At 48.4% G+C, this 115,248-nt stretch overlaps 3 protein-coding genes across 3 annotated transcripts; 2 read left to right on the top strand and 1 right to left on the bottom strand.

Moving 5' to 3' along the window:
- Positions 1 to 8,741: 8,741 nt before the first annotated feature.
- Positions 8,742 to 44,679, bottom strand: LOC145344714 (transmembrane protein 143-like). The gene is made up of 7 exons (XM_080191819.1): positions 44,571 to 44,679; positions 34,295 to 34,592; positions 26,343 to 26,450; positions 25,247 to 25,441; positions 15,187 to 15,332; positions 12,876 to 13,348; positions 8,742 to 9,299 (listed from the first exon to the last, which is right to left on the bottom strand). The coding sequence occupies exons 2-7, from the start codon at positions 34,589 to 34,591 to the stop codon at positions 9,163 to 9,165; spliced, it is 1,356 nt and encodes a 451-aa protein (XP_080047945.1). The 5' UTR covers position 34,592; positions 44,571 to 44,679; the 3' UTR covers positions 8,742 to 9,162.
- Positions 44,579 to 55,593, top strand: josd2 (Josephin domain containing 2). The gene is made up of 4 exons (XM_080191820.1): positions 44,579 to 44,940; positions 51,090 to 51,215; positions 52,240 to 52,434; positions 54,197 to 55,593. The coding sequence occupies exons 1-4, from the start codon at positions 44,798 to 44,800 to the stop codon at positions 54,294 to 54,296; spliced, it is 564 nt and encodes a 187-aa protein (XP_080047946.1). The 5' UTR covers positions 44,579 to 44,797; the 3' UTR covers positions 54,297 to 55,593.
- Positions 55,594 to 57,752: 2,159 nt separating this feature from the next.
- On the top strand, positions 57,753 to 99,967 carry LOC145344713 (RNA binding protein fox-1 homolog 3-like). The gene is made up of 12 exons (XM_080191818.1): positions 57,753 to 59,084; positions 67,109 to 67,354; positions 84,960 to 85,097; positions 86,731 to 86,784; positions 88,112 to 88,204; positions 89,128 to 89,188; positions 92,146 to 92,199; positions 92,771 to 92,909; positions 93,814 to 93,853; positions 95,934 to 95,995; positions 97,949 to 98,027; positions 99,755 to 99,967. Exons 1-12 carry the CDS (start codon positions 58,995 to 58,997, stop codon positions 99,797 to 99,799), a joined length of 1,101 nt encoding a protein of 366 aa, XP_080047944.1. The 5' UTR covers positions 57,753 to 58,994; the 3' UTR covers positions 99,800 to 99,967.
- Positions 99,968 to 115,248: the final 15,281 nt, after the last annotated feature.

Genomic DNA, 115,248 nt, shown 5'->3' with positions numbered 1-115,248 from the left:
CACACAATTAGAGAGACAGAGAAGGTGACACAGAGAGAGACAGAGAGACAATACAAGAAGGACAGAGAGAAGCAGTTTGAGAGACAGAGAGAGAGACACACACACACAGGGAGAGAGACAGAGAGAAGAGTGAGACAGAGATAGAGAGAGAGAGACAGAAAGAGAGACAGAGAGAGAAAGAGACAATGAGAGGACAGACAGAGAGATACAGTTAGAGACACAGGAAGAGACACATACACAGGGAGAGAGAGAGAGACAGGGAGAGAGAGCAGAGAGAGAGAGAAAGAGAGGGATAGACAGACAGAGCGACACAGAGAGATAGAGAGAGAGAGAGACAGAAAAAACAGAGGGAGAGGCAGAGAGATTGAGGAAGAGAAAGAGACTGTGAGAGGAAGAGAGAGAGACAGAGAGAGTGGGAGAAGATGAGAGAAAAGGAGAGAGTGAGAGAGAGTTAGAGACACAGGGGTATTTCTCAGATCTCACACCAGTTGGTATTTGTGCGAGAGGGTCTGGGGTACGGTTTCCCTCCCTCTTGTTCCTTGGTGAGGGTTTCCTGCCCCAAACGTCACTCTCAAAACCAGTTGACAGTGCTTTTGCAATGCACACCACAGTTCAATAGCTCAGTGAAGCCCAGGACCTACTCTGGCCCAAAGCCTATGTCCACCAGCTGATCTCATTCACCCTGCTTCTCCTGTCATTCGGGCTCTGGTACAATATGTCCCTGAGACCATCAGAGCTGTAAATAATGATATTCTGCTTTGTCACAGTAATATATATGTGTGTATTTTCTGTTTTTAACCTTCTTTCTACTTGGAAGAATACAATTCAAAGTTTGTGTTTGTCTGCATGTCACAGGCACAGCAGCGTACTCAATGTTACCAGACCAAAATAAAATCATCTGAAACTCTACACACTGTTGCCTCTGCCTGTAAATCCATTGACACAACGATCAGAGACACTGAGTCATTGGTGAAAGAGTTAACATGTCTCTGAGAGAGGGAGAGGGAGAAATAGAGAGCCAAAAAGATAGAGAGGCAGAGAGAGAGAGAGAGAGAGAGAGAGAAAAACAGGGAAAGAAAGATAGTTTAATTTTGTCATAAGTAGGCTTACATTAACACTGCAATTAAGTTACTGTGAAAATCCTCTAATCGCCGCACTCTGCACAGATTTAGCACGGCAAATGCACCTAAACCAACACGGCTTTTGGAGGAAACCGGAGCACCCGGAGAAAACCCACATAGATACGGGGAGAATGTGCAGACTCTGTACAGTGACCCAAGCTGGGAACTGAACCTGAGTCCTTGGCGCTGTGAGACAGCAGTGTCAACCACTGTGCCACCGTGTTGAGAGAGATAGAATGATGGAGGGATGGACATAGAGGATGAGAAGCAGAAAGAGTGTAGGAATGACAGAGAGAGAGAGAGACTGATATGGAGCGAGAGAGACAGAGAGAAACAGAAAGAGAGAGAGAGAGAGACAGAGAGAAACAGAAAGAGAGAGAGAGAGAGACAGAGAGAAACAGAAAGAGAACCAAACTGGGGGAGACCATAGAAGGACGCAGAGGGAGAGGTACAATAAGAGACATAAAGGGGGGCCAAGAGAGAGACAGAGTGATAGGCAGAGACAGATACAGTGAGGGAGGAACAGAATGAGAGTCAGACACAGACAAACATATAGAGCACAGGTGAGACCGAGGGAGATAAGAGAGACACATGGAATCCCTGTCTTGCAAAAGGAGGCCATTTGACCATAGAGCCTGCACCGACCCTCTGAAAGAGCATCCCATCTCATCCCCGTAACCCCATATATTTACCCTGCTAATCTCAAACCTGCACAGCTTTGGACACTTAAGCATTCGATAGCTAGTATTGACAGAAGCAGAGAGGATGGTGGGGGCAAACTCTGCTTGGCGAGTAGCTGTTTCTCAATTTAACACCAATTAAAACATTGAAGGTGATCTGGCCGGCACCAGTTGGTGTTCACGATGTGAACAAGCTGTGTGCAAACTGGCCTCCTTGTTTCCTCTCTGGCACCGTGCGCAGGGACTGCGCTGTTGAAGTATTAGCTGAAAATGACAGGCAACAGGAAGACTCTGTCCCATTAATTCAAATTCTCAATATTACAGTTGATTTCAATCTTTTCAGCATCTTCCTCCGTGGTTGAGTGAGGGGAGGGGGGTGGTGATTGAATATTTTTAAGGTGGAGACAGATAGATTATTTGTTAGGGATTCAAGGAGTGAGTAGATAGGATAGGAGAGTGTACAGCACAAATCGGATGAGCCGCAATATTATTGAATGGTGGGGCAGGCTCGAGGGGCTGAATGGCCTACTCCTGTTCCCATTTCATGTGTTTCAAAGACTGGACTCAGCAACACTCTGGTTCTTTTGAGATCCTTATGATCACACCCTCTTTCTCTCTCTCCTCCAAGTTCCCTGCCCTCCTATCGCACCCAGAATCTCCCCCACCCTGTAAGCTACCCCCCTTTTGTCATCCCTTGAGATCTTGCTAGCCCTGGCTGGGACCATCGCAAAGCACTTGCCGTCTGTGTTTCCCCCTCCTTCCACACACCCTCCCTCCTTCTACCCGCAGGAGAAATAACCACTCCCAACTGTCAAATTTGCTCCCAAAATCTCAAGCCTCCATTCCCCGCAACATTCCAGCCAAGCCCTGACTCAAGCCCATTCTGACCGATCTCTCCACCACCTTCTTAACTCTCTTCCATGGAATGTGGGTGTCACCGGCAAGATTCAATCCTTATTCACCTGACTGACTTACTTGGCCATTTCAAGAGGGGCAGACCAGATAAGGATGGCAGATTTCATCATTTGTCAACCATAAAACCACAGTCACCAGTAATGTGATTCGCTTTCAATACTAATTTTTTTTTTGAATTTCTTGAATTTATATTCCACCAGCTGCCATGGTGGGATTTGAACCCGTCTCTCCCCCTTCCTCCAGATCATCAGCCTGGAGCTCTGAATTATAGAATCATAGAACCCTACAGTGCGGAAACAGGCCCCTCAGCCCATCGAGTCTGCACTGACCACAGTACCACCCAGGCCCTATCCCCACACACATTTACCCACTAATCCCGCTAACCTACACATCCCAGGACACTAAGGGGCAATTTTAGCATGGCCAATCAACCTAGCCCACACACCTTTGGACTGTGGGAGGAAACCGGAGCATCCGGTGGAAACCCACGCAGACACGAGAAGAATGTGCAAACTCCACACAGACAGTGACCCGAGCATCGAACCCAGGTCCCTGGAGCTGTGAAGCAGCAGTGCTAACCACTGTGCTACCGTGCCTCGCAATGTCACTAACATGTTGCCATCTCCTGTAACGTTCTCATTGAAACCATTACTCTCTCTCTCTCCCACCCTTCCCTCGTACGATTGTCTTCTCTGTTCCCTTACATTTGGAAACTGAGTTATTTAGCGGGTAAGTCACTTAACCATCAAATCCACTTTCCTGTCTGTCTTCTCCTCTTTCCCTGCCCCAATAACCCATGACCCCTCCTCAATCAAAATCCTGACTAACTCTGGCCTAAATGTATTCACTGAACCAGCTTCCCCCGCTCTCTGGGGGAGCGAATTCTACAGTCTAACCACCCTCTGAGAGAAGAAATCCCTTCTCATCTCCATCTTTAACTTATTTTTTAGCGGTGTTCCCCTGACTTCTGTTTCAATAAGATCACCTCCCAGTCTTCTGAACTCCCCATAGGTCCCCATTTCCCCGATAGTGACAGCCTCAAATTAAAGGACACAAAATAATTGTTACTTTTTTTAATGCTCTAATCGTTCATTGGGCCTAGTTCTATTCCTGTGTGTCCGTTCGGACCCTATTTGGAGTACTGTCAGCAGTTCTGGGCCCCATATCAAAGGATGTGAAAGTCTTGGAGGGGGTCCAGAGGATGTTCACAAGAATGACCCCTGGAATGAAGAGCTTGTCATATTAGGAACAGTTGAGGATTCTGGATCTGTACACGTTGGAGTTTAGATGGATGAGGGGGGATCTAATTGAAACTTACAGGATACTGTGAGGCCTGAATAGAGTGGATGTGGAGAGGATGTTTTCACTGGTAGGAAAAGCTAGAACCAGATGGCACAACCTCAGGCTAAAGGGAGGATCCTTTAAAACACTGGTGAGGAGGAATTTTTTCAGCCAGAGAGTGGTGAATCTGTGGAATTCTTTGCCGCAGAAGGCTGTGGCAGCCAGCTTGAGTGTCTTTAAGACAGAGATAGATAGGTTCTTGATTAATAAGGGGATCAGGGATTATGGGGAAAAGGCAAGAGAATGGGGATGAGAAAGAAAAATCAGCCATGACTGAATGGCAGAGAAGACTCGATGGGCCGAGTGGCCTAATTCTGCTACTATGTCTTATCATCTTATGGCAATGCAACCTAGTGCCTACGATTTCACCTCAACCTCCTTAATCTCCTCTCATTTGAATTCACCACCCTCCTGCCCCCTTTCACTTTGAATCTTCATATAAACTCCCCTGAAACCTCCCATGGGTTATGGGGAGTTCCTCAAAGGCATATGGGACATTCGTCTTTGTCAATCGGGGTATAGATTACAAAAGCAGAGAGTTCATGATGGAGTTGTACAGAACTTGGGTGACACCACAGCTAGAGTACGGTGTGTAGTTCCGGTCACCACTTTATCAGAAGGATGTGAACACACTGGAAGGGGTGCAGAGGAGATTCACCAGGATGCTGCCTGGGCTGGAACATTTAAATTATACAAAGAGGTTGGATAGAGTTGGGTTGTTTTCTCTGGAGCAAAGAAGACTGAGGGGTGACCTGATTGAGGTGTTCAAGATTGAGGGGCATAGACAGGGTGGATAGGGAGCAACTGTTCCCCTCAGTCGAAGGGCCAGTTACGAGGGGACACAAGTTGATAGGGGTGGGAGGTTTGGGGGGATTTGAGGAAAAAACTTTTTTACTCAGAGGGTGGTGTCAATCTGCAACGCATTGCCTGGGAGGGTGGTGGAGGTGGGATGCCTCACATCTTTAAAAAGTACGTGGATGAGTACTTGGCACACCATAACATTCAAGGCTACGGGCCAAGTGCTGGCAAGTAGGATTAGGTGGGCAGGTCAGGACCATTCATGAATTAGGGTGTAGACTCATAGAACAAAGAACAAAGAACAACCCAGCAAGGGAAACAGGCCCTTCGGCCCAACGAGCCCGTGCCGCCGCATCACCCTACACCTATTCTACCCTGCATGTCTACGAATGGAACCCCTAACTTAGCCAGATTCAGGGGAGAATAGTGTCAATTTGGTAAAACCAATCAGCCTAAGGGCACATCTTTGGGGTGTGGGAGGAAACCGGAGCGCCCGGAGGAAACCCACGCAACCACAGGGAGAATGCGCAAACTCCCACAGACACAGGCCCAAATCCACGTATGTGCACAGCTAGCAGTGCTAGTCACCGAGCTGTTGCGGTGCCCGTCTACCGGTCCAGGATCAAGCACACACACCGACACGAAGTACTAGGCCACTCCCGGAACTTCCAAGAGCAGCCCACGCACGACCCACCGTGTGCATGCCCCTCGTTTGACACGAGGTGGACCTCCACCTGCGGAATAAAAAGACAAAAACGTTAATCTTACAAGCCTGCTTTTCCGGTCTCTCCCGAGGTTCTAACCTTATTTAATAGCCCCTACCATAACCCTCCATCCTCGTTTCACTCATGTGTCTATCTAACTGAACCTTAAACGAGTCCAACGTTCCTGCCTCCACCACCCTACTCGGTAGCACGTTCCATACCCCCACAACTCTCTGCGTAAAGAACCTTCCTCTCACTTCCAAATTATACCTCTCCCCCCTCACCCTTAAATCATGACCTCTTGTGTTTGTACCCAGTCTAGGGAGCAGTGTCTCACTATTAACTCTATCTATTCCCTTCAGTATCTTATATACCTCTATCATGTCCCCCCTCAATCTCCGTCTTTCCAAGGAGAAAAGTCCCAGTTTCTCCAACCTTTCCTCGTAACCCAGCCCCTCCATGCCAGGCAACATCCTGGTAAACCTCCTCTGCACCCTTTCCAGAGACTCCACGTCCTTCCAGTAGTAAGGTGACTTGATGGGCTTAAGGGCCTCTTCTGCACTGCTGTATTGTGTAATTCTGGGTAGAGATCCCAACCTGCTCAAATCTTTCCTCGTAAGGAAAGGAATCAGGGATCAGGAATCAGACCAATGAACCTTCTCTGACTTGCTAGGAAAACAGTCATGTACTTTCCAAAATGAGGACACGAAAACTGTACACCTACTCCAGATGTGGTCTTGCCAACATCTTGTACAACTATGGCAAATGTCACGAATGTGCCAGCGGGTTAAAAACCACCAGCATTTCCCCAGGATGGGAGTTCCCCAGTAATGAGATTAACAGTTTTTCGGAAGACCAGAAAAATATAATGTCATACTAATAACTAAGATAGGATAGTTAAGAAGGCATAACTATCCTATTAGTTATAGGATAGCTATAACTAATAGGATAACTATAACTAATATAGTTATCCTATAACTAATAGGATAGTTATAGTCATAGAGTTATATTAGTTATAGAGTTATAGAGGAAATAACTATAACTAATATTAGTTTGGGGATAGGGCCTGGGATTTTGGTCAGTGCAGACTCGATGGGCCAAGGGGCCTCCTTCTGCACTGTAGGATCCTATGATTATAGCCCTGTTAGTGTATATGTCTTGTCTTTATTGTAACAAATAATCTAATGTGTTATTTTATAGCTGAGCTGGTTACTATTCTCACTGGGTATCACATTCACTCCTCACACCAGTCTTCATCATAAACTGTTGTTCCAGGTTGGGACACCAGCACAGATACCATCAGCTGTCTTTGTGACAAAAAACATCTGGCTTTTATATTATCTTCCCCTGTCAATAAACAGCAGCATTCCATTTGCCTTCCTAATCGCTTGCAGCACCCAAATGCAATTTCTTTACAATTCATGTGCCAGGAACCCTGCTGTTGTTCAATATGGGGACATTCCAGAAGGGAATCTAGGAACGCTGGTTAGGAATGTCGGAACAGAAGCAGGTCATTCAGCCCTTCAAGCTTGCTCCGCATTCAGTAAGATCATGGCTGATCTGTGGCCTAGCTCCATGTACCTGCCCTAGGCCCAGATCTCTTGACAACTCTGCTGAATAGAAAATTATCTATCTCAGATTTAAACCTAACACTTGAACTAGCATCCATCACCATTTGAGGAAGAAAATTCCAAACCTCCACCATTCTCTGCATGAAGAAATATTTTCCAACATCTCGCCTGAATGGCTTGGTCCTAATTTTTAGGTTATGGCCCTTGGTTCGAGAGCCTTCAATTAATGGAAACAGTTTATCCTTATTCCCCCTGAATTTCTCCGTATTTTGTAGACTTTTATCAGCTCACCCATCAACCTTCTGAATTTGAGAGAATTAAGGCCTTGTTTGTTTAGTCTCTCCTCATAACTTAACCCTTGAAGTCCATGTATCATTCTTGTAAACCTACATTGAATTTCCTTGAGGACAAAACATCCTTCCTGAGGTATGGTGCCTATACCTGCTGTAAGTGGGGTTTAAGTAGGGTTTTGTACAACTGCAGCATAACATCTGCATCCCCATACTGCAGCCCTCTATATATGAAGGGCTGCCTTCCGTTGGCCTTCTTGACTATTTTCTGCATCTGTTCTTAACTATTTATTTTTGCCAAAAAAACAAATTTATTAAACAGAGAGACGGAGAGAGAGAGACAAAGGAGGACAGAGAGGGACAGAGACAGAAAGAGACAGAGAGGGAGACAGACAGTGAGAGTCTGACAGGGACAGAGAGAGAGACAAAGAAAGAGAGAGAGATACAGAGAGAGAGGGACAGTGTGATAAAGAGAGACACAGAGACAGAGAGAGGGAGAGACAGAGAGACACAGAGACAGAGAGAGGGAGAGAGACAGAGAGGGAGAGAGACAGAGAGGGAGAGGGACAGAGAGGGAGAGGGACAGAGAGGGAGAGGGACAGAGAGGGAGAGGGACAGAGAGGGAGAGGGACAGAGAGGGAGAGGGACAGAGAGGGAGAGGGACAGAGAGGGAGAGGGACAGAGAGGGAGAGGGACAGAGAGATTCAGACAGATAGAGAGACAGAGACAGCGATGGAAAGCTGAAGCATCAAAGATAAAGAGGAGAGGAGGGGAGACACTGAAAAACTGAGACAGACACAATGGTTTGAATGTTGAATGTTTATTTTAAATTATGACTGTGTTGGGACTGGGAGTGAAGTCTGCTCTCTCTCCCAGGGCAATCAACTGATCTCAGGACATCGAGCAGCAGACAGACACAACTATCCTGACTGTGGGTCACCCAGTGCCCTCACGCCCCTCACCCACTTCCCCTCACCCTGCTCCTTCTCCACACCCTCTCCGCTCACTCTGTCCCACTCACCCTCTCTCTCACCTGCTCCCCCTCACCCTGTTCCTTCTCCACACCCTCTTCCTTCACCCTCTCCTCACCCTCTCTGTATCACCCTGCTCCTCTACACCCGCTCCTCACCACCCAGACTGCTTCCACCCCTTGCTCCTCTCCCATTCACCTTACCTTCTCCTCCCACTCTCCCCTCATACCTCTGCTTCAGCTCAGCTTCTCTCCTCTGTACCCCTCCCATCACCCTCACTTCTCTGCACTCCTCCTCTCCCTCCCCCTCCCTTTACTGCTCCCCTCATTCCATTCTCTTCCCCATTTCTCACCCCCTCCTCACCCCTCCCTCAGCCCCACCTGTTTAAACCCTGCAGATGGTGCTCCTTTCTCACTGAACTCTGCGGGACCCCTCTGGCTGCTCCCCCTCCCTCTCTCACTGGAAGGGGCTGTGTGCTGTGCAGATGTCCTGAAGATCACCATTTGTTGTCCTTCAGAGAGATAGTGGGTGACTGCCAGCTTTTCGACAGCTGGAGCCATTGCTTCCATCTGGTGTTCTGGCGGTGGTTGTGTATCTGGTAGCAGTGGGGTGTGTGGCTGGGGAAGGTGGAGTTGAGGGAGGGAGTGGTTGAGATCTTCAGTAGCTGGAAAGGTTCTCCTGCCTCTCCCTTCTCCCCCGGTCTCCCACCCATGTCCGATATGCCCACAGCCACCATGGTGTCCGGCCTGTGCAAGGTAGCTCCTCCTGGCCTCAGCGCTCACTCAGCTGCCTCTCGAAGCTGCGGAGATTGGTCAGGGCTCGATCCCCGTTGAATATGATGGGCAACCCCGAACGCTCCTTCAGCCACTTGGAGACTTCGTTGGTCAGCAGAGTTGCCATTTCTGTACCTGCCAGGGGAGGGTGGTGTGGGGGAGGGGGTCAAAGTAGACACAATGCGGTCAGACAATGAACTCTCACCCCTCCTCCTATCTATCCAAATCCAGGAGCTGGCTGCCAGCTCAGTGGAAATGCAGCTCAGAGTTGTGATCGCATGGAACAGAGTCAATATTCTATCCCAAAGGTAGGGAGTCTAAAACTAGAGGGCATAGAATTAAGGGGAAAGATTCAAAAGTGTCCAGAGGAGCAATTGTTTTCCACACAGAGGGTGGTGAATGTCTGGAACAAGCTGCCAGAGGTAGTAGCAGAGGCAGGTACAATTTTGTCTTTTAAAAAGCATTTAGACAGTTACATGGATAAGACGGATATAGAGCGATATGGGCCAAATGCGGGCAATTGGGATTAGTTTAGGGGTTAAAAAAAGGGCAGCATAGACAAGTTGGACTGAAGGGCCTGTTTCTATGCTGTAAACCTTTATGACCTTATGTTCAGCAAACACAGCAATAGCAGCAGGAGGCCATTCAGCCCATCAAGCCAGCTCTGCCATTCCATACAATCCCAGCGTCCACCCTATTAAGCTCCCTTCAGCATCTTAGACATCTCAATAAGATTGTCTCTCACTCTACTCCAGAGAACACAAACCAAGCTTACTCAGCTCCCTATCACAGGACAACCCCCAAACCCCCTTTCTCAGGGCCGAACTTCACCGTATGGCCTCCAATGCAAGTAAGTCTTCCTTAAACGTGGAGTCCAAAACTGTGTACACAATTTCAGATATGGTCTCACCAAAGCCTGGCATAACTGTAGCAAGACTCCTTTATCCCTGGCTTCCAATGCCAATGCAATAAAACCCCAATGTGCCATTTGTCTTTCTAACTGCTTACTGTCTTTGCAATGCTAGCTTGTGTGAGTCTCTTCAAACATTTGCAAGCTTCATACCGTTGAAAGAATATTTTGCCTTTCTGTTCTTTCGATCAGCGGGAATAAGTTCACAGCTCCGACTTGTTGCTCACCTCACCCATCTGTCTGTCTTTCCTTACGGCCTCTTTGTATCCTCCTCACAGTCTGCGTTCTCAGTTAGCTCGATATCCTCAGCAAGCTCGGATACATTGATCTCTGTCTTGTCATCGGTGCGTTGAGATAGATTGTGAATAGCTGATTAGCACTGATCGCTGCCACCCCACGGATCACAGCCTCCCAACTATGAGAAAGCCCCATCTATTTCACTTCTCTCTTTCCTGTCCATTAGCCAATGCCCATCGGGGATGGGCAAATGAATGCTGGTCTGGCCAGAGATGCCCACATCCTCTAACAAAGAAATGAAGAATGAGATCCTCAATCCATGCTGTTATATTGGAATCAGTACAAGTCAGGAAGCTGAAGGGAAGGAGGCAGGGTATGTGAGTTACAAAAAGAATTTAATGTTTGCAGAACCTCGACAAACCAACCAGAAAGAAGGGTTTTGGGTGAGAGAATGTGTTTGAGACAGTTTCCTGAATACCAGGTCGTGATGCAACCGTGAAAGAGCTTATTTTTAGATCTTGTGTTCAGAAACAGAGGAGGATTAATCTCTGGTTAAATGTGATCAGAATATGGGAGTATTTCACACCCAGTTTGAGAGCGACATACTAAAGTTTGAAACTATAGGAACAAACTTAAATAAAGCGGATTCGTTTACACTTTTGTGAGATACAGAGAGCACCAGCGAGGCCAGCATTTGTCTTTTACTCCAACCATTACTAGCATTTTTGTCACTTAATCTCTCCCAGCCTCCACCCTGCAGACTGTCCCTTTCGTTCTGTACACACTCCCCACAATCCGCAACCCCCCCCCATCTCCCCCACCTCCGTCTTCACACAGAGAGTGCTAAACGTTTGGAATTATCTACAACAGCAGAAGCTCAGTCTTCGAGTATGTGCAAGACTGACGGTGGAGAAGGCTTGAAGGGCTGAATGGCCTACTCCTGCTCCTATTCCTTGTGTCAGGTAATGGCAAAGTGTACCACACACAAGGTGAGGGAAAGCGAGGTTCACGGAATTGTCTGTGAGAGTTTGGAGAGAGGAGAGACTATGTTTCTGGTACATTCTCAGTGTCTATCACTCTGAAGGAAGGGGCAGGATAATGAGAGGCGTGGTGTCATTGTTGGCAAAGGAAGGAGGCCATGCAGCCCATTGAATCCTGCTGGCTCTTGGTAGAGCAATCCAGACAGTTCCATTCCACACCTGCCCCATATAGCTCTGAAAGTCTCTTTCCATCAGAGCCCCTCCAATTTCCTTCTGAAGTTGTTCAGTGTCTCCACTTCCAAACAGGCAGCAAACTCAGGTTCATCACCACTGACTGCATGAAAAAGGTTCCTGCTTACATTCCCCCCCAACTTACAATTCTTGGTCCAAACTGCTTCCCAGATCCAGCAGCGAATGATGAAAGGGTTTCTTTATCTACCTCATCTGAACAGGTGCTAATCACGTACGCCTCTCTCAGATCTTCCCCTCGATCTCCTTAGCTCCAAGCAGATCAACCCCAGATTTTCCAACACTAACCTCTGTGGAAAATCACCCTCATACCCTGGGGTCAAGTCGGGTAAATCTCCTTCAGGCCACCCACTTGAGGAACCTCCTCCCTCTGCCCTCCACATCTCCCTAAAGCGAGATGACCAAAGCCACAGCCAGTGCTGGAGTAGGCCATGTATTCAGGTTTGCTGGTGCTGCAAACTAACGTGGGAAGGACACAAAGAGATACAGCCTGCTCAATCGATCAGACGTGAGAGTGACAGGTGGAGTATGATACAGGGAAGTGTGAGCTTATTCATGGTGGTGGCAACAAAAGGGGAACAAATTTCGTGGGCAGGTGAGAGCCTGGTAAATGTTGGCATTCAGGGGGTACAGAGCGTCCTTGGTCAGAATGTTAGCATATGCAGGCACAGCAAGCAATTAGGAAGGTAAATGGCAAAGTGGCCTTTATAGCAAGGAGACTGGAGTACAGGAATGAATAAATCTGGCTACAACTGTACAGGGCTCAGGTCAGTTGGGTTAGAGTCTGTGTACTGGACGAAAATACTTCAAAGCAATACACTCAGGATTCATGAGACTGATTCCCAACACGGGAGGGTGATCAATGAAGAGAAACACAGTGGCTGGTGTAGAAATTCCCTGGAGCTTAGATGGATGAGAAATAATCTCATAGAAATTTACAGGAATTAGAGTCAACACATGGGAAGAATGTAGAGGGAGCTTTACTCTGTATCTAACCCCGTGCTGTACCTGTCCTGGGAGTGTTTGATGGGGGACAGTGCAGAGGGAGCTTTACTCTGTATCTAACCCCGTGCTGTCCCTGTCCTGGGAGTGTTTGATGGGGGACAGTGCAGAGGGAGCTTTACTCTGTATCTAACCCCGTGCTGTACCTGTCCTGGGAGTGTTTGATGGAGACAGTGTAGAGGGAGCTTTACTCTGTATCTAACCCCGTGCTGTACCTGTCCTGGGAGTGTTTGATGGGGACGGTGCAGAGGGAGCTTTACTCTGTATCTAACCCCGTGCTGTACCTGTCCTGGGAGTGTTTGATGGGGACGGTGCAGAGGGAGTGTTACTCACTGTGATCGGGCCTGGTGTCTGGTGATTGGTGGAGCAGCAGGCTGAAGGCATGTGCCAGCATCAGTTCTTTGATGTGTTCCTGCTGGGCACGTCGTACCAGGGTGACGAGCAGCTCGCCGTTGTTGGAAGTGGTCTTGATGTATAACATGTTGGCGTGGTTGAGGGCGTGCTGGTCACGTTTGAGCTGGAAGAGGCGCTGCCAGCGGTACACCATCATCGTGGCGAAGAGCAGCAGCAGCAGCAGGAAATCCACCTTCAGGCTGTAGTAGCCCAGTACTGTCAGGTTGGCAAAGAGAGCCGAGCCCCCGGCCAGCAGGGTGAAATATAGGAAGGTGCGATCTGTGAAGGTGATGCCTATCTTCACCGCCGGCAGCAGGTGCTCCAGGTTCTCCAGCGGGATGTCCTTGAAGGATTTCAGGACCAGCCGGCCGTTTTTCTGCCGAGCTGCCATTATTACCCGCTTGCAGTACCGCCTGTGGGGAGAGGGTGGGAAACAATGAGTGTTTAGCACGGATTAAATATTTTCTCACCAACTTGGGACATCCCCTCTGCTCCAAATGCACATGGTGTCCATTCCTGAACATGCACAAATTGCCCAGATTAAACATGGCCACCATGCCCCATTTCTCATAATGGGCTACCTGCCATGATTAAACATGGCCAGCATGCCCATCCTCAAATTGACCAGTCATCCAGGTTAAACATTGGTGCCTCATCCACTGTAGGATGAATGAGCCCACCTAGATTAAACAAGACATTCCTGTACACTCAAGATGGATGAATAGAACATTACAGCGCAGAACAGGCCCTTCGGCCCACGATGTTGCGCCGACCAGTTACAAAAACAATGACCCACTAGCCTATACCAATCCCTTTTCGTCCATAAACCTATCCACAGATCTCTTAAACGCCCCCAAACTAGGCGCATTTACAACTGCAGCAGGCAGGGCATTCCAATCCCTCACCACCCGCTGGGTAAAGAACCTACCCCTGACATCCATCCTGTAGCTACCCCCCCTTAATTTAAAGCCATGCCCCCTCGTGCTAGCTTTCTCCATCCGAGGAAAAAGGCTATCACTATCCACCCTATCTAAACCTCTAATCATCTTATATGTTTCAATAAGATCCCCTCTTAGCTGCCTTCTTTCCAACGAAAACAACCCTAAATCCCTCAGTCTCTCCTCATAGGACCTCCCCACCATACCAGGCAACATCCTAGTAAACCTCCTCTGCACCCTCTCCAAAGCCTCCACATCCTTCTTGTAATGTGGGGACCAGAACTGCACACAGTACTCCAAGTGCGGCCGCACCAGAGTAGTGTACAGTTGCAACATGACGCTGCGACTCCTAAATTCAATCCCCCTACCAATAAACGCCAAGACACCGTACGCCTTCTTAACAACCTTATCTACTTGATTCCCAACTTTCAGGGATCTATGTACACATACACCTAGATCCCTCTGTTCATCCACACTATTCAAAGTCCTCCCGTTAGCCCTATACTCGACACATCTGTTGCTCCTACCAAAGTGAATTACCTCACACTTCTCTGCATTAAATTCCATCCGCCACCTCTCGGCCCAGCTCTGCAACCTATCTAAGTCTCCCTGCAGACTATGACACCCTTCCTCATAATCTACCACACCTCCGACTTTGGTGTCATCAGCAAATTTACTAATCCACCCAACTATACCCTCATCCAGATCATTAATAAAGATTACAAACAACAGTGGCCCCAAAACAGATCCCTGAGGCACACCACTCGTAACATCAGGTTCAACATGGCTGACGTGCTCACGCAAAACGGATGACCTCACCGAAATTATACATGACTGGCTTTTACCTGTAGATCTGTTGGATTGGATGTTGTTTGGGAAGAGGGAAGTTCTAAAAGACTTCCGATCTTGTAAGTGTACTTTGGATCAAAAGGTTAATTACTACTTAAATTCTGTGGGTGTGTTTAGTCGTCACTTGTAAGTAATTGTCTTACATCATTATAGTCCTGCTTGTGTATATGTGTTTTTTTCTTTACTGTAATAAACAGTTTTTAATCAGTGTTATACTATGAATGGACTGGTTACTGTGCTCACTGGATATTGCTGCGGTTCCTCACACCATTAACCATACACCACCACGAACCGGTGTTTCCAATTTGGGACATCCTGGCAGATACCATCAGCCAGGGTCGTGGCAGGACCAAATCACCACCACTGGGAAGATTCTGTGAACAGAATGGTTGCTCTCCCCACATATCAACTGTAATCTCAAGCGTTGCTGTCAACTCACTTGCCCACCAGCGCCAGGTTCTTACCGGTGCATCGGGGCCTTCACCTGGCCCTTGAAGAACCACCCCTTGGAGGACTGGATCTTCTCTTGCATCTCCCTTGGAGGGGCGCCCAGCCTCACACCCAGCGCCCAGAACATCATGTACTCGTAGTTCTCCACTTGGACAGTCACCTGAGGCAAACGGAGAGAGAGAGAGAGAGTGTGGGCTATTCAGCTCCTGTGGAAATGTGGGGGTTGGGGGCGGTTGTGGAGGCAGGGGGAAAACGAGTGTCAAATTCTCACCTTAAAGAAGCACGCGTGAAATTGTTGCCCGAGAATCCCGAGTCCCCGTTGTGTGCAAACTCCACGCGCCAATCCACCACTTAGACAAAATCAAGGGGCAGTACAACACAGGAAAAGGCCATTCAGCCCACCAAGCCCATACCAACACATGCCACCTTTCTAAGCTAAAAGCATTTTGTCTCTACATGGTCAATATCCCTCTGTTCCCAGCCTTTTCATGTACCTTTCTTCGGTTGCTGGAATCACAGAACGGTACACTGTCGGGGAAGGCTATTTGGCCCATCGTGTTTTGCTGGCTCTTTGTCCCAAACAATCCTGCATTGCCTGCAGCCCTGTCAAACTTTTCCCCTTTGACAATTTATCCATACGAACATATGGAATTGGAGCAGGAATAGGCCACTCGGCCCCTCGAGCTTGCCTCGTCGCGCAATAGGATCATGGCTGATCCAACCCCACGTTCCTGCCGACTCACCCAATAACCTTTCACCCCCTCAGTAATCAGGAATCCATCTCTGCTCCCACTGCCTTTTGAGGAAGACAGTTCCAGAGACTCACCACCCTCTCAGTGAAAACAATTCTCCTGTGTCTAGGGCGGTGGATAGAGGAGAGCCGGTGGATGTGGTCTTTCTGGATTTTCAGAAGGCGTTTGATAAGGTACCTCACAAGAGGTTACTGCAGAAGGTCAGAGGACATGGAGTTGGGGGTAGGGTGTTAGCGTGGATAGAGGATTGGTTGTCAAATAGGAGGCAGAGAGTGGGGGTCAATGGGTGCTATTCGGATTGGCGGTTGGTGACTAGTGGGGTGCCCCAGGGGTCGGTGCTGGGGCCTCAGCTATTTACCATTTATATAGATGATCTGGAGGAGGGAACCGAGTGTAGGGTGTCGAAATTTGCTGATGACACCAAGATTGGGGGAAAGGCAAATTGTGTGGAGGGTGTGAAGAGTCTGCAGAAGGATCTAGATAGGCTGGGCGAATGGGCCAGGAAATGGCAAATGGAATTTAATGTTGGCAAGTGTGAGGTGGTCCACTTTGGTAGGAAGAATGGTAGGAAGGACTATTACTTACGTGGCGAAAAACTGCAGCAGGCGACGGTGCAGAGGGACCTCGGGGTCCTTGTGCATGAGTCGCAAAAACCCAGCCTGCAGGTGCAGCAGGTGGTCAGGAAGGCGAATGGGATGCTGGCCTTCATAGCGAGGGGGATTGAATATAAAAGTAGGGAGGTCTTGCTGCAGCTGTATAGGGCATTGGTGAGGCCGCAGCTGGAGTACTGTGTGCAGTTTTGGGCGCCGCACCTGCGCAAGGATATTTTGGCCTTGGAGGGAGTGCAGAGGAGGTTTACTAGGCTGATACCGGAGTTGAGGGGGTTGAGCTATGAGGAGAGGCTGAATAAACTAGGCTTGTACTCGTTAGAGTTTAGAAGAATGAGGGGAGATCTCATTGAGACGTATAAGATGATGAATGGGATGGATAGGATAGAGGTGGAAAGACTCTTCCCGCTCAAAAAAGACAGTAGGACTAGGGGGCACAGCCTCAAGATAAAGGGGGGGCGGTTCAGAACGGAGTTGAGGAGGAACTTCTTCACTCAAAGGGTGGTGAATCTCTGGAATTCTCTGCCCGTTGAAGTGGTGGAGGCTGCCTCGCTAAATATTTTTAAGAAGCGGGTTGATGGGTTTTTGATAAGAGAGGGGATTAAGGGTTATGGGGAGAGGGCGGGAAAGTGGAACTGAGCCACGACAGATCAGCCATGATCTTATTGAATGGCGGGGCAGGCTCGAAGGGCCAGATGGCCTACTCCTGCTCCTATTTCTTATGTTCTTATGTTCTTATCTCCACCTGAAATGGGCCACTCCTTATTTTTAAAGAGTGACACCTAGTTCTAGGTTCTCTCACAAGAGGAAACATCCTCTCCACATCCACCCTGTCCAGTACCCCTCAGGATCTGAAAGGTTTTGATCAAGTTGCCTCTTACTCTTCTAAACCCCAGTGGATTAAAAACCTAATCTCGCCAACCCTTTCTTATAAGGCAACCTGCCCATGCTTCATATTAGTTTGGTAAACTTTCTATGAACTGCTTCTGATACATTTATACCTTTCCTTAAATAAGGCGCCAAATAGATCCATAAAAAAGTTACAGCATAGAAGGAGGCCCTTCAGCCCATCTTGTCCATGTTAGCCTGAATTCACCCAGGGCCCATTTCTAATCTCAATTTCTTGACTTGGGTCACTGTCTGTGTGGAGTTGCACATTCTCCCCATGTCTGCATGGGTTTCCTTTGGGTGCTCCGGTTTCCTCCTACAGTCCAAACACGTGCGGGTTAGGTGGATTGGCCGTGCTAAATTGACCCTTAGTGTCAATGGGACTAGCTAGGGTAAAATGCATGGCATTATGGGGATAGGGTCTAGGTGGGATTGTGATCAGTACAGACTTGAGGGCCAAATAGTCTTGTTCTGCACTGTAGGATTCTATAATTCTATGATTCCTGCACTTGGCCCATAGCCCTGTAGCCTACGTAAGTTAATGTGCAAATCCAGGTACTTTTCAGTAGAGTTTAGGGTCTCTGCCTTCACCACCAACATAGGCAGCGAATTCCAGGCACCCACTACCCTCTGCATAAAATTGTTCTTCCTCATATCCCCTCTACACCAACTGCCACTTACCTTGAATTTACTTCGCCTAATTTGAGAATTCTCCACCAAGGGAAACAATTTTATCCTGTCCACTCTATCTCTTCCGCTCATAATTTTGTACACATCTAGCAAGTCACTCCTCAGCTTTCTTTGTTCCAAGGAAAATAAATCCAATTTATCCAATCTCTCCTCATAGCTACATTTTTCCAGCCCTGGCAACATTCTTGTAAATCCCCTCTGTACTCTCTCCAGAGTAATTGTGCCCTTTCTGTAATGTGGTGACCAAAACTACATGCAATACTCCAGCTGCGGCCTCGCCTGTGTTTTATACCAGTCCAACATTATACCTTTACTTTTATATTCTATACTGTACACAATACTCCACTTGTGGCCTCACAGTGCCCTGCACAACTGAAGCATAACCTTCCTACTTTTGTAATAAATACCGCTCACAATAAACTAGTTTTCCTAATTACTTACTGTCCTGTATACTAGCCTTTTGTGATTCATGCACTAGAATGCCCAGATCCTTCTGCATCTCAGAACTCTGCAGTCTTTCCTCATTCAGATGATAAACTTTTTTATGCTTCCTGCCAAAATGGACAATTTCACATTTGCCCACATTGTACTCCATTCATCAGATTTTTGCCCACTCACTTAACCTGACTATTGTACCCTCAAATAAAAACAGAAGACTATAGACTCTGGAATTTGGAAATAAACAAAGAAGTGCTGGATAAACTCAGCAGGTTTGGCAGCAGCTGTGGAGAGAAACACAGTTAACGTTTCAAGCCAAGATGACCCTTCTACAGAACCAAGTTTTGGATTCGAAATGTTAACTGTGCTTCGGCCTCCACAGATGCTGCCAGGCCTGCTGAGTTCATCTCGCATTTTCTGTTTCTATCCCTTTGTACCCTCCCTAGGTCCTCTTCACAATTTACTTTCCTACCTACCTTTGTGTCATTAGTAAACTTAGCAACCATGCCTTCAGTCCTTCGCTGTAAACTGTAAATAACTGAGGCCCCAACATTGATCCCTGTGGCACACCACTCGTCACATCACAAAATGACCCAATTATGCCAATTCCCTGTTTGCTGTAGCTAGTCAATCTTAATCCATGTTAATATGGCACCCCCTATGCCATGAGCTTTTATTTTCCATGGTAACCTGAGATGAAGCATCTTATCAAATGTCTTCTGGAACTTGAGATACAGTACATCCACTGGTTCCTCTTTATCCACAGCATATGTGAGTCCTTCAAAGAACTCTAATAACTTTGTTAAATGTGACTTCCCTTTCACAAAGCCATTGTGATTCTGGGTCCTAAATGCCCTGCTATAATGTCTTTCATAACGATTTCTAATATTTTCCTTGTGCCAGATGTGAGGCTAACTGGCCCCTAGTTTCCTGCTGTTTGTCTCCCTCTCTCTTTGAATACTGGAGTTACAGTCATTGTTTTCCAATCGAATGGAACCTTTCCCAAGTCTGAGGAATTTTGGACAATTCAAAGCAATGCATCAACTATCTCACTAACCATTTCTATAACCGGCTGGCGGACAGGGGTGGGGGGGAATTAATCAACCCATAGCCCCAACAATTTGCTGAATACCATGTCCGTGGTGACTGTGATCTTCCTTCCATTTCCTGATTTACAGCAAGATCTGGGATGTCACACATTCTTCAATATTCAGATCCCAATCTATACCATCTATGCCATCCTGTAGTCATGTGCCTGGTCGGATTTATTAATTTCTATTTGCACTATCAGTTCATTTGATTTGTTTTGAACGCGATGTGCATTTAGATACAGAGCTTTTGGTTGATCCCCTTATGATTGTTCGTACTGATTTGGTTCCCACTGGCCTTTCAGTCAGCGGACTCCAGATCACATTAGCTCACACCCATCAGAAAAACATGTCTCCTTATCTCCGCACGACACACATGGGTTTGTTTATCAATCGCCTTCAGTCTGTGGGTCCCTCAGAGACGGTCCATAATCATACTGTCAAAACTTCAACTTCTCATTTGCAAAGCCAGACAGAGAAGCAGCCTGTCAACAACATCTTGGGTGGGGCGTGGACATGGGTGGGGGTGCTAAAAAGGACAGCAGAAAGAGTGCAACAGTAATATTTGTTTGGGATTGATACACGATAGGGGGAGAGAGCGGGGCAATGGGACTATTTGGGATTGATACAGGGCTATGGGAAGAGAGAGGCAGTGGAATTAGTGTTAGGATTGACACAGGTCAGGGGAGAGAGCGGGGAAGTGGGATAAATTTGGGATTGATATGGGCAGAGAGGGGCAGTGGAACTAGTTTGGGATTGATAAAGGGCTATGGGGAGAGAGTGGGACAGTGGAATTAGTCGGGGTTTGATACAAGATCGGGGAAGACAGCAGGGCAGTGGGATAAGTTCAGGACTGATACAGGGCTATGAGAGAGGGGCATAGGGATTAGTCTGGGATTGATACAGGGCTATGGGGAGAAGGCGGGCATTGGGATTAGTCTGGGATTGACATGGGCAATGAGGATAGCATGGTGCAGTGGGAATAGTTTGGGATTGATACGAAGCTATGGGGAGAGGATGGAGGAGGGGGATTAGTTTGGGGGTTGATAGAGGGCTATGGGGAGAGAGCAGGGCAGTGAGATTAGTTTGTGGTTTGATAAAGGGCGATGGGGAGACCGTGGGGCAGTGGGATTAGTTTGGGATTGATACAGGGCTACGGGGAGAGCGGGACAGTGGGATCAGATGGAGACTGATTCAGGGCTATGGTCAGAGAGCAGGGCAGTGAGATTAGTATGAAGACCGATACAGGGCTATTGGGAGAGAAGGGAACTGGATTAGTTTGGGGATTGACACAGGGCAAGGGAAGAGAGTGGGACAGTGGGATTAGTTTGGGATTGATACAGGATTATGGCGAGAGAGGGGCAGTGGGATTAGTTTAGGGATTGATATATGGCTGGGGGGAGAGAGTGGGGTAGTGGATTTAGTTTGTGGTTTGACGCAGGGCTATGAGGAAAGAGCAGGGCAATGGGATTAGTTTGTGGACTGATGCAGGCTATGCTGAGGGAATGGGGCAGTGGGATTATTTTGGAATTGATACAGGGCTACGGGGAGAGAACGGGACAGTGAAATACGTTTGGGATTGACACAAAGCTATGGGGAGAGAGCAGGTCAGTGGCATTAGTTTGGGGATTGATAAAGGGCTATAGTGAGAGATTGGGGATAAATTTGGGGATACAGTGTAATGGGGAGAGTGCGGGACAGTAGCACTAGTTTGGGGATTGATACAGGACAATGGGGAGAGTGGGACCGTGGGATTAGATGGAGACTGATTCAGAGCTATGTGCAGAGAACAGGGCAGTGGGATTAGTTTGGGGATTGATACAGGGTTATGAGGTGGGAGAGAGATGCAGTGAGATTAGTCTGGGAATGATACAAAGCTAAGAGGAGAGAGCAGAACAGTGGTATTAGTTTAGGGACTGATGCAGGCTATGTTGAGAGATCAGGGCAGTGATATTAGTTCAGGAATTGATACAGGGCTATGGAGAGAGATTGGTACAGTAGAATTAGTTTGGGATTGATACAGGGTTATGGGGAGAGCGTGGAGCAGTGGGACTTGTTTGGGATTGATACAGGGATATGGGATGGGGGAGAGGGGCAGTAGGATTAGCTTGGGGTTTGATATTGGACTTGGGGGAGAGTGGGACAGTGGGATTAGTTTGCGGTTGACACAGGACAATGGGGAGAGCGCAGTGGTATTAGTTTGGGGACTGATGCAAGCTGGGTTGAGACGATAAGGCCGTGGGATTAGTTTGGGATTGATAGGTGGAGAGAGCGAGCAGTGGGACTAGTTTGGGATTCATGCAGGGCTATGGGATGGGAGAGAGGGTCAGGAGGATTAGTTTGGAGATTGATACGAGGCTATGGCGAGAGAGTGGGGCAGTTGCATTAGTTTGGGGGTTTGATACAGGGCTTTGGGTGGGAGAGAGGGGCAGTGAGATTACTTTGGGATGATACAGGGCTATGGGGAGAGCAGGACAGTGGTATTAGTTTGGGGACTGATGCAGGTTTTATTGAGAGAGTGGGGCAGTGATATTACTTTGGAGATTGATTCAGGGTTATGGAGAGAGATTGGCACAGTGGGATTAGTTTGGGATTAATACAGGGTTATTGGCAGAGTGTGGGTAGTGGGATTAGCTTGGGCTTTGATACAGGCTAGGTGGAGAGAACGGGGCAGTGGGACTAGTTTGGGATTGACACAGAGTTATGTGATGGGAGAGAGGGGCAGGGGGATTAGTTTGGCTTTGGATACAGGGTTCTGGGGAGCAAGTGGGCAGTGGGATTAGTTTGGGGATTGGTACATGGCTATGGAGAGAGATCGGTACAGTGGAGTTGGTTTGGGGATTGATACAGGGCTATGGGGAGAGGATGAGGCAGTGCGATTAAGATGGAATTGATACAGAGCTCTGAGGAGAGAGTGGGACAGTGGAATTAGTTTGGGACTGATAGAGGGCTATGGCAGGAGAGCGGGACAGAGGGATTAGTTTGGGACTGATAGAGGGCTACGGGGGGACAGCGGGACAGTGGGGTTAGTTTGGGATTGATAGTGTTATGGGGAGACTGCGGGGCAGTGGGATTAGTTTGGGGTTTGCTTCAGGGCTCGGGGGAGAGCATGGGCAGTGAGACTAGTTTGGGATTGACACAGGTGCCGTGCAATGGGAGAGAGGGACAGTTTGATTAGTTTGGAGTTTGATACAGGACTATGGGGGGAGATCAGGGCAGTAGGTTTAGTCTGGGTTTTATGTAGGACTATTGGGAGAGCGGGGCAGTGGAGTTAGGTGGAGACTGATTCAGGGCTATGGGCAGAGAGCGGGCAGTGGGAATAGTGTGGAGTCTGGTACAGGGCTCTGGGGAGAGAAGAACAGTGAAACTCGGGGTTCATATCCACAGACCTCTGAAGGTTGCCACTCAAGTGGATAGAGCCGTGAAGAAGGCTTATAGTGTGTTAGCATTTATTAACAGGGGGTTTGAGTTTCAGAGCCATGGGGTTATGCTGCAACTATACCAGACATTGGTGAGACCACATTTGGAATATTGTGTTCAGTTCTGGTCACCTCACTATAAGAAGGATGTGGAAGCATTGGAGAGAGTGCAGAGGAGATTTACCAGAATGCTGCCTGGTTTGGAGGGTAGGTCTTATGAGGAAAGGTTGAGGGAGCTGGAGCTTTTCTCTTTAGAGCAGAGGAGGATGAGAGGTGACTTAATAGAGATTTATAAGATGATGAGGTGGATTGATAGAGTGGACATGCAAAGACTATTTCCTCAGGTGGATGTAGCTGTTACTAGGGGGCATAACTATAAGATTCATGGTGGGAGATATAGGAGGGATGTCTGAGGTAGATTCTTCACTCAGAGAGTGGTTGGAGTGTGGAATAGACTGCCTGCTATAATAGTGGTGTCAGGCACTTTAGGAACTTTTAAAAGGTTATTGGATAGGCACATGGAGCACACCAGAATTATAGGGAGTGGGATAGCTTGATCTTGGGATTGGACATAGCTCGGCACAACATTGAGGGCCAAGGGGCCTGTACTGTGCTGTAATGTTCTACGTTCTATGAAATTAGTTTGGGGTTTGATGCAGGGCTATAGGGAGAGAATTGGGCAGGGGATTAATTTAGGGATTGATATAGGGCTCTTGAGAGAGTAGGGGCATGGGATTAATTTGAGATTGACACATGGCTATGGGGAGAGAGTATGGCAGTGGGATTAGTCTGCGATTGACACAGGGCAAAGGGATGGGAGCAGGGAGCAGTGGGATTATTTTGAAGATTGATACAGGGCTAAGGTGAGAGGACGGAACAATGGTATTAGATTAGGGACTGGTGCCTGCTATTTTGAGAGAGTGGGGCAATGATATTAGTTTGGGGATTGATACAGGGCAATGGAGAGAGATCGATACACTGGGATTGTTTGGTATTGATATAGAGTTATGGGGAGAACATGGGACATTGGGATTAGTTTGGAGTTTGATACAGGGCTACGGGGAGAGATCGGGACAGTGGAATTAGCTTGGAGTTGATACAGGGCTATGGGGAGAGGCTGGGACCATGGGATAGTTCGGAATTGATACAGTGGTCAGGGGAGAGTGCGCACAGTGGGATTAGTTTGGGATTGACAAAGGGCTACGGGATGGGAGAGAGAGACAAGGGAATTAGTTTGGCTTTTGACACAGTGCTTTGTGGGGGAGAGAGTGCGGCAGTGGGATTAGTTTGGGGACTGATGCAGGCTATGTTGAGAGAGTGGGGCAATTATATTAGTTTGGGGATTGATACAGGGCTATGGAGGGAGAGAGATCGGCATAGTGGGATTAGTTTGGGATTGATACAGGGTTATAGGGAGCGATTGGGTTTGTGGGATTAGTTTGAGGATTGATACAGGGCTATGGGGGGGGGCGAGTGGGGCAGTGGGATTAGTTTAGGGATTGATACAGGGCTATGGGGAGCGAGTGGGGCAGTGGGATTAGTTTGGGGATTGATACAGGGCTATGGGGAGCGAGTGGGGCAGTGGGATTAGTTTGGGGATTGATACAGGGCTATGGGGGGGGGGCGAGTGGGGCAGTGGGATTAGTTTAGGGATTGATACAGGGCTATGGGGGGGTGAGTGGGGCAGTGGGATTAGTTTAGGGATTGATACAGGGCTATGCGGTCGGAGAGAAAGGGGCAGTGGGATTACCTTGGGATTGATATAGCACTGTGGGGAGAAGGTGGGGCAGTGGGATTATTGTGGGATTAATATCGGGCTTTGGGGAAAGAGCGGTGCAGTGAGATTAGTTTGGAGTTTGATACAGGCTATGGTGTGGGAGAGAGGGGCAGTGAGGTTAGTTTTAATTGATATACGGTTACGCGGCGAGAGCGAGTCAACGAAATTAGTTTGTGACTGATAAAGGGCTGTAGAGAGAGAGTGGGGTAGTGGGATTAGTTTGTGATTGGTATAGGGCTACGGGGATAGAGTGGGGCAGTGAGATTAATTTGGGATTGATGCAATGTTATGGGGAATGAGTGAGGTAGTGGGACTAGTTTGAGATTGATACTGGGTTATGGGGAGAGAGTGCCAGATTGTGAACAGTAATTTCTGAATCAAGAGGTTTCGACGATACAATGCTTTGACATTTACCCGTGATTTGAAGAGTGGATCATGATAGGACAGTGCATACTGGATGATTTCCTCTGACAGTCTGTTAAAGTTTGCCTGTTGCAACACTGGACCCAGGTTATCCAGCAGAATCATCTCCTGGTCCAGTTGGATGGGACCTTCCAGTGTCAGGTCGGGCAGTGTGTCGCGATCAGGATTGATAGGTTCAAACACAGCCTGCAATTCAACACAGGATCAGTTCATGGGTAAAAATATATTGCTCCCACTCCTCCACCACCCCCATTAACTCACAAAATAAGCAGGCACACTCGACCCCACTCTATCCCTGTAACCTTGTATCAATCCCCAAACTCCTGGTCCTCATTTCATCCACACACTCACCCTCCTTCCCAAATCCTCCACACTCTCAACCCTCCCCGTACCCCACACACTTTCTGCCCTCCCCGTACCCCACACACTCTCCGCCCTCCCCGTACCCCACACACTTTCTGCCCTCCCCGTACCCCACACACTTTCTGCCCTCCCCGTACCCCACACACTTTCTGCCCTCCCCGTACCCCACACACTTTCTGCCCTCCCCGTACCCCACACACTCTCCGCCCTCCCCGTACCCCACACACTCTCCGCCCTCCTCGTACCCCTCTCCTCCTCTCCAAGTACCCCACACTCCTTCCCCCTCCCCGTATCCCACATTCTCTCTTTCCCTTCTCCCTGTACCCCACACTCTTCCCCTGCCCTGTACCCACACACTCTCCCTCCTCTCTGTACCCCACACTCTCTCCCCCCTCCCCGTACCACACACTCTCTCTCCCTCCTCCCCGTACCCCACACTCTCTCTCCCTCCTCCCCGTACCCCACACTCTCTCCCCCCTCCCCAGTATCCCTCATCCTCTCATCTCACAGGACCTTCACAGTTACGTGCACATTGTGGGATCTTGCTGAGCACCAATGGCCTCCTGCGTTTGTGACATAACAACAGTGGTTAGCATTCTGGAGAAATCGTGGTGCCTCACTGTCTGTGAAAGACTCCAGGATGCTCTGAACTTGTGAAAGGCCACTGTTTAAGTTCACCTCCTTTTCAAAGTGTCACCCTGAGCCGATGATGGCATTCCCTCACCAGAAGTCTCTCCAGCATGGCGTGGTAGTGTTTTGTCAGCTCTATGTCAGCCTGTTCAACCAGGGTGGTCAGTGAGTTCCTTTCCTGTTCTGTGGCAGAGCTCAGTTCCTGTAGAGGGAAAGTGAAGGGGTGGGGACAATGAAGCAAGCAGAGGGAGGGATAGCCAGAGAGACAGAGACAGAGAGAGAGAGAGAGGGACAGAGAGAGAGGGACAGAGAGACAGGGACAGAGAGACAGGGACAGAGAGACAGGGACAGAGAGACAGGGACAGAGGCAGAGAGAGAGAGAGAGGGACAGAGAGAGAGGGACAGAGAGAGAGACAGAGAGAGATAAAGAGAGACAGAGAGAGAGGGACAGAGAGAGAGGGACAGAGAGAGAGGGACAGAGAGAGAGAGTGAGAGACAGAGACAGAGGCAGAGAGAGAGAGAGAGGGACAGAGAAAGAGGGACAGAGACAGAGGGACAGAGAGAGAGGGACAGAGAGAGAGGGACAGAGAGAGAGGGACAGAGAGAGAGGGACAGAGAGAGAGAGGGACAGAGAGAGAGAGGGACAGAGAGAGAGAGGGACAGAGAGAGAGAGTGACAGAGACAGAGAGTGAGAGACAGAGAGTGAGAGACAGAGAGTGAGAGACAGAGAGTGAGAGACAGAGAGTGAGAGACAGAGAGTGAGAGAGAAGAAGAGACAGGCGGAGGAAGAGACACAGAGATAGACAGAGAAAGAGAGATAGAAAGAGGGTAAAATAGAAAGAAAGCAAGAGATAGAAAGAGATGGAGACAGAGATGGACATGGAGAGAGAGAGGTATAAACAGTGACAGAGGAAGACAAAGAAAAAGACAGAGAAAGAGACAGAAAAACAGTGAGAGAGGCAGGGAGAGGAAGAGAGAGAGTGAGTGGGATAGATAGAGAGACAGAGACAGACAGAGAAAGAGAGCGAGAGAGAAAGAGAGAAATAGAGAGGGAGAGAGCCGGACCGTCAGTATGTGAAGGACTGCAGAAATATGATGAATCTGATTAACTTGTGAAATAGCGTGCTTCACCCCACACTCCCACAATCTTCTACCACCCCTTCCACCTCCCCCAGCACCATATCCTGCTGTAACTCACCTCCTCTGGTGCTCAACAAGCTTCCCCTTCTCAAAGCACCGAGATCATTTTCCTTGTCCTGTGCCAGACATTCTCTGCAATCTCTGGATAAAGACGTTTCTCCTGAATCTCGCCCCCATCTCGACTGGACATTAGTGAAAGTGTCATATTGTTGACCATACAGCCTTCTTAATCCAGGTCTGTGTATTCTTGTGTGACCAATAAAATCTCTCCCTCCTCCCCATATCCCACACTCTCTCTCCCTCCTCCCCATATCCCACACTCTCTCTCCCCCCTCCCCATAGGATTCAGCTGACACGGCGAGATGACAGTGCGTGGCAAAGTTCTGGAAGCGACGGTACAGGCTGCATGTTCAGAATCGCTGCATCTCTCCCCTTCACTACCTAGGATCCAGAGTGTCACACCATCTCACTCTCATTCTTCCCGTCTGTTTCAATCACTCTCTCCTGTCGTTTCTCCTCTATGCCCTTTTTTCCTCTTTCCCCATGTCTGTTTCCTTCTCACTTTCCTCTTGACCATTTCTCTCTCTCCATGTCCACTTCACTCTTTCTCCTTCACACCTCAGGCTGATCTTTCCAGCTGACTGTGCCGATCGATCAGTGCAGCGAGCTGGGAAGACAGCGCGCGAGGCTTTTCTGCCAGGCGCGAACCGGTCCCACCCTGAAAGCCATCTTTCTGGCTCCGTTTTGCTGGCATGATTCGGGGAACAAAGCCGATGTAAATATTAACGGGGCCGGCACAGCCATTTCCCCCCTTCCAGACATTCCTCCCTTATGGAATTTGCTGCTCAACAGCCAGTGGGAGATAGAGGAACAGTTATGTTGGCAGATTTTGGCAAGGTGTGAAAGTAACAGGGTTGTTGCGGTGGGAGATTTTAACTTCTGCTATATTGACTGGGACTCGCTTAGTGCTAGAGAGTGAATGGGACAGAGTTTGTAAGGAGCATCCAGGAGGGCTTCTTGAAACACTATAGAACAATTAGAGAAGGAGCCATACTGCAACAAGTATTGAGGAATGAGTCCGATCAGGGGAGCAGTTCGGGAACAGTGACCACAATTCATTAAGCTTTAAGGTACTGATGGATAAAGAAAAGAGTAATCCTCAAGTTAAGATGCTGGGGGAAAGCTGATTATAACAACATTAGGCAGGAACTCGTCCCCCCTGGTGAGAATGATGGATGGTGACCAGTTGTGATGGCCACGCAGGGGAATCGGAGGCCATTGAAAACCCCGGAGGTCGGGGGGGCATGGCCAGGCAGCGCCTATCAGGACCCCTGACATTGCCCATCAGCACCAATACTGAGGGCATCGCCAAGGGCTGGGGTCAGTGTGGGGTGCAGTCCTGAGTGGGCTGGGGCTATGACATGGTGGGGGGAGGGGAGCATGGGAAGCAAGGGGGGGTCTATGCAGGGGAGGGGAGGGGAAGGGCAGACTGGAGGCATGAAGTGGGGGGAGGGATGATCAGAAAAGGGGGTTACGCCATGGGGAGGGTGCGTGCATGAGGGGTTGTGGAGTGGGATGGGCCAGGGGGGTGCTGTGATGGAAGATTCATTGGGGGATCCCAATGCCTGTGACTCATGTTGCCATATGGGTGGGGGGAGGGTGGTTACGCTGCCCCCTAAGATGGGGAGGAGCTGATGTCTGTCGAGAGGGTAGGTGGTTTTTCGTAGTCTACAGACTACGAAAATATTGGCAGTGTGTGGAGTAGCTCACTGCATGGGGTAGCTCATTGAAAAAAAAACAGGTGAAACACTCATGGGAAGACTGCGCCCCCTCATGTCTGTTTCTCTCTCTCCCCACTTCTGATCTTCCTTCTCTCGCCATGTCTGTTTCTTTCTCTCTCTCTCTCCCCCCATGTCCATTTCTCTCCCTCTCTCTGCCCATGTCTGTTTCTCTCTCTATCTCCCCATGCCCATTTCTCTCTCTTTTTTCTCTCCCCATGTCTGTTTCTCTCTCTCTCTCTCTCCCCCCCCATGTCTGTTTCTCTCTATCTCCCCATGCCCATTTCTCTCTCTTTCTCCCTGTGTCTGTTTCTCTCTCTCTCTCCTCCATGCCCATTTCTCTCTCTCTCTCTCTCCCCATGTCTGTTTCTCTCTATCTCCCCATGCCCATTTCTCTCTCTCTCTCCCTGTGTCTGTTTCTCTCTCTCTCTCCTCCATGCCCATTTCTCTCTCGCTCTCTCCCCATGTCCGTTTCTCAACTCTCTCTCCTCATGTCAGATGGCAGATGGAGTTTAATTTAGATAAATGTGAGGTGTTGCATTTTGGTAAGACAAACCAAGGCAGGACTTACACAGTTAATGGTAGGGCTCTGGGGAGTGTTGTCAGAGAGCTACAGGTGCAGGTACGTAGTCCCTTGAAAGTGACATCACAGGTAGACAGGGTGGTGAAGGCAGCATTTGGCACACTTGCTTTCCTTGGTCAGACCACTGAGTACAGAAGTTGGGACGTTATGTTACAACGGTACAAGACATTTGTTGAGGCTGTGACTCCCAGTGGGTAGACTGCATTGACATGCTGTGCACTATTCCAGCAGCACAGCAGGCTGGGAGAATCACCCCCACTGTCTTGGAGTCATAGAGATATACAGCAGAGAAACAGGCCCTTTGGCCCAACTTGTCCATGCTGACCAGATTTCCTGAACTGAATTTGCCGGTGCTTGACCCATACCCCTCTCAACCTTTCCCAGCCATGTACCTGTCCACATGTATATTAAATGTTGTAATTGTACCTGCCTATACCACTTCCTCTGGCAGCTCATTCCATACACACATACCACCCTCTGTGTGTAAAAGTTGCCCCTCAGGTCTCTTTTAAATCTTTCCCCTCTCACCTTCAACCTATGACCTCTAGTTTTGGACTCTCCTACCCTAGGGAAAAGACCTTGGCTATTCACCTTATCTATGGCCCCTCATGATATTATAAACCTCTATAAGATCACCCCTCATCAATGCAGTCTACTCACTGGGAGTCCCAGCCTCAGAGAGTCTATGCGGCCAAGAATGTCAGCGTCGTCAACTTTGCGCCGAAAATCGGCATGAAGTTTACTTCAATATTGAAATTCACATTCACATCTTATTAGTGGGCCCGGGACTGAAGTCACCGGGTCTGCTAGCATCTCCCTTCCCCCACTCCCGGCTGGAAATGGTTCACTCCAGCAGGGTTTAGTCCTGCTTCTCACTAATGGGGAAACGGGCACAGTCTGACCCCACTGGAGGGAAGAGAGGCCATTGAGGTCCCCCCAAGAATGTCAGGAGTAAGCGGGGGGGGTGTTGTGGTGCCCCTTGGACAGTACTGCTCAACAGCCAGTTGGAGATAGGAGAACAGTTATGTAGGCTGATTTTGGCAAGACGTAAAAGTAACAGGGTTGTTGTGGTGGGAGATTTTAACTTCTGCTATATTGACTGGGACTCATTTAGTGCTGGGGCGTGGATGGGGCAGAGTTTGTAAGGCGCATCCAGGAGGGCTTCTTGAAACAGTATGTAGATAGAACGATTAGGGAAGGAGCCATACTGGAACTGGTAATGCGGAATGAGCCTGACCAGGTGGTAGGGGAGCAGTTCAAGAACAGTGATCACAATTCAGTAAGCTTTCAGGTACTGATGGATAAAGGAAAGTGTAGGCCTCAAGTTAAGATGCTGGGGGAAGGCTGATTATAACAACATTAGGCAGGAACTGAACAACATAAAGTGGGGGCAGATGTTTGAGGGCAAATCAACATCTGGCATGTGGGAGGCTTTCAAGTGTAAGTTGATAGGGATTCAGGACTGGCACATTCCTCTGAGGATGAAGGATAAGTTTGGGAAGTTTTGGGAAACTTGGATAATGAGAGATAGTGTGAGCCTAATCAAAGATGAAAAGGAAGCACTTCTCAAAGATAGGAGGCTGGGAACATACGAAGCAGGTATGGGAGACAAGGAAAGTAGAAAGAAACTTAAACAAGGAGTAAAGAGGGCTAAAAGGGGTCACAAAAAGTCATTGACCACCAGGATTAAGGAAAATCCCAAGGCGTTTTATGCATATGTAAAGAGCAAGACGGTAGCCAGGGAGAGGTTTGGCTCACTCAAGGACAGAGGAGGGAATCTATGCATGAAGCCAGAGGGTTTAAAAATTGGCAAGTTATGTTTAAGATTTATAGAACCTTAGTTAAGTTGCAACTCAAATTTGGTGTTCAATTCTGGTTGCCACACTACCAGAAAGGGAGGCTTAGAGAGGGTACAGAAAAGATTTACCAGGATGTTGCCTGGTATGGAGGGCATTCGCTATGAGGAAAGGTTGGAGAAACTCGGTTTGTTCTCACTGGAAATCTAAGAACATAAGAACATAAATCTACAAGATTATGAGGGGCATGGACAGAGTGGATAGTCAGAAGCTTTTTCCCAGAGTGGAAGAGTCAATTACTAGGGGACATAGGTTTAAGGAGCAAGGGGAAAAGTCTAAAGGAGATGTACGAGGCAAGTTTTTCATACATAGGGTGGTGGGTGCCTGGAACTCGCTACCGGAGGAGGTAGTGGAAGCAGATACAATAGTGAGTTTTAAGGGGCATAAGAAAAATACATGAATAGGATGGGAATAGAGGGATATGGTCCCCGGAAGGGCAGGGGTTCTAGTTCAGTCGGGCAGCATGGTCATGCAGGCTTGGAGGGCTGAAGGACCTGTTCCTGTGTTGTAATTTTCTTCGTTCTTTGTTCACTTCCAAAGGGGCACTTTGGCATTGCCCATCAGGCATCGGGCAGTGTCAGCAGGTGGGGCCAGAGAGGGCAGGGCCAATGGGGGAGGGGTCGGCTGTCAGGGCATTTTGGGGCGGTTGATCGGTGGGACTGTTGTTGGGAGGTCAGAGGCTGGGGACATCGGGGCTGACCCGGGAAGGTCCGAGAGCCAGCGACCGGATGGTGGTGGAGTGTCAGTCGGCCACTGATGAGGGGTTGTGGGAAGGCCAGCAATTGGGTTGACCAGTGATTGGGCGGCCAGCAACGCAGGGTCACTGCACATGTGCCAATCTTGGTGCTGACTGGTGCTATGCTGCCAGTCTCTCTGTCAGGAATAGGCCCTGCCCCCGATATCCAGAATGAATCCCGCTCGGGCACTCTGATGCACATAGTGTTGGAGATTCATTCTGGAAATTACACTAAAAATACCAAGTGAATTTACTCCATTTTCTTGCACGTTGGGAGAATCTCAGGTTCTTTGTCAGTTTTAATCTGTTTTTCTTCATGTCTGTTTCATTGTCTCCTCCTGTTTCAATCTCTCCCTACATCCATTTCATTTTCCCTCCTCATGTCTGTTTCATTTTCTGTCTCCTCATAATTATTTCATTCTCTCTCTGAATGTTTGTTTCGTTCTCTTTCTCTTCACGTTGGTTCTCTCTTTTTCTGTCCCCATATCTATTTCATCCTCTCCCTCATCGAATGTCTGTTTCATCCTCTCTCCCTCCTCATGTCTATTTTGTTCTGTCATCCCGTCTGTTTGAAATTTCTCTCTCTCCTGATGTCTTTCTCTCTCTGGCCCCATGTCTTTTTCTCTCTTTCCCCAAATCTGTTTTTGTCTCTCTTCATTCTGTTTCTCTCTTTCTCTCCCACATGTCTGTTTCTCTCTCTCTCTCCCACATGTCCATTTCATTGTCTCCTCACGTCTGTTTCCTTCTCTGCCTCTATGCCTATTTCATTCCCTCATCTCATGCCTGTTTCTTTCTCTCTCTCATATCTAATCCTCTCTCTCCTCATGTTTATTTCATTCTCCCTCCGGATGACTGTTTTTCTCTCTTATGTTGTATCTCTGTCTTTCTCTTCCCTCCCACACACCCTCCCCATGTCTGAATCAATCTCCCTCCATGTGTCTATTATTCTTTCTCCTCACGTGTTTTACTCTTTTTCTCCTCATATCTGTTTCCTTCTCATTCCCCACATCTGTTCTTCTCTCTCCCCATGTCTCCTTCCCTATCTCGCCCTCCTCATGTGGGGAACATGAGGGGGAGGAGAAAGATAGAGATATAGATAAGATGGATGAAGTGGAAATGATTGAGAGCTTCAAGTTTCTAGGTGTCCAGATCAGCAACAGCCTATACTGGTCCTCCCATGCTGACACTATAATTAAGAAAGTCCATCAACCCCTCTATTTTCTCAGAAGACTGAGGAAATTTGGCATGTCAGCTACGACTCTCATCAGTTTTTACAGATGCACCGTAGAAAGCATTCTTTCTGGTTGTATCACAGCTTGGTATGGCTCCTGCTCTGCCCAAGACAGCAAGGAACTACAAAAGGTCGTGAATGTAGCCCAATCCATCATGCAAACCAACCTCCCATCCACTGACTCTGTCTACACTTCCCACTGCCTCGGCAAAGCAGTCAGAATAATTAAGGACACCCCATGCAACATGGAGACATTCTTCCTCCTTCTTCCGTCGGAAAAGAGATACAAAAGTCTGAAGTCACGTACCAAGCGACTCAAGAACAGCTTCTTCCCTGTTGCCATCGGACTGTTGAATGGACCTACTTTATATTAAGTTGATCTTTCTTTACACCCTAGCTATGACTGCAACACTACATTCTGCACCCTTTCCTTCTCCATGAACAGTATGCTTTGTCTAGATAGCGCGCAAAAAACAATACTTTTCACCGTATGTTAATACATGTGACGACAATAAATCAAATCAATGTCTGTTTCATTCTCTCTCCCCAATCAGTGACTCTCTCTCCCCCCTCATGTTTGTTTCACTCTCTCTCTCTCTCTCTCTGCCCCTCCGTCTTTGCCCTCTTCCTAACTCCAGCCTTGCTGTGTTTCCTCTGACTCTGCTCTCCCCATCACTTTCTTGGTGACCCCAGTCTTGCTGCCCTGTTATTTATTTTTTTACCTCATGTAGCATGTAGTGCAGGGTATTCTTGTCAAAGGGGATAAATTGCTCCAGGTAATCGGCAGACATCTCCTTGGGCAGTTTGACTTGGCCACTCGGGGATTCTGGGCTTGGGTCCTTGGTTTGGCTGGTTGATGATTTGGAACCACTGTCCTTCTGCGCCTCACCACTCAGCGACCTGAAGCTGGAGGACCTCACCTTGGGTTCCACTGTGAGCGCCGCTCTGGTAAACCAGTCCAGGGAACGGAGCCGAGGCCTTCCGATGGCAGGGCGAAGGACCCGTGAGACACAGAGCATTCTGTTTGAGAGCAAGGAAGAGATTGAGTTGGTGAGTGAGGGAGTTGGAGGAGGTTCCTCGAGCAACGAGCTGCCGAACACTCGAACTCTGGCCATTGTGTTTCATCAGTCAAAATCTGCCAGTCCGACCATCATAGAACCATGGAAAAGATACGGCATGGAAGGAGACCATTCAGTGCATCTTTTCAATGCCAACCTGAGGATACCCAGATGTCTTTTGTAATCCCACCTTCCTGCACCTGGCCCACAGCTCTGCAATTTTTCAGCACTTAAGGAGCAGATGCAGGTATGTTTTAGTAGAGTTTAGGGTCTCTGCCTCCGCCACCAACTCAGGCAGCGAATTCCAGGCACCCACTACCTTCTGTGCAAAATGGTTCTTCCTCATTTCCCCCCTACCCCTACTGCCACTTATCTTGAATCTATGTCCCCTTGTTCTAGGATTCTCCATTAAGGGAAACAATTTGATCCTGTCCACTCAATCTTTGCCCCTCATAATTTTTTACACAACTGTGCCACCATGCCACCCCATCACCTGTGATTGCATGCCCAGATCCCTCTGTATGTTAATATTCCTAAAGGTTCTGCTATCTACAGTATAATTCACATCTAAATTTGATCCTCCAAAATGCATCACCTCGCATTTGGCTGGATTAATCTCCATTTGCATTTTTGTGCCCAAGTCTCCAATCTATCTGTAACCTGTTGTATCCTTTGACAATCCTCGGCACTATTAGCAACTTCGCCAATCTTTGTGTCATCCTCAAACTAATTATTCCTCCAGACCATTTATATGAACTACAAACAACAGAGGTCCCAGCGCTGATCCCTGCAGAACATCACCAGCTACAGATCTCCATTCTGAAAAACACCCTTCCAACACTATCTTCTGCCTCCTATAACTAAGCCAGTTCTGTATCTACCTAGCCAGTCTACCCCGAATCCCAAGTGATTTTAGTTTTTGTACCAATCTGCCATGTGGGACTGGGCAAGTGCTTTACTAAAGTCCATATAAACCGCATCCACTGCCCTTCCCTCATCAGTTATCTTTGTCACCTCTTCAAAAAACTCAATCAAGTTGGTGAAACATGATCTCCCCCATGCAATAACTTCAGCAGAAACACATCAGGGAATGTTCATTGGGCTGATCCCTGAGATGAAAGGGATTTGTCTCAAGGAATGGTTTGAGCAGGATGGGCCATTGGGAGTTGAGAAGAATGAGAGGTGATCTTATTGAAAGGTGTCAGATCCTCCAGCTGGGGGACTTGACAGGGTGGATGCTGGGAGGATGTGTTCCCCTCCTTGTGGCGAGAAATCTAGGACAAAGAGGGGCACGCAGGTTCAGACTGAAGGCGTCTCCCATTGAAGGTGGAGCAGAGGAGGAATTTCTTAATAATCATAGAATCCCTACACTGCAGAAGGAGCCATTCAGCCCATCAAGTTTGCATCAACCACAGGTTCACCTAGTCCTTACCCCTGTCAGCTTACATATTTACCCTGCTAATCCCATTGATACTCGGGCCAATCAACCTAACCTGCATATCTTTGGACTGTGGGAGGAAACAGGAGCACCCAGAGGAAACCCTCGCAGACATGGGGAGAATGTGCAGACTCCGCACAGACAATAATGCAAGGTTGGAATTGAACCAAGTCTCCTACATTGAGGTAGTAGCGCTAACCACTGTGCCACCCCTTCTTCTCTCAGAGGGAAGGGCACAGTCTATGGAATTCTCTCCCACAGAGATTAATGGATACTGCAGCTCATTGGATATATTCAAGGCTGAGTTAGACAGATTTCTGATCAGCAAGGGGGCTGAGGGTTATGGGGGTGGTGGGGCAGACAGGAACGTGGAGTTGAAACTACAATCAACTTAGCCATGATCTTATTGAATGGGGATGAACAGAATCAAGGGGCCGAATGGTCTACTTTTGCTCCTATCTCTCGTGTTCTTGATCCTGGAGTCATAGCAATAATTTGAGAAATCCTCAATTAATAATGACCTGACCTGGCTTCGGCTGCTTTTCGTGGGATGGACTACCACATGCCGAGTATCCCCATGTGTCAGGAACACTAAGGCACAGAGCTATCTGGGTGTCTTGGTACATGTAATCAAAACATTCTCCTGAATCGCACCCTCCCTGTAACCAGCAGAGTATATCACACCTTATATGTATCTGTCACAGAGTATATCTCACCCTCTCTTTATCTGTCAGAATAGATTACACCCACTCTGCATTTGTCACAGAGTAAATCTCACCATCTCTCAGAATTTGTCAGAATGTATCTCACCCTCGCTGTATGTCGCAGGGTGAATCTCATCCTCTCAGTATGTCACAGAGTGAATCTTACCCTCTCTGTATCTGTCACAGAGTGAATCTTACCTTTTCTGTATCAGTCGCAGAGTGCATCTTACCCTCTCTGTATCTGTGTATCTCTTTCTCTGTATCTGTCAGAGTATATTGGACACTTTCTGTATCTGTCATAGTGTATCTCACCCTTTATGTATCTGTCAGAATGTATTACAAACTCTCTGTATTTGTCAGAGTGTATTGCATGATCTCGCTGTATCTGTCAGAGCGTATCGCACACTCGCCGTATCTGTCAGAGCGTATCGCACACTCGCCGTATCTGTCAGAGTTTATTGCATGCTCTCTGTATGTTAGAGTGTATCAATATCACACACTATCTGTATCCATCAGTGTATGGCATGCTGTCTGTATCTGTCAGTGTATCGCATGCTATTCTTGTCTGCCAGAATGTATTGCACATTCTCTGTAACTGTGAGAGTGTATCGCATGTCCTCTGTAGCTGTCCGTGTATCCCAAGCCCTCTGAATCTGTCGAAGTGTATCACAAACCCTGCATCGCATACTCTATATCAGCATGTATCACATGCTCTCCAAGCAAACCGCACGCTCTTTCTATCTGTCAGTGTGTGTTGCATGCTCTTTGTATCTGTCAGAATGTATTGCACGTTCCCCGAATCTATCAGAGTGAATCACAAATCTTCTGTACCTGTCAGTGTATCGCACACTCTTTTTATGTCAGCGTGTATGGCATGCTCTTTGTATCCATCAGAGTGCATCACTATCGCACGCTCTCCATGTATGTCAGAGTGTATCGTGTGAGCTCTGCATCTGTTCAAAGAATATCCCATGCCCTCTTCACAGAATCGATTGCGCCCTCTTTCTCTCAAAAGTGTATCTCACACTATGTATGTATCTGGGAATGTGTATATGTCAGAGTGCATTGCACGCTCTCCCTATCTGTCAGAGTTTATTGTATGATCTCTGTATGTTCGAGCGTATCAATATCACACACTCTCTGTATTTGTCAGCGTGTTTAGCATGCTCTCTCTATTTGAGTATACTTTTCACTGTATACCAATACATGTGACAATAAATCAAATCTAGAGTGCATTGAATGCTTTCTGTATCTGTCAGAGTGTATTGCATGCTCTCTTTATGTATCAGAATGTCACAAACACTCTGTATCAGTCAGAGTGCATCACACCCTGTATGCATCTGTCAGAATGCATCACAAACTCTCTGCTTTTGTCAGATGCTATTGCATACTCTCTTTACCTATCAGTGTGTCACCAGCTTGTATACCTGTCAGGGTGCATCACACGCTCTCTGCACCTGTCAGGGTGCATCGCACGCTCTCTGCACCTGTCAGGGTGCATCACACGCTCTCTGTGCCTGTGTATTTGTCAGAAAACAATGCTTTTCACTATATACCAATTCATGTGACAACAATAAATCAAACCTAGAGTGCATTGAACATTTTCTGTATATGTCAGTGTATCACACGCTATCTTTGTTTATCAGAATGCATCACAAGCCGTGCATTTGTCAGATGCTATTGCATGCTCTCTGTATCTGTCAGTGTGTCGCATGCTTGTGCATCTGTCAAAGTGTATCGCAGATATCTGTATCTATCAGAGTATTGCACCTTTTCTCTATCTGTCAGAGAAAATCTCACACCGTTTCTGTATCTGGTCAGGCAGTATTGTGCTCTCTCTGGATCTATAAAAGTGTATTGCACCCTCTCTGGATCTATAAAAGTGTATTGCACCCTCTCTGGATCTATAAAAGTGTATTGCACCCTCTCTGGATCTATAAAAGTGTATTGCACCCTCTCTGGATCTATAAAAGTGTATTGCACCCTCTCTGGATCTATAAAAGTGTATTGCACCCTCGCTGGATATGTCAGAGCATATCACACAATCTTTGTATCTTTCAGGGTGTATCACATGCTCTATGTAGCTGTCAGCGTATTGCACACTCTTGATATCTATCAATGTGTAGTGCATGCTATCTGTATTTGTTAAAGTATATCGCATGTTCTCTGCATGTCAGAGTGTACCTCTTCCTCTCTGTATCTGTCGCAGAATGTACTGACCCTATCTCACAAAGTGTAAGATACATTCTGCCAGATGCACTCTGACAAATAGAGAGGGGGTGCAATACACTCTGACAGATACAGAGAGTTTGTGATGCATTCTGACAGATGCATACAGGGTGTGATGCACTCTGACTGATACAGAGTGTTTGTGACATTCTGATACATAAAGAGAGCATGTAATACACTCTGACAGATACAGAAAGCATTCAATGCACTCATAATAGTTACAGAGAATTTGTGGTACACTCTGTCACAGAATATCCCACACTCTCTGTATCTGACACAGAGTGTATCGCACCCTCTCTGTGCCTTTCAGACTGTATCGTACCCTGTGTGATCTGTCTCAGTGTTTTGCATGCTCTCTATATTTGGCGAACGTGTCACAGATGTTCTGTATCTGTCACAGTGTATCACAAGCTCCCTCTACCTGTCAGACTGCAACCCAATGCCCTCTATGAATCTGTCAGAATGCATTGCACGCTCTCTGGATCTATCAGAGTGTACCACGAATTCTCTGTAACTATCATGAGTGTATCACAAACTCTCTGTATCTGTCAGAGTGTATTGCACCCCCTCTCTATTTGTCAGAGTGCATCTGGCAGAATGTATCTCACACTTTGTGAGATACAGAGCACATATCACAAACTCCCTGTAACTGTCAGACTATATCTCACACTCTCTGTATGGTCAAAATGTATCTCACCCTCTATGTATCTATTATAAAATATCGCACACTCTATGTATGTCAGGGTGAATTGCATGCCTCGGTATCTGTTAGTGTTTCAACATCACACACTCTCTCTGTATCTGTCAGAATGTACCGCATGCTCTTTATATCTTTTAGAGTGCATCACACGCTCTCCATATCTGTCAGTGTTTATTGCATGCTTTCGGTACCTGCTTTTGGTGTCAGAGTGTACCCCTTCCTCTCTGCATCTGTCACAGCATGTATTGACCCTACCATTATCTGTCACAGAATATCCCACACTCTCTGTATCTGACAGGAAGTGTATCACACCTTCTCTGTATCTTTCAGAACGTATCGTACCCTGTATGTTTTGTCAAGAGTGTTTTGCATGCTCTCTGTGTCTAGCAGAATGTATCACACATGCTCCGTATTGTCACAGTGTACCACACCCTCTATGTATCTGTCAGAGTGCATTGTATGCTCTCTGTATCTATCACAGTATGTCACAAACTCTCTGTCAGAGTGCATTGCATGCTCTCTGCATCTGTCAGTGTATGATGTGCTCTCTGTATCTGTCAGTGTGTTGCACGCTGCCTGTATCTGTCAGTGTATCGCATGGTCTCTGTATCTGTCAGTGTATTGCACGCTCACTATATCTGGCAGATTGTACTGCATGCTCTCTGTATCTGTCAGAGTGTATTGAAACTGGCGGTATCTGTCAGAATGTATCAGACTCTATATGTGTCTGTCAGAGTATCTTGCACGCACTTTGCAACTGGCAGAATGTATCACACAGGCTCTGTATCTCACAGAGTGTATCACAAACTCCCTGTAACTGTCAGACTATATCTCACACTCTCTGTGTTGTCAAAATGTATCTTACCCTCTGTGTATCTGTCACAAAATATTGCACACTCTCTGTACCTGTCAGAATGTACCACATGCTTTTTATATGTCAGCGTGTATTGCACGCTCTCTGTATCTGTCAGTGTGTATTGCACGCTTTCTGTATCTGTTAAAGTATATCACATGTTCTCTGTTTCTGTCAGAGTGTACATACCCTTTCTATATCTGTCACAGCATGTACTGACCCTACCATTATCTGTCATAGAATATCCCGCACTCTCTGTATCTGCAAGACTATCAGACGCATTCTCTGTCAGTGTATTGCACGCTCTCTGTATCTGTTTGAGTGTATCACATGCTCGTTTTTCCTGTCAGAGTGTATCCCATGTTCTCTGTATCTATCAGAATGTGTCACAAACTCTCTGCATCTGTCAGGCTGTACTGCACTCTCTCGGTGTCTGTCAGAGTGTATTGCATCGTGTCTGTATCTGTGAGAGTATCGCACCTTCTCTATATCTGTCAGAGTGTATTGAACCCTCTCTGGATCTGCCAAAGTGTGTCACACCCTCTCTGGATCTGTCAGAGTGTATTGCACACCCTCCATATTTGTCAGGCCCTCTGTATCTGTCAGGGTGTGTTGCATGCTCTATGTAGCTGTCAGAGTGTATCACACGCTCTCTGTAACTGTCAGTGTATATCGCATGCCATCTGTATCTATTGAAGTATGTCACAAGTTCTTTGTATCTGTTAAAGGGTACCTCTCCCTCTCTGTATCTATCAAATAATATCTTTACCCTACCATTATCTGACACAGAATATCCTTCGCTCTCTGTATCTGACACAGAGTGTTTTGCACCCTCTCTGTATTTTTCAGAATGTATCATACTCTGTATGTTCTGTCAGAGTGTTTTGCACGCTCTCCGTATCTGGCAGAATATATCACACATCCTCTATCTGTCACAGTGCATCATAAACTCCCTGTATCTGTCAGACTGCATCCCACACTCACTGTGTTGTCAAAATGTATCGTACCGTCTACAGATATCAGAATGTATCACACGCTCTCTGTATCTGTCATAATATATCACAAACTCTCTGCATCTGTCAGAATGAACATAAGAACATAAGAAATAGGAGCAGGAGTAGGCCATCTGGCCCTTCGAGCCTGCCCCGCCATTCAATAAGATCATGGCTGATCTGTCGTGGCTCAGTTCCACTTTCCCGCCCTCTCCCCATAACCCTTAATCCCCTCTCTTATCAAAAACCCATCAACCCGCTTCTTAAAAATATTTAGCGAGGCAGCCTCCACCACTTCAACGGGCAGAGAATTCCAGAGATTCACCACCCTTTGAGTGAAGAAGTTCCTCCTCAACTCCGTTCTGAACCGCCCCCCCTTTATCTTGAGGCTGTGCCCCCTAGTCCTACTGTCTTTTTTGAGCGGGAAGAGTCTTTCCACCTCTATCCTATCCATCCCATTCATCATCTTATACGTCTCAATGAGATCTCCCCTCATTCTTCTAAACTCTAACGAGTACAAGCCTAGTTTATTCAGCCTCTCCTCATAGCTCAACCCCCTCAACTCCGGTATCAGCCTAGTAAACCTCCTCTGCACTCCCTCCAAGGCCAAAATATCCTTGCGCAGGTGCGGCGCCCAAAACTGCACACAGTACTCCAGCTGCGGCCTCACCAATGCCCTATACAGCTGCAGCAAGACCTCCCTACTTTTATATTCAATCCCCCTCGCTATGAAGGCCAGCATCCCATTCGCCTTCCTGACCACCTGCTGCACCTGCAGGCTGGGTTTTTGCGACTCATGCACAAGGACCACTGCTTCTGTATGTCAGATAGTTTGCATGCTCTTTGCATCTCAGTGTATTGCATGCTCTCTGTATCTGTCAGTGTATTGCACACTCAGAGTCACAGAGGGTACAGCATGGAAACAGGCCTTTTGGCCCAACTTGTCCATGCCACCCTTTTTTTAAGCTCCTAAGCTAGTCCCAATTGCCCGCATTTGGCCCATATCCTTTCACACCCATCGTATCCATGTAACTATCTAAATGCTTTTCAAAAGACAAAATTGTACCCACCTCTACTACTACCTCTGGCAGTTTATTCCAGGCACTCACCATCCTCTGCGTGAAAAATTGCCCCTCTGGACACTTCTGTATCTCTCCCCTCTCTCCTTAAAGCTGTGCCCTTTAGTTTTAGACTCCCCAATGTTTGGGCAAAGATATTGACTATCTAGCTGATCTATGCCCTTCAGTATTTTATAGACCTCTATAAGAAGACCCGTCAGCCTTCTACACTCCAGAGAAAAAAGTTCCAGTCTATCCAGCCTCTCCTTATAACTCAAATCATCAAGTCCCGGTAGCAGCCTAGTAAATCTTTTCTGCACTCATTCTAGTTTGATAATATCCTTTCTGTAATAGGGTGACCAGAACTGAACACAGTATTCCATGTGTGGCCTTACCAATGTTTTGTACAACTTCAACAAGACATCCAAACTCCTGTATTCAATGTTCTGACCAATGAAACCAAGCATGTTGAATGCCTTCATCACCACTCTGTGCACTGTGACCTCACCTTCAAGGAGCTATGAACCTGTACCCCTTGATCTCTTATTCTGTAACTTTCGCCAATGCCCTACCATTTATTTATTAAATCCTGCCCTAGTTCAATCTACCAAAATGCATCACTTTGCATTTGTCTAAATTAAACTCCATCTGCCATTCGTCAGCCCACTGGCCCAATTGATCAAATCCCGTTGCACTCTCTATCTCTGTCAGTGTATCACACATTCTTTGTATCTGTCAGAGTGTATCACATGCTCTTTGTATTTGTCAGAGTACATTATACTCTCTCTGTATGTCAAGTATATAACAATCACACCCTCTCTGCCTCTTTAGAGTGTATCACATGTTCTTTGTATCATTCAGAGTGTATCACATGCTCTCTGTAGTTGTCAGAGTGTGAAGTTAAAGTCCAACCAATTTATTTGATAGTACACTCTGACGTTTACTGAGTTTATCAGACATGCTATTTATCTTTCAGAGTTATCACCCACTCTCTGTATCTGTCAGAGTGTATAACTATCACACGCTCTCTGTATCCGTCAAGAATGTACTGCAAAAGCTGTGTCAAAGACTATCCAATGCTCTCTACCAAAAATCTATTGCACCTTTATCGGTCATGTGTATCTTGCCCTGTATGTATAATCAGAGTATATTGCACGCACTCTGTATCTGTTAGATGTATCACTGTCACACACTCTCTGCATCTATCAGAGTGTATCAGACCCTCTCTGCATATTTCAGGATGTGTCACACCATCTATACATCTGACAGCATTTATCGCATCCTCTCTGTATCTGTCAGAGAATATCGCAGGTGCTCTGTATCTTTCAGCACGTATCACAAACTCTGTGTATCAGTGTTTCTCAACCTCTATATATGTTACAGAATATCGCATGCTCTCTGTATCTGTCAGAGCATATTTCATCCTCTACATGTGTCACAGAATGTATCCCACAGTCTCTGCATCTGTCACAGAATATGCCACACTCTGTCACATGTGCATCAGAAACTGTCTGTATGTCGCTGTAACACCCGTTCTCCAAATCTGTCAGTGTATCACACGCTTTCTGTATTTGTCAGTGTATCACACACTTGTTGTATCTATCAGAATACGTCACACGCTCTCTGTATCTTTCAGAATGAATTGCACCCTGTCTGTATCTGTCACAGAGTATCGCACCCTCTCTGTATCTGTCAGAGTGTATTCACTCTCTCTAAATCTGTCACAATATACACACAGGCTCTGCCATGGCGCCTGCGCAGTCACACTGGTAGCCGGCCCTGCAGTTGGTGCCACGCCTCCGCACCGCTGTCGTTTGCCGTGCGCGCGCCGGCGCACTAGTGTGAGGAGTGCCGGCTGGCCGTCCATGCGCCGGCGCAGTGGTGTGAGGGGTGCCGGCTGCCGTCTGTCGTCTGCGCGCCGGTGCAGTAGTGTGAGGGAGTGCCGACTGAGCGGCTGCGCACTGACCTCCCGCGGGCTTTCCGCCGCCAATGGCGGCACCGGAAAAAGATGGCAGTGGCTGAGGTGGTCCAGTCCTCTGGTTAACTTCGCTCTCTCTCTCACTTTCTTCTCCTCGGTGATAAGGGTTTAAAAGTACACAGCCGGAATCGACGGGATTTGATTGGGAGTTGTCCTTCCTTTGGACGGGTTGTTGTGGCGTTTGTTTTTATCGTTGTCTCTCGGTGCCGCCGGGGATGTCCCAGTCCTCTTCTTCTCCGTTCCTATCCTCCTTGTATCACGAGAAGCAGCGGCTGGAGCTCTGCGCCGTCCACGCCCTCAACAACCTCCTGCAACGGCGCCACTTCACCAAGGAGGAGTTGGATAATCTGTGCGGCCGGTGGGTAACCAGGGGCAACGGCGGGGGAGGGGGTGCGGGGAGGGGGTGCGGGGAGGGGCCGGGGGCAGCATAGCAACCAGTGACGCGTGGGCGGGATAATGGCTGTCATGGCAACCGGGGGCGGGGTGGAGGAAAGGTGTCATTGGGAGTCACTGTGATCCTGGAGGTCAGAGGTCGACTCTGGAGGTCAGGGGTTAGTGGGAGTCAGTGTGACCCTTGGGGGTCAGGATTCAATAGGAGTCACTGTGACTCTTGAGGGTCAGGAGTCATTGGGAGTCACTTTGACCCTTGAGGGTCAGAGGTCAATGGGAGTTAATGTGATGCAGGGAGGTCAGGGGTCAGGGGGAGTCAGGGGTCAGTGGGAGTCACTATGACCCTTGGCGGTAAGGGGTCAATGGGAGTTACTGTAACCCTGGAGGTTAAGGGTCAGCGTGACCCTTGGGGGTCAGGGATCAATGGGAATCACTGTGACCCCTGGGCGTCAAGGGTTAATGTGAATTACTATGACTCCTGGAGGTTTGCGGTTAATGGGAGTTGCTGTAACGATGTGGAAATGCTGGCATTGGACTGGGGTAAAGACATTAAGAAGTCTCACAACACCAGGTTGAAGTCCAACAGGTTCATTTGGTAGCAAAATCCACTAGCTTTCAGAGTGCTCCTCCTTCGTCAGCTAAGTGGGAGTTCCGTTCACAAACAAGGCATATAAAGACACAAACTCAATTTACAAAATAATAGTTGGAATGCGCGTCTTTACAGGTAATCAAGTCTTAAAGGTACAGACAATATGAGCGGAGAGAGCATTAAGCACAGGTTAAAGAGATGTGTATTGTCTCCAGACAGGACAGTTGGTGAAATTGTGCAAACCCAGGCAAGTTGTGAGGGTTACAGATAGTGTGGCATGAACGCAAGATCCTGGGTGAGGCCAGTTGCTATAACCCCGAGGGGGGAAGGGTCTATGGCAGTTGCTGTAATGATGATGCGGAGATGCCAGTGTTGGACCGGGGTAAGCACAGTAAGCTCTTACTGTGTTTACCCAGTTGAAGGGTGGCATCTCCATTTCATGGCTACCATTGACACCACAAACTGCCGGCTGTAAGTGGAAAGGATCTCCAAGAAGATCGCGCATATCGACACAGTTGCTGTGACCACATTGGGTGAGGGGTCGGTGGGCGTTGCTGTGACCACATTGGGTGAGGGGTCGGTGGGCGTCGCTGTGACGCCGGGGTGAGGGGTCGGTGGGCGTCGCTGTGACGCCGGGGTGAGGGGTCGGTGGGCGTCGCTGTGACGCCGGGGTGAGGGGTCGGTGGGCGTCGCTGTGACGCCGGGGTGAGGGGTCGGTGGGCGTCGCTGTGACGCCGGGGTGAGGGGTCGGTGGGCGTCGCTGTGACGCCGGGGTGAGGGGTCGGTGGGCGTCGCTGTGACGCCGGGGTGAGGGGTCGGTGGGCGTCGCTGTGACGCCGGGGTGAGGGGTCGGTGGGCGTCGCTGTGACGCCGGGGTGAGGGGTCGGTGGGCGTCGCTGTGACGCCGGGGTGAGGGGTCGGTGGGCGTCGCTGTGACGCCGGGGTGAGGGGTCGGTGGGCGTCGCTGTGACGCCGGGGTGAGGGGTCGGTGGGCGTCGCTGTGACGCCGGGGTGAGGGGTCGGTGGGCGTCGCTGTGACGCCGGGGTGAGGGGTCGGTGGGCGTCGCTGTGACGCCGGGGTGAGGGGTCGGTGGGCGTCGCTGTGACGCCGGGGTGAGGGGTCGGTGGGCGTCGCTGTGACGCCGGGGTGAGGGGTCGGTGGGCGTCGCTGTGACGCCGGGGTGAGGGGTCGGTGGGCGTCGCTGTGACGCCGGGGTGAGGGGTCGGTGGGCGTCGCTGTGACGCCGGGGTGAGGGGTCGGTGGGCGTCGCTGTGACGCCGGGGTGAGGGGTCGGTGGGCGTCGCTGTGACGCCGGGGTGAGGGGTCGGTGGGCGTCGCTGTGACGCCGGGGTGAGGGGTCGGTGGGCGTCGCTGTGACGCCGGGGTGAGGGGTCGGTGGGCGTCGCTGTGAGGGGTCGGTGGGCGTCGCTGTGACGCCGGGGTGAGGGGTCGGTGGGCGTCGACACTGAGATTGATAGATATCTGATTAACAGCATCATACTGGGCAGCACGGTAGCATAGTGGTTAGCACTGCTGCTTCACAGCTCCAGGGTCCTGGGGTCGCTTCCCAGCCTGGCTCACCATCTGTGTGGAGTCTGCACGTTCTCCTCGTGTCTGCGTGGGTTTTCGCCAGGTGCTCCGGTTTCCTCCCACAGGCCAACGATGCGCAGGTTAGGTTGACTGGCCATGCTAAAATTGTCCCTTAGTTTCTGAGGTGCATAGGTAAGAGGGAGTAGCAGGTAAAATATGAGGGATATGGGGTTAGAGCCGAGGTGGGATTATAGTCGGTGCAGACTCAATGGGCCGAATGGCCACTTTCTACACTGTAGGGTTCTGTGATTCTATAAAAAAGATCATGGAGATATGTGAATGTAAAAAGCATTGAGGTGGATGATCAGCCATGATTTCATTTGATTTATTATTGTCACAGGCATTAATATACAATAAAAATTATTGTTTCTTACGTGCTATACAAAGTGTACTGTTCATAGAGAAGGAAACGAGAGAGTGCAGTATGTAGTGTTACAGTCATAGGGTGCAGAGAAAGATCAACTTAATGCAAATCCATTCAACAGTCTGATAGCAGCAGGGAAGAAGCTGTTCTTGAGTCGGTTGGTATGTGACCTCAGACTTTTTGTATCTTTTTCTGAAGGAAGAAGGTGGAAGAGAGAATGTCCGGGGTGCGTGGGGTCCATAATTATGCTGGCTGCTTTGCCGAGGCAACGGGAAGTGTAGACAGAGCCAGTGGATGGGAGGCTGGTTTGCATGATGGATTGGGCTACATTCAAGACTTTTTGTAGTTCCTTGTAGTCTTGGGCAGAACAGGAGCCATACGAAGCTGTGATACAACCAGAAAGAATGCTTTCTGTGGTGCATCTGTAAAAGTTGGTGAGACTTGTAGCTGACATGCCAAATTTCCTTAATCTTCTGAGAAAGTAGAAGTGTTGGTGGTCTTTCTCAATTAATGTGGACTGGGGGAGCGTGTTGGAAGGTAGGTCTGCTGAGGAGCAGTGGAGGATCTTTAAGGAGATCTTTCTTGGTGCTCAGCAGAAATTTATTCCGATGGTCAAAAAGGGCCGTAGGAAGAGAGGTAATAAGCCGTGGATAACGAAGGAGGTGAAGGAAAGTGTTAAATTAAAAGCGGAGGCGTTTAGAGTAGCTAAGAGTAGTGGGCGAGAAGAGGATTGGGAGAGGTTTAAATGTCAACAAAGATTGACAAAGAAGTTGATAAAGAAGGGTAGGAGAAACTATGAAGCTGGGCTAGCGCTTAATATAAAAAAGGTAGCAAGAGTTTTTATAAATATATAAAAAGGAAGAGGCTGGCTAGGGTGAACGTTGGACCCTTAGAGAATGAGAAGGGGGGACTTAGTGGTAGGGGATGGGGAAATGGCTGAGGTCTTGAATAACTTTTTTGTTTCGGTCTTCACGGAGGAGGACGTGAATAATTTGCCGGGTGTTACAGATGGAAAGGTGGTAGGACTGGAGGGTCTCAATGACATTATGGTTACTAGAGAGGCGGTGCTCGACAGACTGGAGGGACTGATTGTGGACAAGTCCCCAGGACCGGATGGAATGCAGCCGAGGGTTCTGAAAGAAATGGTGGAGGTGATAGTGGATGCCTTGGTTATTTTCCAAACATCGCTGGATTCCGGGGAAGTGCCAGAAGATTGGAAAACGGCTAATGTTACGCCGTTGTTTAAGAAGGGTGGCAGGCAAAAGGCAGGGAATTATAGGCCTGTTAGTTTAACGTCTGTTGTAGGTAAAATGTTAGAATCCGTCATCAAGGAGGGAATAGCGAGGCATCTTGAGGAGAATTGCTTGATAGAGCAGATGCAGCATAGTTTCGTTAAGGGGAAGTCGTGTCTGACAAATTTACTGGAGTTCTATGAGGATGTGTCTAGGGCGGTGGATAGAGGAGAGCCGGTGGATGTGGTCTGTCTTGATTTTCAGAAGGCGTTTGACAAGGTACCTCACAAGAGGTTATTGCAGAAGGTCAGGGGACATGGAGTTGGGGGTAGGGTGTTAGCGTGGATAGAAGATTGGTTGTCAAATAGGAGGCAGAGAGTGGGGGTCAATGGGTGCTATTTGGATTGGCGGTTGGTGACTAGTGGAATGCCCCAGGGGTCGGTGCTGGGGCCTCAGCTATTTACCATTTATATAGATGATCTGGAGGAAGGAACCGAGTGTATGGTGTCAAAATTTGCTGATGACACCAAGATTGATGGAACGACAAATTGCGCGGAGGGTGTGGAGAGTCTACAGAAGGATCTAGATAGGCTGGGCGAATGGGCGAGGAACTGGCAAATGGAATTTAATGTTGGCAAGTGCGAGGTGGTCCACTTTGATAGGAATAATGGTAGGAAGGATTATTACTTACGTGGCGAAAAACTGCAGCAGGCAATGGTGCAGAGGGACCTCGGGGTCCTTGTGCATAAGTCGCAAAAACCCAGCCTGCAGGTGCAGCAGGTGGTCAGGAAGGCAGATGGGATGCTGGCCTTCATAGCGAGGGGGATTGAATATAAAAGTAGGGAGGTCTTGCTGCAGCTGTATAGGGCATTGGTGAGGCTGCAGCTGGAGTACTGTGTGCAGTTTTGGGCGCTGTACTTACGCAAGGATATTTTGGCCTTGGAGGGAGTGCAGAGGAGGTTTACTAGGCTGATGCCGGAGTTGAAGGGGTTGAGCTATGAGGAGAGGCTGAGTAAACTTGTACTCAGAGTTTAGAAGAATGAGGGGAGATCTCATTGAGACATATAAGATGATGAATGGGATGGATAGGATAGAGGTGGAGAGACTCTTCCCGCTCAGAAAGGACAGTAGGACTAGGGGGCACAGCCTCAAGATAAAGGGGGGGGTAGTTTAGAACGGAGTTGAGGAAGAACTTCTTCACTCAAAGGGTGGTGAATCTCTGGAATTCTCTGCCCGTTGAAGTGGTGGAGGCTACCTCGCTAAATGTTTTTAAGACGCGGGTTGATGGGTTTTTGATAAGAGAGGGGATTAAGGGTTATGGGGAGAGGGCAGGGATGTGGAACTGAGCCACGACAGATCAGCCATGATTTTATTGAATGGCGGGGCAGGCTCGAAGGGCTAGATGGCCTACTCCTGCTCCTATTTCTTATGTTCCTATGTGGTATTGGCATTGGAGGGGGGTGGGGGAGAAGAGGTGTGTGTATGTGTGTGTGTGTATGGGGTGGGGGGCGGGACAGGACAGGTTGTTGGTGATCGGGACACCTAAAAACTTGAAGCTCTCGACCCTTTGTACTTCGTCCCCATTGATGTACATGGGGGCATGTTCTCCTTTACGCTTCCCGAAGTCGATGACAGTTCCCTTTGTTTTGTTGACATTGAGAGAGAGATTATTGTTGCTGCACCAGTTTACCAGATTCTCCATCTCATTCCTGTACTCTGTCTCGTCATTGTTTGAGATCCGACCCATTACAGTGATGTCAGCGGCAAACTTGAATATCGACTTGGAGGGGAATTTGGCCATACAGTCATAGGTGTATAAGGAGTATAGTAAGGCGCTGAGAACACAGCCTTGTGGGTCACTGATATTGAAGATGATCATGGAGGAGATGGTGTTGCCTATGATGGTATTGACTGGGGAAGAGGCTCAATGGACTTTAAATCTGATCATTGACTGAGTTTCCACATCTCTCCGGGATAGAGAATTCCAAAGCCTTATAACTTCTCTGTAAATATTTCATTATCTCTGTCCTAAGTGGCATCCCAGTTATTTTGAAATTGTGTCCCCTGGTCCTGGACTCCGCCAACCAAGGGAAACATCTTGCCTCCTCCACCCTCAATTTCTGTCAGTATTTTGTAGGTTTCAATGAGATTGTCTGTCGTGCTTCAAAACTTTAAAGAACATAGGGTCCAGTTTCCCCCCGTCTCTCTTCATGAGACATTCCCGCCATTCCCGGAACAAGTCTTTGCTCCCTCTGTGGCAACAACATCATTTCTGTGTTCCTATGTTTTGAACCTCGGTCTAACTCTCGGCCTCACTCTCCTTAACTCTTTCCTCACACAGGCTGGCACCTGGCTCTCTGCTGAATCCTCATCGCAGCTTGTTTGGGACCGGGAACTACGATGTCAATATCCTCATGGCCGCCTTGCTAACGCAAGGTCTCGCTGCAGTCTGGTGGGACAAACGCAAGTAAGCCTCTGTTTTACCCCAGAGCAACAGAGAACCTAACCATTTCCTCCTTGACATCACCCACGCATTTCTGTGGTGGCACAGTGGTTAGCACTGTTCCTTCACAGCACCAAGGGCCCGGGTTCAACTCTAGCCTTAGGCGATTGTCTGTGTGGAGACTGCATGTTCTCTCTGTGTCTGCATGGGTTTTCTCCGGGCGCTGCAGTTTGCTTCCAAAGTTATGCAGGTTAGGTGGCAGATTGGCCATGCTGAATTGCTCCTTGTGTCTAAAGGAGTGTAGGTTAGATAGATTAGCCATGGTAAATGTGCAAGGTTATGGGGACAGGACCATGGTAAGATACACTCAAAGTTGGTGCAAACTTGATGGGCTGAATGGACTCTTCTGCACCGCGGCTATGAGACCAGGTCAGAGGCTGGGAATCTAGTGGCGAATAATTCACCTCCTGACTCCCCAAGCCTGTACAAGGCACAATTCAGGAGTGTGATGAAATATTCCCTATTTGCCTGGATGACTGCAACTCCAACACTTACGAAGCTTAACACCATCCAGGACAAAGCAGCCCCACTTCATCAGCACCACATCCACAAACATTTACACCCTCCACCACTGATGCACAGTGGGAGCTTTGTGTAACATCTACAAGATGCATTGCAGGAACTCACCAAACCTCCTTAGACAGCACCTCACAAACCTATGACCGCTGTCGTCTAGAAGGACAAGGGCAGCAAATACCTGGGGTTCTGCTCCGAATCAATCACCACTTGGAAATATATCTGCTGTTCTTTCACTGTTGCTGGGTCAAACACCTGGAACTACACAATGGGTGTACCTACACTTCAGGGACAGCAGCGGTTCAAGAAGGCAGCTCACCACTACCTATTAAGGATGAGCAATAAATGCTGGTCTAGCTCACATCCTGTGAATGAACATAAAAATTGAAGTGTCCTTCCCCGACCTGAGCGCTGTGAATGTCCTATCTCAGTCTGTCTCTCTCTCTCTCTCTGTCTGTGTCTCACTCTCCAGATCGCTCAGCAGCTTGGTGCTGAGTCAGATTCGTGGCTTCATCCTCAACATCCCCTCTAACGTGACGCTGGGCTTTGTATCCCTTCCAATCCAGCGCAAGCACTGGGTGGCTGTGAGGCAGGTCAATGGCTCCTATTACAACCTGGACTCCAAGCTGAAGGCCCCGGTCCCCATCGGGAATGAGGACGAGCTGAGGTGAGTGAGGTGTGAAGGACAGAGGGTTGGTGGGATATAGGAAAGGGTTGGGGGAGAGGGGTGTGAGTGGAGTGAGATCACGGCGAGGGTTGGTGGCTGTTTGGCTCCTCCCACTGCACCCCCCCCCCCCCCCCCCCCCCCCCCCCTTCCCCATGCACCCTCCTGGCACCTCCCAGCTCACCTAGTCTGCACTGACTTTCTAACAGTAACCTACCACGGCCCACTCCCTGTAAACCTGCACATTAACTTTGGGGTGTCACGGTGGCACAGTACTTAGTTGCTCCCTCACAGCGCCAGGAATCCAGGTTCGATTCTGGCTTTGTCATTGTCTGTGTAGAGTTTGCATATTCTCCCTGTTTCTGCGTGGGTTTCCGCCAGGTGCTCCAGTTTCCTTCCACAGTCCACATATGTGTGAGTTAGGTTGATTGGCCTTGCCAACATTAACCTAGTGTCAGGGAGATTTGCAGGATAAATAGGGAGTAGGACCTGGGTGGGATTGTGGTCAATACAGACTCGAGGGGCCAAATGGCCTCCTTCTGTACTGTAGGGATTCTATGATATTCTAAGGTGGCACAGTGGTTAGCACTGCTGCCTCACAGCACCAGGGATCCAGATTTGATTCCTGGCTTGGGTCCCTGTCTGTGTGGAGTTTGCATGTTCTCCTCGTGTCTTCATGGGTTTCCTCTGGGTGCTCCGGTTTCCTCGCACAGTCCAAAGATTTACAGGTTAGGTTGATTGGCCATGCCAAATTGCACCGTAAGGTCAGGGGGATTAACGGGGTAAATATGTGGGGTTATGAGAATCGGGCCTGTGTTGGATTGTTGTTGGTGCAAATTCGATGGGCTGAATGGCCACCTCCTACACTGTAAGGATTCTATGATTATGATTCTAATCCACCTAACCGACACATCTTTGCTACTGACTGCCTCTAATGAGAACCCCAGCTTCCTCACCCTCTGTAACACTCTGTCAAACTCTCAGATGGTCCTTCTTTCTCTCTCACTCACTCATTCTCCTGGGATGCCTGACTCTGTTCTGCCCCTCCCGCCCCCGCACCCTCTTACCCACCCCCTCCACCACCCTCCTCCTCCTCCTCCTCCTCCTCCTCCCACCCCCCCCCAAAACCCCCCTCCTCCTCCTCCTCCCACCCCCCCCCAAAACCCCCCTCCTCCTCCTCCTCCCACCCCCCCCCAAAACCCCCCTCCTCCTCCTCCTCCCACCCCCCCCAAAACCCCCCTCCTCCTCCTCCTCCCACCCCCCCCAAAACCCTCCTCCTCCTCCTCCCACCCCCCCCAAAACCCTCCTCCTCCTCCTCCCACCCCCCCCAAAACCCTCCTCCTCCTCCTCCCACCCCCCCCAAAACCCTCCTCCTCCTCCTCTTATTCCCCCCCCCCCCCACCACCCTCCTCCTCCTCCTATTCCCCCCCACCACCCTATCCTCCTCTTTGTGTTAGAAGCTTCAGTACCTCGCTCAGTTAAGCGATGTTCTGTGTCTATTTCTGTCCCATTCTAAATAGTTTTGGGAAGCTGAGATCATTCCAGGGGGAGGGAGAGAGCAGAGAGGATTGGGAATGTGAGAGTGTCACCGCCTGACATCCTGTCTCAGTGGTTCATGTTGTCCTCACAAATTTACAGTCCCCTCCTGTGCTGGCTCCTCACGTAGCTTGCTGTGTCTCGTTCTCCGTGTTTTTGCAGACACTTTGCCATTTTCACAGTTTGCCCCAGGCCCGTTCTTGTTTGACCAGCTGTCATTCCCTCCCAGGAGATTCCTGCAGGCGCAGATTGCCCAGGAGCCTTGTGAGCTGTTGCTGGTGGTGGAGAAGTCGGTGGAGGAAGACGGAAGTTGGCTGCTCGCTTTCTGAGGGCAAGGGAGATTACGCGGCGAGAGAGAGGAGGAGGAGGACTTGAAACGGCTGGAGTCTTGCTTGAGAGCTGGAGCTGCGGCGGAGCAGGCCAGGGTGGGTGGAGAGATGGACAGGGGGTGGTTGAGCCAGCGACCACTGCTCTCTGGACAGACTGTGAACATGCAGTGGAATCTGGTGTCACACAGGCAGAGGCAGGAAGCGGGGAAACGATGAGGGACTGGATGTAGTGCGGTGAGCAGACTTCCGCAGACCAGAAGGGACCATTCAGTCTATCAGGCCTGATGCCCCCTTCATTTAACATGATCTCATGTCCCCTTGGGCTTCAGCTCCCCCTGCCTGCCCACTCCCCAAATCTTCCATCCCCATGAGAGCCGAAGGCCAATCTTGACCTTGAATATTCCAACAGTGGAGCGTCCACAGCTCCTCTGGAGTTGAGAATTCCAGAGATTCACAATCCTCCGAGTAATGTCTCGCCCCGAAATGTTGGGTTGCTTATCCTGAGACCATGATTTAGATTCCCCGAACAGTAGGTACAATCTCCACCCCATCAAACCCCTTCAAACTCCTGTATATCTCAGTGAGATGGCCACTCGTTCTTCCCCAGAGAGTATAAACCCAGTTTACACGGCCCATCCTCAACAGGCTCAACCTTTGCTGTGTGGCCTCCAATGTGAATCTGTCTTTGCTAGAATGTGGAGACCAAATCATCGCACAGTATTCCAGATGTGGTCTCGCCAAGATCCCGACGCAACTGGAGCAAGACTTGTCCTCCAATCCCTCTTGCAATGAAGGCCAATGTGCCAGGATCCCTCAGGAAATCGGCAACAGGTTCCCCCCGCTACACAACTGCTGCACATAACTATATGCATTGATTTTTGGTTCTGCCAGGCAATTTGCATCTGTTTTGAACATGCTGATTTCTCTAGCCTGAGTTGAAATTATTTATAACTAAGTGGGAAAGTGCAAAGTCTTTTCACCCCCGCACCCGAGAGCTGCCGAATAATCTGTGTAAAAAGGGAGATTTGCCAGTGATCCCTCCGAGTTTACAGTTAGTTTGAACGTGTGCATTCTCTCAGACACGTGTGTGCCATTGTAACCTATGCAGATGTCCACATGGCTGGATGCACACGATAAAACCTTACAAGTTATTGTGTGAGTGGATTTGCATATATTTATGTTCCGCAAATTCTCCCCGGTTTGGTTCGGATGAGTTTGCATGTTTCAAATGTGCAGAAGTCAGTGGTCAGGGCGGAATATTGTAATCTGAATAAACTCCTTGCTGTTTGATTGTTCACGTCCTGGGGTGTGTGGGTCTGTGTGTGTGTGTGTGGGGTTGCTAGAATCGCCACCACAGCAATGTGCAATCACAGGGAGGGATTTGAACAGGAGAATGAGAATTGTAGGGCTGGAGTTTCTAATAGCAATGGGGTGAGGGTTGGAGGGAAAGCTGGGGAGCAAGGGGTGTTCTATTTCCAAATCAGGACGATTTGATTTATTCTTGTCACGTGTATTAGTGTACTGTGAAAAGTATCGTTTCTTGTGCATGATTACAGACAAAGCATACCATTCACAGAAAAGGAAGGAAGAGAGTGTAGGATGTAATGTTACATAGCTAAGGTCTGGAGAAAGATCAACTTAGTGTGAGATAAGCCCATTCAAATAATGGCAGCAGGGAAGAAGCTGTTCTTGAGATGGTTGGTACGTGACCTCAGATTTCTGCACCTTTTTCCTAACGGAAGAAGGTGGAAGAGAGAATATCTAGGTTGTGGGGAGGTTCCTTAATTATGCTGGCTGCTTTTCCAAGACAGCGGAAGTGCAGACATTGTCGATGGGTGGGAGACTGGTTTGCATGATTTTCTAAGCTTCATTCAGTGACCCTTTGTCGTTTCTTGCGATGTTGGGCAGAGTAGGAGCCATACCAAGCTGTGATGCAACCAGAAAGAATACTTTATATGGTGGATGCCGAGTGTCTTGGAGGGGGGAACTTGCAAGAGTAGTGTTCCCAGCTATCCGCTGTTCTTGATCTTCTAGATGGAAGTGGTCATGGGTTTGGAGGGCACTGCTCAAGGAAAGGAATCGATTTTGGATAATGAAGCTAATGGCCCTTCACTGCCCTGGGCGAGATTCATAGAAGCCCAACAGTTCAGGAGGGGGCCTATCGACCCATCGAGCCTGCAGTGACAACAATCCCACTCAGGGCTTATCCCCGTAACCCCATGTATTTACCCTGCTAATTCCCCCTGACACTAAGGGGCAATTGAGCATGGCCAATCCGCCTGACCCACACATCTTTGGACTGTGGGAGGAAACCGGAGCACCCGGAGGAAACCCACACAGACAGGGGAAGAACGTGCAAACTCCACACAGATAGTGACTCAAGATGGGAATTGAACCTGGGTCTCTGGCGTTGTGAGGCAGTAGTGCTAACCTCTCTGCCACCATGCTGCCCCTAACGACCTGAAGCTCAGGATTTCCCTGGTGTGCCTGACCTCAACTGATTGGAGTCCTCGGATTGTGAGCACAACAGTTAACCACTGCAACCTGCATTTATATGGCAACCTTTGACAGAGTGACCCATCCTGGAGCCTTTCCTAGGGAGTGTTGTCGGGACAGCCCACGTGAGGGTGGGAAAGGCTGCTTCAGAGGGGCTGGTTTTTGGAAAGAGAAGCAGGGAGGTGAGCGGACCAGGAGGGAATTGCAGATCTTAGCACCCAGATATCTTGAAGGCACGGCCTCCAATGGCAGAGGCTGAGGGCACTCTCGTGTCCCTGTGATGGAGCAGAGGTGACAATCCTCAGTTGAATGTGCTCTGAAAGCAGCTGAATGGTTTGTCCCGATCAGATTAATGTGAAACATTGGCCCCTTACAAAGGCAGTGAAAAAGAGCTAACAACGGAATTGAGGTGATTGAACAGTAGGGCAGCAAGGGAATCTGGAGAAATGGTGCAGAGTGAGGAGCAAAAAGGGTAAACTGAGGTAAGGGAGAAAGAAACCGAAAGAGTGAGTGATGAGGCAACATAGCTTGAGGTAGAAATTGCTCTCAGGAGGGTGTAGCTGATGAGTGTCTGGCGGTCTGCCTGTTCAATGGTTCATTCCAATGACTGCAGTGCAGATGTATCACAGGCTTTATGTGGAAGGAGGCAGGGCGGGGGATCTCATCAATCATGTTCCCTTTAGTATCATTGCCTGAGAGCAACTTCCAGGGCAGGACAGTGGTACAGTGGTTAGCACTGCTGCCTCACAGTGCCAGGAACCTGGGTTCGATTCCGGCCTCGGGTAACTGTGTGGAGTTTGCACATTCTCCCTTTTATCTGCGTAGGTTTCCTCCCACAGTCCAAAGATGTGCAGGTTAGGTTGATTGTCCATAAAAGAAAAATTGACCCCTAGTGTCAGGATTAGCAGGATAAATATGTGGGGTTACGGGGATAGGGCCTGGGTGGAATTATGGTTAGTGCAGACTCGATGGGTTGAATGGCCTCTTTCTGCCCTTTGGCGATTCTATTACCCTATGAGAGAGAAAGGAAGAGAGACAGAGAGAGTGTGAGCAGACAGACAGGAAGGGAGAAAGAGAGACAGTGAAATACAGAGAGAGACAGAAAATGTGAGACAGAGACAAACACACACACGCAGAGAGAGAGAGAAGGAAGGAAGAGCAGCTATTAATTTTGACCTGAATCATAGTTTCCTGGTCCTTCCCTAACTCCAAGGTGAGGCTGACAGGCCTGTACTTGTTGTTTTGAACAAGGGTGCAGCTTTTGTGAGCTGCAGTCCTGTGCTACCAAACCCACTCCTGTCGTCCCTGGCCGGTTTTCTCATTCTGATTTCCACAGATCGTGGTGGAATCTGCAGGAGTCGAAGATTCATCCCCAGGCCCTGTGCTATAGGAGAGGATTGTGAGGGTGGAAAACCGGTGCCTCTCTCTCTGTCACAGATCATGGACTGACTGACAGGTGACAGGTGGCTTCCAGTTTGCTTCTGCACGTGCTCATGTTATCCTTCCCCTGCATGCCCCCCACCAGCTCGTCCTGTCACTCACAGCCCCTGCACACATCCTTCCCTCCCACTCCGACCTCCCTCTGTCCCGCAATCTTCCCTCCTCCCCTTCAGATTCCCGGAGTTTGCTGCCGTGATCCCACTGCCTCAACTCTCTCTCCCATTACGGAACCCCTCTCTCGAACGGATTTACCTTTCTTTTTAAATCCCCTTTTCCCCTCTCTTTCTCCCCATTTCTTCATTCCCCTCTTTTTATTTGTCAGTTAATTCCCTCCTTGTTCTCTTTTCCCTGCCACTGTCTCTTTCTCGCTCCCCCATACTCTCCCTTTCTCTCCATCTAAGGGCCTCAAACTCTCTCTCTCTCTCTGCCCCATTCTCTCTATCTGCCCCTTTGTTTATTGATCTTTTTTTTATCTACTTGCCTTCACTGCTTCATTTCTCTCCGTCCCTTATTCTGTCTCGCCTTCCACTCATCTATTTTTGCCTCTGACTTTTCCTTTCAGTTTTTTTCTCCTTTGCACTGGCCTGTTTGCTTTATCTCTCCCCGATCTCCCTCTGCATTCCGTCCCCCCAACTCTTCTCTGTTGCTTTTCCTTTCTCTTTTACCTTTTGTCTCTCTTTCGCTCTGTCTGTTCCTGTCTCTGCCTCCTGCCCTCTCTCTACTCCCTCGCTCGCCTGCCTCCTTACGCGGGTACTATGTGCCATGCTGTCTTCACCGCCCATGCTACTCCACCCGTATACCTTGCCGGTGTACCCACAGGCAGCCGCCCAGTGTTATCCTGGAGTTGTACAGGTAAAGGCGCGTGTTCGAAGCTTCAGTAACTCGCTCAGTTAAGCAACGTTTTGTGTCTATTTCTGTCCCAGCCTAAATAGTTTTTGGAATCTGAGATCATTCTTGGGGGAGGGGAGGTGGGGAACATTGGGAATATGAGAGTGTTACCACCTGACACCCTCTCTCAACATTTATGTTGTTTTAGCTCTACTGATGTAAATCCAGTTCTGTCACACTGTCACTCAGTAACCCCTCTTCCCCCCAGCGCCCTGCGTTACTGACTGTATCTCTACTGATGTAAATCTAGTTCCGTCACACTGTCAGTCAGTAACCTCTCTCCCCCCGCCCAGCACCCTGTGTTACTGAATATATCTGTACTGATTTTAATCCAGCTCCCTCATAGTGTCACCACATAGCCCCCCCCCCCCCCCCCAACCCCAACCAGCACCCAGAGTTACTGACTATATCTTGACTCGTGTTAATCCAGCTCCCTCATACTGTCACTCAGTAACCTCTCTCCCCCAGCGCCCTGTGCTACTGACTGTTTCTGTACTGATGTTAATCCAGCACCTTCATACTGTCATTCAGTAACCTCTCTCTCCCTGGCATACTGTATCTGTACTGATGTTAATCCAGCTCCTTCGTACTGTCACTTAGTAACCCCTCTCCCCCCAGCACCCTGTGTTACTGACTGTATCTGAACTGATGTTAATCCAGCTCCCTCACACTCACTCAGTAACCCCTCTCTCCCAGCACACTGTATCTCTACTGATGTTAATCCAGTTCCTTCATACTGTCACTCAGTAACCCCTCTCCTCCCAGCGCCCTGTGTTACTGACTGTATCTGTACTGATATTAATCCAGCTCCCACAATATTCATGCTCCTCTTCCAATCCCTCCATGGCCCCTCACAGCCTCTCTGTCTGTTTCTCCAGCCCCTATAATACGATCCTTCTGGTTCAATCCCCTTACCCACACTATCCCTGACTAATCACCCCCCATCCTTGACACCTGCCACAGCCCCCATCCCGTCACTCCCATCCCCAAAACATTGGGCAGTGCTATGAAATCTCTGTGCTCCTTGAATTCCAGTCTGTGAGGCAATCCCTAGTGAACCTCATGTCCCTAGCACTGTGGGGCAGTAGTGCTAATCAGTGTGCCAATATGCCACCCTCTCTCTAATCTCTCCTTTGCAAATGAAAGGGAGGATATGTTGTGAGGGAAATAACGGCACCATTGGGAAGGTGCTGAAAACATTCCCGAGAGTGCTTCCAGGGATGAGCAGGCACAATGGTTAGCAGTGCTGCCTCACAGCACCAGAGACCTGGGTTCAATTCCAGCCTCGGGTCACTGTGTGGAGTTTGCATGGATCTCCCTGTTGTCCCCTTCCATGTGTGGGTTCCCACCGGGTGCTCCAGATTTCTCCCACAGTCCAAAGGTGTGCAGGTTAGGTGGATGGTCCATGATAAATTGCCCCTTCATGTCAGGCAGTTTAGCGGGGTAAATGAGGGTTAAGGGAATAGGGCCTTGGGATTGCGGTAGGTACAGACTCGATAGGCCGAATGGCCTCCTGTACTATAAGGATTCTTGAGGAGCGTTGATAGATTGGGGAATGTGGGACTCTTCTCCTTGGAGAAGGGCTGGCTGAGTGGAGGGAGAGTGACAGAAAGTGACTCCCGTTAGAAAATAATAAGTCGGCCATTTGGCCCATTGAGCCTGCTTGCTTTCCCACGAGACCATGACTGATCTCTTGGTGGAAGGATCGAGAATGAGAAGGACACAGGTTCCGAGTGTCTGATGAAGGCAGCAGCAAAGACTTGAGCGGAAACTTGGGCCTGCAGAGTGTGGTGGAGGCAAGTTCCATTGAGGTCTTCAAGAGGGCATTGGAATATTGCCTGAGAGTAGGGAGGGGACAGTGTCGAGGGGAGCAGGCGGTGGGAGGGTCAGTGAGATTCCGTGAGGTGTTGTGGTGGAGGGCTGCCAGGGTCACCGTGGGGCAGAATGTCCTCATTTGTTTTGAAATGATTATGAGGTGTGTGGAATATTGGGGTTGAGGTCCCTCAGGGATTCGATTCCTCTTTCTCTCTCTCCCTCGCTGTCAGAGTAATGTCTATCCTTTCCCAACAGCACACGTCTTATCGCTTCAGAAATGTCCCCCCCACCCCCAAGTCTTGGCTAGGCCTTGGTGTTGTCACAGATCGACTATATTTGGTCGCTGTCACCCTGTGTGTGTGTGAGAGAGAGAGATTCCTCGCTAATCTGTGCAAGGGAGTAAGGAAGTGTTCCCTCTCTCAGTAGACAGATACTGAATTAGCTGTGGGCGCCAGCACCTTTTAAGGAGAAGGTTTATTTATAACATTGCAGTTCTTGTGTTGTCTATTGCAACTGGGAGAGGCTTCTCAGGAGGAACAGGAGGAGGCCCATCTCGTGTCTGTTACACAGTAACAGGAGAAGGTTCATTCAGCCCCTCGAGCCTATTGCACAGGAACAGCAGGAGGCCCATTCAGCCCCTCGAGCCTATTGCACAGGAACAGCAGGAGGCCCATTCTGCCCCTCGAGCCCGTTACACAGGAACAGAGGGAGGCCTATCCAGTTTTGCCTGGATTATTGAGCTGGAATCCTCAACTATATATGAGTCTACTTCCGACTGTGCAGCACTTCCTCTGGTACCTGGGCAGGGTAAACAAATAATTATTCATTGTTGGTAGTGTTAGAAAAGGATTTCGACCCAGAATCAGTTAAAGAGAGTCTGTGTCGGCTCAGTCAAAGGGTACACACATTCTGTCTTGGTCAAAGGGGTACATGCATTCAGTCTCAGTTAAAGGCGTACATACATTCTCAATCAGTTAAAGGGTACACATATTCTTGGTTAAAGGGTACCCATATTTTGTCTTGGTTAAAAGGGGACACACATTCTGTCTCCGTTAAGGCGTACAGCACGTAAATTGCAGTGATTCAAGAAGACAGCTCACCTCTGCCTTCTCATGGCCAACTTGGGATGGGCAATCAGTGATGGCCAGCCAGCGGCGCCCATGCCCCACAAATGAATTAAAACAATTCTGATTCGGTTAAAGAGGTACATACGTTCTGTCTCAATTAAAGGTGTATACCTTATCACTCAGTTAGAGGGGTACACACATTCTCACACAGTGAAAGGTGCACAGATATATTCTCTCTGTTAAAAAAGTACACACGTTCTTTCAGTTAAAGGCGTACACATATTCTGTCTCTGCTAAAGGTGTACACACATTCTCTCTCAGTTAAAGGGTTACACATATTCTCTCTCGGTTAAAGGCGTACATACATTGTCTCTTGATTAAAGGTGTACACACATTGTCTTGGATAAATGTGCACGCACATTCTTACTCGGTTAAAGGGGTACACATATTCTTTGTTAAAGGTGCACAGATATTCTGTCTCAGGTAAAGGGGTACACACATTCTTGGCTAAAGGTGCACGGATATTCTCGTTTGATTAATGATATAAATGCATTCTTGGTTAAAGAGATACGCACATTCTGTCTTGGTTAAATGTGTCCATGCATTGTGTCTCGGTTAAAAACGTATGTACGTTCTCACTCAGTTAAAGGGTACCCATATTTTGTCTTGGTTAAAGGGGTACACACATTCTGTCTCCATTAAAGGCGTACAGCACATAGACTGCAGCGATTCAAGAAGGCAGCTCACCTCCACCTTCTCATGGCCAATTTGGGATGGGCGATCAGTGCTGGCCAGCCAGTGGCGCCCATGTCCTCCAAATGAATTTAAAACAATTCTGTCTCGGTTAAAGGGGTATACATGTTCTGTCACAATTAAAAATGTACATACGTTGTCACTTAGTTAAAGGGGTACACACAGTCTCGGTTAAACGGGTACATACATTCTCTCTCAGATAAAGGTGTACACACATTCTGTCTTGGTTAAAGATGTGCACACGTTCCCTCTTGGTTAGACAGGTACACACATTCTCAGTTAAAGGTGTGCACGTTTTTTTTCCTCTTAAAGGAGTACAAGCAGTGAAAGGTGCACACATATTCTCTCACTGTTAAAGAAATACATTCTCTCAGCTAAAGGTGTACACGCATCCTGTCTTGGTTAAAAGTGTAAACACATTCTGTCTCAGTTAAAAGGGTGCACACATTCTGTCTCGGTTAATGGAATACACACATTCATTGTCAATTAAAGGGCACCCATATTTCTATTCAGTTAATCAGAGTGCGGCTTGTCTCAGTTAAAGGGGTACACACATTCTCACACAGTGAAAGGTGCACACATATTTTCTCTCGGTTAAAGAAGTACACACATTCTTTCAGCTAAAGGTCTCAGTTAAAGGTGTCCAAACATTCTGTCTGGGTTAAAGGGGTATATGCATTCTCTCTTGGTTAAAGGGATGTACACTTTCAATTAAAGGGGTACACTCATTCTTGGTTAAAGGTGCACAGATATTCTCGCTCAGTTAAAGATCTACATGCTTTCTTGGTTCTGTCTCGGTTAAATGGGTATAAACTTTCAGTTAAAGGTGTACACACATTCATGGTTAAAGGTGCACAGATATTCTCTCCTAGTTAAAAGGGTACACAATTCTCGGTTAAAGGGCTACCTCGCTGAATATATTTAAGTCACGGGTAGATAGGTGTCTGATAGACAGGGGAATTAAGGGTTTTGGGGAGAAATGGGAAAGTGGAACTGATCCACTTCAGATCAGCCATGATCTTATTGAATGGCAGGGCAGGCTCGAAGGGCTAGATGGCCTACTCCTGCTCCTATTTCTTATGTTCTTACGTTCATTTTCAGTTAAAGGGGTACACGCATTCTTGGTTAATGGTGCACAGATATTCTGTCTCGGTTAAAGGTGTACACACATTCTGTCTTGGTGAAAGGGGTACACACATTCTTGTTGGTTAATGGGGTGGACCTATTCTGTCTCAGTTAATGGGGTACACACATTCTGTCTTGATTAAAGGGAAGCCACATTTCTATTCAGTTAATCAGGAGTGCGGCTTGTTTTTGGGTGAGAAAATGTCACTATGACCTTGAGGAATCTGCCTGTCAACTTGCTGCATTCTTGTTGGGGGTGGGGGGGGAGTGGGATTGGTGGAGGATGTTGTGGTCAAGTGGTCCCAGTCGCTCAGCTGTCATTGATAAGAGACATTTGTCTAAATAGCTTGGCACTGACAGCTGACAGCTGCCAGCTGTGACTGAGCAGCTGTGAGTGGCGCTGAGAGGGAGGGCCAGGGCCAGGGATGAGGGGGGGAATGTGTTTAGCACAATTAAGACAAGGTGACCATACATGGCCAGGTCTGGATTAGGTGGATGAGGGGTCTGGCTTCTCTAGGCCTCAGCCTGACGCTCCCTTCCCCGCCCCCTACCCGTCCACTGCTGGTCCTATTGGCCAGGATCGCAGAGAGGAGGGGGAGAGAGAGAGAGAGAGTCACCAAACGTGGGCTATGTCATCCTCCGGGTTAAAGCCAGCTTTCGAGGCAACGGGTGGGATGCACGACTGGAGGATGCCATGCTCCTGGAAGGCCGTTTTGCATTACCGTGGGCAACCAAGCCTCTGGCCATCTCTGAGGGACTGTGGACTGTGAGTTGCATCAGGAAGGAGGTACCTGGAGAGAGAGGGGCAGCGGGGAGGGAGGGTAGCAATGAATGGGGTCTCTGGCTGGATGGGGCAAGGGGGGTCCCATTTTGGTTTGTCCCTCATTTTAATGGTTGTGGGGGAGGGTCAGTGCTGAGGGAGTGCCGCACTGTCAGAGGGTCAGTGCTGAGGGGGGCTGCAGAAGGACTTGGACAAGTTAGGAGGGTGGGCAAAGAAGTGGCAGATGGAATACAATGTGGAAAAGTGTGAGGTTATGCACTTTGGAAGAAGGAATGGAGGCATCGACTATTTTCTAAATGGGAAAATGCTTGGGAAATCAGAAACACAAAGGGATTTGGGAGTCATTGTTCAGGATTCTCTTAAGGTAACGTGAAAGTTCAGTTGGCAGTTAGGAAGGCAAATGCAGTGTTAGCGTTCATGTTGAGAGGGCTAGAATACAAGAACAGGGATGTACTTCTGAGACTATAAGGCTCTGGTCAGACCCCATTTGGAGTATGTACAGGCCTTGGAAAGGACCCAAAGGAGGTTCACAAGAATGATTCCTGGAATGAAGAGCTTCCTGTATGAGGATCAGCTGAGGACTCTGTGTCTGTACTTGGAGTTTAGAAGGATGAGGGGGGATCTTATTGAAACTTACAGGACACTGCAAAGCCTGGATAGAGTGGAAGTGGAGAAGATGTTTCCACTAATTGCAAAAACTAGAACCAAAGGACACAACCTCAGGTTAGAGGGCAATCCTTTAAAACAGAGATGAGGAGGAATTTCTTCAGCCAGAGAGTGGTGAATCTGTGAAACTCTTTGCCGCAGAAGACTGTGGAGGCCAAGTCATTGAGTACCTTTAAGACAGAGATAGATAGGTTCTTGATTAATAAAGGGATCAGAGGTTATGGGGAAAAAGCAGGAGAATAGGGATGAGAAAAATAGCAGCCATGATTGACTGGCAGAGTGGCCTAATTCTGTCCTATGTCTTATGGTCTTATCTGTCTGTGACACATTCTGTCTCTTGGTGTATCTCTGTTTAGTCATATCTCTATCTCTACATCCCCCTCTCTCTCCCTTATCTTTGACCATATCTGTTGCTGTCCTATTCCCTGCTTGTATCTCTTTTTTTGTTTTTCTCTCTCTCTGTCTGACTGTTCTCACTACCAATCTCTTTCTTCCTGTCGCTGTGACTCTATCTGTCTCTGTCTTTCTCTCACTCTTAGTCTGGCTCCCTGTCTCTCTCAATCTCTTTCTCTTTCTGTCTCTCATTCTTTCTCTGTATTTCTCTCTGTTTTTCTTTCTCGCTTTCACTGTCCCAAACTCTCTCTAATTCTTCTCTCTTTGTCATTCACACTCCCACTCTCTCATTCCCCTTTGGTATCTTATTCTTCCCTTTTTCCTGTTGCACTCTCATTCTCCCTCTCTCTCATCTCTATCTGTCTCTCACTGTCACTCTCCATCAATCCCTCCTATCTGTCTCTCTCCCTTGGTATCTTTCTCTCTCCCTGTGTTGCTCTCTGTCTTTCCCTCTCTCTCCCTCAGTCCTTTCTGTCTCTCTCTCTCTATCTTTCACTGTCTTAAAGTCTCAGTCATAGACAAGGTAGATAGTCAATATCCTTTCCCAAAAGTAGGGGAGTCTAAAACTAAAGGGCGTAGGTTTAAGGTGAGGTGGAGATATACAAAAGTGTCCAGAGGGGCAATTGTTTCACACAGAGGGTGGTTTGTTGGAACAAGCTGCCAGAGGGAGTAGTAGAGGTGAGTACAATTTTATCTTTTAAAAATGCATTTAGATAGTCACATGGGTATGATGGGTATAGAGGGATATGGGCCAAAAGCTAGCAATTGGGATTAGCCTAGGGCGGCATGGACAAGTTCGGCTAAAAGGCCTGTTTGCATGCTGTACTCTCCATGACTCTCTCTCGGTCTTTTTTAATCACCCTATCTCTTCTCTGTCTCCTACTCTCTGCCTCTGTTCCTCCATCTTTCTCTTCCTGTCTGTCTCTCACTCTCTCTCTGCCCCTTCTCTGTCTCTCTGTAACTCTGTCTCTCGCATTCCTCTCACAGTCTTTATCTGTCTCTTGTTCTCCGCCTCTCTGTTACTCCCTGTCTCAGTCCTTTGCTCTCTCACTGCCGCATTCCCTTTTGGTCTCTCTCAATTTCTCTTTGCTTTTGTTTCTACTTCTTTCCTTCTTTCCTGCTCCCCTCTCACTCTCTGTCACTCTGCCTCTCTCTCTCTCCCTACCACCCTCTCTCCCTTTCTGTCTCTTTCTGTCTCCCTCCTCGTCTCTCTCGCTCTCTCTCATTTTTACTCTTTTTATCTCTCTCTCTGTCTCTCTCTCCCTGTCACATTTTCTGTCACACTCTCTGTCTCTCTCTGTGTCTCTCTGTCCCTTTCTCTCTCTTTCTGTGTGTGTGTGTCCCTGTCTCTCTCTCTCTCTATTTACAGTCTGTTTCTAATTTCCTAGGGTGCTCAGGATGCGCCGAGTTCTGCTGAAGGTTTACCTCAGGGGTACCCTCCACAGTACCCTCCTCCCCCACCACAGGGCCGGCTCCCTGCCGAGTACCCACCTCCTCTTCCCCATGCCGGCCCTGATTTCCCAGGACAGCCGATACCCGAGACTGGAATCCGTCTCTACACCCCGTCCCAGACCCTGATCGAACAGGCGGGTGCAGTGGACAGCACGATGTCCGGAATCCCCCCTCCACCATCGGTGAGTGTCCAACCAAGCACAGTGTGAGCATGGCCTGTGCAAACACAGTGTACGTGTCTTTGTCCGGTCACAGTGAGTGTCCACCCTGTCTGGTCACAGTGTGTGTCCGCCCTGTCCGGTCACAGTGTGTGTCCACCCTGTCCGGTCACAGTGAGTGTCCACCCTGTCCGGTCACAGTGAGTGTCCGCCCTGTCCAGTCACAGTGTGTGTCCGCCCTGTCCAGTCACAGTGAGTGTCCGCCCTGTCCGGTCACAGTGAGTGTCCGCCCTGTCTGGTCACAGTGTGTGTCCACCCTGTCCGGTCACAGTGTGTGTCCACCCTGTCTGGTCACAGTGTGTGTCCGCCCTGTCCGGTCACTGTGTGTGTCCGCCCTGTCCAGTCACAGTGAGTGTCCGCCCTGTCCGGTCACTGTGTGTGTCCGCCCTGTCCGGTCACAGTGAGTGTCCACCCTGTCCGGTCACTGTGTGTGTCCACCCTGTCTGGTCACAGTGTGTGTCCGCCCTGTCCGGTCACAGTGAGTGTCCGTCCTGTCCGGTCACAGTGAGTGTCCACCCTGTCCGGTCACAGTGAGTGTCCGTCCTGTCCGGTCACAGTGTATGTCCACCCTGTCCGGTCACAGTGTGTGTCCACCCTGTCCGGTCACAGTGAGTGTCCACCCTGTCCGGTCACAGTGAGTGTCCGCCCTGTCCGGTCACAGTGAGTGTCCGCCCTGTCCGGTCACAGTGAGTGTCCGCCCTGTCCGGTCACAGTGAGTGTCCACCCTGTCCGGTCACAGTGAGTGTCCACCCTGTCCGGTCACAGTGAGTGTCCGCCCTGTCCGGTCACAGTGAGTGTCCACCCTGTCCGGTCACAGTGAGTGTCCGCCCTGTCCGGTCACAGTGAATGTCCGCCCTGTCCGGTCACAGTGAGTGTCCACCCTGTCCGGTCACAGTGAGTGTCCGCCCTGTCCGGTCACAGTGAGTGTCCGCCCTGTCCGGTCACAGTGAATGTCCGCCCTGTCCGGTCACAGTGAGTGTCCGCCCTGTCCAGTCACAGTGAGTGTCCGCCCTGCCCAGCCGCGCTGCGTGTCCGCCCTGCCCGGTCGCGCTGCGTGTCCGCCCTGCCCAGTCGCGCTGCGTGTCCACCCTGCCCAGTCGCGCTGCGTGTCCGCCCTGCCCAGTCGCGCTGCGTGTCCACCCTGCCCGGTCGCGCTGCGTGTCCACCCTGCCCAGCCGCGCTGCGTGTCCGCCCTGCCCAGCCGCGCTGCGTGTCCACCCTGCCCGGTCGCGCTGCGTGTCCGCCCTGCCCGGTCGCGCTGCGTGTCCACCCTGTCCAGCCGCGCTGCGTGTCCACCCTGCCCGGTCGCGCTGCGTGTCCACCCTGCCCGGTCGCGCTGCGTGTCCGCCCTGCCCAGCCGCGCTGCGTGTCCACCCTGCCCGGTCGCGCTGCGTGTCCACCCTGCCCAGTCGCGCTGCGTGTCCGCCCTGCCCAGCCACGCTGCGTGTCCGCCCTGCCCAGCCACGCTGCGTGTCCGCCCTGCCCAGTCGCGCTGCGTGTCCACCCTGCCCAGTCGCGCTGCGTGTCCGCCCTGCCCAGCCACGCTGCGTGTCCGCCCTGCCCAGTCGCGCTGCGTGTCCACCCTGTCCAGCCGCGCTGCGTGTCCACCCTGCCCGGCCGCGCTGCGTGTCCACCCTGCCCGGTCGCGCTGCGTGTCCGCCCTGCCCGGTCGCGCTGCGTGTCCACCCTGCCCGGTCGCGCTGCGTGTCCACTCTGCCCGGTCGCGCTGCGTGTCCGCCCTGCCCAGTCGCGCTGCGTGTCCGCCCTGCCCAGTCGCGCTGCGTGTCCGCCCTGCCCAGTCGCGCTGCGTGTCCACTCTGCCCGGTCGCGCTGCGTGTCCGCCCTGCCCAGTCGCACTGCGTGTCCACTCTGCCCAGCCGCGCTGCGTGTCCGCCCTGCCCAGTCGCACTGCGTGTCCGCCCTGCCCAGTCGCACTGCGTGTCCGCCCTGCCCAGTCGCGCTGCGTGTCCGCCCTGCCCAGTCGCACTGCGTGTCCGCCCTGCCCAGTCGCGCTGCGTGTCCGCCCTGCCCAGCCACAGTGCGTGTCCGCCCTGCCCAGCCACAGTGCGTGTCTGCCCTGCCCAGCCGCACTGCGTGTCTGCCCCGTCCAGTCACAGAAGACCATAATACATTAGGAGCATAATTAAGGCCCATTGAGTTGCTCCGCCATTCAATCATGGCTGTAAATTTCTCAACCCGTTGTCCTGCTTTTTCCCCGTAGCCTTTGACCCCCATTCCCAATCGACAACCTACCTACCTACCTCTGTCTTAAATACGCTCAATGACTTGGTCTCCACTGCCTTCAATGGCAATGAATTCCAGATTCACCATCCTCTGGCAGAAGAAATTCCTGCTAAATAGTCGTCCCTTTATTCTGAGCCTGTGCCCTCGAACCCTAGTCTCTCCTACTCATGAAAACATCTTCCCCATGTCCACATGCGCACAGTGGTGAGCACTGCTGCCTCACAGTGTCAGGGAATGTGGTTTGATTCCCGGGCCACTGTCTGTGTGGAGTTTACACATTCTCCCCATGTCCGTGTGGATTTCCTCCGGGTGCTCCAGTTCCCTCCCACAGTCTGAAAGCCGTGCTGGTTAGGTACATTGATTCAAATGGGTGCCAGAGTGTGGCGACTAAGGAATTTTCACAGTAACTTCATTGCAATGTTAAGCCTTACTTGTGACTGATAAGTAAAAGCTTAAACTGAAACTCTATCCAGGCCTGTCAGTATCCTGTTAGTTTTAATGACATCTGCCACATCCTTCTAAACTCCAACGAGTACAGACCCAGAATCCTCAACGCTTCTCATACATCAGGCTTTTGACTACTGGGATCATTCTCGTGAACCTCCTCTGGACTATTTCCAAGGCCAGCACATCTTTCCTTCGATACAGGGCCCTAAATTGCTCACAATATTCCAGACATGGTTTGACCAGAGCCTTATAAAGCTTCAGCAGTACATCCCTGCTTTTCTATTCTAGAACTCTCAAAATGAAGGCTAACATTGCATTTGCCTTCCAAACTAACAGCACAACCTGCAAGTTAACCTTGAAATTCCTGAACTAGGACTCCCAAGTCCCAGTGTGTGAACATTCATGGCAGTGTATACATAAACCAGAGCAGATATAATGAGTGAATGGCAAGGTGCACACACGTGATTTCAGAATAACACTGCAGGGACAGCAGAGGGGATTGAAATACTCTCAATCGCTTGGAGTGGGTTTACCAAGGGCCCTGGCTGGAGAAAATGCAGAGGGCAGGATCTCAGGCTGGGTGGAGAGCTTTAATCTCCATTCCCCTGACCCCGAGATCCTCATTCTTGCTGAGCACACGATCCCAGAGGCTCCGGCTCAAACCTGTCAGAGCAAGCAGTGTGACCTCTCTAAGCAGCCAGTCCGGCTCCCAGCCCCCTGAACACCAGCTGCTGCCTCCAGTGAGGTGGCAGCTCCCAGGTGCTGACAACCCTGTTTGCCATACCTTGCCATATAAAGGCATCACAGCCCCCCGAGAGACTCTATAAACAGCTCTCCCCTCCCTGTCTGTCTGTTATTAGCGCAACTGTCTCCAGCCTAAGCTAGACTTGTTCTTTCTGAAGGTATAGAATGCTCAATATCAGCACTGTTAATGAGCTGTCATTGTGGAATTGTCTGATTGCTGCTCAGTCGATACGTACCAGTGCTGTGACAAGGGACCCTGAATCTGGACATCAGTTCAATTCATACAGAAAACTATCAAAACTCTTGTGTTATAGATTCCCCACTGACTGTTTAACAGATCCCAGTCTCTGTGTGTTAGATATATCTCACTCACTTTGATACACCCCAGTCCCTACATTATATGTCCTTCACTAACTGTCTAACAGATCCCAGTCTGTGTTATACCTCCTCCCCTGGTATTTGATGATTATGTCCTGTGTCATAGATTATGTGTGGGTTAAGTGAATTGGCCATTCTAAATTACACCTTAGTATCCAAAGATATGCAGACTAGCTGGATTGGCCATGCTAAATTGCCCCTTAGTGTCCAAAAATGTATAGGTTAGGGGAATTAACCATACTAAATGTGTGGGGTTACAGGGATAGGGTGGAGACTGTTCAGAGATCTATCAGAGACAGAATGGGGAATCATATAACACCCAGAGACTGGGATCTATTAGACTCAGTGAGTGGTGGATCTATACACTCAGAGACTGGGATCTGTCAGATACACTGAGTCTGGATATTATGCTCTATCACAGATCTAGTGCTGATTCAATAGGCAAAATGACCTCCATTTGCGCTGATATTTTGCTGTATATTTGCTGTTTGTAATGTAACACTGTGTACCCGATCATTGTGATACGACACTATCTGCTTTGTGTGATGTAACACTGTATATCTGCTGTGTGTGATATTACATTATTTTTCTGTGAATTTCACTGTGTTTCTGCTAATTGTGATATAATACACTATCTGCTCTGAGATATTGCATTGTGTACTTGCTCTGTGTGACCTTTCACTGTGTACCCTGTCCTGTGTGACCTTTCACTGTGTACCTGCTCTGTGTGACCTTTCACTGTGTAACTGCTCAGAGTGAGATCTCACTGTGTATCTGCTCTTTGTGATATTGCACTATGTATCTGAATTGTGTAATGTCACACTGTGTATCTGCTCTGTGTGAGATCTCACTGTGTATATGCTCTGTGTGATATAACACTGTGCTTGCTCTCTGTGATATGACAATGTGTATCTGTGGTATGATATTCCACTGTGTATCTGTTCATTGTGATATCCCACTGTGTATCTGATCTGTGTGAGATTTCACTGTGTATCTGCTTGTTGCGATATTTCACTGTATCTGCTCTATGATATGGCTCTGTGTAACTGCACTGTATGATATAATATTGTGCAATGGGTCTGTGTGATAATTCTCTGTGTGTCTGCTCTCTGTGACATGACACCATGTATCTGTGATGTATTTTTGTTGCTGTGGTGTAATGCTTCCCTGTCCTGTGACTTGACACCCTGTAACTGTTCTGTTGACGAATGGCACAGCAATTGTTTTGTTTGACAAGTGAGGTCAGTTTTTGAAATAATTGTTTGTGTTGCCTTCCGGCAGAAGATTAATTTTATACACAGTTGAACTTTTTGGTGTAACAATGTAAGACGATCACTTCTCGTGGACTGGGAGCAAGTTGGCACAAAAAAGCCTTGAAATTGAAACTGCCACTTCTGCACGGGGCAATCAACCAATGGAAGTTGAGAGAGGGAGACCGCGAGGCTGAACTTATTCCGAATTTTACAATGAAGCCTCGTCTGAAACCTTATCTTCATGGGATCCTGGTCAAACTTGGATCAGAATCTGACTGAGGTCATTCAGTCTGGCTACCAGGGAATTTCCAAATGGGGATTTGCAAACATGAGCTGGGATTCCATAGGAATTAGGAGCAGGATTATGCACCTCGAGCCTGCTCGCCATTCAATAAGATGATGCCTGATCTGATTGTAAACCCAACCCCATATTCCTGCTGATCCCCAACAACCTTTCACCCCCTCGTTAATGAAGAATCTATCCCGCTCTGCCTTCACAATATTCAAGAGCCTGTAACCTCACTCATTTACCATGTAACAGATACAAAGTTAGTCTCCAATCTTTCCTCATAAGAAACCCCACCCATTCCTGGTGTAAGTGGAGGAAATTGAATTGTTTCTGGCTCATTTACATATGTGAGAGACATGGTGGCATAGTGGTTTGCGCTGCTGCCTCACAGCACCAGGGACCCGGGTTCGATTCTGGCCTCGGGTGACTGTCTGTGTGGAGTTTGCACATTCTCCCCTTGTCTGTGTGGGCTCTGTCCAGGTGCTCCGGTTTCCTCCAACACTTCAAAGACGTGCAGGTTAGTTGGATTGGGTGGGATTGTGGTCAGTGCAGACTCGATGGGCCAAGTGGCTTCCTTCTGCACTGTAGGGATTTTAATTGGGCTGCACGGCTAGCCCTGCTGTGGTTAGCACTCCTGCTTCACAGCTCCAGGGATCTGGGTTCGATTCCCGGCTTGGGACGCTGTCTGTGTGGAGTTTGCACCTTCTCTTCGTGTCTGTGTGGGTTTCCTCTGGGTGCTCCAGTTTCCTCCCACGGTCCAAAGATGTGCGGGTTAGGTTCATTGGTCATACTTAAATTGCCCCTTAGTATCCTGAGATGTGTAGGTTAGAGGGAACATATGTAGAGATAGGGGGGTAGGGCTTGGGTGGGATTGTGGTCGGTGCAGACTCAATGGGCCAAATGGCCTCTTTCTGTACTGTAGGGATTTTAATTCTAATCCATTTTTTATTATATTACGGAGACCAATACTGACACAGTCCTCCTGGTGTGAGTTCACCAATGATTTGGAGTCAGTTGACCAAGACTAGGTAGCTATTGGAATGGTCTCCTCCTGGGCGCACAGCCTTTGGTGCTGAGGTTTTGGCGGGGAGGAGTGGCAGGGTGGGGTGAGGGGCTGAGGGTGTGGGGGGGTGCTGCGAGGTGATTGAACACACAATTGGAAACTGGTACTAGGCTCTTCCTCTCAGTCCACTGTGATTGGTTAATGTCGATTGGGCACTCGGAGTTCCGTCTGTTCATTGGTCGCTCGAGGCGGAGGTGGGTCGGTGCCACCTTGGGTGCTGGTGGGGTGGTGTTGGCCCTCTCCCTGCCACTGCCCCTCCCACACCCCTACCTCCACCAAGTGGTCCTTAAGTGGACGTTGCCCACACACTTGAGCACCGGGAGGGGTGGGGAAACGTTGGCTCTTGTGCTTGCCTCTTGGATGCGACTGCCGAACAGACGTAACGTCCGGGCCCAAATGGTGATGGGTAACGGCTGCTCGACACTGCCGAGGGATGCGAGGCTTCACACTGTCCGCTGACTCACTCTGCTGCCCTCGCCATTGGCTCCCTCCTCCTGCCCAGCGCAGGGTCGAGTACAGCGACCCACCATCATCTTCTCGTCAGGTTTCTTTCTGATATATCGACGTTTTATTGGCTCTGACTGTTTTCCATTTTTCCTCCTCTCCCCTCCCTCCCCCCACCCGTTTATCCTTCACCTGTCCTGCTTCTTTCCCATGTGCCTGTCTCTCTTCACCTCTTCTCTGTTTGTCATTCCTCTCTCTCACTCTTTCAGCTCTTCGCTCATTCCTGTCTTCTCTATTCCCTTTTTTCTCTCTCTTTCAGTTCTATTGTTTTCTGTCTTCTCTATTCTTGTACCTCTCTCTCACTCTCTTTCTCTGTCATCTTTTGGTGAGCTGGTCTCTCTGATTATCACCTTCCATCTCCCTGTGCGAGCTGCTTTTCTCTCTCCCTTCATCCCTCTCTCTTCCTCTGTCCCTGCTCTTTATTCTGCTCTCTGTCACCACAATATCTTTCTCTCTGCCCCTCCCATTCTGTTACTATATTGCTGTTTATAACCAAATACTCCCTCCCTTGCGATTGTTGTAAAAACCCATCTGGCTCATTAATCCCAACGGACCTCTAGGGAAGGAAATCTGCAGCCCTTATGTGGTCTGACCTACATATGATTCCAAAGCCCCAGTAATATGATTGACTCTTAAACTGTAATCTGAAATGGCCTAGCAAGCCACTCACTTGTAAAGAAAACTGCCACAGAAAAGGCACAAGCAGGATAAAACTCAATAGACCACCCGGAATGAACCCAAGCACCAGAAACTACACCGGCACACCCACCTCTGTCAACTTTTCCACATCTTCATAGCTAAGATCCGGAGGGGGTCTGGTGTTGGGGGAAATGATTATGCCAACATTGGGAGGGCTGTCCCACAGATTGACATCCTCACAGAATTATACCTTAAACATCCACTCCCACCACTGACGCTCAGTAGCAGCAGAGTGTGCTAGCTATAAGATATACTGCAGCAAAGATCCTTAGACAGCACCTTCCAAACCCACAGCCCAAGATCTAGAAAGCAAGGGTGGCAAATACATGGGAACAACATCACTTGGAGGTTCCCCTCCAATTCACTCACTATCCTGTGTTTGAAATATATCGCTGTTGCTTGGTCGAAATCCTGGAACTCCCTCTCTCTGTCTTTCTTTCTCTGTCCCTCTCTTTTAGTCTATCTCACTTTCTCTCACCTTGTCTCTGTGTCTCTCTAGGCCTCTGACCCCCTCTTTATTTCTATCCTATCTCTCTTTGTCTGTGACTCTCTTTCTCTCTGTCTCTCTATGTCTCTGACTTTGTCTGTCTGTCTGTGTCTCTCTCTCTCTGTCTATCAATGTCTCTCTCTCTCTCCCTGTGACCCTCTCTCTCTCTCTCCGTCTATCTGTGCTTCTTTCTCTCTTCTGTGACCCTCTCCCTCTGTCTATCGATGTCTTTGTCTCTTCCTCTCCCTCGCTGTCTGTGTCACTGTCTCTGAATTTCTTTATGATTCTGACCCTTTCACTATATCTCTATGTCTCTGACTTTGTCTGTCTCTCGCTCACTGTGTCTCTTTCTTTTGCTCTATCTCCTGGTGTTTCTCTGTCTCTCTCTGCTCCGTCTCAGTCCTTCTCTGACTCTCTCTCTCACTGTCTATCGTCCCCTCTGGCTATTTCTGTCTCTCTCTTTCCCACTATCTTTGTATCTCTAACCATGTGTCCTCCTCTTGGCTCCTCACTTTGCCAATATTTCAATCCTTGTCTCTGTCCATCTCTTTCTCATCATCTTGCCATCCTCCTATCTCATTTTGTCCCCCACTATCTCCATTCCTGTCTCTCTCTCTCTCTCTTTCTCTTTCTCTTTCTCATTCTCTTTCTCCCTGCCTCTCATTCCATCTCTCCCACCCAACCTGCCCCCTCCTCTCCCTCTAGCCTCTTATCGAGACTACCCCTCCTCTCTTTCTTCCCTGCTGGTTTAGAGACTGCGATAGGGCAGAGAGAGAGCCAGAGCGCGGACTGCCCCCATCTCCTGCAGGTTTTCAAGGGCATTTTGCATTGTGAACATCCTTGATTTTTTTTTTCTCTCTCTGCCTTGTGCCTCCTGGACTGGAACCATTAATCAAAACTCGATAACCAGTTACTCACTGCACATGCCTGTGTGATGACTTAGTTGGCACAAGACACTCGTCCTTAAAGGCTTGTGACCTGAGTTTTTTTTTGCCGGTTCCTCCCCCCCCCCCTTCCAGTGTATGTGAAGCCTGTCTTTCGGTTTAACAGTCTGAGCTAGCACCACTTCCTGAGGCCTTGTTGGTGGTGCTGGCACAGTGGGATCGTGAATCTTGTGGGGATGGGATGGGGTGGGGCGGTGGGAAGGGCAGATGGGTGCATGACTTGAGACAGCATTAGAGACACCTCTCCTCCTACCCCTCACCCACCCCACCCCCGACCCCTCCAACATAGGCGTCTGTAATTGACCAATAGAAATGTAGCGAGCAATTGGTTAAAATGGTCACAAGGGTCCATCGACAGTAACCTCCAGTCACCTGGCAACACGCAACCCAAGCATTGCCAGAAAGAGAGACTCGTCAAAGTTTTTGGTCTTGCACTCTCATGAGGACAAAGGCAAGAATTCCAAATTTGAGACAATGGCCGCACTTTCTCTCTTTCACTTTCTCTCTCTCTCTCTTATTAAAAAGAGAAGTGTAGGGATGGGTGGGGTGGGGGGGGCAGGGGGAGATACAGCAAAAGATAAGGAAGAGGGTGAGCAAGAGAGAGACAGACGCAGGGATAGTGGGTAAGTGGAAACAGGCAGCGCAACATGATGAGAAAGAGGCAGTGAGATGAGGGATAAAAGGTTGGTAACCCAAGGAGGACACATGGACGGAGGAAACATCAGGATGAGAGAGGGAAAAGGTCAAGGACAGAAAGAGAGAGAGAAAGTGATTCAACCAGGATGCCAAGCCAAATTCTGATTGGCTGATGCGTTGCCATGGTGAAATCAAAGGGAAACTATTGGCTCCCCCCCCAGCTCCCGACTGATTAACTAAAAAAGGAATAAGGCTAGGACAGATTCCCTTTGTTTGCAGTGACTGGATCCCAGCATCTGAACATACAGCACCTTGAGCACATATAGATGAGCCATGTTATGAGTGTGATTGATTCTCTTAAATTGGTTGTTAGTGTCACTATTAGCACACTCAGTGTCAACCCGGCAAGTGCTGCCCAATTGCAGAATCACGTCTAACAGTGGATATTTTGTTCCCCGTCACTCTCACCATGGCAAAATCTGTGGCAAGCCCAATCACAATTGACTTACCATCCAATCAGCACCTGGATGTATAAGCTGTCGTGATCCTCTGGCATTTGACCTGATGAGTCATGGATGAAAAACTTTGGTGACATGCCTCTTCGAGGGTATTTAACATGGAGTTTGTCAGGCTTGGGTGAAATGGTTGATCGTGAGCCTGGTTTACAATCTCGATCCCTCCCGTTTCCTCCTGCCTTCCCCTATGGCACAGCGGAAGTAGTTGGAGGATCACCCCCACCCTCTCCCGTCACCTGCATCCTTTAGGGGAGGAAACTTACTGTCCTTTCCCAGACTGGCTTGCTTGTGCCTCCCAACACCAGCCCCTTGGCTGCGAGGTTAACCTTCCCCATCCACCTCCCCCGTCCCCCCACCCCTGGGCCTGTGGCTGCCCCAAGAGGGTGTTAACAGGAAAGGCTGATTCCAGCTCTGAGACCCTGGCCATTGGAATCCCGTGGGCCCCTGTTAAGGCAATGTGTGATGTGACCAACTCTATCTTACTGTCGGCTCACAGTGGGGGTGGGAGAGGGGTGTCTAGATCACCTGGCCTACCCTGGCAGAGAACCATTGGGCTTGGAGAGGGGTAAAGGATTAACCACTGATGCCTGTCTCAGTCTAACCCCCTTCCCATCCCAGCAAGTGTCAACATTTCTCACTTTCACGCCTCAGTAGATTAAGGAATGAGTGGAAAGACGGCCAAACGAGATAGGTTGGGATATTGTCCTGCTTGGAGCTGCGTGTAGATTAATTTGTGTGGTGAGTTCAAGACAGCTAGAGAGCATTGGACTGACGAGTGGCTCGGGGCCAGACGCTTGCAAACTTTCTCATCTATGCACCCTCTTCAGCCCCTCCCACCCTCCCCTCCAAAACCACCCCCTCCCCCCCACCCCCCTCACAAAGCCTGCTTCCTGACGGAGTTCACACCTCAAGTAAAACACAATCCCCCTCATCCCCCAATCTCTTCCTCCCCAACCCTTCCCACCTCTCCACTCCCAATATCTCTCCACTCCCTTCCACCTCTCCACTCCCCACCACCTCTCCATTCCCCCAACCTCTCCACACCCCCCACCTCTCCACACCCCCCACCTCTCCATTCCCCCAACCTCTCCACACCCCCCACCTCTCCACACCCCCCACCTCTCCATTCCCCCAACCTCTCCACACCCCCCACCTCTCCACTCCCCCCGACTTCTCCATTCCCCCCCACCTCTCCAGTCCCACCATCTCTCCATTCCTCCACACCTCTCCACTCCCCACCACCTCTCCATTCCCCCCCACCTCTCCATTCCCCCCACCTCTCCATTTCCCCCACCTCTCCACACTCCCCGCCTCTCCATTCCCCCCACCTCTCCATTTCCCCCACCTCTCCACACCCCCCACCTCTCCACTCCCCCCGACCTCTCCATTCCCCCCCACCTCTCCACTCTGTCCCGCCTCTCCTTTTCCTCCCGCCTCTCCACTCTCTCCCGCCTCTCCACTCCCCCCGCCTCTCCACTCACCCCACCTCTCCACTCTTCCCCATCTCCCCCTCTCACCTCTCCAGTACCCCCACCTCTCCACTCTCCCCCACTTCTCCACTCTCCCCCACCTCTCCACTCCCCCCGCCTCTCCACTCCCCCCGCCTCTCCACTCTTCCCCATCTCTCCATCTCACTTCTCCAGTACCCCCACCTCTCCACTCTTCCCCATCTCTCCCTCTCACCTCTCCAGTACCCCCACCTCTCCACTCTTGCCCACCTCTCCACTCTCCCCCACTTCTCCACTCTCCCCCACTTCTCCACTCTCCCCACCTCTCCACTCTCCCCCACCTCTCCACTCTCCCCCACCTCTCCCTCTCACCTCTCCAGTACCCCCACCTCTCCACTCTTCCCCCACTCTCCCCCGCCTCTCCACTCTCCCCCACCTCTCCACTCTCCCCCACCTCTCCACTCTCCCCCACCTCTCCACTCTCCCCCCACCTCTCCACTCCCCCCCACCTCTCCACTCTCCCCCACCTCTCCACTCTTCCCCACCTCTCCACTCTTCCCCCACTCTCCCCCGCCTCTCCACTCTCCCCCACCTCTCCACTCTCCCCCACCTCTCCACTCTTCCCCACCTCTCCACTCTCCCCCACCTCTCCACTCTCCCCCACCTCTCCACTCTTCCCCACCTCTCCACTCTCCCCCACCTCTCCACTCTCCCCCACCTCTCCACTCTCCCCCACCTCTCCACTCCCCCCCGCCTCTCCACTCTCCCCCACCTCTCCACTCTCCCCCACCTCTCCACTCTCCCCCACCTCTCCACTCTTTCCCATCTCTCCCTCTCACCTCTCCGGTGCCCCCACGTCTCCACTCCCCCCCACCACTCCACTCCCACCACCCCCTCCCCCCCACAACAAACCCCCAGCTTCTGTTAATCAGCGCTCGTCCTGACAGCATTATGGCTTGTTGCATCGTGCAGAGGTTGTTGGGAATGGTGTGGGAGATGGCACACCTTGCATGGTGAGGTGGATGGCGGTGTGGCGGGTTGGTGGGGAGGGTTGCGGTGGGGGGGTGTGGGTGGGAGAACGGACAGCAGGGGGATGTTGATGGGCAACGCAGGGGGAGGGGAGATAGTTCACCAACAGTACAATGCTTTCGAGGAAATCTGTCCCTCCGGCCCTCACACGGAACTCTGATACCAGCCCTCTCTGCCAGGTTAAAGAGGGCAACTCAAACGTCAGAACTAGGAGCAGGAGTAAGCCATTCGGCCCTTCAAGCCTGCTCCCCCATTCAATATGATCATGGCTGATCCCTCATCTCAACACCACACCCCCCCATTCTCTCCGCACCCCCTTAATGTCTTCAGAGATCGATTTGTTTCCATCTTTAATATATTCAGTGACTTGACGTCCACAGCTTCCTGTGGTGGAGAATTCCACAGGTTCACCACCCTCTGAAAGAACACACTTCTCCTCATTTCTTACCTAAACGATCTACCGCGTACCCAAGACTGTATCCGCTTGTCCTCCGGCCAAATGAAACAACATCCCTGCATCCAGTCTGTCCAGTCCTGTCAGAACATTATGCGTTTCAATGAGATCCCCTCTCGCTTTTCTAAATTCCAGTGAATATAGGCCCAGTCAACTCAATCCTGCCATCCCAGGGATCAGACTGATGAACTTTCATTGAATTCCCACTGAGGCAAATCGATAAGGAGATCAAAGCTGCACACTATACTCCCGATGTGGTCTCACCAAGGCCAGATACAGTAAGATATCCTTGCTGCTGTAAGTTTAAAGTCTCTTTATTGGTATCACAAGTAGGCTTCCATTAATACTGCAAAGAAGTTACTGTGACGATCCCCCAGTCGCCACACTCCGCTGCCTGCCCGGGTGCACTGAGGGAGAATCAGCATGGCCAACGCACCCTAACCAGCACGTCTTTCGGACTGTAGGAGGAAACCAGAGCACCCGGAGGAAACTCATGCAGAGAATGTGCAAACCCCACTCAGACAGTGACCCAAGCCGAGAATGAAACCTGGGTCACTGGTGCTGTGAGGCAGCAGTGCTAACCACTGTAACAGTACCCTGCCATTCTGTTTTTCCATCCAAAGTGGATGCATTTGCATTTATCCACGTCATATTGCCTCAGCCACAAATTTGCTCACCGATCATGACTAAATCACCTCGAAGCCTCTTCACACCCTCCTCACCACTCACATTCCCACTAAGTTTTGTGTTGTCTACAAAGCACATGCAGATGGCATGCCCATTGGGGTGGCTAAAGGGTGGGGGGGGGGGGGGGGGACGGTGGAGGGAAGCGTCAGCTTATCTTGGCGAGAGTGGTACCAACAAACTCCCCCCCTTCTCCCAACTCCTCATGCCACCCCTTCCCACCTCCTCAAAACGAGTAGAGCACGGCAGCCTCACAGAGGTTTGAGGGGTGGCCGAGGGTTGGTACATTTATGGCACCGGAGAACGGACTCAGTGCTCACACATCCACCTCGCCACTCGACTGGGTGCGAGTATGAGTGCGCGCTGTGGCTGGTCTCGTGAGTGCTGGAGTCTAATTGAGAGGGTGGGCAGTGGGGAGGGAACACTTCCTCTCACAGCTTGTGTAGAGGCTGTTCAAATCGGTAAGCAGTAAAGGAGTGAAGCAAATAGTGAGGCATGTGGTTCCCGACCTGACTTTACCTGCATGTGACGCAATAATCTATACACGTGTGATTTGCGGATATCATGACTGTGCCTCAGTATTGAACTCCCTCAGGATTTATTCAGGAGGGAATCAGTTTAAACAGCCCTGATTCCTCCACTCCCTACCCGTGCAAAGACCAAAAGGTGCTTTTTTAAAATTCAGATTTCCCCCTTAATAAAAGGCATATTCTACCCAATCAATGCATTTGGAAATGTCCCAATCCTCTTAATAGCTCGAGGCAAGTACAAAATAAAAAAGTTGGTTTCTTTTTACAGGTATACAGCACACAGACGTACATATACATACACACGTGTGCACATGCATGCACACATGAAGCACACGCACACTTGCCATGCGTGTAAAACTAAACACACAAGTGTGCACACAGACATGCGCAGACACACATGCACAAATATAAACACATAAGTACATGCACACATGCAAGCACACACACATGCAACATAAACACAAGTATGCATACACGCACATGCACACATGCAAACACACACATACGTGCAACATAAACACGAGTATGCGTACACACACATGCACAAACATAAACACACAAGAACGTGCACATTTACATGCATGCACACACGCATAAATATAAACACGTGTTTAAACACATACGCATGTGCACTTGCACACATACAAGCACACACACACAAATGTAAACACAAGTATGCCTGCACACACACATGCAAGCACATGCACAAACATAAACACACAAGTACATGCACACACACATGCACACAAACACATGTGCACGCACACGCACATGGACACGCACGTGTACACATGTGCAATGGGAGTTGCAACGCCCACCTCTTTTTACACTCCCACAGTAAATGGGGGAGAGGGAAAAGGGCGAGGGTTTGGTGAAAATACCAGTATGGGTCCTGCATGTGTCCAGAGCTCAGAATCAAAAGTCAACTGGAATGTTCATTTGGAGGGGAGAATGTTCTGTCTTCCCAGAGTGAGACCTCTGCGGCAGGAGACCTCGCAGTGGAGTGAGTTAGCCTTGGTGGCACAGGGTCCAAGGTGCCAGCTGGCAGCAGGTCTGATAAGGGCCAGAGATCTTTCTGCTGCTGCCAGCTTGATGGGAAACAGCACAGAAAGAGCATTTGGGTGTCCTCAGGTTGGCACGGACAGGACGGGAAGAATGGCTTCCTTCTGTGCTGTGACTTTTCTATGGTTCTAAATTTGACATACCCTATAGATTAATAGGTACATTTACAAGGAGTGAAACAATCTGGATGCTCATTACTACAACATCGCTGTGTGTTAGAATGTTTTCGGCTCTCTGGAAGAGGGAGTGAGGTCTGTTACTTCATTGCAAATTCTTCCTTGTGGTTTCAAATCCCACCACCACAGCTGGTAGAATTTCAGTTCAATTCACAATATCTGGGAGCCAGTTTCAGTCATGGGGATCATTGCTTATTGTAAAAACCCAACTGGTTCACTGGTGTCCTCCAGGGAAGGCAATCTGCTGTCCTTAACCGGTCTGGCCTCCAGCTGTTTCCAGATGCACAGCAACTCTTGCAGCGGACTCTTAACCGTCCTGTGCAATGCCTGGGGACAGCCACTCACTCTGAGGGCAGTAAATGCCAGTGAGGCCAGTGAAAGAACACAGAAAACAAATGATTTTGATAAAGGAACTAAATGTCCAAATTTGCAGATGTCACAAAGCTGGGTGGGAGGGTAAACAGTGTGGGTGGCATGGTGGCACAGTGGCTAGCACTGCTGCCTCACGGCCCCGGGGACCCGGGTTCAATTCCTGGCTTGGGTCACTGTCTGTGTGGAGTTTGCACATTCTCCTCGTGTCTGCGTGGGTTTCCTCTGGGTGCTCCGGTTTCCTCCCACAGTCCAAAGACGTGCGGGTTAGGTGGATTGGCTATGCTAAATTCTCCCTTAGGGGGACTAGCTGGGGTAAATGCATGAGTTTATGGGAATGGGGTTTGGGTGGGATTGTGGTTGGGGCAGACTTGATGGGCTGAGTGTTCTCCTTCTGCACTTCTGTAGGGATTTTATGATCCTATACCGAGATGCTTCACTGTGATTTGGACAAGCTGAGTGAGTGGGCAAACTAATGGCAGGCGCAGTGCAATTTGGATAAATGTGAGGTTATCCACCCCAGTAGTAAAAGTGAGAAGGCAGATTTCTATCTGAATGACCATAAATTAGCAAACAGGAATGTGCAACGAGATCTGGGTGTCCTCATACACCAGTCGCTGAAGGTAAAAATGCAGATGCAGCAGGCGGTAAAAGAGGTAAATGGTATGTTGGCCCTCATAGCGAGAGGAGCAGGGATGTGTTGTTGTAGTTATACAGGGCCATGGTGAGACCACTCCTGGAATATTGCGTGCAGTTTTGGCTTCCTTAGGATGGTCCTTCTGTGGAGGGAGTGCAGAGAAGGCCGATTCCTGGGAATGGCAGGACTGACGTTTGAGGCAAAATTAGGATTATATTCACTGGAATTCTGAGGAATGGGGGAGGGTGGAACCCTCATAGAAACCTATACAATTCTAATAGGACTAGACAAGGTAGAGGCAGGAAGGATGTTCCTGATGGTGGGGGAGCCCAGAACCAGGGGTCATAGCCTAAAGATAAGGGGTAAACCATTTAGGATTGAGATGAGGAGAAGGTTTTCACCCAGAGAGTAGTCAGCCTGTGGGATTCGCTATCACAGAAAGTGGTTGAGGACAAAACATTATATGTTTTCAACAAGGAGTTAGATTTAGCACATTGGGCAAAGGGATCAAAGGATATGCGGGGTGGGGAGGAGGCAGGATCAAGCTATTGAGTTAGATGATCAGCCCTGATCATAATAAATGGCAGAACAGGCTCGAAGGGCCATATGGCCTCATCCTGCTCTTATTCTCAATGTTTCTAATAGCGAGAGGCAGGAACGTTAGCTTGATTTGCCAAGTCTTCTCCAAGGATGATGACCCAGACAGGAGAGGTGGCAATAATCGAAGGGTTTAAAGGGATTGAGTGTTTATCCTTGGAAGGAGCGTGTCTGTGAGGTGCGTGAACTATTTCAGTTGAAGTTGCCTTCTTCATCCAAGGGAGCCCCTCCAAACGCGTTAACCCAACTGCGCACCACTGGCGGCGAAGCCAGGGCAGGGGAGGTGGGCAGCATAGCGACACCAGACCTCTGCAGTGCCCAGTCGCGGTCTCGCCCTCTGAAGGAGTCTTTGTTTTGTGTCTCTTTTTTGCACCGGACAGCAACCTGACGATGTGAGCAAGGCGGACGGTTCGCAGCCCTCGCCGGATCCCGACGCCAGCAAGACTGAGCCCAAGCGACTGCACGTCTCGAATATTCCCTTCCGCTTCCGTGACCCTGACCTCCGCCAGATGTTCGGGGTGAGTGTGCCAGCAGTTGCAAAGCTGCCAAATGTGTCGTTTTATTGTCATTGGGCTTGCAATCCGGCAATGTCCTGGGTTCGAATCCCAATATGAGAGAGGGGGAAATTTGAATTCAATAAAAATCTGGAATTAAAAGTCTAATTACCGATTGTTGTAAAAGCCCATCTGGTTCACTGATGTCCTTTAGGGAAGGAAATCCTTACCTGATCTGGCCTACATGTGACTCCAGAGCCACAGCAATGTTTGGTCAATTCTTAAGAACATAAGAACATAAGAAATAGGAGCAGGAGTAGGCCATCTAGCCCCTCGAGCCTGCCCTGCCATTCAATAAGATCATGGCTGATCTGATAGTGGTTCAGTTCCACTTACCTGCCTGTTCCCCATAACCCTTAATTCCCTTATTGGTCAAAAATCAATCTATCTGTGACTTAAATACATTTAATGAGGTAGCCTCCACTGCTTCAATGGACAGAGAATTCCAAAGATTCACTACCCTCTGGGAGAAGAAGTTCCTCTTCAACTCTGTTCTAAATTGACTCCCTCTTATTTTGAGGCTGTGCCCTCTAGTCCTTGTACTAGTTCTTAACTGCCTTCTCGCTTTGAAATGGCCAAGCAAACCACTCAGTTTAAGTAATCAGTGTTGGGCAACAAATGCTGGCCCAGCCAGCAACACCCACATCCCTACAGAGGAATTAAAGCATGATTTACTGTGTTATAAGGTGTTTGTAAGCTCAGTAAAGACCACAACCAGAGTGTTGTGTCCAGTCCTGGTCTCCATACTTTAAGAGCAGTGCCCTTGAGAAGGGTCTGGAGGGGCCACCCACCAAAATGGTCGAGGAGATGTTTTTGCCACATCAACCTTTGAGTTAGAGAGATTTTCAATTGACAACAGGATGGATGTGTCAAAGGCTAGGGGCAGGACGGTGGTTGGGTGGCACAGTGGCACAGTGGGTTAGCACTGCTGCGTCATAGCGCCAGGGACTTGGGTTCAATTCCCAGCTTGCGTTGCTGACTGTATGGAGTCTGCATGTTCTCCCCGTGTCTGCATGGGTTTCCTCTGGGTGCTCCGGTTTCATCCCACAGTCCGAAAGATGCGTTGGTTAGTGCATTGGCCATGCTAAATTCTCCCTCAGTGTACCTGAACAGGAACAAAGTGTGGGGACCTTCACAGCAACTCCATTGCAGTGTTAACGTTAGCCTACTTGTGACGAATAAATAAACTTTACCTTTGTAATAACCCTTACATCTTCAGAGTGTGGGAGGAAAGGGGAGCACTCAGAGGAAAGCCTGAGAGAACATGCAAATTCCACACAGACAGTGGAGTTCCCAAGGCTGGATTTGAACCCAACTCCCTGGAGCTGTGAGGCAGCAGTGCTAACCACGCATTAACCAATGTCCCTTCTGGGGAAGGAAATCGACCATCCTTAGCTGGTCTGGCCTACCTGTGACTCCAGATTCACACAGTGATGTAGTTGGCTCCTAACTGCCCCTCTGAAATGACTCAAGTGCGACACTCAGTTGAAGGGGCAATTAGGGCTGGGCTGATGTCCATGTCCATCATCTAATGAAGCAGAGAAAGATGATGGATGTGTCATCACTGGTTCTAACCTCTGTTTCCATCTGTTTCTAGCAATTTGGTAAAATTCTCGACGTGGAAATTATCTTCAACGAGCGAGGATCCAAGGTTGGTGAGACTTTTCTCCACGTTCTTCTATCCTCCTGCTTTTTTACTCAAATTTTCATTCCATCTCTTCCACCATCTCTTTTCCTCCCTCCTTCATTACGGCAGCCATTCCTTTCATCTTCCAATCCTACCTGCTCACGTTTGTTTTACCACCTCTCTCCATCCCCCTCTCTTGACTCTTTCCCCTTGTCATTATTTAGTCACCATGCTGCCTTCAATCTCACCAATGGCTATGACTTCTGACCCTGCCCACTAGTTATCGAGTTTAATAATTATCCGCAACTGAATACTGATCAGTCTCTTGGCGGTACCAAATGTGATTATTACTGAAAAAAGATGCATTGTCAGAGTTTTTCACCTGGCACTCATCAGGACAAATTTTAGAGAATTGGCCCAATTTATGCCACAGGAGAAAAGAATGCAAATTAGATTCCAAGTTAACTCTGGTTGTGTGTTACCGTGGGAACTGTATGCCCTAATCCCCAGCTCCTGAGTAATTAAAAAAAAGGAGCATAGCTGGGATAAATTCATTTTGCTTCAGGAAATGGTTCCTGCCTTTGAATACATAGCACCTCAAGTACATATAAATGAGCCATAGTTTGTGTTTCTGTCTCCGCCATCCTTTCAGGCAGTAAGTTCCAGATTCCCACCACACTTTGGGTGAAATTATTTTCTCTTCCGATCCCCTCTAAATCTGCTGCCCCTTACCATAAATCTCTTTAATTATTGACCCCTCTACTAAGGGGAAAAGTTTTTTCCTATCTACCCCTATTCCCCCCATAATTTTGAATACCTTGACCAGGTCCCCGCCTCAGCCTTCTCTGCTCTAAGGAAAACAACCCTAGCCTAACCAGCCTCTCTGCATAGCTGAAACAATCCAGGTCAGGCCACATCCAGGGGAATCTCCTCTGCATTCTCTCCAGTGCAATCACATCTTTCCTATATTGTGGTGACCAGAACTGCACACAGTACTCTAACTGTGGCTAAATCAATGTTTTATACAGCTCCATCATAACTTCTCTGTTCTGATATTTTATATCTCAGCTAATAAAGGCAATATCTTATATATCTTCTTAACCACGTTACCTACCTGTCTTACTGCCTTCAGGTATCACTGGACATGCTCCCCAATGTCTCTCTGGTCCCCTGAACTTCTTAGCATTCTGCTATTCATTGTCTATTCCCTTGGCTTGTTAGTCCTCCTTGTAAGATGTCCAATGCAGTGCATAGTGGGTGCGATCTCACCCAGACTCTATACAGTTGTAGTCAAGGTTATTTTCTCTTGTGTTCAGAAACCTGTGGCAGTAATTTCCTCTTTCAATGACAGGGCTTTGGGTTCGTGACCTTTGAGAACAGCAGCGATGCTGACCGAGCACGAGAGAAGTTGAACGGCACCATTGTGGAAGGACGAAAGATCGAGGTGGGTGAGCGTCGCCTCTCGAGCGCCGGTGTGCTGGAGGTGTTTGTTCGCAGCTCCCTTGGACAGTCCGTGTGCGCTCATGTTGATGTGCGCTTTTCCCATACCTGCTGCTGCATGTAGATGGGAAGCGTAGTGATGGCAGAGACCCCAATCTTTCCTCTCCATTGCATGGCTGACCAGGAGTCTCTCCTGCTCTTACCACCCGCCATAGCTACATGTTAGAGGTTGATACTCGGCCAATGCATCCTTTGGCCATCAAACCTAAAATGGGACTAATAGATTCATAAACATTTATAATACAGAAAGAGACCATTTGGCCCATCACAACAATGCTAGTCTACACTCATCCCATTTTCCAATGCTTCGTCCATAGCCTTGGATGTTACGGCAGCACAAGTGAGTTTCTAAATGCTGAGTGACTTGCTAGGCCATTTCTGAGGGCGTTTAAGAGTTAACCACATTGCTGAGCCTCTGGAGTCACATGTAGACCAGACCAGGTAAGGACAGCAGATTTCCTTCCCTAAAGGGCATTAGTGAACTAAATGGGTTTTTCCGACAAAGATTTCACGGTTGCCAGTAGATTCTTAATTCCAGATATTTTTAGTTGAATTTGAATTTCTCCACCTTCTGTGGTGGGATTCGAATCCAGATCCTCAGAACATTACTGTGGGCCTCTGGATTACTAGTCCAACAGCAATACCATTGCACCACTGCCTCTGCTTTCAATGCTGCGGGAGTTAACCTTGTCACTAAAGTCCCTCATCACTGATGAACCTCTCTCCTCTGCACCCGGGGGTGGGGGGGTGGGGAGGGGAGGGGGGGAGGTAAGGTGCTCTTTCGAAGAGTCAGTGCAGGCTTGATGGGCTGAATGGTCTCCTTCCGCACAGCAGGGACTCTGAGGAACTTTGCCTTTTGTCTTACAGGTCAACAATGCCACAGCGCGGGTAGTGACGCCCAAGAAAACGCCAACTCCTTTTATCAACGGTAGGTAGGGCATGGTGGGCACTACAATGGGGACTTTCAAAATGGGGATTGAATAAATGCAATGGGAGGAAGCTAGTTTTTACAAGGAATCATTAGCCTTCTGGATGAGGATTTTGGGAGTGAATATACCTGGCCATTGTGCTGCATTTTTTATTCCTTACTATTTTATACTCGTCCCTTCTCACACGAGGACACAAGAAATAGGAGCAAGAGTAGGCCATTTGGCCCCTTGAGTCTGTTCTGCCACTCAATACATTAAATCCCTATTCCTGCCCAGACAATCTATCCCTTAACTGGGTCTTTCGATGTTGCGATCCCTGTTAGGCTCAACTCCCCGGGGTAGAGAATTCCAAACATTCACAAAGCCCTTGAAGTGAAGACATTTCTCCTCATCTCCGTCCAAGATGGAGGGCCGCTAATCCTTGGAGCGTGACAACCCCTCCACCTCCCCCACCACCAACCCCCTTGTTCTAGATTCCCCCATGAGGCAGAACAATTTCTCAACACCTTACTCTACTATATCTTCGAAGAATATTTCGATGAGATCACCTCTCATAGCTTCTGATATTTGGTCTGTTTCTATCAATGTCTTCTCATAGGACAAACCCTCTCATCCACAGCACCGTGGCACAGTGGTTAGCACAGTTGCCTCACAGCTCCAGGGACCTGGGTTTGTTTCCAACCTTGGGTCACCATCTGTGTGGAGTCTGCATGTTCTCCCCGTGTCTGTGTGGGTTTCATCTGGGTGCTCCGGTTTCCTCCCACAGTCCCAAGATGTGTAGGTTAGAGGGACTGGCCACGCTAAATTGTCTCTTTGTGCCAAAGATGTGTTGGTTATTAAGATTAGTGAGGTTATAGGGATAGGGTGGGGAAGGTGGGCATGCATAAGGTGATCTTTCGGACAATTGATGCAGACTTGATGGGCTGAATGGCCTCCCTTTTGCACTGTAAGGATTCTATCCCAGGAAGCTTCATTGCTCTCTCTCTGTCTTTCTCGCTGTTTCGGGACAAGTATGTCCTTCCTTAGGTAAAGGTTTGCATATATTTTCTTTTGCTTTGCTGGCTAAGATTTGTCGCCTCATTTAAGGAAGAATGTAAATGGATTGGAAGCAGTGCAGAGGAGGTTTACCAGACTAATACCTGGAATGAGTAGGTTTTCATATGAAGAAAGCTAGGCTTTCATCTCTTCCTCAAAAGCCGGTGGAAGCAGAGTCTTTGAATCCTCTCTAGTCAATGGTAGACAAGTTCATGATAAGCAAAAGAAGTTCTCAGGGGTCAGCGGGAATGTGCGATTGAGGTTGCAATCAGATCAGACATAATCTTATTGAATGGCTGAACAGGATCGAGGGGCTGAGTGGCCTACTCCTGCTTCTAATCCATGTGTTCACAGGTTCTCAACTTTGGTAGGAGGTGCAGGATATTTCTAAAATGGTGGGAGATTGGGAAAGATAGACATTAGGAGTAAGAGTGGGCCATTGGGCCCTTAAGCCTGCTCCATTATTGCATATGATCTTGGCTGATCCTCTAACTCCTGCTTTCTCCCCATACCTCTCCATGCCATGTTGAAAAAGTTTATCTCTTTTGTGAACATATTCTGTGATTTTGGTTCCACAGCTTTCTGTGGTAGAGAATTCCCAACATTTGGTCTTATTCTGGCATTCATATGAGGATAAGGTGATTCATTCCAGGTGTAATTCTACTGACACACTAGTAGGCTTTTATCGAAACAAACTTTATTTAACAATACAGTTTAACTATAACTATTGAATTATCTTAACTTTTATCAATTGAATTATGTAAACATGACAAGATACAATCCTTACCTGCGAGCCTATATCTATTAGTTCCAATTTAATCAATGCTCTTCTTTTGGACTTAAACACCCTTTAAAACCAGCTAGAAAGCATTACAGGCTTACATGTTTTTACTTGTTAACAGTTTGAGAGCCTTTTGAGCACCCCTGGAGTGAGTGAGAGAGAGAGAAGAGACAAAGAAAGACAGACATCTTTTTTCTGATAGCTCCAAAACAGCAGCCTCCACAGAGAGAGAGAGAGAGAGAAGTAAGAGTGAGAGGAGAGGCAGAGCGAGAGGGAGAGAGAGAGAGAGAAAGAGCTACTTCTTGCTTCTTTCAGAACCAAGTAGAAAATGCCTGCTTTTTCCTGTAAGTTTAGCTTCTCCCCTCCTGACTCTGTCAGTGAACTTAATCAAAACCCTACTCTGAAATCCCAGGAATAAAACAAAATTAACCAAATCTGAATTAACTCAGATTAAAGCAAACACCCTTTTATCCAAAACCAACTACTCTCCTGCATTCTCAGCATTTTAGTTGTCTTGTGCTGACAAATCGACACTGTGGAAAAAAAGCTAAATTTTAAACCTGCCCCTCATGTGAAAAATGGCATATATACATTTTTAAATGGTGCAGAATAATTACTGCTCTCTCATTTAGTTCAGTTATATGTTAAGAGCTGGTTCCAAGCATTGATCACTGTGGCTCCCTTATTCTGTGCTGTAAACATCTCTAAATCTGTGAAGAACTGGGATGGGGGAAAGGGCACAGACTCAGCATAAGGGGTATACAATTCAGCACAGAATCGAGGAGGAATTTCTTCACCCAGAGGGTAGCGAATCTTTGCAATTCTCTGCCCCAGAGGCCAGTGGAAGCTCAATCATTGAATGTGTTCTAGACTGAGATCGTTAGATTTCTGGATGCAAATACCATCAAAGGATGGTCTGGGGATGTCCCGTTGGGGTAGCAGGTTGGACATGATCTTGTCGAGCAGGCTTGAGGGGCTGAATGGCCTACTCTTGCTGCTATGTTGTTATTAAAGTGACCTGCCCATGCCTTCTGGAGAGCGGCTGGGGATTGATAATGGATGCTGGCCTCGAAACTCTCAATCCTTATTGTTACACTCTTGTCTTGTGTCACTGTTGTCCTGATCTCCTTGTGTTTGCAGCCTGGAAGATTAACCCGGTGGTTGGAGCTGTCTACGCCCCAGATATTTACACAGGTAATTGCATGGAAAGCAAGTCGCGTGTCTGTCACGCTGTTTAATCGCCACCGTCCCTCGTTCCTCCTCGTCACCGCCCCCCCGGCCAATCTCACCCCCATCATGTTTATCCAGCTAACCTTCTGGGGCATCAGATTAGCCAGGTCTTGGTGGGAGCCACCATTCCCATAGGGATCTGCACTGCATTGTGTTCCTAGAGGGTAGGATATTATTGAAATGACCATATAATCTTTAGCACAAGTAAAATGAAACTGCCTCTGTCTCTTCCACTTTTAAAAATATTTTTATTTGTCTGACAAAAGAGGTTTGAGTTCTCACTGTTTGTGCAAATGTTTCCCACTAATATCCAAAAACAAATACACCAGACAAAACCATGTTGGATCACTCGCACGCAGAACATCAGTGGAGTCAGGGAACAATTGGGATTCCTGCGGCTGTTCGGGTTCCCAGGAATGTTGGGATTCTCGTTTCTCTTGGTCCCTTCAGGGACATTGAACTTCCCAGTCCTGAATACATCGTTTTGTGCTGAGACTAACTCTTCTCCCCTCTCTTTCTCCCTTGTCCCATTCAGTGGCTGGATTCCCATACCCAGTGGCAGCTGCAGCTCCAGCCATGGCCTACAGGGGGAGTCATCTCCGAGGTCGAGGCCGGGCGGTGTACAATGCCATTCGGGCAGTGACGGCTCCATCCCCAATGCCAGCCTATGGAGGGTAAGTCTGTTTCTCACTCTATTGTCGCCTGTGGAAGTCGCTGAACTCCCCAGTCAGCACCCCCATTACTACTCTTGACATGAGGACACGCAAAATCGGAGCAGGAGTAGGCCATTCAGCCCTTCGGACCTGCTCCCCCATTCAGTGAGATCATGGTTGAACTCATGGTGGCCTCAACTCCATCTTCCTGCCTCCCCCCTGTAACATTTCACCCCCCCTCACCGTCTGTAAAAACCCAGCCTTGAATACATTCAATGAGCTGTGGCCCGCCATTGCTCTCCGTGGGAGAGAATTCCACAGTCTGACCCTCCCCTGCGTTCACGGGAGACTTACCCCTCATTCTAAAACTGTCTGCCCCCCTGTTCTTGATTTCCCTCATGAGGGAGGACTGTTCCTCCCAGCATCCACTCTGTCGAGCCCCCCCCCACTCCCTCAGGATATGTTTCGATAAGATCACCTCTCAGTCTGCTAAATTCCAATGGCTCACAGGCCCATCATACCCACAGCCATAGAATCTCTTCAGTGCAGATTGAGGCCTTTTGACCCATCAAGTGTGCAGTGAATCTCTGAAAGAGCATCTCACCCAGGAACATCCCCCCCACCCCACCCCCACCCCCACCCCCAGCGCCCTGCCTCCCCCCTGCATGTTTACCATGGCTCAGTCTGCACATCCTGGGACTCTAAGGGGCAATTTAACATGGGTTCAGGGGGTCGTCGCTGTGTAAAGGGGGGGGGTTGGATTTCACAAGAAGGAGATTCAGGGCGGTGTTTTGGGGGAAGGGGATGCGGGTTAACAGGCCAAACACGGGGATGAGGGGGTTTGATTGGCAGGAGGTGTGACAGATGGAATGAGGATATAATTGAGAAAGACTGATTGAACTTTCTGTCCCCCATTAAATTGCAGAGTGGTGTACCAGGATGGCTTATACGCGCCTGATGTTTATGTAAGTATTGAGACGTGGTGTTTAAGTGTGTGAGTGGGACTTTACTCTGCCTGTATTCACTGCGTGAGAACTTCCTTCTCTGTCTATTGCTTGCTTTCTCTCTCTCTCTCACTTTCTCTCTCCTACACGTTCTCATACTCTCCCTCTCTCTCTGTTTATCTCATTCCCCCACTCTCACTTTTTCATTTCCCCTCCTTTCCCTCTGTCAATCTTAACTCCCACACACTCTCTCTCCCTTTTTCTCAATCCTAACTCTCTCTCACTCTGTCTCTGTCTGTCTCTCTTTCACTTACTTTTATTCTTTCCCTCCTCTCTAGCTCACCCTCTCTCACTGTTTTGCTGTCCCTCTCTTTATCTGTCTCTCTCTTTCACTCCGTCTCTTTGTTTCTGTCTCTATCTCTCTCCCTCACTCTGTCTCTTTGTTTCTGTCTCTGCCTCTCTCTCTCTCACTCACTTTTCCTGTTACCCTGTCCATTTCTGTCTCTCGCTGTCACTCCTCCTGATCTCACTTATCTTTCCGTTTATCTGTATATCTATCTGTATATCTCCCTCTCTGTTTTTCCCTTTATTTCTCCCTCTACCGTTCTTTCTCACTCTCTCACTTTTTCACTTTCTCCCCTCTCTTGTTCCACCTTTCTCACAATTTGGCTCCTCAACCCCTCTCTTTCTCCCAGTCTTTCTCGACCCACCTCACCACAAACAGTGACCCGAGGCTGGAATTGAGAAAGCACGTACTGGCACTGGAGGGGGTGCAGAGGAGACTCATTAGGTTGAGAGGGTTGGCTTATGCAGAGAGACTGAGTAGACTGGGGCTATACTCATTGCAGTTTTAGAAGAATGAGGGGCGATCTTATAGAAACATATAGGATTATGAAGGGAATAGGTAAGATAGAAGCAGGGAAGTTGTTTCCACTGGCGGGTGAAACCAGAACTTGGGGACATAAGAACATAAGAACATAAGAAATAGGAGCAGGAGTAGGCCATCTGGCCCTTCGAGCCTGCCCCGCCATTCAATAAGATCATGGCTGATCTGTCGTGGCTCAGTTCCACTTTCCCGCCCTCTCCCCATAACCCTTAATCCCCTCTCTTATCAAAAACCCATCAACCCGCTTCTTAAAAATATTTAGCGAGGCAGCCTCCACCACTTCAACGGGCAGAGAATTCCAGAGATTCACCACCCTTTGAGTGAAGAAGTTCCTCCTCAACTCCGTTCTAAACCGCCCCCCCTTTATCTTGAGGCTGTGCCCCCTAGTCCTACTGTCTTTTTTGAGCGGGAAGAGTCTTTCCACCTCTATCCTATCCATCCCATTCATCATCTTATACGTCTCAATGAGATCTCCCCTCATTCTTCTAAACTCTAACGAGTACAAGCCTAGTTTATTCAGCCTCTCCTCATAGCCTCAAAATAATGGGGAGCAGATTTGGGACTGAGATGAGGATGAAGTTCTTCACCCAAACGATTGTGGAATTCCACACTCAGTGAAGCAGTTGAGGCTGAATGTTTTTAAGGCAAAGATAGATCCATTTTTGAACAGTACAGGGATTCAGGGTTATGATGAGCGGGTGGGTAAGTGGAGCTGAGTCCATGAAAAGATCAGCCATGATCTTATTGAATGGCAGTGCAGGTTCAAGGGGCAAATTGCCTACTCCTGCTCCTAGTTCTTGTGTTCTTAGGCAATTGAATGTGGGTCCCTGGTGCTGTGCTAACCATTGTGCCACCATGCCAAAACTCCCGGCTTTTGCACTCAATACTTCTACATATGAAGGCTGACCCTATACGCTTTGCTAACCAACTCTCGCGATGTGTTCTGCCACATTCAAAGATCGAACGCTCCCTCAGGTCCTGCACCCACTTTGAACTGTGCCATTTAGTCTATAGTGTCTCTCCCTATCTCTCCCTACCTCTGATTCCTCTGTCCCACTCTCTGAATCCTTTCTCCCTCTTATTCGTCTGCCCTGCATTTTTCTCTGTGTCTATCTGTCTCTATCTCTAACAGCTCTGTTTTCTTTCTCTCGGTCTCTATTTCTCTGTCCCTCCCCAGCCTCTTGATCTGCCGCTTACCTCTTGCTGTCCTTTCAGGGTGGCTACGCCACGTACCGAGTGGCCCAACCTGCAGCTGCCACCACCACCTACAGCGACGGGTAAGCTCCTCTCTGCCAACCTCTCGTGCCAGCCTTGATCCGTCACCTCCATTCTGACCTCGCTGAAGAAACAGCCCCAGTCGTTTGTTTTAGAAATGAATGGAATTATGGGGTTGGGAATTAGGAGGAGGCCACTCAGCCCCTCCATGCCTCGGGTGCCACATTAATCTCTTGTCAATTTCATTGTGAAGGTTTGATGAGCCAGCGGAAGGCTCCGGAAACCCAGGGTTCAAATCCCAATATGGCTGAGGTTGAACTCAGTACAAACCTGGAGTTAAAACACTCCAATGGTGACCGTGAAACCATTTTCGATTGTTGTACAAAGGCTTCTGGCTCACTCAGGTCCTTGAGGAAAGGAAATAAACCAGAGAACCATAGAATCCCTACATTGCAGAATGAGGCCATTTGGCCCATCGAGTCCGCACTCACTCTCCGAAAGACAATCCCACCTAGGCCCACCCTCCCTCACTGCCCGAACCTATCACCATAACCTCACACGTTAAGCATGGCTAATCCACCAAATCTACACATCTTTAGACACTAAGGGGCAATTTGGCATAGCCAATCCACCTAAACTACAAATCTTTGAACAGTAAAGGGCAATTTAGCATGGTCAATCCACCTAACCTGCACACCTTCGGGCACTGAGGGGTAATTTATGATGATCAATCCACCTAACCTATACATCTTTGGACACTAAGGGGCAATTTAGCACAGCCAATCCACCTAACCTACACATCTTTGGAGTGTGGGAGGAAACCAGAACACCCAGAGAAAATCCACGCAGACAGGGGGAGAACGTGCAAACTCCACATAGACAATTGCCCTTGAACTGACTTGCTTCCTGGGTTATTTCAGAGGACTGTTAGGATTAGCATCGAAGTGGGTATGGACTCACATATAGGCCAGACCAGGTAAAGAAGCTTTAGTGAACAGATGGGTTTTTAACAACAATTGCTGATAGTTTCACAGTCACCATTATTGAGACTGGCTTTCCAATTCCAGATTTTTTATTAATTGACAGAAAGGCCGTATATTTCCAAGTCAGAATGGTGAGTGACTTGGAAGGGAACCTCCAGCTGGTGGTGTCCCCAGGTTTCTGCTGCTCTTGTCTTTCTAGATGGTAGTGGTCATGGGTTTAGAAGTTCTGCCTGCCGAAGGAACCTTAGTGAGTTGCTGCAGTGCATCTTATAGATAGTACACACTGCTCAGACTGTTTGTTGGTGGTAGAGGGAGTGAGTGCTTGTGGATGTGGTGCCATCAAGCGGGGGGGCTGCTTTGTCCTGGATGGTATCAAGCTTCTTGAGTGTTGTCGAAGCTGCACCTATTCAGGCAAGCGGGGAGTATTCCATCAAACTCCTGGCTTGTGTCCTTGTAGATGGTGGACAGGCTTTAGAACATAAAAAAAACTACAGCACAAACAGGCCCTTCGGCCCATAAGTTGTGCCGATCATATCCCTACCTACTAGGCTTACCTATAACCCTCAATCCTATTAAGTCCCATGTACTCATCCAGAAGTCTCTCATAAGACCCTATCGAATTTGTTTAGTTAGGAGGTGAATTATTCACCCAAGAATTCCCAATCACTGACCTACTGTGGTAGCCACTGTATTTATATGGCTGGGTCCAGCTGAGTTTCTGGTCAATGGTAACCCTCTAGATGTTGATAGCTGGGGGGATTTGGCGATGGTAATGCCACTGAATGCCAAGGGGTGATGATTAGACCCCCTCTTGTTGGAGGTGGTCATTGCCTGATACTTGTATGATGCGAATGTTAGTTCCATTGACCTCAGGCTGATGCTGAGATGTCCATCCACCAGAAATACAATATGTAGACAATATGAATGTTTCATTGATAGGCAGGTTAAATTTTAGCCCGAGCAGCCCTGAACTTCGATGTTCATTCAGAGTTGATGGGATTTGTGCTAAATTCTTCTGCTTAATTTTTTCAGGTATGGCAGAGTGTACACAACGACTGACCCCTATCATCACGCGTTGGGACCTGCTACAACGTATGGTGTCGGGACAGTGGTGAGTGGCCTCCTCATACTGTATCAGACTGTTCATAAGCTAAGAGATAGGGTCAAGAGCAGGCCATTCAGCCCACTCCATCATCCGATGAAAATTTGGTCATGGTAGATCAGCTTGTTTTAACTCGTATCTGGGGCTGTGCCACAGGGACTGCAGCATGTTCAATGAGGCAGTTCCCCGCCATCTTCTCAAAGGGCAATTAGGGATGGGCAATAAGTGCTGGGCCCAGCCAGTGAAGCCCACATCCCATTAATGAATAAAACCAATCTCATTCCTGTTGCTCTCTTGTACTTAACACACTTTCCATTAAACTTGTCTATGGTATTCACCACATCAGGAGAATCCGTCAACTCCCCACAGTGCATAAGGAGGCCATTCAGCTCGCTGAGACTGCACTGACTCTTCCACAGTCTAAGTTTATTTATTAGTGTCACAAGTATGCCTGCATTAACACTGCAGTGAAGTTACTATGAAAATCCCCTAGTTGCTACACTCTGGCCCCTGTTGAGGTAAACTGGCATGGCTAATCCGCCTAACCAGCATGCCGTTTGGACTGTGGGAGGAAACCGGAGCACCTGAGGAAACCCACGCAGACACAGGGAAAACATGCAGACTCCAGACAGACAGTGACCCAAGCCGGGAATCGAACCCGGATCCCTGGTGCAGTGAGGCAACAGTGCTAACCACTGTGCCACTGTGCCACACAGAGCATCTTTATCCCAGGCACTGCCTCTGTGGAGATTCTCCTGAGTTTCCCCCGATTGGATTTGTGCGTGTCTGAGGGCCCCCGTACTTCAGGTTTCGCTTCCTGTTGGAAACACTTCTGTGTCAGTCCAATCAAAACACACTTTGCAATCTTACCAAGCTGTATCAGGTTGCCCCCTCTCCCCCCACCCCCCACCCTTCCCCGCAGCCTTCTCTTTTCTAGAAAAAGGAAATCCAGTCTATTCAGTCAGCACTAAAACATCAACAATTCCATCAAACAAAAAGAACTATTGACATTCATTGTTAGAGCAATAGCATTGAAGTACAGAAGTGTGATGTAGAATTTGTATCCAACCTTGGTTCGACCACACTTGGGGCACTGTGCACAGTCCCGGTCTTGGTATCTTTTGGTTAGATCACACTTTGGGCAACGTACACAGTTCTGCTCTCAGCATCCCATGTTAGACCACACTTGGAGCACTGTACAAAGTCCCAGTCTCTATTTCCCTAGGTTAGGACGCGCTTGGAGAATGGTACACAGTTCTGCCCCTCAGGATTGGATTGGCCATGCTAAATTGTCTCTTAGTGTCCAAAATGTGTAGGTTAGGTGGATTGGCCATGCTAAATTGCTCCTTTGTGTCCAAAGATATATAGGTTAGGTGGATTGGCCATGCTAAATTGCTCCTTAGTGTCCAAAGATGTGTGTTTTAGGGTGATGAGTGAGGTAAATTGGTGTGGTGGTGGAAACAGGACGGGGGGTGTGGTGCGTTGGTGGGGATTGGTGGTGGGGGGCGCGGTATGGAGGTGGTGAACCTGGGAGAAATGCTCTGTCAGAGAGTCAGTGTGGACCCGATGGGCTGAATCGCCTCCTTCGGCACTGTCGGGATTCTATGATTCTGTGAGTGTGTGGCTCTCACAATGGGGGTCTGCTGCCTTTGGATACCTGTGCGCTTTCCTGGGGCCTTGTTTCTGAATCTCTCGGTCGTGACTGCTAACCAGCTCGTTCCTTTGTCTGATTCCAGGCCGGCCTGTATCGCGGAGGGTACAACAGATTCACTCCTTACTGAACACAGCCATTGACAGATGACGCCTGAGGGCCGCAAAAGGGGGGGGTGGTCTCCTTCCCTCATCCGCCTGCTCGGATAATGTAAAGTTCCTTCCCTCCTCCCCCCCTCTTGAGGCTGTGTTGTGCCTTCCGGGACCTTCTGTAACTGTGAAAACTGTGAAACGTTTCGATTTAGGAGCTGCCCTTTCTCTTTCTTTCCCCACCCCCCCCGCCCCGCCCCACCCTCTCGACTTGTTGGGTTTACTCGAGGAAGATGCAATGCGGAGGGAGAGGGTGGGCTGGGTCTGCCCTGGGGTTTTAACTGTCTTCAGTGTGGCGAGCATTATTCGGAGATTGTTGAAGTCGCCTCGAGGAGGGATCAGCGATTTGGAGTATTGACAGGGTTTATTTTCTCTGGGGGTGGGTGAGAAGGTGGAGGGAACAGGTCGCAGGATGATCGCCGGGGGAGGGGGGAGTGCAGGGGGTGGAGGCGGTGTCCAGCAGGGGAGACGGTGGGTAACGTCACTGGCTTCGTAAATCAACTCTCTGGGAAGGTTGGTGTTCAAATCCTACATGGCATTTTAAATCCAGTGGATGACTGAAAGGTAGCCTCAGTAATGGTGACCATGTAACTATCCTGGAAAGAAAAGCCATCTCGTTGGTTGATGGAGGCGAGGAATTCTGATTCCTTCCTCAGTACGGCCTACATGTGACTCCAGCACCCTACAGTGATGTGCTTGACTCTTAATTGCCCCTCAGAAACGGCCCAAGCAAGCCACGAGGGCAATTAGGGATGGGCAACAAATGCTTGCCAGCGTCCCATGCAAAAATAAAGATGAAACCAAAAATTAATTCTCCCACCATCTTCACCTGGGTGTCGAAACACCGAGGCCAAACATTTTCTCTCCTCGCAGTTCTCCGAGTCTCCCAGCGCTATCTCCGGTGAATAGCCCAGATCTTTACTGCACAGTGATCTATACCGACAGATCCGCCCCAAACCTGCTTCATCCAGCTCCTTGCTAGCAGGACCATCCATACATTCGCTCCTTTCTCCAGTTGCCGCTGATTTTGCCCCACATCCCCCTTTGCGATTTTTAAAGCCTCCAAAAGAATTTGCTGTGTGATTTGAGCATCAGCTGCCTCTGTAAGGATTCTCAAAGTCACAGAGCTGTTAGGGCGCAGAAGGAGGCCATTTGACCCATCGTGTCTGCACCGGGTGTCCCAGCAAGCATTGTGACTTAGTGCCATTCTCCTACCTTTTCCCTGTCATCCTGAACATTGTTTCAATTTAAATAATCAGCCAATGCCCTCTGCAATGCCTCTATTGAAGCTGTCTCCACCACACTTCCAGGCAGTGCATTCCAGACCCCAATCACGCGCAGTGTGAAAAGTCTTTTCCACACATAATCTTTGCTTTTTTTTTGCAAATCATTTTAAATCTGGGCACTCTCGTCGGTGATCCTTTTATGGGTGGGGAGGTTTCTTCCTTTCTACTCGGTCCATGATTTTGAACACCTCTATTAAATCTGCTCTTCTTAAAGAATCCCTGCAGTGGAGAAGGAGGTCATTCAGCCCATCAAATCTGCATTGACTCTCCAAGAGAACATCTTACTCAGGGCCAACACCTTTGCCCCATCCCCATAACTTTGTGCATTTCCCATGGCTAATGCATCTAAGCTACACATCTTTGGACACTAAGGGGCAATTTACCATGGCCAATCCCCCTAACATACACATCTTTGGACTGTGGGCAGAAACCGGAGCACCTGAAGGAAACCCATGCAGGCACGGGGAGAGCATGCAAACTTGACATGGACAATCACCCAACACTAGAATCGAACCCGGATCCCTGGCACTGTGAGGCAGCAGTGCGAACCACTGTGCCACTGTACCACCATATACGTGAACGGCCCCTTTCACCTTGTTTACCAAAATGTATACTCGAGCAGATATGATCTCACCTTTCACCGGAAGGTGGAATGAACGGTTCTGATCGAATCGCATGTCCCTGTAACAATCAAATCTCACCAACCGTGGTGTTGGAATTTAAACTGGAGGCCCTGAGTATTACTCTGTGTGTCTGCATTACTAGTCCAGCAACAACACCACTACCTCCTGCCCCTTCTTAGCCTTCTCCTCTCCAAGGAGAACATTCCTGACCTCTCCAATCTATCCTGTGAATTGTCACCTCCTTTCATGGGACATGGGCAGGGTCAGCATTTGTTGCCCAAGCCTAATCATCCTTAAATTGAGTGACTTGTTAGGCCATTTCAGAGGGCAGTTAAGAGTCAACCACGCAGCACCAGTGACCCAGGTTCAATTCCATCCTCTGGTCACTGTCTGTGTGGAGTTTGCAAGTTCTCCCCATGTCTGTATGGGTTTTCTCCAGGTGCTCCAAAGATGTACGGATTAGATTGATTGGCCATGCTAAATTGCCCCTTAATGTCAGGGGGACTAGCAGGGTAAATATGTGAGTTTACAAGGATAGAGCCTGGGTGGGATTGTTGTCGGTGCAGGCTTGATAAGCCAAATGGCCTCCTTCTGCACTGTAATGATTCTATGATTTGACCAGCTAAGGACAGTACATTTCCTTCCCTAAAGGACATTAGTGAAACAGATGGGTTTTTGCGACTGTCAATAGTTGTATGGTCACCATTTCTTATTAATAGATTTAAATTCCACCATAGTGGGATTCGAACCTGCAACCCCAAAGCATTAGTCAGGGCCTCTGGATTACTAGTCCAGTGACATTACCACATGCCACTTTCTCTCCTCATTGATACCGAGACCTCCAGGGTGCTTCTTTGCTAATTCCCCTTGAAGAGGAACAGGAACATGAGTAGGCCATTCTGTCGTCTGAGTCGGGAACTTAACAAAAGTGGGGATGACCTTCCAGCTAACTCTATGTTCCCATCCATTGCCCACCCACTCTTTCCTTGAAGTTAACAAAACTGTGGGTCTCAGATTCATGACTGATGAACCCCTCCCCCCACCTCTGAATGCGAATATGCAAACTAGGAGCAGTGATAGGCCTCAAGCCTGCTCTAACACTTCAGAAGACCTTGGTGATTGGATTGTGAAACCAGCTCCACGTCCCTACCGACCCAACCCTCCCCCCAATCCCTCAATAACCTTTGACCTCCTTGTTGGCCACAAATCTATCTACCTCTGCCCTTAAAAGCTTCCAATAATGTCCCCGCCTCCACCCCGCTACCAGAAAGAGTCACAGCCCACTGACAGAACAAGTCTCGCACTTTTAGTCTCTGCACCCCTTTCCCGGACTCTAGCAACCAATATTTTTTTCCATCTATTTTCTATGATGTATCTGCTAGGCTGTGTTAGGAGCAGGAGTTGGCCATTCGGCCCCTCAAGCCTGCTCTGCCATTCAATAAGATCGCAGCTGATCTGACATGTCTATCATGCTATGTTACCCATGGAAGCAGATTCAATACTTTTGAAAGAGGGAAAGGGACAACTTGTAACAATAATGAGTTCAGTGGGATGTGGGCATGACTGTCTAGTCTGGTATTTATTGCCCATGTTGCATTTAAAGGGCATTTAACTACATTGCTGGTTTGTCTGCAGTCACATGTATGTCACACCAGCTAGGGATGGCAGGTTTCCTTCCCTAAAAGGGCATTAGTGAACCTTCGTTTCATTGAGCCAGAATCCTAACGAACTCAAATTTCTGCCGTGGTGGGTTTCGAACCCAGATCCCCAGAGCCAGTCCCTGGGTCTCTGGATTACTAGTCCCATGACATACCACTGTGCCACCGCAGTCTGAAACAGCTACTATGATGGGCAGTGTGTTGTAGTGAACCAGCGGATCGGTGAGACGATGTGTCAAACTATGTTAGATCTTGCAGGGTTTCTCACAGAAAGCAAAGACATGGGTTGCACACATAGCTTCAAACTATCGCACAATAGGTTTTATTGAGGAGCTGCTGTCTGCTCAGCACAGAATACAAACCTGAAAGTTAGGCCGTGCCAACACCCTAATGATATCACCACCAAATCATGTGATCAGCTCTTAAAGCAACCCACAACTCATTTAAATATATAATATCCCTCCCCCTTATGTGGTCATGACAACAAATCACACTGGTCTTATTTATTTATTAGTGTCACATGTGGGCTTACATTAACACTGCAATGAAGTTACTGTGAAATCCCCTGTAATCTTACACGTCGAATCAATAATTCTTTAGACGCAGTGCTATGTACCATTAATCACGATAAACAGTTAGTAAGAAAGTCGACCAGGAGGATATTAGTTCCCCTTTGGTTGTTTAGGACATTGTGGAATTTGGCTGTGCTTGACCCTAGAGATATGATTCGGTAGACATTTCCTCCCATGGCATTAATGCTGTATCATTCTGACATGGTATAATAGCTAAGGCACAATCATCAAGCTACTCAGATTTAAATACATCTTCTGTAGTAGTACTGACAACACTAGGGACTAAAGAACTCGTTACCTCTGGAGATGATTCAGAGAAATCATTGCGATTACCACATGATTGCCCCACCCCCTCCTCTCGGCCCACCTTGGCAACTAAACTCTCAATCACTGTTTCCTACAAGGTTAAGTGTTTCCTTCCTTTGAGCTGAGTCTTGGCAAGTAAGGATCAATCTGCACCAAGCAACAGTCTAACACACTGACTGTATCTAACTACCAGGACTACTGGAACCTAACATTATTCACAAAGCAAAATCAAAGAGTTCTTCAATTCACCCAATTGTTACATCTAAACAAGTACCTATATAGGCCATCAGCGAGTGCGCAGGATGTACATCAACCAGCAGGAACAAAGATTCCCATCTAATTTCCTTTTGAATGCAGATGGACAGTATTGAAGTAGCTTATTTGTATATATGCATTATGAGGCCAGAATCAGATCACGTTGCTCAGGGTCTTTGTTGAGGCTTTGGAAGGGAGTTGTAGCCTTCAGCTGTTAGATGTTATTCAGCAACTCGGAGGCAATATTGAGGGAGAATTTTGATATCTCTAACCTCATGCTGTGCTGTCCTGGGAGTGTTTGATGGGGACAGTGTATTGGGAACTTTACTCTGTATCTAACCCCGTGCTGTACTTGTCCTGAGAGTGTCTGATGGGGACAGTGTAGGGGGTGCTTTACTCTGTATCTAACCCCATGCTGTACCTGCCCTTGGAGTGTTTGATGGGGACAGTGTAGAGGGAGCTTTATTCTGTACCTAACCCCATGCTGTACTTGGCCTGGGAGTGTTTGATGGGGATAGTGCAGAGGGAGCTTTAATCTGTATCAAACCCTGTGCTGTAACTGTCCTGGGAGTGTCTGATGGGGACAGTGTAGGGGGTGCTTTACTCTGTATCTAACCCTGTGCTGTACTTGTGTTGGGAGCGTTTGATGGGCATGGTGTAGAGGGAGCTTTAATCTGTATCTAACCCCGTGCTGTACTTGTGCTGGGAGTATTTGATGTGGACAGTGAAGAGGGAGCTTTATTCTGTATCTAACCTTGTGTTGTATCTGTCCTGGGAGTGTTTGATGGAGACAGTGTAGAGGGAGCTTTACACTGTATCTAACCCTGTGCTGTACCTGTCCTGAGATTGTTTGATAGATGCAGTGTAGAGGGCGCTTTTCTCTGTACTTGACCTGGGAGTTTTTGACGGGGACAGTATAGACAGCTTTACTCTGCACCTATCTGTCTTGGGAGTGTTTGATGGGGGACAGTGTAGAGAGAGCTTTATTCGGCATCTAACCCCATACTGTACCTGTCCTGAGAATGTTTGATGGGGACAGTGTCGAGAGAGCTTTACTTTATATCTAACCCCGTGCTGTATCTGTCCTGAGAGTGTTTGAAGGAGATGTTGTAGAAGGAGCTTTACTCTGTATCTAACCCCGTGCTGTACCTGTCCTGGGAGTGTTTGATGGGGACAGTGTAGAGGGAGCTTTACTCTGTATCTAACCCCTTGCAATACCTGTCCTGGGAGTGTTTGATGGGGATAGTGTAGAAGGAGCTTTACTCTGTATCCAACCCTGTCTTGTACCTATCCTGGGAGTGTTTGCTGGGGACAGTGTAGAGGGAGCTTTAGTCTGTATCTAACCTCATGCTGTACCTTTCCTGGGAGTGCTTGATGTGGACAGTGTAGAGGGAGCTTTACTCTGTATCTAACCCCGTGCTGTACCTGTCCTGGGAGTGTTTGATGGGGGGACAGTGTAGAGGGAGCTTTACTCTGTATCTAACTTCATGCTGTAACTGTCCTGGGAGTGTTTGATGGGGACAGTGTAGAGGGAGCTTTACTCTGTATCTAACCCCGTGCTGTACCTGTCCCGGGAGTGTTTGATGGGGACAGTGTAGAGGGAGCTTTACTCTGTATCTAACTTCATGCTGTAACTGTCCTGGGAGTGTTTGATGGGGACAGTGTAGAGGGAGCTTTACTCTGTAGCTAACTCTTGTATCTACGAATCAAGCTGGTTGACAATATTGGTGACCCCGCCGAGCAATTTATCATGGTGAATCCACTTAAGCTACACATTTTTAGGCTGTGGGAGGGAACCAGAGCACCTGGAGGAAACCCACACAGACACGGGGAGAACATGCAAAGTCTGGAACTCACTTCCTCAACAGGCAGTGAAAGAAAGATCTTTGAATATCTTTAAGGCAGAGATGGGTAAACTGTTGCAAAGAAAGGGGTAGGGTGGGTGTGGCTGGTGGGTGGAGGCATGATAGGTTATCTGGGGTAGGTAGGACGGCGATTTGAGGTCACTGGCAGATCAGCCATGGGGTTTTATAAAATGGCGGAGCAGGCTCAAGGGGCAGAATGGCCTACACCTGCTCCTTGCTGATGTGTTCATATGGTTTTGAGTTTGGCATGGCACGAACACCATTCAGTGTTTAAGCCAAAGTCACACCTCCTTCTCCCTTCCAGTCTCATTGTTGGACTTGAAATATTAACTCTGTCTCTCTCTCTCTCTCTCTCTATGTCTCTGCCTCTATTGCCAGAAATCCTGATTTTTTTCCAGCATTTTCTAGTTTTATTTCTACCTGGATATGCCTGGTTTCATCTCGCCGTTTGCAAAACTTTTATTTGTCTTTATCTATTGAAATCTGTAATTAAAATGGCTTTTTTCCCCTCTCTACCGTCTCTCTGTATCTCTATCTGTGCCTGTACTGATCTATAATTACTGGTCTTTATTCAAAGCTTTATCTCCATGTCTATCTCCATGTCTATCTGCTGTCCTAATGGAAGTTGACCTGTCAGCTATTTCCACATCCTAATCTCAATCTTGGTACCTATCTGCCTCTGTATATTAAACAGCCTGTAAACCTGCCTCTGTATCTCTGTCTGTATCTATCTCAATACTTTGCCTGTGTATTCCAATTGAGATGACTGTCATTGCTCACTTGTATCTATTTCATCCTCTGACTGTACTCGAACATGCTAAGCTGTTTCAATACTTCTATCTCTGTTTCGATCTCATGTTCTGCTTCTGTATTTGCGAAGGAGTGTGTTGCTATTTCGAGATTTGCATTAAGAGGTCTTTACCTTGGCATTTAAAACTATACACCCAACTGATCTGCCAGTAACTCCATATCTTCTTCTCATATTCTCTCCCTGCATCTTGTGGTGCGCTAAGGCAGACTTTTATCTGCTTCCAAAGCTCACAGTTCCTGGAACAGGTCGCTATAATCCTGGCATTGGGTCCTTATAGCTGAATGAGCGCCCCTCCATTTCAGGCTGCCAAGGAGTCCCTCTCACCTCCAGTCATTGGCGTATTTGAAATGATCTACAGTTTGACACTTGACCTGTTGGAACATGTTATCATAGGATTCCTACGGTGCAGAAGGAGGCCATTTGGCCCATCGAGTCTGCACCAGCAACAATCCCACCCAGGGCCTATCCCTGGGAACCAAGTATCTGCCTCGCTTATCCCTCTCACACAAAGGGGCAATTTAGCATGGCCAATTTAACTATTTCGCACATCTCTGGCATGTGGCAAGAAACTGAAGCACCTGGAGAAAACCCATGCAGACATGGGGAGAACGTGCAAACTCCACACAGTCACCCAAGCTTAGAATCGAACCTGGGTCCTTGGCACTGTGAGACAGCTGCACTAATCACTGTGCTTTCCCAAATGAAAGCACCATGTTTGGCCCTTAGGTCCTGGGATGGGTCCTGAACCCTGAATGTCCTGGATTTTCACCACCAGTTGCAATGGTGATGTTCCATTCTGGGCTTGTCGATTTCCGTAGGCAGCTCAGAGCAGACAGAATAGCACTAACTCTGCACAATAAAATCACCCAGCATTCATTTCTCAGACTGACTATCTGACATTGTTTAAATCAGCACATTAAACAATTAGGAGTGAAGCCCGCAATTGCCCCCAACCCCCCAAATCCATCCGTCTCAATCCTGATGAGAACCATAAGCTTTTAGAACAGGAGTAGGCCACTCAGCCCCTCGAGCCTACTTAGCAAGTTTATGGTCTCACATCCACTTTCCCATCTAATCCTACACTCCCCTAGCAATCAAAAATCTCAGCCTTGAGTATACTCAGTGACCACCACCCGTCTCCCCAACCTCCACACCTCTCTGAGGCAAAGAATTCCACAGACTCATCACCTTCTGAGAGAAGAAATTCCACCTCATCTCTGTCTTCATTGGGAGTTCCCTCATTTTAACATTCTATTCCTATATGGAAATCAGTATCATTTATTGATTATCTTGAATTTAGTTTAAACTTTTACTGAAGAAAATAGATGATCAAATAAAGCACCAGAAAACTCGATGGAAGGAGGTTATCTGCCTACCATGGGGCCCAGACAATATTCAATCCCATTATAGCAAGTGCTTGATGCAATAATTCAGACATGTGTTTAGCACTGTCTATGATCTTAATCCCCATTTCCATATTTGGAACTGACTTCCACAGGTACTTCTAGACTTAACTCGTGGCGTTTGGTATCAATTGCAGAGATGTGGGATGGAATTTAATTTTTGATGCTGGCACTGGCATGGTTTGCGCTGGGTTCTCTGTTATGCTCCTTCCCTGATACTGGAATGAATAGCACAGGGAACAGAGGGCAACTATGGTAGGCCACACTTAGGATGTGTCAGGTAATGTGAAACTGACCCAGAGGATATTCCCCCCCTGAGCTTACTTTATTGGGTTGTTTTTAGTGTCTTCGGAAAAATCCAATGGTTAATGAAGGACTGAAATTGTGGTGAAATATCATCTTTACTTCAATGTCTATCATCTGCTCCTCACTCCTTTTTCTCCAAGCCTCTGAAACTCAAAATTACACTGAGTTCATTATCCTTTTCATTATCCCAACCTTGATCTTTCTATCTATCTCTCTCTCTATCACTACCTCCAACATCGTCTCCAAATCTGCCCGTATCTCTATCACCAATTTCATCCCAGCCTCTAACTTTCATATCAATCCCCCACTCTCTACCACTAACTCTATCCCCATCTCAATCACACCATCTCTTTAATTATATCTGTGTCCCTTTATCTGTATCACTGTCATAGCAACAATCTCAATCTTAGACACTCTTCTTTTCACCAATTACTCTATCACTATATTGCCCTATGTGTATATCCAAATAAGCAAAATCTCAGTCTCAATCCCATCTCCAAATCTCAATCTGTAGATCTATACTATCTCCATATCCCTCTCTGTATATGTTCACTATCTCCATATCGTTCTCTATATATCTACACTATCTCCGTATACAGAGAGACATACATTCCTCTCTGTATGTGTACATTATATCAATCTCTCTCTCTCTCTCTGTATATTGGCACTATGTCCATATCTCTCTCTGTATATCTACACTATCTCCATATCTCTCTCTCTGTATAGCTACATCATCTCTACATCACTCGTCTACACTATCTCCATGTTTCTCTGTAAATCTATGCTATCTCCATATCTTTCTTTATGTATCTACACTATGCCCCTATCTTTCTTTCTATATCAACACTATCTCCATATCTCTCTCTGGACATCTTCACTATTTCCATATCTCTCTCTGTGTATCTACACTATCTCCAAAGCTCTCTCTGTATATCTACACTATCTTCCGAGTTCTAAATGTCTTTCCTCTTTATTTGTTTATCTCTATCATCTACTCTCCCACTCTCTTCCTCTCTCCGTCTACCCCTCCTGCTCCCTCTGCCTCAAACTACCTTTGCCCCTGTTCTTTCATTCTCCTTCTCTATTCCTTTATCTTTTCTCTGTTCATCTCTACCTCTCTCTAACGTCCCTTTACTTACATGTCTATCTCTCAACTTCTCCCTCTATCTCACTTTCTCTTGCTCCTTATCTGTCTTTTGATTTGTCGTTCGCCATCTCTCTATATCTCACTATTTTTCTATCTCTCACTATCTCTCTTGCTCCTCCCCCACTATATCCGTCCACTTCTTCCCCTTTCTTTCCTATAACTTGGCGCCATCATGCGATCTCACTATCTTTTGTTTTATTCTACTTCACCTCTGTTTTTCTATTCCTAACCCTCTCTCTAATTCACTATCTCAAGTGATCTCTGCAAAACCCTCACTCTCTTTCTCTAAATCTTGCTTGCTCCTTATTGCTCTTTCTCCCTCATTTTCTACCTTGCTCCCTTTCTGTCATTCATTCTCTCTCTTTCGTCCAAACACTTATATACGTTAATACAGCTCACTATCTCTCCAACTCATAATATGCCTATTTATCCAATTACCTCCGCTTTCCTCTATTTCCCTCTATCTCTATCCCTCTTTACATCTCTCTCCTCTTCCTCTTTTTTTATTTCTGTCTCTCTCCCACCCTCTCCATCTCTTTCTGCCTCTCCATCTCAGTGTCTATCAGTCTATTCTATCGCTCATTCTCACTCCTTACTTTTGTTCATCCTTTCTCTTTCTTTCTATCCCTTTCTACCTCTCTGTCTCTCTTCGTCATGTCCCTTACCACCACTCCCTATCTTTCTTTACCTCTCTTCCTTTCTCCCATCTCTCTCTGCCTCTCATTCTCTATCTCTCCCTGTTTCTTTCCATCTCTCTCCTCTCTTTCCTTCTCTATCCCCATCCCTCCATCTTCCTTGGTTTTGCTCTCTATCTTTCTCCCACTGTCTCCACATCTCTCCTGAACACTCTTTATCATGCTCTCTATTTCCCCCTTTCTATTTGTACTCTCAATCTCTTTCCATCTCTCCCTCTGTACTCTTTCTTCCTCCTCTCCCCCCTCTTTTTCCATGTCTCATTCTCCCTCTCCATCTTGCTACATCACTGTCTATCTGTCTATCAATCTCCCCCATCTTCCTCTCTCATGATCTCTTGCTTTCTTCCATCTCTTTTTATCACTCTCCTTCCCTCTCTGTCCTTCTATGCCACTCCATCTCTCCTTGCTTGCCCCCTGTTCTTCCCTAACTCTTAATATCTCTCTATCATCCTTTACCTCCCTGTCTAACTCTGCCTCCCTTTTCTTTCCTTTATTTAGAGAAACATATAAACTAGAAGCAGGAGTAGGCCATTTGGCCCTTCGAGCCTGCTTCGCCATTAATTTTGATCATGGCTGATCATTGAATTCAAAACCCTGACCCCTCTTCCTCCCATATCCTTCAATTCCTTCAGCCCCCAGATCTATATCTAATTTATTCTTGAAATCAGACAACCTTTTGGTCCAAACTACATTTTGTGGTAGTGAATTCCACACATTTACCACCCTCTGGGTGAAGAAAATTCTCCTCCCCTCAGTTTAAAAAAGTTTACTTCTTGTTCTCAAACTATAACCCCTAGTTTTGGACTCCCCAACCATTGGGAACATTCTTTCTGAATCTAACCCTGTTAGAATTTTATAAGTTTCAATGAGATCCCATTTCACTCTTCTATCTCCAGTGAATATAATCCAATTTACTCTCTCCTCATACGACAGACCTGCCATCCCAGGAATCAGCCTCACCATCTATCTCTCTCTCTGCCTCTCTCTCCAGCTCCCTCTATTTCTCACTACCTCCCCCACTCTTTTTGTATATTCCCCCTTTCTAACTCTATCAATATCTCTCCTTCTCTTGATCTCGCTATCTTTCTAACCCTCAATGTCTTGTTATCTATCCCTCCCTCTCCTCTCAATGTATCTCTGTCTCACTGTCACCATCTCCATCACTCTCTCTTTCTCTGCCTTCCTAGCTCTCTTTTTCTCTATGCATTTACATCTCTACCTCTACTTCTCTCCATGTGCCCTATGACATCATCCTTTCTCTCTTTCTGCCTTTTGCCTTTGCTCTTCACTCTGACTAGCTCCCCTTCTCTCTATCACTCATTTCCCATCCGTCCCTCTCCTCATCCTATTTCATTCCCTCTATCTCAATACATCTGTCTTATTCTATCCCTCTCTCTCTACCTCCATCTCTATATGTCTCTCACTCTCCCTCCCATCCCTTCTCTGTACTTCACTAATTCTCCCCCTCCTTCTATAACTTCTCTATCTTTCTGCTTCTCTCTATCTCTCTCTTTATCTCACTGTCACTTTCTTTCTCTCACTCTTTTCTATTGTTCTCTATCTCTCACATCCTCTTACTCCTTCTCCCTCTTTCTATGTATCATGATCTCGCTACCTCTCGCCCCTCTCCCTCTCTTTATCTTTCTCCAGCCTTCTGCTTTCCTCTCTCTCTAAATGTTTTCATCATCCTATCTCCATCTGACGTCTCTCTTTTCCTTTTCTCTATCTCTCTACATGTCTCCCTCTCAATTCTATTGCTTCTCATTCTGTTTCACCACCTTCTATCTGCCTCTATTGATATCTATCTATCTTACTCCCTCAGTCTATCTCTCCCTATCTCTCTGTATCACACACCCTCGCTTTCTCATCTCTCTTTCTTACATCCTCTGACCAGCCTTCCGTTTATGTCTCTCCATGTATAAATATCTATCCATCCCTTTCCCTGTCTATAGTTATATTTTTCCTGTGCTCTTTCTCTTTCCCCTCTCTCTATCTTTCTCCCTTTCCGCCTCTCCATCTCTGTAGCTCTCACCATTTATCTTTCAAACTCTTTCCTTGAGAGGATTTTGCCCTCAAGTTCTCTCTTCTATCTCTCTCACTCTCTTTCCTCTTCTCTCTATCTCCATACACTTTTCCAATTCTGTCCCTCGCTTTGCATCTCTCTCCTACTCTCCCACTGTCTACTTCCCAGTATCTCTCCCTCTCTCCATCTTTCACCCTTTATAACACTTTTCTCCATCTCCCTCTCTCACCTCTTCTCTTTGCCTCTTTTTGTCTCTCCAGCTCTCCATCTCTCCATCACTCTTTAACTTTTTCCCTCTCTCTTTCTTTCTTCCTCTGCTCTTGCTCTATCAGTTTATTTCCCTCTATCTCTCCCTCCCTCTCTTTCTCACTATTTAATGCTCTTCTTTCCTTCTTTCTACCTCCCTTGATGGACTTGATGGATTGAGTTATAAGGAGAGGCTGGATAGACTGGGACTTTTTCCTCTGGAGCGTAGGAGGCTGAGGGGTGATCTTATAGAGGTCTATAAAATAATAAGGGCCACAGATCAGCTAGATAGTTAATATCTTTTCCCAAAGGTAGGGGAGTCTAAAACTAGAGAGCGTAGGTTTAAAGTGAGAGGGGAGAGATACAAAAGCGTCCAGACAGGCAATTTTTTCACACAGTGGGTGGTGAGTGTCTGGAACAAACTGCCAGAGGTAGTAGTAGAGGTGAGTATAATTTTATCTTTTAAAAAGCATTTGGATAGATACATGAGTAAGATAATTATGGAGGGATATGGGCCACATGCAGGCAATTGGGATTAGTTCAGGGGTTTTAATGAAAAGGGCAGCATGGACAAATTGGGCTGAAGGGCCTGTTTCCATGCTGTAAATCTCTATGACTCTATGACTCCCCCTGCCTCTCTCTGTGCATCTCCCCCTCTCTGCCTCTCTCTCTGTATCTCACTCTCTCTGTCATTATCTTTCTGTATCTCATTCTCTCTACCTACCTCCCATTCTCTCTGTGTCTCACGCTCTCTCCTTATCTCTTTATATACCTGTTTATCTATCTCTCTGTATCTCACTCTCTCTATCTTTCCATCTCTCATTCTCTCTCCCTAACTCTCTGTATCTCACTCTTTCTCTCTATTTTTCTGCATGACACTCTCTCTCCATTTCTTTGCATCTCAGTGTCTCTTCCTCTCTCTTTGTATCTTACACTCTCTCCCCTCTCTCTGTATCTCACTCTCTCCCTAGCTCTGTGTTTTGCACTTTCTCTCCCTCTTTCCATCTCCCTCATTCTCTCTCTGCATCCCAATCTCTCTCCCCCCATCTCTGTGTCTCACTCTCTATCTCTAACTCTCTGTATCTTACTCTCTGTCCCTATCTCTCTGAATCTCACTCTCTCCCCCTTTCTCTGTATCTCACTCTTTCTCCCCCTGTCTCTGTATTTCACTCTCCCTCCCTAACTCTCTGTATCTCACTCTCTGTATGCTTTGTATCTCACCCTCACTTACTGTCTGTCTGTATCGCACTCTCTCTCTCAATCTCACAGTATCTCACTTTCTATCTTTCGGTTTCTCACTCTCTCTCCCTCTCTGCATCTCCCCTCTCTCTCTCTCTTCGTCTCTGTATCACACACTCTCCATCTCTCTATATCTCACCCTCTCTTCCCTTCTTTCTGTATCCCATACTCTCTCCCTCTTTCTCAGTACCACACTCCTCCTCTTTCTGTGTCCCTCATTCTCTCTCCCTATCTCTTTGTATATCACTCTCTCTCTCTCTCCTTCTCTATCTCTCTGTATTTCACTGTCTCCCTATCTCTCTGTATATCACTCTCTCTTTCTATCTCTCTGCATCTCTCTCTTTATCTCTGTATCTCACTCTCTCTACTTACTCCTAAATATCTCTCTCCCTCTCCCTCCCTCTGAATCTCACTCTCTCTCCCTCTCTCTCTGTATTGCACTCTCTCTCCCTCTCTCTGTATCACACTCGCTGTCCCTATCTCTCTGTATCTCACCTACTCTCCCTATTTTTCTGCATCTCATTTTCTCTCCATTTCTCTGCATCCCGTTTTCTCTCCCTCTCTCTATCTCCCTCATTCTCTGTATCTCACTCTCTCTCTGTATTGCACTCTCTCTCCCTCTCTGTATCACACTCGCTGTCCCTATCTCTCTGTATCTCACCTACTCTCCCTATTTTTCTGCATCTCATTTTCTCTCCATTTCTCTGCATCCCGTTTTCTCTCCCTCTCTCTATCTCCCTCTCTCTCCCTCATTCTCTGTATCTCACTCTCTCTCTGCATCTCTCTTTCTCTCTGTATCTCCCTGTATCTCTCTCTCTCTCTCTATCTTTCTGTATCGCACTCACTGCCTCCATCTCATAGTATCTCACTTACTCTTCCTCTCTCTCTGTATCTCACATTCACTATGTCTCTTTATCTCACTGTCTGTCCCTACCACTGTATCTCGATCTCTCTGTCTATCTCTCTGTATCTCACTGTTTCTTCCTACTTATCTG

Source organism: Carcharhinus amblyrhynchos, chromosome 7 (assembly GCF_965287045.1).
Source record: "Carcharhinus amblyrhynchos chromosome 7, sCarAmb.v2.hapA, whole genome shotgun sequence".
Lineage (NCBI taxonomy): Eukaryota > Metazoa > Chordata > Chondrichthyes > Carcharhiniformes > Carcharhinidae > Carcharhinus > Carcharhinus amblyrhynchos.
This window is presented reverse-complemented; position numbering and strand designations above follow the sequence as displayed.

Bases quoted from the DNA above. Each gene is read 5' to 3' on its own strand.
- LOC145344714 (XM_080191819.1), bottom strand. From the start codon at position 34,591: ATGCTCTGTGTCTCACGGGTCCTTCGCCCTGCCATCGGAAGGCCTCGG. The intron at 15,333-25,246 runs GTAAATGTCAAA...CGTTTGCCTCAG, and splicing joins ATCCACTCTTCAAATCACGG to GTGACTGTCCAAGTGGAGAA. The intron at 13,349-15,186 runs GTAAGAACCTGG...CTCTCCCCACAG, and splicing joins GTGAAGGCCCCGATGCACCG to GCGGTACTGCAAGCGGGTAA.
- josd2 (XM_080191820.1), top strand. From the start codon at position 44,798: ATGTCCCAGTCCTCTTCTTCTCCGTTCCTATCCTCCTTGTATCACGAG. The intron at 44,941-51,089 runs GTGGGTAACCAG...TTCCTCACACAG, and splicing joins TTGGATAATCTGTGCGGCCG to GCTGGCACCTGGCTCTCTGC. The intron at 51,216-52,239 runs GTAAGCCTCTGT...CTCACTCTCCAG, and splicing joins GTCTGGTGGGACAAACGCAA to ATCGCTCAGCAGCTTGGTGC.
- LOC145344713 (XM_080191818.1), top strand. From the start codon at position 58,995: ATGCTGTCTTCACCGCCCATGCTACTCCACCCGTATACCTTGCCGGTG. The intron at 88,205-89,127 runs GTGGGTGAGCGT...TTTGTCTTACAG, and splicing joins TGGAAGGACGAAAGATCGAG to GTCAACAATGCCACAGCGCG. The intron at 89,189-92,145 runs GTAGGTAGGGCA...TTGTGTTTGCAG, and splicing joins GCCAACTCCTTTTATCAACG to CCTGGAAGATTAACCCGGTG.